The 126222-nt window shown below is 28.9% G+C and overlaps 7 protein-coding genes across 12 annotated transcripts; 2 read left to right on the plus strand and 5 right to left on the minus strand.

Moving 5' to 3' along the window:
- Window positions 1–6574: 6574 nt before the first annotated feature.
- On the minus strand, window positions 6575–17135 carry LOC126839646 (EH domain-binding protein 1). Of its 3 annotated transcripts, XM_050575053.1 has the most exons (23): window positions 16821–17135; window positions 14496–14632; window positions 14219–14426; window positions 13942–14123; window positions 13738–13829; window positions 13538–13660; window positions 13339–13459; window positions 13200–13269; window positions 12065–12240; window positions 11809–11984; window positions 11558–11711; window positions 10996–11146; window positions 10868–10929; window positions 10737–10797; window positions 10580–10669; window positions 9889–9996; window positions 9574–9756; window positions 8150–8257; window positions 7906–8026; window positions 7735–7834; window positions 7591–7664; window positions 7180–7294; window positions 6578–7109 (listed from the first exon to the last, which is right to left on the minus strand). In XM_050575053.1, exons 2-23 carry the CDS (start codon window positions 14597–14599, stop codon window positions 7028–7030), a joined length of 2661 nt encoding a protein of 886 aa, XP_050431010.1. In that variant the 5' UTR covers window positions 14600–14632; window positions 16821–17135; the 3' UTR covers window positions 6578–7027. The 3 variants fall into 3 exon arrangements, with proteins under 3 accessions (XP_050431011.1, XP_050431009.1, XP_050431010.1); XM_050575052.1 differs by lacking the exon at window positions 16821–17135 and having other exon boundaries at window positions 6577–7109; window positions 14496–14774; XM_050575054.1 differs by lacking the exons at window positions 9889–9996; window positions 16821–17135 and having other exon boundaries at window positions 6575–7109; window positions 14496–14774.
- A 13260-nt stretch (window positions 17136–30395) lies between these two features.
- On the plus strand, window positions 30396–36637 carry LOC126839644 (GDP-fucose transporter 1-like). Of its 4 annotated transcripts, none has more exons than XM_050575047.1 (8): window positions 30428–30499; window positions 31357–31826; window positions 31905–32164; window positions 32271–32475; window positions 32745–32883; window positions 32978–33064; window positions 33564–33850; window positions 33926–36637. In XM_050575047.1, exons 3-8 carry the CDS (start codon window positions 32100–32102, stop codon window positions 34106–34108), a joined length of 966 nt encoding a protein of 321 aa, XP_050431004.1. In that variant the 5' UTR covers window positions 30428–30499; window positions 31357–31826; window positions 31905–32099; the 3' UTR covers window positions 34109–36637. The 4 variants fall into 4 exon arrangements, with proteins under 4 accessions (XP_050431005.1, XP_050431004.1, XP_050431006.1 ...); XM_050575049.1 differs by having other exon boundaries at window positions 31357–31621; XM_050575048.1 differs by lacking the exon at window positions 31357–31826 and having other exon boundaries at window positions 30396–30499.
- Window positions 36638–38032: 1395 nt separating this feature from the next.
- Window positions 38033–41398, minus strand: LOC126839759 (uncharacterized). The gene is made up of 7 exons (XM_050575165.1): window positions 41244–41398; window positions 40670–40823; window positions 40127–40267; window positions 39790–39897; window positions 39399–39529; window positions 38288–38452; window positions 38033–38191 (listed from the first exon to the last, which is right to left on the minus strand). The coding sequence occupies exons 1-7, from the start codon at window positions 41396–41398 to the stop codon at window positions 38053–38055; spliced, it is 993 nt and encodes a 330-aa protein (XP_050431122.1). The 3' UTR covers window positions 38033–38052.
- A 1275-nt stretch (window positions 41399–42673) lies between these two features.
- LOC126839612 (ATP-dependent RNA helicase DDX19A-like) lies at window positions 42674–49453 on the minus strand. The gene is made up of 8 exons (XM_050575006.1): window positions 49105–49453; window positions 47425–47517; window positions 46701–46803; window positions 46105–46219; window positions 45864–46041; window positions 45552–45789; window positions 43276–43438; window positions 42674–43205 (listed from the first exon to the last, which is right to left on the minus strand). The coding sequence occupies exons 1-8, from the start codon at window positions 49317–49319 to the stop codon at window positions 42949–42951; spliced, it is 1362 nt and encodes a 453-aa protein (XP_050430963.1). The 5' UTR covers window positions 49320–49453; the 3' UTR covers window positions 42674–42948.
- Window positions 49454–49712: 259 nt separating this feature from the next.
- LOC126839613 (zinc finger protein 583-like) lies at window positions 49713–59984 on the plus strand. Its single transcript, XM_050575007.1, has 4 exons — window positions 49713–49829; window positions 57797–57925; window positions 58246–58350; window positions 59117–59984. Exon 4 carries the CDS (start codon window positions 59190–59192, stop codon window positions 59847–59849), a length of 660 nt encoding a protein of 219 aa, XP_050430964.1. The 5' UTR covers window positions 49713–49829; window positions 57797–57925; window positions 58246–58350; window positions 59117–59189; the 3' UTR covers window positions 59850–59984.
- Window positions 59985–62203: 2219 nt separating this feature from the next.
- Window positions 62204–66915, minus strand: LOC126839682 (uncharacterized). Its single transcript, XM_050575090.1, has 7 exons — window positions 66634–66915; window positions 64743–64875; window positions 64332–64405; window positions 63720–63879; window positions 63326–63399; window positions 62677–62824; window positions 62204–62357 (listed from the first exon to the last, which is right to left on the minus strand). The coding sequence occupies exons 1-7, from the start codon at window positions 66715–66717 to the stop codon at window positions 62299–62301; spliced, it is 732 nt and encodes a 243-aa protein (XP_050431047.1). The 5' UTR covers window positions 66718–66915; the 3' UTR covers window positions 62204–62298.
- Window positions 66916–80516: 13601 nt separating this feature from the next.
- Window positions 80517–84254, minus strand: LOC126839648 (uncharacterized). Its single transcript, XM_050575056.1, has 7 exons — window positions 83951–84254; window positions 83152–83284; window positions 82715–82788; window positions 81958–82108; window positions 81588–81661; window positions 80934–81081; window positions 80517–80590 (listed from the first exon to the last, which is right to left on the minus strand). The coding sequence occupies exons 1-7, from the start codon at window positions 84032–84034 to the stop codon at window positions 80529–80531; spliced, it is 726 nt and encodes a 241-aa protein (XP_050431013.1). The 5' UTR covers window positions 84035–84254; the 3' UTR covers window positions 80517–80528.
- Window positions 84255–126222: the final 41968 nt, after the last annotated feature.

A 126222-nucleotide genomic window follows, 5' to 3' on the forward strand; every position in this document is an offset into this window, starting at 1 on the left:
CAAAAACATATTATGTTTCTATTTGAAACATACTGTTAATAATTTAACAAAAAATAATTTAAAAACTATGCCACGATCGAATTCTTAAAAATGTTATGAAGAATTCAAAGATTTGTTCAAAATTTAAATCGGAGTAATCTTGGAACGTTTGAAGTGGTATGAATTGTTTTTAACCAAAAATACACAGGTTCTACAGGCCTCTACAGTCCCTTATACTGTAATGTGTAATTTAACTTTAGTGATCAGAACTCTTATTTTAGTAGTTCATTTATTTTTTGGACCATCACAGACATCTTTGTTGGCGATTTTCATCTAAATGCAGCGACGCAAAATGCGTCTTGGAATTAAGTCCAAGGATGGTTTTTAAGCAAAAACACCAATTATTATGAAATCGAATGATAACAATATTTTAGAGGCAATGTCATATTTGCATATTTGATTAAAAAAAAGTGAAAAAAGTTATAGCTGTTTTAAAAAAAAATGTGACTTTGAATGTTAAGTATTAATTCTATCAAAAAAAGGATACATGACATTGTCTACAAAAATCTTTATATTTTGGGATAGATATTTTTGAAAAATAGCAAAATAGCAAAATAGCTAGAACTAGTGTAAAAGAAACTGTAAGTTGTAAATTATACTTTGTAGGTAAAAATAAACTGACATAATTAAAAATGCAAAATGTTTACCAGCATTTGTTCAGAAACTATAAGATCATTATATAGTTTGTTTAAAAATTAAAAGGTATTGGATTACATTTTAATTTGTTATTAAAAAAATAATATTAACTAATATATTTGGAATTTGGTTTCAAATTATTATTTACATCTTAATTACGATTATGCATTATCAAAATACAAGTTCTATTATTTATCTGTTAAACCTTTTTTTGGCGATATAAACAATGCTACAAACTATTAATATTCTAGTTGTTTAATTTTTATTTACAAGTTTTTATTTATTGGTAAAATTAATGTCAATAAAAATTAAAAATTATTTTAGAAAAGAAAAGTTCATTTGAAAATACAAATAACTATAACTAACTCAGTTATAAGAATTTTATGAATACAATATATTTCATTATTATACAAAAAAATAATTTAAAAGTTGAAGCGACGAGAAAGACTTTATCAAACATATTTACAACAAAATTAATGAAATTATATGACATAAATATCTTTTATTACAAAAAAATAAATATTCTGGGCAAAAACACCAAAGATATAAATAAATTATAGCTATTAGGAAATAACTATAGTTTAGCCTGAATTTACCCTTTATAAAAATGTATCCTCAATTTTCGTTCTCTTTGAGTACAATGGATTAAAATAATAAGTCTATATAATATACAAAAAGAACCCCATAATTGCGTTCAAAGCACAATCTAATTATTTTGTACCCAAACTTTAAATGTATGTAACAAAAAAAGTAATTCTTAAAAAAGGTCAATTATTTTTTGGTTTTCTATGTTAGGTACTTCTGTTGAAAGTGTTTTATGCATATTATCCCTTTCAAATTAATTATTTTATGAACAATATAAGCATATTTTTAATATTTACACTCTGCTTTAACGAATGGACGGTTATCAACATTAAAACTTTACATACTTGCCTAAAGTCCATCTAACCTTTACGGATTAACCTTGATTTGAACCGTGAAACCAGCCACATTTTAGTTTTACAACTATGTTTACACTATTTCTCTAATTATTACCGCATAAGTCCTTAGATATAATTATTCAGTCGGTCTTTAACATTATAATGACAATAATGTGCTTAAAAATGTTTTTTAGTATTAGGATAGATACAATAAGGGTTGATAAAAGTTAAGTTAAAGAAAAAGTTTCACCTCTTCTAGATAAAAAGGCTTCTGATATTTGTTTTGGTTTGTCAACGTTTATCGGTGGTACTATCTATAAAAAATGTTCCATACAATTTAGAAACTAATTTGACTATTTTTAAAAAAGTTATAGTGCGCTGTTATTTTAAATAGAAAAACATGTAAAATGTTTTTGGTGTTTTTCTTAAATTTGAAAGGATGAATCTCTGAAATGTTTGGGTCAATTTAAGTACTAGAGTTCAGGTACGTTTTCTGATCTTGTAACATGAATGAATTGGTTCAGCGGTTTAAAAGATATATCGATGGTCAAGACTCCAAAAAAAAAAAATAGAAAATAAAAACAAACTAATGTAAAAACATACCTATTCAAGTCTGCATCAAAGCCCAACATAAAGCAACCAAAATTGTCAAGTCTTTGATACTTTTTGTATTAAATATTAATTTCAAAACAATTCTAAATATTATTTATACTAGATATCATGTTAGCAGAAATTGGTTTGGAGACTGTACGAACATTGCATCAGTTGTTTTCAATGAAACGTAACCAAATGTAATCGGAACATTTCACAGTTACCTACTTAATAAATTTGGTTAAATTGCCATAATATACACATGCAAATCGTTTATTTCTGAAAGATGTTAAGTAAAATTTTTGGCCAAATTTGTTTAATAATAAAAACCTGTTTAGTGAAAATAATAAGCAACACCAGATGTTTAAAATAAAGCTTAACAATTGGAAAAACCTTCCACTCTAACAGTTGATCATTCTACATTTTTTTCAGAAAGGAATTTTGTCATCTTAATTTTTGTTTTGTAACGTATGACTAAGAAAGTAGATAATAAACCTATAGGTTGTATGTTTTGTAATTAACAAGTGAAAATTTGTAATTGTTTAGTTTGTCAATTTTAATTTATTTCAATTTTCGATAAGGAACAATTCAGGCAAACATGCGGTACAAAGTTTTAGCATGTTTAAAAGTCGACGATAACAGTATTATAACTTGTAAACTTGTGTCCGTTGGAAAACTCTACGATATCGAACATACAAACTATAGTATTACATACAAATCAAGATGTCTGTACCTCTTTATTTTGTATAGATTCGGTCGGAAGTTTCCTAAGAATGTTACAAGCGTCAAGCGATCCTCGGCCGTATGGCGTACGAGTACCACGCTAATATCGCTGTAAGCGTGCCCGTACCGTTCGTGAAGATCGTAGCATAAGAGTAGTACGTGAATGAACATTTACCTCGTTCAGAACCGTCCATTGGTACGATGATCAAAGTGTCCACCGTGTCCAATGGCCGTATGCTTGCGTGCTTGTGCTGGGCCGATGAGGGTCCGTCAGAACTCCACAGAGAAAAACAACCCACTTGCTGTTGTCAAAAAACCGTCGAAAACCGAACTGGAACGGCGATTAGAACGTCAAGGTTGACGAACTAGGTCATTGAATCGTTTCGGTGTTGTTGTTTTTTTTTTGTTATCATAAACGTCGCCCGGGCCGTTCCGTGTACCACCTATTATTCCTTTGCGACGGCCGACGCGATACACCTGTTGTAAACGAATTTCGATGAGAATACTCAGTAGGTAGTAATTTCACTAGACGTGGCGGGAAAATAAAAAGGTAAATCGCAAAAAAACGACGTTACCGGACAACAACACTGAAAGAAATTAATAACATTAGAGACACTGGACGAGCCAAATTGATACCGAGACGCGAGCGGGAGGAGGAGGAGGAGGAGGAGGCGGCGGCGAAGGGAGTGGAGGGCGGTGCGGGACGGCGCTCGGTTATCAGTTCGGCGTCTACGGCGGCGGCCGTTGGTGGCACGGCGCGGAGGGGTGGAGGGGTGCGTGTTGTCGCAGCCGCCGCCGCCGTCCCGCTGTTACCAACACGGTCGGTAGACGGCGCTGACCTCGTTTTTCACAATAATAATACCTAATATTTTATAATACTAATATTATCATATTTTATTATTTAGGTATATATATGCCAATAATATAGGTTAATTATTATAATTATAATATTATGCTTAGACCTTACCGGGTCTTATGTATTTTTTTTAAGGTGCGGTTCGACCTGGTCCGAATAAAATGTACGGTAAAAGTGTAAAACAATAAGAATTATTGTGCAACATAAACAATAAATGGTACTGTAAACGAGCAAAATATTATTATGATTTATGAGAACAAATCCCGTCGGGTTCAATTACTTACATTATTGTATATTTGATTAGGAATTAAAAAATTTTAAATCCAGAAACGAATTTAATTCAAGTATGTAATTAATAATTACCTACCGATCGCATCTGAATAACGTGTACAACAAAATTTGAGTTTGATCACAAAACGTTAGAAAAACAATAAATTATTAATTTTGCAACGATTTCTATAATATTATTATACACCAAATGTTTTTTAAGGTTAAAAATTGTATACATTTTATTTTCATAAAATATGTCAATGCTTTTTATTAAATATATATTTTAAAATACTTAGTAAAAAAATAATTAAAACGAGTTTCCAACAACGATCGTCGTCTATGATCATTTTTTTTTATTATCAATTAGTAACTCTACTGATTAGGTAACAGACATGTTACATAATCAATGGTAACACTAGGTACAAACAAGAAATAATTAAATTACAGAATTAAAATAGTAAATATTGCTAAAAAAAAAAGATATCCTTTAAGTATAGGTCATTAAAAAAGTTGTTTCATAGCTCATTTTTTTTTTTTATAAATCTATTTAAATGGAAATTTTTAAAAATTACAATTGAGTATCAAAATTATACCAGAATATTGAAATAAAATTACCGATCACAGCTAATAACAGTCTAGGAATAAAATTTGAGTTTTTTATTGTATCTATCAAGATTTGTTTGGGATTTTTTTTTGCTTCTAAACTTGGCACATTCAATTTGTAATTTAAAATCACTTCCAAAATTGTAAAACTAAGATTAGATTTTCCTATGGAAATCTAAAAGCGAAAAACTGCTACATTAGCTATTTGAGATCCGAATTTAGCACATAAAATAGAAGAAAAAATGAAAAAATGTTTTGAAATACATTAAATTAAAAAAAATACAATTCAAACAAGGTTTTTTACATCTGGCGGTGTTTTATATATAATCCAGAACAAACCCCTTCGGGTTTATTTCAATAATTTTTAAATAAAAACTCAAATTATAAAAACTAAATAAAATTTTAAAAAAAACTTTTTAAAAACATGCTTTTCTAAAAAAAATAGTAAACAAGTGAACTAAAAAGTAAAAAATAATTTTACCACAAGAACAATTTACCAATCAATTGTAGCACATTTTTTTAAAATGTCAATTACTTTAAAAACAACCGAAAATTAACTACAATTTTAAATAATATTTAACATCTTTAATTTTTACTAATAAAAAAAGCGTGGGCCCTATTCATCAATGTTCTTCATAAATTTATCATATACAATTTCAGATAATGTTTTATATTATAAGTTTTTTTGTAATTTAAATTTGGTTCAATATTAGTGTGTGACACATACATTCAATAATACTTAACTCAGTGTAATTTATTCCTTAATAAAAAAAATGTTTGATTACAGATTTTTGAGGAAATTGTAGAATAATTTGTTATAGCCCCATTCTAGATCTACCTTTGGTCTAATTTTCACACATAAACCCCTAAAATTTTGCAGTAGTTCAGTTTTATTTATGCGATATAATATTTTTTCTTACCAAAACAAATAAAATATAGTACCGTTATTACATAGTTTATTTTCATTGTAGTAAAAACCAACGGGATATGACTTTTTTTTTTTACCGATTTTTAAGTCTAAATTATCTTTAATAGCGGTTACATTGAACCGGATATGCTCTACTTGAATAGGAAGTGGTTGTGATATACCTAATGAACAGTATCTCTTCGTCGTTAGTAATAATAAGTATACATTATGCATTATAGTAAATGTAATAACATTTTACTGTGTTATTTCTTTACTATATACAAGTTTTTTCTAGTTTATGCGCTATACCTATCTAGTTATAAAAACTAGTAACTGGGTACTTTAAATTGAAATTAAAAAAAATGTCTTTATCTTCTTGACGAAAAGGTGGTTTGAAGTTCTCTTAACTTTTTAAATGTTTCTTTTTTTGTTTATCAGTTGACGGCTTACGCAAAAATATCTATAAAAACATATTAAAATGCATACAAACAAAAGTTCTAAAGCGAACTATAAACAAGTGAAGCTAATATAAGCGTGTTAAAAATCATTTTATTGTGTAAATACAAAAATTTGGTACAGCTGGTTTTTTTTTTACTCATCATTTCAAGACTTCTTCAGGGTCAGTTTAAGTAAATTATGTTCTTAGAACACAATTAAGGATACAACGGAAATCATTTTTTTTTTTAATCGTGATGGGTTCAAAGGTGGTATGTAAAAAATAAAACGCTAATTAGTCGAGTTAAAAAAAAAAAGCTTTATTACACAAACAATATGTTAGAAAATTATGTATCTAACGTGTATAAAACATTGTTGAGCAAACCCTTGTACTTGACTACAAATATTTGTGTTGAAAATACAATCTAAATATTACATAAAATGACTTGAGGTTTTTTTTTTAAACCAGACATAAAAACTTGACTAGATATTCGTTTTTAATTATCTTAAAACTAAAATCTAAGTTAGTTCATAGTATTAATTAATAGTTTCCATAAAAATGTGTACTCAAGTTTCAAAATACACGAGTTTGTTGAAAGTAGTAATGATACAATAATTATAATAATGTTAAAAATGTCATATAAGTTTTTTCAACCAATGGTGGAAGAAAAAAAACAGTAACTATTAAAAATGATTAGGAAAACCGTTTTAACTTTTAAGTATACACGCATTTTCATGTTCAATCGTTAAAAATATTTAAAATAACATTAAACGATTAATTTAAAAAAAATCAGCTAAAAACAAAATAAAACAGAATGCGTTACGTTGTTATTTTCAAACTACTACAATGACGGTCATGAAAGACCTTAATTTTAACATAAAAACAGTTGTCTAATAATTAATAAAAACCTAACGAAAGAAACAGAAATTTTAAAAGAAGTTTAAGAAGATAACTACAACAAAGTAATTGATAAAAATCTCAAAATGGTGTGGATAAAAAAATAATAATAAAATAGTAAAATAATTAAAAACAATTATTCGACTACGTCACTGAACGACACAGTTTTTGTTTTGTTGAGAAAACCCAGATCTGTTGAGTTCAAGTACTATCTTGTCATCTTCTTCAATTCTAAAAAAAAACCAGTAATTAGTAACAAACGTAACACTATTTCTGCTGGTCACGTGTATTTGATGCTTACGCTCTTTCTTGAGAATCTAAATGATGGACAAGTTCGTCGCGTTTGTTTACGATACTGACTAATTCGGCCAGTAACAACGTCTCGCGGCGTTTTTGTTCTTCGGTCTTTTGCCAATCTAGAAATTAAATTACAAAACGTATTATAAAAATAATGCTATCACAGAGGTCACAAGTATTTGGAAAATCTTTGATTACTGAAAGTGATAACGCTATTTTCGAACAAACGCTTCGATGCCAAACTTTAGACGGTAAAAACTATTAAATATAAATCATTGTGTATCACACGTTATTTATTTTTTTACTAATAAAATTATTTTTCTACCTTATTAGCCTAATATATATAGTTTTACAATATGGTACTCGCTTTTGGTAAATTACAATAAAAACAATTTAAAAAAAATAATATACCAACCTTCAATTGCAATAATGCTTCTTAGTTCTCTGATGAGCAATTGATATCTCCTCTCTAAATCGTCTTCTTTTTCTCTGTAAATAAAAAAAGTTAATATTATTATCAATAAGAAAAGTCGTTTCACTAAACATTGATAGTACTTACAAGATATTCAATTGCATTTGTCGACGTATCAAGGCATTTTTTTTGTTGACTAGCGTAAACCATTCGGTCATGAGGAATTCTTCCCGTTCACGATCGTGCCCTGAACAATAAAAATTTAACTTTAAAAAATGACCATCGTTGCAAGTGTTAAAAATTAAATTTCTTATTTACCCGAGTCCATGACTTTTCTGAGTTCAACTTCCAATTCGTCGGCTTGACGGTCAATTTGTTTTTGTTCGCGTTCCAGTGATTCGACTTCATTTTGTATGTAATTAATTTCACTTCTCGTGGACTGTAGGTAAATAAAATAAATTCATATTATAATACAACAAACATATTTAAAAATTTTAAAGAAATACAATTTTTTTTTAAATTAAATCTTATTTGCAATGACAACAAAATAACAAATTCTTACGTCTTTTAACACGGAATCGGCTTCCAATAAAGACGTAAATGATTGTAATTTCTGCGGACTACCCGTATCCAACGCCACAGTACTGCTATTTCTACTAGAATCGTAAGACTGTAAAAACAAATATATATATTAAATGTTAATTATTCATAGTGTTAAAATATCATAATATACTTAAATTTTTATGAATACAAAATCAAATAACCTATTTTTTTCAAAATTATTATTAAACATGTTTTGAACAAATTTCGTTAGTTCACCGAGATCAGTAATCTTATTCAAGTGGTTCAATAATAATAAGTCGTTCTGATTAACTATAATTAGAGAAAAATTATGTCATGAAATATAAGTTTTTTAATTATAATATATTTTAAGGGAATTTTTTTAGCCTGGAATACTCGAATTCCCCAAATTATATGAAGACTTTATTTATTATAGTGTTACTAAACAAATAGGTATTTCAAAATCGACAAGTCACCATTTTTGCATAGATTACTACTTGTCAAATTTAATACTAAGTATTTTTTTTTTCACTCAAATTTTTAAAGTTAAATTGCTTGCAAAACCCACAAAAATCATATTAATATTTTTTGTTTTATTGATCTATTGAAATATATATGTTAAAACTATAAGCTATGAATAACAGATGCTAAAAATAAATTTATAAACTGGTGAAAGTGCAAAATAAATCAAACATCTAAAGTAATAAAGTTATTTGTGGTCAGAGTAAAATTAAAATTTTATGTCATGTTGATTTTGAAATAACCTATTCAGTTAATAAAAACCATCATATTAATATTTATTTTCAACAATTCATAAGAATGATAAAAAATATTTAACGACATTTTTTGTATGAAATTTCGAAATCATTATATTATCAGTTACGATATCAAAAAAAAAAAACAAATGTTCTAACGTTATAACTTGTCTAAATATAATTTGTTGGTTTGTTTATTAAAAAAAAACATTATCTACATTAATTTTAATGTTATATTATACTATTGTAGCATAACATGCAAAGTACTTTTTCAAACTATTTTGAAAGATACAACTCAAAACCAGAGTTGAATCAAACAATGATTAATTTTTAATCAAAATACTTATTTTTTATTATTCGATCAAACAATAATATATTTATTAAGAAAAATTTGTTATGTGTGTATATTAATCTGCGTCAAAATGACGCAGTTTGATTGCTCGACCTTTTTTAATTTAACATTTTAATTAAAAAGTCCTCCAGTCGGTTAATTTAAACCCATTGAAATTTGTTTTAGACATGTCTAATAATATTGTAAATTTTCTTTTTAATAATTAGTACTTTAATCTTTTATTAAAAGTTCCTTCTTTGAGTATACATTTAAATGTGTTCAATTAACCGTAGTCATAATTTACATTCTTCAGTTTATTTTTTTTTTCTATTATTATACCTTTTCGTTGTTAGTAATGCTCGTTTGAGATTTAACAGATACAGGGGATACAGAACTTCTGGCACTTCCGTTGTTGAAGCTCATCACCGGAGTAGTTGGAGCTGAAACGTTAATATTTTTACGGGCTTCCGCTATCAACTTCCTAGCGCGGTCTCTGAGTTGTTGTTGTCTCTCTTCTTCGTTCTAACAACGACAAAAATAATTAATCCCAACAAATAATAATATTGAGGCGACAAAATTATTAGTAAGTTGTAAGTTGTACAAACATGATAAAAAAAAAAAAAAAAAACAGTATTAAGGGTTAATTGCGCTCACTTGATTAGGTGTCTGTGGTAACGATCGTCTGGCAGCTTCTCGTCGAGCCTGCTCCACCAATTGACGAGCCCTTTCTCTGAGCTCGATATGGCGATTAGCTGTTACTTTCTACACGCATAAAAAACAAGCCATGCCAATTAAAAAATTAATGTTAATAATACACACAAAAATTTAAATGAACGCTAACCGTCAAATAAAATTAAAACATGGGCCTGCGGTTGATGCGTATCACAAAGGGGTAGGCAATAATAGTTTTGTTTATTAACATTTATTAAGTTGTCAAATGTTTGTTTCAAATGTGTACCTAAATATTGGTTGGTTTGAAAATTATCAACAATCATTCTTCTTTATAATAAGACGATGATAAACAATTTTCTTTTTTTTACATTATTCAAACCAATATTTTCTCCTTGACTACTAATAGTTTAAGCCTAATCGGTTAGCAGTTAGTGCCGCCGAGTTAACCTGTTAACTTGAATTTTTTTTTTTGCTACTTTAAAGTCAGTAATTTAATACGAGATTACTTTTTTGCTATTACTGCGTAGATACACTGCAAAGAACAAAGTTAGTCACTATAAAAGGCTAGAGTAACACTGACTTACTCAATTAAACACACAGTCTAGTCAAAGTTTTAAATAAATATTATATAAACCCAAAAATTGTTAGCCGTTTTATAGAACATAGTATATACCTTTTTATCGGGTATGTGAGTTTTATTATACGACTCTTGTAATGATTTTGTTTCGTTCAGTTTATCTCCAGAAGTCGAACACTTTAAATTCTAAAGGAAAAAAATGTATATATAGATATTTTGCATTTAAATACAAGCATAACTTAAAAATATATACCTCACTAGTAGATTGAGACCTTGTTAATTTATTGCTCTTTTCACTTGCCACTTGGGACATGCTGAAATCAAACCAATCAATCGTTACAAAACAAACATTTTTTTTATATAAGAATTTTTTATTTTGCATACATGTCTTCGTCAGAAGTAATCGGATCCGTAAAATGTCTTTTCGATAACATTGCCGATCTTCCCTGTAAATAACAAAATTATCAATAGAATAATCAAAAAAGTGTGTATTTTTTATTTGAAAGACTTACTTTCTCTTTGAAAAAAGACAACTTTTCTTTCGATGGTGACAATACTTTATCGAAAATACTTTTGGACCCGTTCACCAATTTGTCGGCAAATCCATCCTTCGGCACTGGAGAATATTCCTTCGTTGCGTTACCACTATTGATATCGTTTTGACTGGAAATAATATTATTCAATAAAAAAACGAATGGGTTTATATTGTTAAAATAGAACTGTAAAGCCACAAAAACATGTTATTCGGCTTTGATAGTTATAAGCAGCGTTAAGCAAGAATTAATTTGAATAATAATTTATTTTTCATACCGTTTATACTGCAAAAATAATTTGTTATTTGATTAAATTATTTATAAAATTGTTTTTAGATAAGTAATAAAACAAATAATCTGTTAGTTTATTATTTATAAAAACAGTGTTATCTTAGTTAATTATATTTTTTGAATTTCTTTTTTTTCTTGTTTTTCTTGTATTTAAAAATGTTTTAAGAGGCGTAGAGATTAAAAATTAAAAATCGGCTTTTAAAAGGACCACTCTAATATATTTATAAATGGAATGACCGATTATTATTACCTATTAGAGTTATTCAGTTTTTCATTCGAAAGGTTGTTGATTTCTTTCTCGAACAGACGAAGCGATACCTCTCTGTCAGGATTATTGAACCGACCAATCATGTAAGAAGATTCGTCCGAGGTCTTGCCGATCTGCTGGACTTCCAGTTCGTGCCCTATGAAGGGTGAAAGATTAAAAAAAAATACTTATTGTGCACTAAGGAAAAAACAAAAGAGAAGTGATAAATAATCAGACGAGCAGTTTTTTCTTACCAGTAAAATGCGCCCTCAACTGGTACAAATATGTCATAACGGCCAATTTATCAGGAACTGTAAGTACGCCCATGTCAGACGGCTCGATAACTCTTGAAATTCCAAGTATTTCACCAGCATCAAACGCAGTCTTGCAGTTACCTCGAATATCGTGTGGTTTTAACGAATCGAAATTGCTAAGCAAGAATATTAACAGAACTCACATTTCAGACACGTTCTCATTGAAATTGTTGCATTGTTTTAAAAAAAAACTTACATAAGATCAGGACGGAAATTATGAATAACCGCACAAAATGCAAGGCCGTTCCTCCAAGAAGTGGTCAGATTAGTAACTTTGACACCAGCATAGCCTTTGGTGATGTCTTTACACCACTCGAGTAAATCTTGTCCGGGTGTTGTAGTTTCAAAGCCTTTTGATGTGTCTGAATTTGGCTAAAAAAAAAAATATTTTCGTTAGTTTAATTAGGTAATTTAAAAAAAAATTTTTCATTTAATATTGATATTATTTTGTTGCTTAAACTTTTTTTTTTTTAATACGAGTTATTTTTATTTAAATTAAAAATGTATTTAATTATAAATAATGTTATTTGCCATTTTAATTAGTTTAATTTATGTACAATTATTTTATTATTTGAGTTTTCATTTAAATACATTTTTATTTGAGTTTTAACAGGGTGGACCATAAGGAACTGATGTTTTTGAAATGCGTAGTACTCTGAAAGGGAGGCATTTGACTTTATGTTGTATTCACTACATCGCATCTTGTACAATAGTTTTAAGTTCAACATTATAATTGTTCGACAGTTGCTTCCTGGTGATTTAGACAAACACAGATCTTTTTTTAAAAGAATACTTGAAATTTGTGCTTCCGGCAACGTGTTGCCGATAATGAGTAATGAAGGTACATTTTGTTTTAGACGGATACGTCTAAATAAACAAAACTGTCGCTTTTGGACATAAGAGAACCCACAAGAGTTTGTTTTTTAATAATTTATTAAACAAACTAATTGAAAGAATATCTTATCAAGTTGCTCTAATTTTGGTAAAATATTAATCTGCTGGTTAAAATTGTTAATTGGCAGATGAAGTACAAGATGAGCTTATTCGTAGGCTAATCTATATATTTTGTGTATTGATAAACGGTACAACAGGGAGTTTATTTTAATTGTCAGGTAAATCAGTTTAACCTTAATTGCATTTAACTGATAAATTGGGCCTAAAGAGCAAACAGTGGCTTTTCTTTTACAAATTATTGTGTATCGTTTATAGTTTGAACAAGTGCCTAATTTGAGGAACTTTTAGATCCCGTTGTTATACTTTTAATGTAATAAGATTGTGCCAAATTACATGTTTTTTATTTTATGTTAAATTAACATAAAAAAAATTCATACTTCTTTCAAATTCAATGGTTTTAACGACGCCCGAGAGGTTCGTACATTGTCTTCGTTCGGTCTAGAAGTCCTGAAACAAGTAAGTATAGTTATAATTCGTTTATTATATTCATACGCACAAACAGTTGTGTCTGCGTACATGTATGAAGGATCTGAAGAACCGTTTTCAAAATGCGTAGCTATCAAGTCCGCTATTAAAGATCCCGATTTATTGGGAGAACTATTAAAATCTTCTTCTTTGTGAAATGGTTTAGCGATTTCTAAAACATTTAGGAACGTATTAACGATGACAAATTTACGTTAATTTTTGTCTCTTTAAACAAATAATTTACGCTTACTGTCGTTAGGAGTTTTGTCAAAATCAGGATCGCTTAAACTGTTGGTTAAAAGTTCGATTTTATTTGTCATTTGCGTTAAATTGGCATTCAAGTTGCTCACATTTTGGTCAAATGTCGAATCATCTAAAATAGAAATTTTTGTCAATGAGTACACCAATATTGGGTTTCATAGAAAAAATATTGTCTATATTATATACTACCTTCAACGTCCTCTTCGTCAAAATCTTCAAGAGGTGCGATATCGCTATTGTTTGTACTTAAAAGACTGGCCATACTCATCATGTCTTCGTCGCTAAAATAAAATAAAATTTAAGCGATGCGTTGGCTTCATAAAATTTAGTACAATGAAACAACAATTTTTTTTTAATTTTATGGACACAAAATATTGACAAGCAGACACTTACGTAGCTTTTCCTTCCCTCAAAAATACACAAGACAGTGTCATTTCAAGCGAAGCGTTGGTAATTTTTTTAGATGTAGGTTTGAAGTCCAAAGTGATTTGATGTTGTGTTGAATCGACGCTAGCATATTTTTTCATGTTTAAAATTGCACACGCTATTTGTCTGTGCTTTCCCAAATGATTGACCTGTAACAAAAATTAAACATAAAACATTTAAAATTCAAATGTACATCACTTAGTAATTTAACTTTGCCGTGCAAGTATTAATTATTACTACTTACGTCTTCAATGGTCAGATTCCACTCTTTGTCTTCGTGCTCGTTGGTCCGCGGATCTTTGAACAAAGTAATTGATAGTTGTTTATTTTCTGGAATAGGCCAAATCACCACTCCTCTGAGTGGATCTTTCATTGTAGGCTCCCAAGGTAGTATTTCGCTAACGAAACGGCGACTTCTGCGACTCAATACTACCACTAATTTGTTGGGTGTCCTAAAAATAATTATAAAAAGAATTTTGTTTAGTTTTTCAGTTGAACGCTAAATTAAACACAATACTCACCATTTGGACGTAGTTTCACATATGATCTGATGGTACGATAAGGTGAACTGGAATTTTGTTGCTCTTTTGTTCACTCTTTGCAGTCGTTTCCACACTGAGGCCATGTTTACTGACACATTAGCTAGTCTTTTCTTAAGCTTGAATTTTGGCATTTTAATAAAAAAATACAATTAGTTAATTCATAAATAAATAATTACAAGACGTAAAATAATAAATGATTAATTCAATCAATATTTTGATAATACAAGCAATCTGTTTGGTCGCCTTGGTTTTAACGTTTAACATTGATGTGAAATTCATAAATAAATAAATTAAAAAAAGTCTAGCTAATGTTATTATCTTGTTTGAACTTTGCTCTTTTTTTTTTTTTTTATCACCACCATTGTTTATTGTAAAAAACCCACTATACTTTTTCTTTGTAGACCACATATTGTAGAGATAAATATACTATGTACATTGATACTCATTATACACAATGTAAAACCAATAACTATAAACCTACGTACTTAGTATATCAAAGGAAGTACCTTTGGATAACTAGTGCACTCATTCTATCTGTCCATCTCTCTACTACCACACACTCTTAATGAATTTATGTATTATCATATAGAAATATTCGTCAGAAAACCCACCACGTGAACATTATTATTTTTTTTAGTTATTTTTATAGAGGACAACATCTATCTCACGTATGTTATTTTTCAGCAAACAATTTTTCCCTATAAAATAACTTCAAGGTGGGTTTTCTGACAACGCGTCACATGTTAAAAATAAAAATTAAGTACTTAAAACATGTTTTAATCGTAAAAAATATAACGAGGACTCGGCTTTTTGGCACAAAAATAAGTTGTAAAAAATAACATTTACAGTGCAGCGATATTATTACTAATTGCGTGTTATTCGTAATGTTTTTAATGCTCATTAATTCAGTTAAACTTAGAAATCTGCATATTGGTCATTCAAATGGTAAGCTAGCATGAATAATTCAATAAATTATAGCGTTCATAAATAAAAATGTACAAAACATCTTTGATATATTAATTAAGACAGTCATTGAATAATAACATTATTATTTAGAAGCTTAAAACATCCTATCCCTCATTATTCTAAAAAAATTCTACCTATTACATACTCAATAATTGTTGAATAAGAATTTTCAGGTGAGTACCTAAATTTTTAGGTAATAAAAACTCGGAATGTAAACTCATTAAAGCCAAAGCTAAGTTTGTTGAGAATTTATTTTGCCTCACTATAATATCAAGAATAAATTTTAGTTTTTAAGGAAAAAGGGAAATGTTATATTTTTTAATAACTGATACCAAAAATGGAACAAATGCATTTTACCGGAAACCCTTTTTTTCCCCGCCATATTATAGTGTTTTTTACGCTGATTACGAATCTGAAGTCAAAATTAGGCGGACTCGGTTAGTTTAAAAGTTATAGCTAGTTGAACTTTGCATATTTCCCCTATGTAACAGTGCTATAACTTTAGAACTAATGGAGTTCGCCTAATTCTGACTTCAGATTCGTAATTACCGTAAAAAAACACTTTAACATGGCAAAAAAAAAGGGTTTCCGATAAAGTGCATTTATACTCCAAAAATTAACAGCACACAATTCGGATGCATTGAGTTTACTAGACATAAAAATAAGAATACTATAATAAGCTTATTCCTTTTAATGTAATAAATAGCAGTTACCAAATAAATACTTTCACAGACAGTCATTTAAATTTTACTATTTTAGCGTTAGTAAAAAATTAAAAACAAAATTCATCAACAAATTATTACTTTGATCTCTGTATATTTTTTACAATCAAACATGAATGTAAATCATTTCATAAACATGACGTTATCCTAACAAAAATTACATCATAATATAATTATTATTATGTATTAGCATTAGCTTGACCAAGACGACATCATCATTAGGTATTTAATTACGACAAAATGAAGACTCGTGATAATATTATGCTTAACCCCCACTTAGAATAAATCAAGGTTGAAATAGATTAGTTTTACAATTTTACACAATCCCGTCATGATAATTATTTGGACGATACTAATTCTTTGGGACAATTTGTTTTTAGTAAGTTTTGAAAACTTGATAGGATTTGTGACCAAGAACATTATTATTTGTTAATACTTAACCTTGGAGGGTTTAGAGAAAAAATGAGTTTTTATGTTTAACACTGTAAAAGATAATAATTAAAAGGATGAAGCGATTTTGGGATTAAATTTTTGGAAAACAACCCGTGAAATTATAATATGTTAAACCGAAAACGACACTAGTTTTTATAATATGATTGCTTTTTTTTGTACTTACCCGACAGACAGTCTATTGTTGCTCCCTGTTGTAAGTTATATAACAATCCGTGATCGCTTCAGACAATCACAATTACAGTACGGAACGGCATATTATTATTATATGCTGTATCTAAATATTGTATAACTTAATATCATTGAACATATAGGTATTACACGATTGACCAGTATCGGTAATTTTGTTTAACGAACGACGGTTTAGTTTTATTGCGAGGTGAGTGTATCTTATTAAATTTTTTCTTTCTCTTTGTTTTTGGTTTCTAAAAGTGTTATTGATAATATTGTTGCAATAATTTATATTTTATGATATTAAATTTTTAAAGACACATTTCTACCACTGATAAGGCGACGAAATTTATTGACGGTAAAAATCACACACACACACACACCGTCGAACAAATGAATATTACCTTTTCAGTCGAGCGGTCGCCGACGTTTCACCTAACGTCGACTACTACCACGAGCGGTCTGCCAAACGTTTAAGCCCGTTTTGGCGCGAAACGTTATAATGTTTCAAAAATGTTAGAATATTACATCATAATATGGTAATTGAATATAATATTGTATATTATTATTAATATATAACATTTAAATCATAATATATCGTTTAGCAACACAGACATCAATTAACATTGTCAACACATTTCAGCAATATGTTTTTTGTAGTTCACTGTACATCAAAATCGCTCTATAGTACCTATATAGTTTACTTAGTGGTTTACCTAGTACCATTAGTCATTGCACATAAACACATCTAACCTCTATTTTCCCTTTTCGGGCATTTGTTCAATATGCACTGCTACCAGGGATGGGCAGTATCTAAAATACGTATTTCAAATTAAATATATTATTATTATATTTTATTTCATTCAGCTATAATACTTGAACTTGTATTTTGTACTCAATTTAAATACATTGGCCTTTGTCTCGCGCCAAAAAACCAACACAGGACAGAGCTGCTGCTGAAAGACGTATAGCTTCGATGCAAAGCAGATGTGCTATTGGTTTAACAATGATGTGGGCTTTTTTTTTTGTCTATATACACTGTAAATTTTTAAATACTGGACCCATTTCTTCGAGTAGCAACTCTATAAATCGCAAATTTCATCTAGTTGGTACTTTGGGGGGTAAAAGTTGAAAAAGTTTACTTCTTTATAGTAAAAATTTAAAAAAAAAACCATACAAGTTTTTAAATTAGAACTTTTGCTGGCTATAATTTCGAGAAAAAGAGTCGGACCGAGTTGAAATTTATAAGAAATATTTATTTGGTATGCCCGCACACGTCAGTTGTATCAAATTTTAATTATACCCATATAATATAATATTCTCATAGCACAATGTAATAACATAGAATGGTTTCAAAAGTTTTTTTGTATTCTCCCTTTCAAAACAATTACTGATGTGTACAATAAAAATGATTCAAATTCAGTGGCCTAGAAAAAATCCAAATCCTCTAAACTTCGAGGTAACCTACTTAATTCGGTAGGAAAATATAAGGTCTTATATCAATCAGTCGAGAAGACATTTTTTTTTAATGTCAGCATTTTCAAATCTAACCGTTTTTTTCTTTATACAAAAAGTTAGTAAACGCTTCACAACCCATAGACAAACATTGTGCATACAAACATATTTTTTGGAATTGTATCTACAATGACAAAATATACATGTGTATACAAAAATAATAGTCATTATCAGTGTCGTGACAACGACGCCACACCGTAATCGTTTCCTGGAAAGATATTGCCATATCGGTTATTTCTTCCTCGAATGGTATAACTGCTATTCTTACTGTTTTTTTTTTTAGGCTCAGAATAACAAAAAAGGGCAGAGTTCGTTGCTGGTGCAGTATGATGTGTAAATACATGTTCTTTAGATTTGTTTTAAGACTTTATTTATTATCATCACATAGACGATAATAATTAATATGTGACATGTGATTAAGTGAAGTAAATTTAATTAGACCTACACAATTACATTTCAAGTGAACCGTGTCATTTTTTTTTAATATAAAATTATGAATACAATTTTTCATTATTTGATTATGTGATCCATTCACAAAACCATACAAACTGTAAAGTCATGTAGAAATTCTTATTATGCCATCTATTCTTAAAGGTTTTTTTCAGGCTTAGAATAACAAAAAAGGGCAGAGTTCGATGCTGTTCTACTTTAGCTCAGGCCCAGCAAGCAAAAAGAAACGGTTAGAAGATGAACCGCCAGAAAGAGTTGCTTTGGAACATGAACCAAAACCAGATGTAGAAGTGTGTTAGGCTCGTCATCCGTTCAGTCAACCACAACTACAAAAGACAATACTCCTACAGATGAAGTGCAGCAGCCCAGCTGTTCCTCTAGTTCAACTGACCAATTGAAAGTTGGTCAAAAAACAATATAGAAGATGTATTTACACTCAGTGGGTTTTCCAAATGGAAGAATAATGTTAGAGTGTTTGAGAAACATAAGAAGAGTAACTCGCATCGAAGTATTAATACTAAACTCAATTCTCTAAAAGAAGAAGACAAAAGTGGCACTTTTATTGAAAAATCAAATCAAAAGTATTCAGAGGAAGTACAAGAAAACAGATTTTACTTAGTAGCTTTGTGTGAATCGTTCATATTTAGTGGCAGGCAATGTATTGCTCTAAAAGGCCACGAGGAATCTACAGATTCAAAGAACAGAGAAAACTTTTTGGAGCTGACAAAGGTTCGTTCCAAAGACAATAGTTTAATAAGTTGTGAAATCTGTAAAAAACAGCACACTTGAAGTATTGAAATCCTTCAAAACAGATGAGTTTTTCACAAAGTTGTTCAACCACTGCACGGAAATCGCTGACAAGTGCGGGTTTAGGGTCGCCCAGCTGCCAAGAAAGGGCACAATTCCCTCAAAAATTGGGGGAGGGAGTAAAGCTTCTGAGCAGATTTGAATCTGTAGAGCAGTAATACAAAGTTTCAATCCTCTGACCATTTATATTAATTGTTTTATTGTTTATTGTTATTACTTTGTTGGAGATTTATTTTTGTATTCATGTATTTACATTAATTATTAAGAACTTAACATTTTTTGAAACTAATGCTTGAAAACTTCTACATTTGTTCATTAAATAGATTGCCGATAGGTGTCGAGTATTGCTATAACATATAATATAAGTTTGCCATAGGTATATACAAATGTACCTATATAAAATACATAATACTGTTGTTGCTAATTTTATCGACTTTAGTACATCAACAAGATTTCTGCACATATCCCAATCATCTTCTAATAGTTTCAATTCTCTTGCTAGTTTTCTAGAAAAATATATAATATATCGGCTACAATTGAAACAATACATGGACGTCAATCTAATTGGTTGAGCTGTTCATTTTGCTTTCGTTGGATTGCACAAACATGTATTTTTAGATATATTAACGAGAAAACAATAGTCGATTACAACGATATTGTACTTAATTGCTTGCTGCTTCATATATAATATAATTAATGAAATAATTTAATATTCTAATAATAGAACATAATATTATAATTGAAATAAAAAGTTTGATGAATAAAAGTCGCCTTATAAAATGTTTAATTGGTTCCTATTGACTTTTGGGTTTTTAATATAATTAATGCTAATTTCCAATTTGCCCGTAACAATAATTAATGTCAAAATATGTACGGTACCACACCATTTATATTCATAATTATATTATGATTGCCATTTGTCGCTAATAAGTGTCAACTGTGTTATCATTTCACAGATAACACTATTATTATTAAAAAAATATGTTCTATTTTTATGCCTAAATGACAGTCCGAAGTCTGCACAAGTGGGACGGCTTAAAAGTGTGTTTTTACTTTTCATTTAATTGTTACTCAATCTAAATTGACATTTACCTTGTTAGATGTTTTCAGGTAATGTCATTAGTTCTTAAAAACTTTAAAAAACAATTTTCTTGTCATATTGATTGTTTGATATTAGAATTTCAAGTTTATTTAGCCATTCGTAATGGGTCAAAATCAAAACAATATGAGAATAACGGTAACTGATGATCATGATTAATTGACTATTTACAGTCTATTAGCATTTTGCGAACTAACTTGAACAGGTAATTATAATAAAATATACTCAATTTTCTGTTATTCTGTATCAGTTTTTACAAACAAATCATTATATGGTTTCATTTAAAACATGTTAACGGCTTGGAATGCTATTATTATTTTCTAATCGCTAATATTTTTTTGAAGTTTGTTTTTACAAATATGTATTCTAAAAATGTATTGTTAATTTTATTTCGGATTTTTTATAATTGTTGAAGTCAAAGCCGTCACGAACTGATGAAGATGTTTATTATCAACTGTTGTAATGGTTACCGTGTGTTGTTTTAGAGATACTAAAATAATGATACTAATTACTATTCTATTTTGTTATGTAAGCATCAAATAGTATTGATGGAATAGTTATAGTGGTACAGAGAGATTCACAAGAAGTATACATATTTTGGTTTTAAATTAAAATCAATTAATTCAATTTGAAAATCGTTTTTATAAACTTATACGATTTTTTTTTAGAATAGTTTTCAATTTAATAACAATAAAGACAATTGCGTTACTATCTCTTTTTGTTTATTACAAAACAGAAAAATGTAGAGGTCATAAATTTAAAAAAAGAAATACTTCCTTAAAACCTCTTAAACATAAATGAGTATTTATTTACTGTTTTGAGGTTAAATAAGTTTTTAAAAATATTGCAAGTTCTGATTGTACATTTATTGTTTACAACATTTTTAAATAAATTACTTTAAATACAGTCTACCCAAAATGATGATACTGGATAATATGTTTTATGTTTATAGAAAGAGTTGTTAGCTAATACAATATATTATGTATGTTTTTAGTACGTTGTTGTCATAGGTGCAAATAGTCCACATTTTTTGGGAGGACTTAAGTTATTTAAGTCTCCCCAAAAAATACTTATGATCCTTGATGTGATTTCGGGGAACTTTATTAAGTTTTAGGGGCCTAAGTACCCCCAATTTGAGCCAATGGTTGTTGTGTATACAGATATCAAGAGTAAATTATGAATATTAGTATTGAAATTCTATTTTCTATGTAATTTTTTTCAGCTGTTTGTTTTTGTTCAAATTGTGGTTTCAAGTCATCGCCAAAGGAAACATATTTATACAAGTCTTTTATATTATTTACGCTTTATCAAATCAACAAAGATGTGTTTGCTTGAATTTAAATAACTGACTTTTTGTAAATTTTTCGTCACATACAAAAAAAATATTCATTATTATTACTAGTGTTATTATACTATTTTTTATTACTACACAAGACTTGTAACAGAAAATTTGAATAAGTAGAATTAGCATACTAATTACCTCTATCTGTCAATTTACTTCTATGAATTGGATTATTAGTAGATAACAATAGATGTATTTATAAGAAATAATTTACTAAATTATTATCAAGTTGTATGCAAGTAAATAGCTAAACTTTTGGGAAAATCTAATAAAATATATACAAATTTATTCATGTTTAAATCAAATATATTGGGTTAAATGAAAATTGTATATATGCTTTTAAAACAATTTATATGATTAATTAATAGTCGTTATTCGTTCTCAATACTTTTTTTTATTAATAATATGTTGTTATAATTATAATACTCCGTATTAGTTGAATGGGTAGGCAGCACAACATACACCAATGCCATGACAGTAAAATAAATAAATATTCTAATAAATATTATATTGTATTATATATTATTAGAATATAATTTTCTAATTTATTTTCTTTCTAAAAAATAAAGAAGTCATAAGCAAGTGATTTATATCTGAAAATAGAATGTATTATGTATACAAAGAAAAATTGTTAAAAATCGACCATAATACAATGAAACTGTGCTAGATATGTAAAAAATCATATTAATAATTAATAATTAGTGATAAATAATAAAAATAAATAATAAAAAGTATGAAGTAAAATAAACTCAAATTTCTTAAATAATAAGTTATTGCATAGATTTGTTGTCTAACATATAGATATTGAATCTTAATAAACTACTACAGTATTAATGTATCTTATAATAAGATTATGAATTAGTCAAATGTTTAATTTTTCTAAAAAACTAGTTTACAGTTTATGATTTTATCACTTTAAAGTAAATAATAAATTTCGATACATGAAATACGAGAGATGTAAACAGCACTGTTTTTCATTTGTACTTAACAATTAACAATATTAATCATTAACTCATTTTAACTCATCTTTTAAAAACATTCGACAAACTCATTTCCAGTATATAATATATTTTAAATATTGATTGTGTACTATTTTAAGTTTTTAAATTTCACATGATTAACTCTTAATTTTTATGCATTAAAGGTTAAGTTCTGAAATAATCAGCAGTATAAAAAAAAAAAATTTTAATACTTAGGTTTCTTATCAGAAATTTATATGGTTTTCTATCATTTATAAATTAAGGCTCAGTTTGAATTAAAAAAAAAATAAGCATTGATGTAGGTACAAGGGAAGTCGATATTATGTATTTAATGCTAATAAAATATTGTATATTTTTGGAGTGTCCTGAGGATAATATTTTAATGTTTTTCCAATTATTCAAAAAACCTTTGATGTAGATTCAGAAGTAATTCAGAAAGCTATATTTTATTTGCAATAGGTACTAGCCTCACTATAGTGGTACTTCTTAAATAGGGTTTTCAACTCTTTGATGTAGAAAAGGAACGCTATCCGGATGCTGTTGTATCTGACAGAGTTATTAATTTGATAGCTTAAAATAATAGTGAATACATCAAAAACTTTTTATTAAATTATGATGATTTAAAAATCTATCACGCAAAAATAGGTAATCTGTAGTAAATGTCTGCTGTAGTTTCACCAGTAATATTTAATTTATCTAAATATTTAATTTTTGAAATATTGATAATTTTTTAAAATCTTTATCTTCTAGTTCTTAATTGTTATACTATAATATCATAATAGTTAAAAATGTACAATAACATGTCACTGTACTGTAAATCTACCAAAGCCAGCTACCAGCTCGATTTCTATAAAATATTTTTTATATTACAGTTTACAACGCACCTAAAGATAGGACAAAATCGGAATGCAACAATTAAATTAAAAATACAATTTGGCGATGAGTGATGAAATAATATCTTGACTGTTAGTTAAATATCTCTGATGATTATAGGCTTTGATTTGTAGGTACTTATTATTGTAGCATTCTCTTACTATCGGGTGTTATATCTATCAGATTGATCTATAGTGGAGTAATAACATTTTTTTAATATTAATAATATATAATAATTTTTTTTTCAAATACCATTAAGTAGAATTTTTTTTATTAAGGAAAGCCCAGAAGAGGAGGAAATAACACTTTGTCTAAATATAATATTTCAACTTAATACATTTTTTTGAATTGGAGCTATAAGCGGGTAAGTAGATTTGTACTGTTATATTGTGTATACGGTCTTTAAATTGTGGGTCAAATGAAAATAACAAAAAAAAAAATCCTAAACTACCGCTATGTTGTTTTTTTCATGTTATTTAACGTTGACAATCAGTGTTAATCAAAATTACGAACAAGTATAAAAAAAATTATATAAATACTATAAACATAAAAAATTATTTTAGAAAAATTTTCTATTCTTAGCAGTTGTGCATCAACATGTTGTCTTTGAGACTCATGCGGTTAAACAAGTAAGACTTCCATTCGGTTTTTGTATGGAAATTAATTTCAATACATTTTAAACTTAGACAAAGTAAATTTTGTTTGTATCTACTTACAATAAGTAGATATTAACAACGTTGACTATTATCTTAGCGGATAAAAAACATTTTAATACAAAAAAAAAATATTTTATAATCGATTTTTGGCCAAAGTTTCAATGTCTATTAAAATATTATTGAATTTTTAACTGGCGTAGTCTGGCAAATAATTTCGCACTTGCCAGTCTTGGTAATGCTCGACACATGTCGAGAAGAAGCACAAAGGGCACAAAATCTGTGGCAAAACAGCAGCCACAGACGGTTGCATCGCCACCTCCTCAAGCACATCCCAAACCACCCGGATTTTGGCGAACGGTCATGCAAGACGCGACATCTTATGCGATAGTAAATATTATGAAATTAACGGTCTACAAACTGTGCAATGTACGTATAAGTAAAATCGAATTCACCATTTACTGTTGTACAGGGCACCGCGATGGGTAGAGTTATGTACAACGGTATATCTGCGTTGTTTGGACTCCCTAGATATGGCTCAAGGAACGTGGAAAACCACGAAGACTCACTCAAAAAAGATTCAACTGATAATAAAGAAAACGAGGAAGACACGGAAAACAAAGACGAGACACAAACTGAAGACCAACCCCAGGAAGAAACTGGAGACGAAGACGATGACGGTTCCAGTCCCGATCAATAACACTACTATGAATAATAATAATTTGTACATATATATATATACAGAGTGGCCCACAAAATTAAATAACTTTTGTTCTGGTGAATTTTTTTCTAGATTTTTTTTTTTAATAAGTTATACTTAATTGCGCTATAAGCACCACGGTTTTTATTTAACTTACCTGTTTCACTTTTTTAAATATTTCTTTAATTTTTTTTTTTTTTTTTCAAGATTATTTTATTCAAAATAATTTTTAAAAAATAATTGGTGAAAAAAATGTGTATTTTTATTCATCCGTTCAAAAGTTAATATATTCATTTGAAAGCGAGGATGACTGATGACAGGCGGTGGGGTGTGGTAGAGTATCCGCGTAGAGTTGTTTTGATCTGCGCGCGTTACCTACCGCACTCCACCTCCCGTCATAAGTCATCCTCACTTTCAAATGAATATATAATTTTTGAACGGATGAATAAAAATTAAAATTTTTTCACCAATTATTTTGAATAAAATGGCTAGGTATGTTGCAAAAAAAATAAAAAAAATGTAATAAAAAAAATTAATTAAAAAAAGTAAAACAGGTAAGCGCAATAAGAACCGTGGTGCTTATAGCGCAAATGAGTATAACTTATTAAAAAAAAAAATCTCAAAAATATTCGCTAGAACAAAAGTTATTTAATTTGTCAAATCTTTGTTGGCCATCCTGTGTATAGATAGGTCACCGATCTATATAAATTTTTAAATTATTAAACTGTTATAATGTTATAATATTATTAAATCACTTTTGAATAAACGCTACGATGCGGTTCTGTAACGGTAGACATACGAATATCGAAAAAACCATCGTATTACCTAATGACAATAATGATGTGCATAAAGATAAATTTGTAGTATTGCTACTATATATCTACTCACACACAGCAACAGCAAATTAATTATAATATTAGGTAGGTAGGTTGGTAGACCATAAATAATTTTTTTATTACAGTGACCTTGAGACCTCGTTAAACACTCAAATAATTTTATTCAACAACAACACCAAATTGCATGTAGAACTTTTTGTTTTTAATGAAATAATTGTTGACACGGGTAAAACTTTTTTGATCTAAAAGTAAATAGATAATTAAGAGTTCTGCTGTGTTCAAATATAGATTTAAAAAACAAACAGAACAAAAACTCCGTGTTGAAAAATCAAAACTGTAAAAAAACATTTTTCCGCACTGAATCGATAAAAAACCACAACAAATAATGAACAAAATGCGAACATTATTTTTGTGTTTTCAACCATCTATACTGAAAAAATCGTTTAAAAAATATGTGTGTTTTGTATACTTGATTGTATCTACTTCTACTTGTCTGCTTGAAATAAATGATAATACATTCGTTTAACTCCCTATCCATTTAATTTGTACCAATGTTAAATATCATACCGGATTCTTTAAGCGCATTATATAATGTTTTATATTTATTTTTGTAGTTTAGGTCGTTTGCATTTCATAATATTGGAGTTCCGTGGTACACTTAATCAATCTAATTATATATACGTATCATCAATAGACCATTTTTTCTTTGGCTCATTTTAGGAAAAAGAGAAAAAAATTCCTAACAAAAAAAACTAAAGTGAATTTTCCAGGGAACTTTACAAAAAATAATTAGCTTTTGGAATTTGGATAAGCGAATACTATAATTTATAAATATGAATGATAATTTTTAGCGTTTAACAGGTACACATCATATTTTACATAGGTACAACAATAGATTACAAAGTAAATAGGATACAAGTAGGTACACAATTGTGTCAACGCGTGATCAGGACATAATTCTGTTGATGCTAATTTTATCGGCTTTAGTACGTCCACACGATTTGTGCACATATACCAATCATCTTCTAATAGTTTCATTGCTCTTGCTAGTTTTCTAGGATAATATGATATAACGGCTAGTACTGAAATAATACCTGGACGTCAATCTAATTGGCTGAGCTGTTCATCTTGTTTTTGTTGAATTGCACAAACATGTATTTTTAGATATAATAACGAGAAAACAATAGTCGATTACAACGATATTTTATTTAATTGCTTACTACTTCATTTATAATATAATTGCAATAATTTAATATTTTAATAATTGAACATCATTTTATAATATCTTAATTGAAATAAAAAGATTGGTGATAAAAGATCGCCTTAGAAAATGTTAAATTGGTACCTATTGACTTTTGGATTTTTAATATAATTAATGCTAATTTCCAATTTGTCAGTAACAATAATTCATTAGAAGGACACATAATTATACAAGTCTTTTATATATTTTACGCTTTATCAAATCTGACAGCTGATCATATTTATTTATACGTTCTGGCCAACAAAGACATAGTTTCACATTTCATAGTTTACATAGTTGCCCGTTTTAGACTATTTTTTTTATAATATTAAAATTTATTTTTGGATAATTTTCTATTCTTAGCAGTTGTCCATTAAAATGTTAACGTTGAGATTCATGCGGTTCAACAAGTAAGACTTACATTTGGTTTTTGTATGCAAATCATTTTCAATGTATTTTAAACTTGAACAAAGCGAGTAGAGATAAATTTAGTTTGTATTTACTTACAATAAGACATTAACAAAGTTGACTATTATCTTAGCGGATAAAAAACATTTTAATACAAAAAAAAAAATACTTTATAATCGATTTTTGGCCAAAGTTTCAATGTGTATTAAGATATTATTTAATATTTATTTGGCATAGTCTGGCAAATAATTTCGCACTTGCCAGTCTTGGTAATGCTCGACACATGTCGAGAAGAAGCACAAAGGGCACAAAATCTGTGGCAAAACAGCAGCCACAGACGGTTGCATCGCCACCTCCTCAAGCACATCCCAAACCATCCGGATTTTGGCGAACGGTCATGCAAGACGCGACATCTTATGCGATAGTAAATATTATAAAATTAACGGTCTACAAACTGTGCAATGTATATAAGTAAAATCGAATTCACCATTTACTGTTGTACAGGGCACCGCGGTGGGTAGAGTTATATACAACGGTGTATCTGAGTTGTTTGGAGGCCGCCCTAGTAATGACTCAACAGACATTACAAACAAGAAAACTGAAGACGGAGTTGGAGGTGGTTCCAGTTTGGAATGAATTAATTACTATAGATAATTAAAAAATATACCTATATATTGTACACGGTTTAGAAGGTATAGAATCCAGACTCACATACAAAAAAAAAATAATAATAATAATAATAAATCAGTACGGTGGGCATCGAGGCATATGGAGACGGATCATATGTATTTGGACAGGGGAGGACACTGATCTAATAAATTATTAAATCATTTTCGAATAAACGCTTCGATGCGATTCTGTGATGGTAGACACAGGAATATCGAAAAAAGCGTCGTATTACCTATTGACAATAATGTGCATAAAGATAAATTTGTAGTATTACGGTGGGTACTATGGGGTAGATCGTCTGTAGAAATTTATTGCTATATCTACCAATGCACATTGTAATTCAAATTAAAATATTTCCAAATAACTATTGTTGATTCACTCGCACATAGCAACCAATAAATTGACTACAATCAAAGTGTAATTGTTCCTTTTGTTTTGGTTTTTTTAATTAACTACAGATTTTTAAGGAAAACAGTCCATGTTGGGCGCATACTAGTTGCATCTGGGAAACTACGAGTTGCATGTGATCCTTATTACTAAACTAAAAAGGTTAACCTACAGTCAGTGCTTGATTTGGGGGGGGGGGGTTTGAGTACCTCAACTAATTTTTTTTAATATTCTAGCGTACCCCTCTACTTCTTTTTCAAAGGAGAACGAACGCATGGAACGGGTTGTTTTTTAAGCTTACCTATTTTTATAAAATTGCTCAACTTGACCTAAAATTGAACAATTTTTAAATATTTTTTTAACACTTAAAAACATTTTTTTTTTAAATTATCTAACGATGTTTATGGTAATTATAATGGCGTAGTATTGATATTTACATATTACATTAATATGTATTTAAACTATATTTAATCGAGTGTTATCTCCTTAAAACTAGCGACCTATAATTTAGCTAAAAATGAAAAACCCTGAAGTTTTGACCCTTGAATGAAAAACAATGAATCATGAATATGTTTTCTACTACCAGTAGGAATTTTAATAGTACAGATAATCCGCGCCCTGTCACATCAACTATCACATTATAATATTTTTCACTATTATTATTTTGCTTTTTCCCCCATTCTTCTTTTAATATCGAAATTCAGGTTTGGTTAGGTTAGATGTTGATTAGATGATAGGTACTCATGAAGCCAATTTATGACAGCTATAAGACATATTTAATATTTATGTCAAATTCTTAATATCATGAGTGGAGGCTTTATACCTTTTTAGTTTATTTAAACAATTTTCTTATTAAATTAATAGGTAATATACTTCTATGTAGGTACAAGGTTATTCTATTTGTTGGTTGTACATTGTTTAAATTACCAATCTTTGTAGTTAATTTTGATATTTTTGATAATTTATTACTCAAACAATTAATATTTCAGGTCCCTTGGTCTAGTATATGGCGACAATATTCTTATGCAGAAATTGAATTTTGTAATAATTATTCTATACTGTAAATAAATTTAGTATATTGTTCAAAGTATTACTGAAATGTTTTTTAAATATAATTTATCCAATTAACAAAATGTTTCATAAATATGCCAAATTAAAATTTAAGCAATAATATTTTCAACAACTTGAAAACTTAAAAATTGTCTACGGTATTGCTTGATTTTAATTTATACTTGTGTATTTTAATAACTAGTTAACTACCAAAGTAAGTACATAGATTTGCTGTTTTGGAAAAATCTATATTTTACACTAACTAAAAAACATTTAGTTTTTGTTAAAAGTTTTTTTCAGTGGATTTCGGATGTCATTTTATTTGCAATTTAAAAATGTAATAAACATATTTATTTATTCATTTGGTACAGGTATGAGGTATTGATTTAACTCTAGACCAATGAGAAACTATTAATTTTTTTTTATATGTTATTTGTTAAAATAACATAAATAAGAGAAGCCAACAGAAAAATGTGGCTTCATAAGACTAAAACAAATAATTTTAAAGTATGTTCTCGATTCTTGTTTGAATTTAGTGTTTCTTGTAGTTTTGTTTTTTAAGTATAATCATTTGAATAAAATTTTATCTAATACTATTACAATATGCTCTAAAAAAAATGTATGAACTAGTACAGTTTTTGTCATCTAGCTAGTTTAGCTAAACAGTAAGTCTATTTATTTAGTTTTATTTCTACTATAAATTTATTGTGTCCCTGTTTTAACCAACGATATTATATAACTGTTACAACTACACATTTTTTTCTTCGTGCAGTCGCACATTTTATGTGGTATTTTGCGTACAATTAAAAAATTAAGGACCTTTCCAATTTAAATTTAGGTACCTATATCAGAAGTTATACTTCAATAAACAGTTAATTGATAACTTGGTAATTAAATAATATTGATAAAACTAAACTTGTTAGAGATAGAACCTTTTAGTACAAAAACTAAAATTCAAATATTAGATACTTAAGCTTTTGAAAAAAATAAATTTTAATATTAGGTAGGTAGATTGTTAGACCACAAATAATTTTGTTTATAGTGCTAATAACAATCTAACATACAAAATAATGTATATTGACCCCGTTAAACACTCAAATAACTTTATTCAAAAACAACACCAAATTGCTTGGAGAACTTTTTGATCAAAAAGTAAATAGATTATTAAAAGTTGTATCGGGTTCAAAGAAAAATTAAAAAAAAAACAAAACAAAAACTTTTTCCGTGTAGAAAAAACAAAACTGTCAAACATTTTTCCGCACTGAATTGACAAAAAAACCACAACAAATCATTAAGAAAATGAAAACAATATTTATTTGTTTTCAACTATCCATACTGAAAAAATCGTTTTAAAAATGTGTGCGTTTTGTATACCTGTATCTACAGACTACATCTACTTGTCTGCTTGAAATAAATAATAATACATTGGTTGGCTATCCATTTCATTTGTATCAGTGTTAAATATCATGTTGAATTCTTTGAGCGCGTTATATTATGTTTTAAATGTATTTTTATGGTTTAGGTCGTTCGCATTTCTTAATATTGGAGCTTTGTGATACACTCAATCAATATATATCATCAGTAGGCTATATAGTAGGCTCACCGCTCATTTGAAGTATACAAGTTACAACAGTCAACACTATCGGCATAACATTGATAATAAGAAACATCACTGGGTCGTTTGTGGCCAACTTCATGGCTGTCGGAAACGATCCGAACTTCTGTTCGGTACATATTTTAACGCTATTGAATAGTCGAAAAATTGTTAACAGTTGACACATTACACGGTAATAATAATTATTACATCTACAAACTTTCGTACTATTTTATAGCCGCTACAGGACATAGTAAATTTGACAAGTTCGATTAAAATTTAAAAGCCAATAACGTCTCTTAACTCGTTCGCATTGCAAGTTTTCATAACCGTGACGAAATGCAATTAAAAGGTTTATCGAAATCCAACGACAACGCGCTGTTTTTTTACCTTATTATGTTTGTATATTTGCATAAATTAAACATGCAAACGGCGTGTTATTATTATTACTATTACTCAGTATTGTGTCGTTATAGTGGTATTGTAGTTTTTCCACGGGTACCTCCGACGTTCACAGCACTTATTCACAATAAATACTCAAAATGCACTTACCTGCATAAAATGATAAGACGAAGTTTTGGAACTCTTTCATCAGCAAGCGGACTCCGACCGTGTCTTGCCTCGTTGCCACTAGGAAACGACCGAACGCAACACCGGCAATCGTGGCCACAATGACTATCAACCCTCTGTGCTCCAACAACTATGCACACATATTTGCCGTTGTCGTAGTATACTGGTAAGTCGTGCAGATTCGTGCACAAAACCTTGACATTCCGATCTAGCGTTGCATACCCCGCTGTTCTGCTACGGATTAGTTATACAAGCAAATTTTGCCGTTACAGGATCGTTTCCATTGTCGTGGTGTTCATCAATAAGGCTTTGTTGAGTTCCCAAGAGTTTGACATCAACGTGCCACTATTCATCGCTTGGTTCCAATGTTTGGTTTCGGCGTTAATATGTTTTACGTTCAGCATACTGTCAATTGTGTTTCCAAAAATAATTCGGTTTCCCAGAGGAAATCCATTGCAATGGCAGACCATTAAAAAAGTAAGATTGTTATTCTTGTAGATAAAGCATAATACCTTACATTGTAAGGCTTACAATGACTCATATTCAAATGTCTTGATTTATTATTTTGTACTAGTCAAAGATGTACCTAGTGTAATCTACTAACTTTTACAAAACGGTTCTCCAATAAAAATTAATTAAAATTTTTTTCCATAATTAAAGTTAATGCCATTTTTATTATTAACATTAAAAAAAAAAAATTGCCCTGTATGCTTGTTTATTTATACAAACAAATTTATTGATTTCAGGTGACGCCATTAACAATATTATTTATATTAATGCTTTCGACAAACAACTATTGCCTGAAATTTTTAGGCGTCACGTTTTATTACGTTGGAAGATCCCTTACAACAGTATTTAACGTCATACTATCTTATTTAATTTTAGGTAAAGAGTAATACATTATCATTGTAATTTTAATCGTTTTATAATTATATTCGTCACCACGTGCGATTAATATTTTTAATTTTCATTGTTTCAGGTGAAAAAACGTCCATGAGCTGCCTTGTTTGTTGTTTCGTAATAACGAGTGGGTTTATTTTGGGTATTGATCAAGAAAATCTCGCAGGTAATAATTAGCAATCACAAATAACTAGCGCCTGGCATTTTACTATTCTTCTTAACCTCATTCCAAATATTGTCGCTGGCCTATGCTGCAGTTTACCCCAATGTCCAAAATTAAATTATTATTTAATTTAACCAATGAATTAAGACGTTGTTTAAAATTTTAACTTCCATCGAACTATTACTATGCTTTTCTTTTTAGCTTTCCACGTTAGATTTAAGCTATGACAGTCATAATTTTTCATGAACTTATTTGGTAAAAAAGAACTCGTTCCATAAACACGTTCATTTTTTACGCATTCTTTCCAAGCACTGATTTCTAATCATCTTTTTTTATTAACATGAGACAGAAACAAATAATATTCATATATTTTTTTTTTTAAACTTTTTTTTATTAATTTTGCTTTTTGCCACAAACTTATGTATTAATAATTGTACCGATTTGCAGATCAATTCCGGTTTTATTTCTAATGCTTAAGTTAATAATTTTTTAATTGTTTTAGGTTCGTTTTCGGCAGTCGGAACAGTATTTGGCGTTCTAAGTTCCTTTTCGATGGCTTGTTATTCCATACAAATAAACAGATTATTGCCCGACTTGAACAACCAAATTTGGTTACTTACCTACTACAACAATGTGTATGCCACCGTGTTGTTTTTACCGTTATTAACGCTCGAAGCCAAGGAAATCAGCGACTACAGTAAACTGATGAGCCGTAACTTTGTGCTGTTGATGATTGTCGGTGGAGTGTGTGCTCTATTGGTCAGCTATGTAACAGCTCTTCAAGTGCAAGTGAGTGTGTGATTTACTCATTAATTATTCGTGAAAGTAATGTGCTATTATTTTTTTTTGTGAATTTCCTACAAGGTGACATCGCCATTGACGCACAATATTTCGGGTACAGCCAAAGCGTGTTTCCAGACTGTGTTGGCTTCGTATGTGTACCACGAATGGAAGTCCACTCTGTGGTGGTTGTCGAACATTATCGTGCTCGGAGGAAGTGCCGCATACACTGTGGTGCGCAATCTAGAAATGGGACAGAATCAATAATTTTTGTCTTAATGGTTTTACTGGTTGTGTATAAAAAAACTTCCAAGCTATCGACATTTTTTATTTTAACATGGCAATATATTATATGTATATATTGTTTCTTCACTACGTGTGTTTTAAAAATTACTTGGAAAAAATAATAATCAAATTCTGATGAAATGTTTTAATGTATTTGGAAGTTATGTAATTGACCATATACTAAAACTATATTAGATTAGCCTTAAATATCTACAATTTAGTAGTTAGAGGCAATTTTTTTTTAAAGAGGCTTGCCTAATAAATAAATTATGAAACTATGTAAAAATATCCAGAGCAAAAATTGTTCTAGGAAAAATATGTCCCAAATATTTTAAACGTAAACGTATGTGGATCCTTTGAGCGTTATACTCGAAGAGGACGACTTTTAGTTCGTTAACGCTGAAGATCCAGAAAACTGGGTTTTAAAATTAAAGATTCTTTTAAGTACTTTTATGTACTATTCTTTTTATGTACTTCTTGTTATTATACAACTTAATAAAATAAATATATTGTAATACGATATGTACAACATATCAAATTTCTGGATATTATTTTAGTGTTTTCATAATATCTGGCCTAAAACAATTCATAGGAATATGACCTCTTAAATTATTGAATATATTATTCAGTTCTAGTTTGAACGTTGTGAACATATATGCCCCCAACCCCTCCCTCACACCCATCCTTTAAAAAAATGTATTTATGTGGTTTGTGCAATCAGCGATTTATTTATGCTATATACCTACTTTTGTTTGAAATAAAGATATGGAGATAATTGTATTAAAACTTAAGTAAATAGGTGTACAAGATAGAGAGCATTGAAAGCATTTATTCAGGATAATTTGGTTGGCAAGTCTAATAATGAATCATATTTTCTTTAACAGCTGGGCCTGTGCACAATACCATCTTTCTTAACATATCTTAACTGAACCACAAAGCATATAATTTCCCCTTGAGCCACAAATATAACATAGTTTAATTGCCTGTGGTCCACTAAAAGACAAATTAATAGTAAAGAATAAGCGTGTAAAATTATGTTACTTATCTAGTTGGAATTTTCTTTTATGATAATTTGGACAAAAATAAATTTTAGCATTACAATCAGAATGTCGTTCTAATAATTCAGCAGCATAAACGTTTGGGTCATTTTCCCATTAAGCATCTTCGTGACTATATTTTTTCAGAATAAGGTTCTCTCCATTGTATTTTTTTCCTCGCGATTTAAGAGTATTTTTTTATTCTCAAAAGATAAATATAATTTTATTACTTAAATATATTTTTGATTTTATGCTTATAAAAATAAAAACTATGAAGTATATTTTGTTTTAAACCCCTTCACTTTAAATCTTCTCAAATAACTAGGTCGTATAAGCGGTAAATTAATAATAGAAATGATTTTGAAAGAAAAATTAAAAAAGTAAGCGGAACAGGTCTAAAAAACAAATTGATTGGCCTAATATGAAACCTAACAAATAAAACATGCAGTTTCACTTTGAATTATCACCCATCACACATTTTATTTAAACTTTTTTTTTATAACTGTTATATACCCAAAACCAACACTTTACACTGAAGAATACGTAATAAAGGTCGAAGATTTCATAATGTCAGGAATTTGCAATAGGCCATCTTTTCTGACTTTACCTAATGTCACAAATTGCCCGTGCATTTATTATATTATCCTAAATACCCCATGAAAGTACTTGGCATTAATCTTTAACGATAATTCTAATTTTTATCTATTAACTAACCATACATTTATAAGTCTTAAATTTAATCTTTGTACAGTTAACGTTTCAATTAAGGAAATTCATCCAGTACAATTATGGAACATCAATTACTTTCAAAGTACAAAGTGGTAGGCCCAGCTACAAAAATTCGTTGATAGGATGCACAGGGTCAACTAAGTCGTTTATTTTTTCATTTTTGTAAAGTCTTATCATCAGGACCGAAATAATTATAACTGTATGGACCCGAGAAAACGTAGACGGGAATTTAAATCTATCCAATGGTTGCATTATGCATAGCAAACGAACAAATTGTTTGTCGCTTTAGCTTGACGGACTTAGGAAATTTCGAAACTCACCTATTGTCAGCAGCGCACTTTTTGGTAAATCCAGATAGCGCCTCTTTAGCGATACTATCTTTGGCAACTGGTATGAGTAATCCACACGCATTATTAAAATTTCCTAGTATACCAATCAAATTTAAACCCCTAGACATTACCTACACCGCAAACAACTAGGTACCATCCGACATCCAGTGAATAAAGCCTAGACCAATAGGTGTGGTGCGACCAACACTTAGAAGTTCAATCACTTTAGGAGTAAAAGCAGTTAATAACCATTAACTGAAATAAAACTAAAAAATAAAAAAAACAAATTAGCCTTAGGTACATGCTCAATTCTTTGCTAATCAACCAAACTTCTAATGGAACATTTTTTTTTCTATACTTTAGTTTTTAGTTTTTTTTTATTAACCCTGTATGTAATCGCTAACTTATTATAATATTATGTTATACTATATCAGTCTTATATATCTGTAAAATGTTTATTATAATTTCATGTATATTCATATTATATGTATAATTTTACCATGTTTTAGAATATACCATATTTGTTGGAGTGGATTTAGACAAAATAAGAATTAATACAAGTTGTTGTATAGTAATAATGATAAAGTAATATTTCACTACGACTAATACAATAAAATAATAAATAAAGACTTGTTATACACAGTTAGCTTACACGAATATTATGTGAAAAAGTCAGTGAATGAGATATCCCACGACCGAAGCAGCTAAGTACTCCGATTCTGCGGTTGAAAAGGCTACCGTTTATTGTCTATATAATGTCTATTACATAATCAACGCTTAGACATAATTTACATAAGATTTTCTCACATTTACGAAAAAAACTATTAATTGCAAGAATGATGAATTTTTATATTCAAAATTAGATTTTTACCATTTTTGACAGGTGTATCTTATTTAATTTGTGGTTCCACTGTATTACAAGGTTTGCACTTTCGCCCGGGACTTGGCACGAAATTGGCTTTAGTTTGAATATGATAATTAAACATACTATAAGGTACACAATATTTTCTAAATAACCGTTTTCATAATTACTATTATTATTTTTTGGCTGTTAATGTGGACAGGCTATACAGATTTAGCTCTCTTAACTAAATTTCAAGTAATAGTCCCAGTCTTAACCTTATATCCTTTAAAATCGATGAATTTACTTATGTTTCATCTTAACTTACGGAGTGCTGTCACTTTTTTTTAAACAGTCAAATTAGTTCCAATTTGTATGAAATAGTGTTTAGCTAGAGTATTATCAATAATGCAGTGAAAATAAAGAAACAAAAATAAAATCAACCCCATTTTCTAAGTGAGGTAGAAAGTTTTCCTTTTTATAAGATTAGTTTTTGGACATAAGGTCTGCAAATTAGACTGGAGATTAATCTGTAGCGTGGCTATGATAAACTTATTTAGTTTTCTTGGATATCTATAGTCAAAACTTTTTTATTTATTAAAGAAGATCCCAAAAAAGAAAGAAATCGCACTCGGGCCGTATTAAGATTTATTGTTTATTATATCCACGTATTAGTGAGATGTTGTATAGTCTGTCAACCCTTCCCAATAAACAGCTCAACTAGCATCTAACCATCTAGGTAACATATTTTTCTTAACTATATAATGTGGTTAATGTGTAAAAAATGGTATGTATTTTAATTCTATGTAAAATAATAACTAATGTTATAAATGTATTTTTTTATTAATAATACAAAACAAATAACATATTTCAGTACAATAATAATACATGCAATTCATGTATATATTGTGACACAACATTAATGGCATAGTTATTAAACATTAATAAAGAACAAAGGAGTGATAATTAATACAACAACGGTTGGAATTTTCACAAAACAATAACACGGGCGCAATTAAAAAATAAATACAAAAAGAAATTTGGTAACACACATTTTGATCTTTTATCAATACATTTTGTGATCGTAAGCATAAGTCCCGTTCGGGCTAAAGCTGTCGTAAGTTTTGATCTAAAAAACAAATTAATTATTAGTTGCCCGTGTTTTAACAGTAGAATTTTTTTTTTAATTAGTTCACATTAGTTTACACTATAGCTGCCTACTTACTTTAGTTGATAATGTTTATTAAATTCATCTTGGATATCTATTTTAACAATGCTCTGCTCGTTCAATAGGTAATCCTTATACATTTTACCAGTGGAATCGCGAGTTCTCATGCACATTGAAAGTGTGTCTATTGTTATTTTTTCTTCTTGCATTTTACATTTAAACCTACGGTTATTACAAGAATAGAATTAAGTATAATATGTAATTTTATTAGTCTTGAAAATCATACATTACTATAATATGTGACGCGCGCTAAAAAAAAAGACACAATAATCTTTTTCTAACACTCAAAAGTAGTTTTTAATTATATTTATTTAATCATTCAAAATAAAGAAGACGAGATACCTCCTTCCTGTTTATTGAGGAATTAGGAGTAGGCAATTAAACAAAAAAAATGAATTTAAAGCTTAAACTGTAATAATCAGTTATCAGTACATAACAGTGGTGTCTCTACATTTTCTTCTTTTACCTGACTCCATTATATAAATATTACCCTTATGGCCGGACTAAAAAAGCTGTTTCCAAAATGTGGGAAAGATAGAAGAAAAACTATTCGATCAATCGATTTGCTTTGGTATTTTTTAAAAACAGTATAAATAAATGCACCATACGAACTACTGTTTTATAAAAAAAAAAAAACATACATTTTCCCTTGTCAAATGTACTTAATTTTTTACAATTTCTGTTTCAGTTATCTAATACCGATTGCTTAGCTTTTTATATTATGTTTAATAAAAAAATTAATGCTTAACAACTTTTACGGTTGGCTTAATCGTTGACGGAGCAATAATGTTAATATAGATAGGTACCAACAACTCTGACAAAAGCGATTGTTTTTTCAAACAATTTTTCTATTATCTATTTTGTGCGCACAATTTCTCAAAATTATATAAGTATTTTTCTTAAAGATTCCTACTCCAGGATTCTCTGTTAAACTGGTTTAATTTGTTAGGTATAAAGATACAATAATTATAGCTTCGTCATTTGTTTGAGTGTAGTGTTTTTTTGTGAAAAGAAAGCTTCACTCTAGGCCTTTTCTTTGCACGCGTCACGTCACTTCATACATACTTATTATGAAGGTAATGTGATAACATAGTAAGATATTACATACTTTTCATATTGTTTTTGGCCCATAGTAAATTTATACTGATGTGTTGATATATTTTCACGTAAACTTGAATTATATTTCTCGAAAAAGTCAATTTTTTTATTAAGTTCGTTAATGGCGTCAACTCTTAGTATCTAAAACATGAACCATTTAACATTAAAAAACAGGCTTTTGAGAATGACATGAATAATTAATGTACTGAGAATTGCTAATAGAATTATAACGTGTTCGTGTGCAATTCAATTATTATTATGAACTAGTGTTATAAAATCTAATTTATGAATTGCAGATTATACCTCATATGTTTTATAGTAAAGTACTGTTGTTAAGGTGAGTTAATTAAAAGGACAACACTTTTAAACTTTTAACAAAATAATTGTACTTAATTTATTACTTTTATCGTGTTCTGTGTGTCAAGGTCTTGAACAGCTGATGTTTCATTGGTAACAAATTGAATGCGATATTCTAAATGCTTGTTTGATGTGCATAACTCGTCTAACTCCTGAAAGATTGTTAATAAATAAAATGCATTTGAATTCAGGAAAAAGGTTTTGTATAAATGACAATAGTTGAGATTTGAAGTAGAAGACCCAAAAAAATACCGTTAAATGTTAATCGTTATTTAAAAGAGGCAAATGTATAGGGTAACATTTGCTACTATTTGTCCTGTACCTACGAGGTATGGATACATTTAAATTAGTGTCAGATCAAGATTAGGCAAATGAACTTACCTTTTTTACATTTCTCAAATCGCTGCAGACTGTCTCGAATGTATTTTGTAGATTTTTATTTTCTAAGACTAATGCGTTCAAACGTTGTTCGTCGTTTTCTCTTAAAACTTTCAATGCGTTCAACTTTAGTTTAAGATTTTTCTAAAACAAAATTTATCATAATTATGAACCCATATTCTCATATGGGCAGGTCGAATCTTTATTAAACATTTTTTTTTTAAATACTGTTTTTCAATATAATAAAATAGGTACTTACTTACTTATACGATGTAATATTAAGACAATTTTGTTATCACTTTATTTTACTTTTTTATTATTTTTTGAACATTGATAATACAGGGTGTTTCAAAAAGAACGGTGGGGTTTCAAACGGCTGTAGGTTGTGAAGTATTGGATTGACTGCCAGTAGAGCAGCGCTGTAGGTCAAATACTTCACAACCTACAGCCGTTTGAAAAGCCACCAATCTTATTGATGAAACAGCCTGTATAGTAAAAAAAAAAAATAATGTATACCTATACGATAATTATATTTGATGAAATTACCTCTTCGTCCTGATTACAACATTGTTGGAAAGTCTGCATTAACGGGCGCATTAGATTTTGATCACGTTCTTCGGCGTTCATCGATTTCCTTCGTGCGCAATGCGATTTTCCAGAAGTGTTAGGGCGAGATGATTTAAATGGCGACGAATTAGTTCTAAACAAAGGTCAAAATTAAACCAAAAGGGTTTTCTTTGAAAAATAATATTGCCTAATTTAAATGGCAGTGTAAACAAACTATCAGGTAACCGGTAATTTTTTTATTTAATTAATATTATAGTTGCTATATGTTATACTACATAGGTACCATGACTTGAAGTAGGTATTGTTTGTGTCGGGTATGCTTTTTTATTAAAGGTTTAACAAAACGATGAAGCCAGAATTTCTACTTTTAATTTTTGTCTACCATTTCATAATTTACTTAAATACGTGTAACCTAAGATGGCTTATGAGCTATACAGTGAATATGTACCTAGGTATTATGATCATATTATTTATTAGGTAAACGAGTATTGAATTTATGGTTAGTATACATAACTTTTTAGTCGAAATATTAAGTTTTTCTAGTTTTACTTACGCTTGTACGATACTTGACGAGATATTTTCCAAACCGGCTTTTGAATATTCTTGTTGCCAAAATATCTGATCAATTTTCACTGGACAACCAACACTGTATGATCGTCTGTGTTTCGGTTTTCTTGTAACCATACTTGCATCCGAATCTAAATCCATTCCGGCGTGACTGAATTTTTACTAAGCGTAGGCAAAAAAATATTTTCAAATCGTTTGGACAAATAACAAAATCAATTAACACGAAAGACTTAGAAATTGTCTGCATGTAACTAATGGATTGAAAAAAACCATAGAAACAGCTGCCAGCATCATAGATACGTAGGAACTGTTAATATATGTATCATTCACCATGGTTACACTGTAGGCGAGTATAAAATAATATCATAGATTAAATATACAATCTATGGTTGTATGGTATATTTAACCTAGTATGGTTCTACTAAAAAATCAAAGGAAAATCCAAAATTGTGTTCTTTAATTTTATACAGATAGGAAGTATAAATAATTTGTATGTTTTGCATAATATAATAGCCAAACAAAACATATTCTAACGACTTAAACATATATTACAATATAGTTGTAGCTTATAATATTATGTGTTGTAAAACATTGTACATATACAAAATCCCTTAAACATAAACCACAACAAGCCATTGATTGATCTATAACTATTTGTTTAGTATCATTTAAGTTACATATAACAATCGGCAAAGCTAACTGATAATTTTTGGTTTTTGATTAAAAAAAATTGATGTTTTCAGAGAATCTTACTTGATAACTTATTTTTGTCCATCTTCAGAACGACAGCACCGTTCCACTGTCGTCACTTTGCTTATGACGATTATTTTAATATTGCATTGGTCTCACTTAAAATTTAAACTATATGGTATTATTATTGTTTGTTGATGTACATCAAAGTTCGTTTAAAGGTATTTATGCAATTTACACAAATTGCAAATACCCATCTTCTAGTAATACTTCCTTAAATGTTCATTCATCTTATGAATATTATAAATATACTGGATTAAATGCAGGTCTATTATTAAAATCTTGATTTTCTAATACTCATTATTCTGTTTGAAACAAAGTGTGGGTTCATATTCATCTATAATGGTAGTAGGTATACAATAGGTTGTAAAAAGTAATTTTGTCATATAGTCAGATAGGTAGCTGTTAATATAATGAATAAATCCAAATTAGTTTAATAGGCACCTACCTATCAGCAGTTTCTGGTTTTAATGTCTTGGTGATTTCAATAATAAAACGTCTATGATGGTTTTACAAAAATCTTTTATATTTTGTATAATATATTATAGATGATTAAAAGAAAATGGTTGGGATTATATTCAAGCTGTTAACTCGGACCAAGTGTATTCCACTTAAGACTTTTATTCGTTAATACATTTAAACATATTATTTACAAGAATTCCAATAAAATACACTTTTCTTTTAAAACAATAACAATACATTTAGAAACCTTTATGCCAAAATAGGTTATACATAAAAATCAGAAATTGATAATGTAACCTAATAGAAAATAAACATATAATTAAAAATTAAATCAACCACTCGTTTGTTATTCCTATCTGGAATATAATAAAAATAAAGTATCTTAATAATTGAGACGTCCAGATTACAAAAAAAAAAAACCACTTATTGTTGAGTTTTGTAATCGCTTACAATCGGACACACAACAATAAATAACAAATTTAGTCCGCTCCAAGCTTCTCCATGTCGTCGACGTTTTCAGTATTCAAGCACACAATTGGTTTTGAGAAGTGGGCTTCTATTCGTTTCATTATGATCAAGTCGTTACCTCCGTTCAATAGATTAATCGCAATGCCTCTCTTGCCGAAACGACCAGTACGACCGATTCTGTGCAAGTATGTGTCGTAATCCGGTTCACGGTCAACATTCATGGGCAAGTCGAAATTAATAACAATTGTCACTTGTTCAATATCAATTCCTGAACACAAATGTGATTATGAAAAGCGGCAATATATTTTTTAAAAATAATTTACATGAAAAATGTTTACCTCTAGACATTACGTTGGTAGTGATTAGAACTTTCTGTTTGCCTTCGCGGAAGTCATCCAGCACGACAATTCTTTCTTGCACAGTGAGTTCCCCGGTCAATAACGTTACAGCGTGTCCTTGGTCGGTCATTTGTTTCGCTAGCCACAAAGCCATTTTTTTTGTCTGCAAAAAAAAATAAAAATTTTTTATTACTCTATGTTCATTTTGATATGCATAGCTGACAATAAATTAGTATGATAATTTATTTATTTATTTATTATTACAATCCTAGCTGGATTAAGAGGTGGCTAAGAGGGATATAAGGCTTCTAAAGGAAATGGGGCCCCAGAAAAATGTTGGAACTGTAATTTTTTTAAATTACAAAGATATAATTTAAGGGTCAAACTGGGCGGTTTTGTCATTTGGAATTTGTAAGAGCATTATTTATCAATAATGGCAATAATATTCTTAGTTGGTTGGAAAACATTAACAATGGTATATCGAAGGAATTTTTTAATTAAAAATAATTTGCTGAATGTTTTGACAGGTCGATAATGGTTTTGAATAAACTGTTTTAAGTTCAAAATTAAAGAAGGGTCGGAGTGTAGAGTATTTTTATCTTTGCACATACTCAACAGCACTCCTACCTTCCGTCTTAAACTTTGAACTTTTATAACTTTTTATACATTTTTTTAAAACTATTGATTTAAAATCGGTTATCGAGAAGTCAAAATAAGTTTAAAAATTAGTATGAATTTAGATCTAGATAGGAATAATTATAACACATATTATTTCATATTTCCTAAAACTCTGCAGACAACCTGTTCTAACGAACAGAAAATAAAGCGAATTACAATTCTAAGCCCATTTTCGACTTTACATCGATATTTAACACATAACATCCATAGATTCAAACAAATTACAAAATAGTTTCATTATCATAGACTAAGACAGGCCAACCACCCTAGACGTATACACTCCCATTATATAATTTTATGCGCTTAAAATATAGATTATATACAGCTAGATAAGTACTTTTATATTTTTGTACTTTTTTAATACTTTTATAGATTTTTGTAATTTTACCATTTACAGATTTACACCAAACAGTTAATTTAAAAGTTATTTTATAATTTTCAGTTAACTAGACACTACTGTTTTGCTTTTTTTTTTTTATTAAAAGAGAAATAATTTAATATTTTTAATATTCAGTAAGTGAGTCAAGTGAAACAATAAATATTTGAATGTTGCAGTAATCAATTAAAGACTCTAGGCTACAACAGCATAACACAGGAAATGTTAGTAATAATACAGAGCAATCGGAGGCGTTTAAAGTTTAGAATCACAAGAAAATTCTAATAAAGTTGATCAAAAAGGTAATGAAAAACCAGGTAAATGTTTCCATGGTGATTTACAAGGTCACTGCAAAAAGTATTCCCTGTTTAATAAGTATTTGTAATTTTTTATTTTATTTTGTTTTGCATTCATAATCTTATCTGTGTTTTATAAAGGGGTGCAATTAATTAAGTATGTAAATATTTCTTAAATGTGAAAAAAAAACAAACATAAACTAAGAGATACTCTTTGAAAACACTATTTAATAAAAATTATATTCATTGAATTTTAAATGAAGCTGATATAGTAGATTGTATAGTAATGTATTTTTAGAGTCACCTATCATATGTTGCTTATGATGGATACAGATTAGAAAGAATGTTTTTTTAATCAAGATTAGTGTATTAAAAAAAAAAACCATTTTTTTCAAAATAATTTTTATAACAAGTAGGTATTATTTTCTCGTTCGTTGAGAATAATAATATTATGACTGTCAAATTTGCATTAACAAATAATAAATGTTATTATGAAAATAGATAAGAAATTAATAACAGAGAAAAACTGTTGAAAATACTTAACACAAATTTTCATCGACAGACACCTTAATAATTTTAAAAGTGAGTCAACCTATTAGTCTATTGTTCCTAAATGAAATACAGGATAACGGAAAAAAAAAATTAGATGAATTTAAAGTAAATTCAATAATACAACTATAGTTACTAGGTAACCAGTCATCAATGTTTCATTTCTTTTATATTTGAGTGTTTTTGATTAAACTCTAATGCTCCAATAGAATCTCTTTAGGTACAAACTAGTAGAATTCAAAAACTGTGGTCATTTTAGACTGTGCAGGTAATGTTATGTTATTATGTTATTATATTATTATTATTATGTTATTATGTTGTTATATCTAGGAGTTAATTTACCAAATATTGCTAATAATTAATCGACTACGACTTACTTGGCAAAATATCATGGCTTGTCCTATGGTTACCCCACCATAAATGTTTACTAATGCATTATATTTATCTTCCTTACTGTTACAGATGACATAATATTGTCTGATATTTTCTAACGTTTCTTCTTCCCTTCTCAATCTTATAATGACCGACATCGGAGCAATAGCATTAGCAAATCTCATGACATCATCAGTATATGTAGCCGAGAAGAACATCATTTGACAAGTTTTTGGCAAAATTCTGAAGCAACATATTAAAAAAACCAATATTAAATATTAATCTCCAAATTTCAAGATTGTTGTTGTCACCATTACTTTCTAATGCGGAAACTTTGATCCTGATGTCCTTGAGTGTCTACCATAATATCAGCTTCGTCCAAAACAAATACTTTTATTTGCGCCGGATCGAAAAACTTGTATTTCGTAACCCAATCTAATACTTTTCCAGGTGTACCAACAACAATTTGCTCAGTTAATTTTGAACCCCTTTTAACTGAAAATTGTTTTATTCAAAATTACAGGTATACCATAGAATAATCATAAAAAAAAAATTTACTTTCTTCGCCCCGAACAGCATATCTCAGTCTTATATTTGGACAATAAGTGGACATCTTCGCTGCAACTTCACCAGTTTGGATTGCCAACTCATAAGTGGGAGATAGACAAATCACCTAGTGCAAGTTAATTGAGCATCATAAATAATATTAAGGGTATTGAAAACGGTTATTTACTGTATACGTCTGCACTTATACACAACATAGAAATTTAAAGTTCTCTTTAGTTGAATGTGCCGATAAAGCATTTTAAAAATGGATTTGAATTTCTCTCATCATCCTTATTGGAAAATGACTTTACCACTATGTTTTCATTCGTTAAATTTATATTCAAAAAGAGATGACGAGGAATCGAAACAGTTTTTATCGTAGCAGTAAATTTTAAATGATCATAAAATTACTAGATCGATCACTTTGTTAAAAAAAAAGACAGAAATTGACTTTCTCAAACTAAAGAACTAAAAATACGACAACTATAAAAATCTACTACTCAAATGAGTCCTAAATATTCGCAACTGCAATTTAATGTGTGAAAATAAAGTACATCAACTATTACAATAACTAGTCATGTGGTATTATATTATAAAGTATGAATTACTTGAGGATGTTGATTATCTGGATCCACTCTACTCAACATGGCTAGTACAAACGCTGCTGTTTTACCGGTACCAGATTGTGACTGGGCAATTAAATTTTGAGGCCTAATAAAATATTATAATTATTAAAACTTAGGTTTAATAAAATTAAAATACTTTACCACTTGTTTAGCATTAACATATTTTAAATTAATAATATTTAAATAAGTATTGTAAAAAAAATACAAACAACCAATCAATTAATTTATGTGTAAGAAAATACAAATGGTTTTTATTTTCTTAAAAAAAAAAAAAATGTACATAACTAATATATTTTAGGTTTTTCAAATTTAAGGACCACCCTAATAAGTATATATATATATATATATATATATTTTAAATCTATTGATTAAAAAACCTAAAATATCGCATTTAATCATTTAAATCCGGGCTTAAATTTAACAGTTAAATTATATTTTTAAAAATAAGTTATTCTTAATGTTTTTTATTTTAAAACAGTTTCATTTACTTATATATAAAAATATTTTGTTAATAACTTTTGAAATTTAAATTTTTATATAAACATTATTAAATATATTTGTTATAATATAATGTAACTTAAAAGAAAAATTTCAACTGTTCCATGACCCTCCAATTCTAATAAATATAGGTATTTTTTTAATTTAACACAAAAATGAATATACTATTTATCTGATTACAATATTATTTATAAACTAATTTATTTACGGATTTGCCAAAAGCAGAGGTAGTGCTGTTTCTTGTATCTTGGATGGAGCATTGTATCCCATTTCATAAACTCCTTTTAACAGACTTGGATGACTGAAAAACACAAAAATATGTGTGTTAATAATATATTGATCAGGATTGTACCATAAAACAAATTATAAAAAAGCAAAATGTTTTTTTTTTTAATAAGTAATTAATGATTTTTAATATAAACTTACTAATGTATTTTTTTTTAAAAACAAAACTGTGTTTGTCACAGAGTACTTGGATTCCGGATGTCGATCCGTGTGCTTTGTTACAATATTATGTATAAATTACTAATTGCATACAAGAATTATGACAATAAAACTAAATTTTTTAGGAGATTAGTAATAGAAACAGTCTAGACAATACTGGAAAAGAGCTAGTTACAAAAATAAATGACAAGTCCTGTTTTTTTACTCAGGTCATACTGCATTTAAGGTAGAGAAACAGAATTTGGTATTAATTTAATTTAATCAATAATTGGACATGTACCAACATAATATATTGTATCTTTCTATTCCATACAATCTTGGCTTATTCAACCTAAATATTAATAGACATTTAGGAATTGAGAATTTCATTAACTAAATAACAGCCTTTGAGATAGCTATAATGCTCATGCGTGGGGACTTAGCTGGGTTTGAAAAATAAAAGAATACGATTGTTAGAGATATTGTTGATGGTTAGATACATAGACATTTCGAACAAATTAAGTTGTCCCAAACTAGTACAGTACGGTGTCACATACCACTGCATATTTTGTATCATATCTTATACAATATTGATAATATAATTTGGAAGTAAAGTATAGTTCTCTATGGAGGTATTATTCATAAAATAAAATAGGTTTTTGAGTTTATATTCCTTATCATAACGTGTTTTTGTTGATTTAAAATTTTTTGCTGTATATCACACTCACTGTTCCATGTGCGTAACTTTTTTTCTTATAGATAAATTTAAATTGTATTATCTAAAAAATGCAAATTTAAATTTTTTAAATTTAGTTCTACGTTATGTCTTTAACTATTATGTATAGGTTTGAATATAAACAAGTTAGTCCGCTAAATGAAAACATTAAAACATTCTTTATATACTGTAATAAAATTGATACTCTTGAGACCAAAAATTAAATAACAAATTTAGTTTTGTTAAAAATTAACATGACTTAAATAAAATAAAAACTCATCTTATGAAAGTTACAAAAAGTGAGATTAGCCCTTTTAGACTCCAGCCACAGAATTTTATTGATATAATAATTATTGTGTAAAAAAGAAGGTTTAGAATGATTTGTCTATAATTGTAATATGTATGCATGGCATTATTTAAATACCGGATCTAAAACGGTCGAAATATCGTCATCAAATGAAGCGATGTGTCAAACCGCGTTGTACCGGTAATGTTTTTTTTTTTTTCACTGTACCAGTTACGGGTTATATTAAGTGTTCTAATAATCTAATTTGTTATAAAAAAAAAGTTACTTTTTTTTATAAATAAGTCGAGTAACCTACTTTGAGTACTCGGGGGGGCAACGATAACCGACAAAGTTCAACAAGCGAGAGAGAGCAAACGTACGGGGGAAGTAACGACAAAAACAGTTAGATTTTTACCGTAAAACTAAACGGCGCGATAATATTTATTTCAATGATAATATCTTACAGTTTGAGAAGTTCGAAAGACTTGACGGAGTACAATGGTGAATTGGGATCGCGCCTTTGTATTTCGATATCATGTTTGGACGTGACAAGGCCGGTGCGCACAATCTTTTGTAACAGCGACTTTTCGGCGGCCGGTAGATCCCATTCTTCGTTGTTGTTGAGCGATTTCCTGCTGCTGCTGTAGACAGTATTATACTCCATCGCAATGGGACACATAGCGAACACAGCACAGAAGAGGAGTAAACGCGAGAATATATATTTTTTTTAATTATATAATAAGTAGATAATAAAACAGCACTTTTATCGTTTGACAAACGACCGGCGACACTTCGGAGTTCGGACACTTTGTCGGGGAAATTGACCACGGAGCCATCCGGCCGTTCTCATTGGTCGCTGGTAATTTTGATTTTCGAATAATAACGGGGGACCGCCGATAAGTATAATTATCCATAACTGACACCGTGTGGCTAACCGCGCTCCAAGCGGACAACGCGCTCACTACAACAGGGCTACTAAAATATTCTACATTTTTTGATACCAATTATTGATTGAAAATTGAACGCGCTTTATTTGTATTTTTTACAATAGTTCTTTAAATCTCAAGTTAATTTATTTTCTTGTGATACCGACGTTTACAGTGAATACTTTGACGTACAATGTTATTAAAAGTAAAACATATTTATTTTGCTCTCCTGAACAATTTCAATTTTGTGATTTAAAAAACAAGTGAGCATACAAAGAAATCGATTTATCGTGTATTAATAATTTAATACAAGTAAATAATATTGTAGAATTTATTGTGATTATTCGACGCAGGTCCCGATTTAGACATTTTGAACTTCAACATTTTTCTATATTTACTATTTTATTACCACTACTAGGAACCACTCAAAAGTGTAATAATATCGAATTGTTATGAAAGGATAGCTAAAGACATATTATTAAGAGGAACGGAAAGCGTCAAATTTGTTTACAAACAAAGACTGAAACGCAAAGTCACTTTCTGAAGTGTCTACCGAACCGATTTTAACAATTTGTTATTATTAAATAGTTTAACATCTCCTCTATGGAATGTTAGAAGGTTGATTTTTTATTTTTGTTTTGAAACCAATTTTTGTAAGCATATATATTTTAACTTCCTTATAGTTTTTCCTAATAAATCTAACTAGTTTTCTAATTGCTAATACAAAAATCGGCCTTTTAGTCCTCATAGAAAAAATAGTAAACTTCACATAAACCAAAAAATTGAAATCCGTCCATTAGACACCTAAGCCAGTAAAAGAGGCTAGACTTCACAAAAATCATTTTTTATAAAACTTTCGGCATAACTTGGAGAAAAATAACTTTTAATTATTATAACTAGGAAAACTTACCTATATTTTTTCACATTAATATTAGCCGGCATATTAAAAATGGCTACTAGATTAATTTTTTGTCAAATATTGCCTATCCTTTGTCGCTTATAAATAGCGCTTTTTGTTCCTTTAAATTATTACCTTAACGGTACTTACTATACTTAAATTTTAATCCCAATTTTTAAAAAAAATTATAAAGCCACCCAGAAAGCGTATTAAAAAAACACCTGTGTGTTTTTTATATGTGAAATATCTTCTTAGCCTAATTTATAAACGCTGTTACTTTCTATAGCTATAAATCGTCCGACTTTTCACCCCTTTATACTTAGGACATTAGCCTCGTGTAATAATATCGATATTTTTCGCACAACTTTTACAATAATATAATTATAGATATCCCTCTAACATTCTACGTTTATAGTTTTTAACTGTATTTACACTGTTGTTATTTATTAAAACGAGTGTAATGCGGACTTTTATGCCTAATAGGAAATATACCCCCATTTATTAAGCAGTTATATACTAAATAACTAAGTGTAACTAGTATAGGCAATGAGTATTATGTTTTGGCCGTATGTCCTCCTGTTATCACTTCTCCTCCTATTGTTATCACTGATAAGAGAAGACCGTTTGTTTTCATAAAATATTATCACTAAAATCAAGGTGGATTTATAAATCCACCTTGACTAAAACACAGATTATATGAAAACAGATTGTTCACTCGGGCCTTTAACAATAGGATTGCAAATAAGGCTCTATGATTGGCCCGCCAAAATCAGTATGACCGACTGAAGGGAATTTGTTTTTAAACGTGTTCGCGGGCTTTCGCATTTGTTAAATAATTGAGTTAAACAGAATGTTTCTCTTGTATTTACCAAACATTTTATAAATATTAATAACCATAATGATAATAATAATAATTTAATAATATTATTCTTACAATTACAGTTGTTTTATATTATCTTACGCACTATATAGTATGACTTATCCAAGGGCAATAATTTTAATTTCAATAATAAATTACAGTTAATAAATAATAATACATTTAATAATAAGACATTTTAAAATTCCCAATAAGTAAAAATATAATGCGTTATAAACAATAAACATAACATATCCATACTTATTAATATACAATTTTAATTATTTCTAACATAGAGAAATAGTAAGCTGTCCACCATAGGGCATGACAACTGACAGAGCATTAATCAACTATGAATAGTATTGACACGCAGTATTTAATTACATTGTTATTGTAAAAATAATATCAATTCAAAAATAATAAACAAAAAATAATTATAAATAAAATAATACAAATTATTATAAAAAAGTATTAAACAAATAAAAGTATTGCATATTTATATACCTAGTTATACGTGTTTTAATATAACCAATTTTTTATTTACTCTAATTCTATAGGCTACTCAGATAAAAGTCGTGCCTTTAAAAGTATATTTGGCGTACAAAATGCGCATACGCGCCTGCTAATAGGTTAAAATAAATAAAAAATAATGAACATGAAATATATAGTAAAAATTAATAAATCACAAAGTTCACATAAATAAAATAGTATAATTGTTAGTAAAATAGTATAAAAAACTAAAGTGCCGAATTGTTTTCCGTTTAACATGTTACGGATACATATGAGTTCTAACAACTGACAAATTTTCAACTTAAAGGTCCCAAAATGATGGCTTAAAAACAAAAAAAACTTGTAACCATCCTAGGAGGTGGGAAATGGGAGTAATATAAATCCGACACCAGTCCATTTTTGGTCGTTTAAAAAAAATGTTTTGCCAGAACCATTTCCATTATTCTGAAAATGCAAACTGTATAAAAGACTTAGATGCTATTTTAAGTATTATGAATGAAAACAAATTTAAATATAAAAATATGTTTTAATAATTTTAATTTTTTTTGGTCAGAATAATAATGTCAACCAAAAGATCACCTTGTATAAACTACAGGTGATTCATCTGATGTAAGACATTCGTTTTTTCAGAAAATTAATTCCCTTAAAACTGTTTAAAAAATGTTAGTAATTGATTATTTATTGTTCATCAATCTGTTCATTTGCTATGAAAAAATGTATAAAATATATCATAAATTAAATATAAATTAGTAAATTACAGTCAATTAAAAATTACTAAATTGCCATGAAGTGTTTCTTTTTTTAGAATTCATTCACATTCCGACATAAGGTTAATTAATTCCCATTCCTCATTCCTTAAAACTAAATGTAATACATTCATGATTGCATTCCTCTAAAAAGGAATGAAATCCAATAAATGCAATCTTTCCAACACTGATATATATATATCAGTGTTAGTAATGAAATGTCTTTGAGATAATGATAGAGTGTTATCGACGGGATCAATATTATTACCGATATAACATTTATTATTTTTTTAACATTTAATATGATAAATACACAGATTATATGAAATAATCATATAATTTGTGATTATATGAAATTATATGAGATTATATGAAATAATCATATAATTTGTGGTAAATACAAGTTCGATAATTTAGTTCCGGCTGACATGGTCACACTGGTTTCGGCGGAGTGCTTATCAGCTCATTTTTTGTTTACATCGAGAGTGAACAATCTGTTTTCATATAATCTGTGACTAAAATGACTTCTTATCACTAAGATAACGCGTTATCTACACCGATAAGCTTCTCTAATCACTGATAAAGTACTCTTATCACGGTTGGGTGACCCACGAGGTTCAAGATGAGCGATGAGAAACTCAAAAAACCGGTGGATCCTAGCCTGACGATGATGTAGGTATAAAAGCAAAAAAATGGATCGAACGTGCATGATGTAGTATTTTCATAATATTCGATGTGAGTAAGATAGTCATTTGACAGAAAAAAACTTTTTTTTGTTTACAATAGTTGATAATTAATTACATTTTATTTTTATTGCTTACGTTCACATTGCAACTATTAAGACGATTCCAGCTTTTTGCTTTCCTACTCAATCATTTTTTTTCTATTAATAATTATCATTGACCGGGTGTAGACTTAAGTTCGGTCCTCTAGGGGCACAGAGGAAGATTATTTTGTTTTTAACCTAGTATCGAATTTATTTATTGATTTGTCCATAAAAATAACACAATTAATTTAAATTAAAAAAAAAATATTTGTAACAAGGAAGATCACCTAAAAAGGATCAAATAGTTAAACAATATTACCTCATTTTAATGATATGATTATATTAGATTAATTTAATAACACTAGTACGGCTAGAGCCTCAGCTATTTTCATAGTTTTAAAGGAATAAGTAAATAGTTTTGTTTGTCATTACTTTACACATTTACACGAAAGTCAAGACTGCTATAAAAAAAGTTGCTTTTGTGACTATATATTTTTTAGTTATTATTTTATTAAAATTGGCTAAATCTGGATTACATAAATAGGTACAATATGGGTATTTGTATAAAATTTACAATTAAGCTTCATCTCAGTAAAAAAAAAATCCATTTTCTTGCAAGCATGTGTTAATTCATTAAATTGTATATTTCTTTAAAATAACTCAGTACATAAAAAAATCGATGTTTTACCTAACCGGATATGACGTTAATAGTACAGCTACAGTGTCTCAAAAACAACAAATTGAAGGTAATTACATTTTTTAATTTATATAATGTAAATAAGTCAATAATAAAAATACTAAAATGATATGAGGGGCTGGGTGCAAGAAGGGCATTTTCTAGAAAAACGTATTTTGAGATAAACTAAGTTAAAGTTTCAAATGTATGACACTCTTTTGGATCTGCTCACATGGTTATACAATTTGTGTCATATGAAAGATCGAATCTTAAAGAAAATAATTATGTTTTTTTTTCTGTGTCCACTAAGTTTTAAATAAAAGAGATATTTAATCACGAAAATGCCCTTCTTGCATCAAACAGTAATTACCTATTCTATTTCAATTAAAATGATTAAAGAACTTGAATTTTATTAATTTATTCATAACTTTTGAATAATATGAACATAATATTAAATAAACAAATAAATAATAATAATTAAAAGTATACAAATAAAATTACAAATACAAATTTTACGTTTTATTACTTTTAATTTTAAATATTATGTTATTTCCTTAATGCTTAGTTTTCGAAATAAAATTTTCCGTGAAAATGACTTTCTTGCACCCAGCCCCTCGTATGTTACTTGGATAACATAACCCAAAAAATATTGTTATGTTATACATATTATAACGTTGAAAATTATATTATTTTAGATATTTTAACTTTACAAAATAAAACGAACAAAAGAAATTACTAAATTTGTTAGGATAATGTATCGTTTAAAACAATTGAAAACGAAGGATTTTTGCATATTCTAAAAACTATATGTCCACTATACAGGGTGTTCCAGCATGAAAGGTAAGTAATAGGTGATTGGACATCTGGGGGACCTCCAAATAAACCCTCCGTTTTCCATTTTTTCGATAAGTCAAAAATTGAAGATTACGACAGTTAAGTAAAAAAATAATGACTTAAAAAAAAAAAAAGATGCCCTGTTATTTAGTGCAAAAAGCTGACCTTAAAAGAGGAGTCACATTATTTTCAGTCCCTTTCGGCCCCTAACTCAAAAAATGATAAGACAAAAATGATTAGAGACCGGAGATAAAGGATAAGTGATAAAAGATAAATGCTAAGACATAATTGATTAGAGATAAAAGAAAAGGGATAATTGGTAAGAGATAAATAAGGAGAGATTAGAGAGAAATAATAAGAGATATGGGCTAAATGATAAGAGATTAGAGATACATAATTAGAAACAAGAGATAAGAAATAAATGATAAGATATTAGTGATAAGAGAAGAGTTAGGGCCTGAAAAAGACTGAAAATGATTCCTCTTTTAAGGTGAGCATTTTGCACTGAATAACATGGAATATATTTTTGTTTTTAGGTCATTATTTTTTTACATTTTAGTTTTTTTAGAATTCAACTATATAGGATGTTCACAAAGATTATATTTAATGTTGAAAAAATTGTTATCTCCGCAAATTGTTTCCAAGTATCTTTCTAGTTCTGCAATAACAATAGCATTATACTGTACTATTTCCTTGTTGAAGGAATTCTCCAAGTTCTGTCGTTTGGTCAAATAAAATATTCTAGTTTTCTTAGAACGTCAACTGAAAGTGTTTTTTTTTGCGATCAAACATTGATATTTGCACAAGTGCATTAGTTTTTGCTCTGATGTGGAACTAACAGGGTATTGTTTTTCACAGTGTTTGTGTGTTAAAAATTGCAAACATTCTTCATAATCGATAAAAATGACCCAATAATAATAGTGGCGTTAATCGCTTTCCGAAAAATAATTTTTAGAGGTATTCTTTAGTATAATAAATTTTTAGATAAGAATACTTAAATGTATTTGGAATTATTATTTTCATACCGAGGTTTGGAAAATTATCAAGGAAACCGTAGCTTTCTATTTGAAAAAGCATAGCCTTTTTTGGATGGTGATTATTACATTGAAATACATATATAGACTTGTGTAAGGTGTCTTTATTGAAAAGTGTAACTTTTTGTGGTGAAAAGTATTTTATTTACTTTCATGTTCCACAAATGTTTTTCTGGTTTTTAAAAACAATAATCCATTTAATATAGGGCACTAATTTTCTCGGAAAATAATTAAAATTTTTTATTTAGAATTTTGCGCAATATCACACAGTTTGTTTTGAACAAATTTTACATAATCTGTTTTTTTCCCATTCGTGATATAATAGTTAAACATTAAAAACAACTATTATTGTTAAAGTAAAATAACACCTAAAAGATACAATATCAAGTACAGAAACTCTATTTAAACAGCCGCAATCGTACGAAACCATTTTTATATTTTGTTTTGATCAACTATAACATATAGATCGGTCTGTTGTTTTCTTTCTGTGCATACCTAAATCGTTCATACTTGCATTTTATGCTTACTTCGTATCGAACACTATACCAGGTTTTTTAAAATTATATTATTATTTGTATCTATTAAGCATTTACCAAAACATATTTTATTAATCATGGACGGAAAAAGAACAGACGTTGTCGGTAAGAATATTTAAAAAATCAATAAATGTAAAAATATTTATAAAATGATAAAGAAATATAATGATTTTTTTAAAATATGTTTTTTTGGCTTAGAATTTTTTGAAATAAAAAAAGAAATCTACCAAGATGAATCATGCCCACAACTATTCAGGTAACAGTTTTATAATATTTTATAACGCAGCAATACAGTTTTATAAAATCTATATATATATATTTTTAATAATATACAAAACATTGCTGAAAATATGATACAATTGACTAATATATTGCTTGATTGTATGAGCTACGATATGAAATCGAAAATATGTTATAGTATTAGAGAATAAATTAATTATTGTATCAATTGTTATATTAATTATATTGGGCTTTAATAGAAAATACAATAACTAGTTATTATACACAGTAGTATAGGTACATAACATTACCCAATAGAGGACTTGCAAATAATATAACTTAATTGACGGATAATAGAATTATTATTACATTTGTTACTTTTACTGACAGTAACCAGTCTAAATTTACTGCTGATTTAAATATCACCACTGGTACGATTATAAAGATTTTAGTTTAGTGAAAAATAAGTGAAAACCAAGTGGTTATGCTATAATAAATGTAGTTTAAATCTACTACTATGAGACTAGATTTTATCAACATGAACTATGTGTATGTTAAGTAAAAAAAAGAGCCGATAATAGATTTTTGGGTATATTTTGATATTTTAAGACCTAATCATAAAATAATAGTTTTAATTTTAAAAGTTTTAAAAATGCTAAATAAGAAATATAAAATTATTAAAATTTAAAAGATAAACAAAATTGAATTTATGAATGTCTTAAAGCATTCATAGATTGAAATATTATGTAAATAATTTTGTTTTGTATTGAAACTTACTATGGTGTCACATTGTGTATGCGTTAGTTTTATATAAAAAATTATGGTGACATTACAATTTAAATTAATTTTCGCTTTCAATGTACTACTTTATCTATGATTAAATGAATAATTATAATTATTATTATTATAATACGATTGCAATAATTGTATTATTCTGTGCATACAGTTTTATAAACTACTATGATAAATAAGTTTAAGATTTAAGTACTACATATTTTTTACATACATACTTACTTCTCATTTAATAAGTAAATCGTAATTACAACTTACTTGTCTATATTTATCTTAGAAGTTAAGAAATAATAACTGACTCCATTAACACATATTCTGGGAGACATGTATTATTTACACAACGTATTATTTTGTTGTTGTTAGAAAATCCGCAATTAAATTGGAAGTCGGCGAAGTCGATAAAGATCATTTTTTCAAATCTGAGATAAAAACAGAAGAAAATGAAGATTTATCAGTTGTAAAAGAAGAATTTTTGGACCTTCATTATACTGAGTGAGTCCATAATTTTGATAGTGAAATTATTACCTTAATTTGTTTAACCATTTAAAAGGTAAACTTTCCGTATACTTAATTGTGTCCATTAGTTTTAAGAGAAACTGTGTGTTCTTTAGACAGAATCCGATATTTTCCCATATACTTATTGTTTATTATATATTGTTGTATATTATTGTTTATTTATTATTATTATTTTTATTTAATTATTGTTTATTTATTCTATTCACAATATGCTTGTCTACCTTAAGGTCTTAAGAAATTGAGGATACGGTTATGTAACATGTATGATCACTAACTAAATTTTTGTTTTGTTTAAGTTTTGTCGAATCAAACTTCGATGCAAAAAATATTAAGATTGAAAACACTGAAGCCGTGAATAGTTCTGACTTGGTATTTTTAGTTCCAGAACCGCTATTTACTGGGTAAGTAATTTTTTTTTAAATTTAATATTACACCTCTTATCTTCTATCTATTCACTGAGGTCGGCCATATACATATTGTATATTCCACGCACACCTTGGTTATCTTTACATCTTCTTCTTCTTTTATCTCATTCGAAAGGGTCAACCAGCCAAATCTAATAGAAACCCAGCAGAAACAAATTGTTGCTCATCATTGCTCTTGTAGGTATCATATGATACCAAAACGTAATTATAGTGTATTAATAAGCTACACAATATTTTTTTTTGGCCCTTAACTGCATAAAAGTACCGTTTGTGTACATTTTATAAAAATCATATTACTTTATTCATTAGTAGGTTCACATATAAGAAATAAAACCGATCCAAATGTAATTAGCTATTAATAAAAATGTACATGAATAGGTTAAAAATAATTACTACTATTTGAATTTTCATAGTTAAAAATATCCTTGTGGTGTCGTACATTCAATCATCAAAATACCCCCAAAAAAATATCATCACAAGACTTTTAATATGAAATGCATTAAGTATTGGTTATTTTGTATACCTATAAAAATAAAAATTATTAAACAATGATCACTATGAGTACAGTTGTGATGTATATTTTCAACTCCAAAGATTCTGACTCGTGTGTGATTTTTAAAAAAAATATTTTGTTTTATTTTCTTAAAAAAATTATGTTTTTTATTTTGTTTTAAACTTCAAACTTTAAGTTTAAACATACACAATTCACTACCATAATAAATTGTAAATTATGTTGTTTTAGCGATACATTCAATACAATAAAACATGACCGATTTTTTACTGAAGAAGAGCCATCCACGCAGGAAGAACTGATAATGTCTAACGAGAAACTAATTCAACGTACCTTATGCTCAAGAACATTCGCACAACCCAAAAAACATGAAAACCTATTTCAATGCGAAGTGTTCTCACAACAAGCAGCACTCTCACAATCTGGTAATCTCAAAACGCACACGGGCTATACACCTTTGCAATGTTCAGTATGCTTGAAGAAATTTTCACAGTATGGAAGTCTAAAAATGCACAATAGAACACACACGGGCGAGAAGCCTTTTCAGTGTGAAGTATGCTTAAAGACATTCTCACAGTCTGGAAATCTTAAAACACACAAAAGGACCCACACGGGCGAGAGGCCTTTTCAGTGTGAAATATGTTTGGAGACATTTTCATATTCTGGATATCTTAAAACGCACAAAAGGTCACACACGGGCGAGAGGCCTTTTCAGTGTGAAATATGCTTGGAGACATTTTCACAACATGAAAATCTTAAACTGCACAAACGGACACATGCGGGCGAGAAGCCTTTCAATTGTGAATTATGTTTCAAGGCGTTTTCAGTATCTAGTTATCTTAACAAACATAGAATGACTCACACTGGTGAGAGATCTTTTCAGTGTAAAGTATGCCTAAAGGCTTTCTCACAACCGGGTCATCTCATAATGCATAAAAGGACACACTGGGTCGAAAAAGTGTAAAAATTGAGAAAAAAAATGATTCTAAACTAAGTTTATAAACATTTTTTTTTTTAGTTTATTGTATATATTATGTACTGCACAACACGTTTTGTAGAATACTTTGGAATAGAAACATATGTTATTGTACAAAAATAGAGCCTGTAACCGTTATTGATGTAGAAATAAAAATCTTAAAAAAATGTATCAAATCATTAAAACAATTTTATGTATACTTATGCAGAATGATACTTTTAAGTTTTGTGCTCAAGTACCACTTTTGACTTTAAGTTTACACAAATTCAATTTTTTTTAGCTAAGTAAATTTAAAAACTGATATTGAATTCGTAATCACCGACCCCAAAAACATATAATTTGAAGCCTTTTACTTAAAAATTCAGAAAAATGTGTTAGCTTTGATGCAGAGCGGCGAAGGTATTGGTTTTATTCTGATGTGAGCTTTTTTTTATCTGTATACACTGTAACTTTTTTAATACTGGACCAATTACAAACACGGTGTACCAGATGTGAGAAACGAAGAGACGCTAAAAACTGTCGGTTGGTAACGTTGACCCGTGTTAGGTTAGGTTAGGACCAGTGGTCGGTATCATAATATTATGTTTATTACATGATATCACAGACGATTAAATCGTGTTACTGATTATAGTAGATACACGATTTGTTGGGAAAAAACCGATCCGTGTACTTATTAAGACACTTAATGGTTCTGACACGACAAAACCACTGTTGTTATCTCGTTATTCTCCATCACAGTACCAGTATACGATTTAATTTTATTTAAATGTTAGAAACTCAATTTTTCTTTAGAAATAACATAAATTAATATACAGGGTGGGGCAGTAAAACCGGCGATTTCCCAATATATTTAAATGGGAAAACTCGTTTCACTACCCCAACCTTTACATTTTATGGATCTATGAAAAGGTTTTTAGTTGCATTTTGTTTTGTAACATGAATCGTCACCATCCCAACTAAATATAACAAGACATTATATATGTGTTAGTTGGTCCACTACGTTTTTGCAAAAAAAAAACCAGTACAGTAAGGTTGAGGCATAGTGGGGACGGGGAGGTCACAGGTTTACAAGAATTTTTAAATCTGAAAGTGATAAAATCACTTTCGAAAAAACGCTTCGATGCAAATCGGTAGTTTGTATTTTCAAGTCAGTACAGTCCATACCAAGCACAGTATAAACCAGTAAAGTTAGAAAGTATTAAATTGAGGTTCTGTATTTACAAATAAATGCTTATACTATATCCTTTGTCTCAGTAATAGCTCTCAGCAAAAATGATGAATATTTTTTATATAGTTAACGGAAACCCAACCCAAAATTACAAAAAAATGTACAAAGCCGAGTCTGCAACCACGAAAGAGCACTTTTATGTCTCGTTGAAGTACCGAATAAATTTAGAGTAGTGGTGGAATTATAGAAAATGATATAGTATATTAACAAGCGGTAACAAGCTAGTATATTAAAACGTCAAGTTTGTGGCTAAAATTGTAGGGTTTATTATCTGGTCAAAAGTAACTTAACATCGAGAATTAAACTACTTTGAATTTATTATTTAGTTCTAATTTGAACGTTGAACGTACAACATATCTTTTATCTCATATCAGATAACAGCGTAACGCTTATTTTTGGAACAATTTTTTCGTTTTGCTTTTCGGTTATTTGCCACAGTTAATTCCCACCCCTAACCTCTTCTTCATCCCCATTTCTTTTTGGGTAACGCTTTTTTCGTTATAATTTTTTCAGTTATGTGCCAGAGCAAAGATATGAAAATGTCAAATTGTAAAGTCTTAGTCTTTTCATTGTATACAATAATATAATTTTAAATTTACATGTTTACTGCTATTGATAATGATAATTTTTACCAAAAAAGTCTATTGGTTTATTTTGAAATAGTGTCACTTAAATTGCATACCAACAAAATAATATGGACAAAATTTCATGAAAATGGCAAAAACTTGGGAAAATTTGTTTGAATTTTACTTAGAGTGTTTTCGTTTTAAGAAAAGCTAGATTGTAATAAGCAATGTGTACTTAAGATTCTATGTAGAGCTTAAGAGGTTCTTAATTTCATTGATGCGATATTTCCTTTTATGGTTTTTGGTTTTCTTCAAATACACAGACTATTGGACTTAATTAGAAATTAGCATAACAAAAGTGTGTTTAAAAATTTCACGAAGCTTACAAATTCGAAATGTTACTTGAATTGGTATTAATGTTTAAATATTATTTTTACAGTATAAAAAGTGACTGGTTACAAAACAAAGTCACTGGTTTTGTTTACGGGTTTGAACCGTGGACTGATCTGCTGGGATTCGGTAATAATACAATAAATAGTAACGAAATATAAGAGCAAAATAGTATATTAATCAATCAAATTTACATTTGTATGTGAATATGTGAAATATTACATACATGCAGTAATTCGAGAACAGTTAACAACTAAAAAAAAAAATTTCGAATGATGAGTTTTTCAGCTGTTTTAGCTGTGAATTCTCCATCTGAAAGTATAAAATATGAATTATTATACATTATGTAAACAAACATATCAGGCCAATTGAGTTGAAAATAACAATGTTACACTAAAAAAAACGTCTTTGTTTCAAATAATCGTACGAGTTGAATAATGTAATATCACGTATCTCACGCTAATTCTTTTTTTGTACATCAAAAAAGTTTTTTAATTTGTTAGTTATTTTCGAGTTTTAATATTAAGTTAAAAAAAAAAAATGACAAATTTTATTATCATAATGTTTTTGCAATAGTTTTTGAACGTTTTACTCGACACATTTATTGAATACTACTCTATTGTTATATTACTTTTCCATGTCTCTATGAATTGCTCATATGTGGGTATTTCCATGGGTACATGCGCTTTAGCTTTTACTTCCATGCATATTGCTATAATGTCTTCATAATATTTGAATAGACAACCATCACGACGCTGGATCTCTTTTTTTATTATTGCCTATTATTATAAGAGTATTAATTAGAAATTAAATAGTGTATTACAAGTTACAAATAAAACTGATTTCTCTTTAGCGAAATAAAAACTGCTATCTACAACACACAAAATAAGTTTTTATATGCAAAAAAAAAACATCAATTTTATAGTAGTTAACGTATTGATTTCATATTTTGTAAAAAATGGGAGAAGATATTATATTTAAATTCTCTCTTACTGTATCAATAATTGGAAAAATTCGTTCGAAAATGGTTCTTCTATTAAATACCTTTTTATATGTAAATAATGAGTGGAAAAATCATTTACTATGAAAATCCTACTGTTTTAGTATTGGGAAGTACGTACATATTTTTTAGGTTTAAGAGAAAGACAATATCTATCGAATCCAGAAAAGAAAAAATGGCAGATGTTTAACTTTTTTGAAAGTTTGAATATTTTGAATATCTCACAAAACCAACCTAACAAGCCTTTTATCTGTAATATAGTATTATGGTTTATATTTACACGTATTCCAGGTTCTTTTGTAGCAGCAAACGCTAGGGCATAGGTCATAACTTCATCCTTCCCAAACATACGGTCTGAAAGTACAAAATATTATATATTTTTTAAATAAACGAATTCAAATGAGTTGAGAATAACTATGTGGTATACTAGAAAAACATCAATATTTAGTATCAATATTTAAAATAATAGTAGTTTTTAGAATAGTAATGTAATAAAAATAAGGTCCCAATTTTTTCAATTATTTATTAGGTTTTATTTATTACTAACTCTTAGTTTAAAAAAAAATACTTTTTTATAGTTATTACACTTAATTGTTAATGATGATATCTTTTCAATGGTTTTTGATCATTTTACTCAACATATTTATTGAATATTTTTATACATTTTTAATTACTTGATTGTAATTCTAGCCTTTCAAACACATCCATACTGGCGAAGTCTGTGGTTGTTATGTCAGCTTCCTTAGCTACTTTGGCACATATGGCTTTTATTTTATCAAACTTTACGTAGTCATCTTGCTTCATAATTTGCTCGACTATGTCACTAACCAATCTCTATAATTTATAGAATAAGAATTTAATTTTAAAATGTATTTTATAATTAACTCAAAAACTAATCCTGCTTTAGCGAACCAAAACGTTAAACTATGAACAAACCTTTGGTGAAAACCCCCTCCCCGCGGAACTTTTTGAAGCGTACCCAGCATTTTAATTTTTCATTTCTGTTTAAAACAATGGAAGAAATCTTTTTGTAAGCTTCTTATATTTATTTAGTTTTTTATGTAAGAAATCAGTAACAAAATCATTTTATGGTTTGAGAAAAAAAACGTTATAATTCGAGAAGCTAAGAATTTTTATACTAATAATAAAAACCTATACTTTTTAGAGTTATAAGTGTTAACCCTATTTTAAATGGGAGAATTAAAAGTTTGAATATTTCGAATATCTCAACACAAATAAACGAACGAGCTTTTTATCTGTAATATAGTTTTATAGTTTTTATTTACATTTAATCTTGGTGTTCCTTTAGTTGTGTACGATAGGATGGCGATTTCAACTTGGTCATTTGTATAAAGGAAACCTGAAAGTACATAGTATAAATTTAAATAACCAAATTTAACAGCAAGGGAATCGAGAATAGTATCGTGCTAAAATTACAAAACATTTGTTTTTTATGTTAATGTAATTTTAGAATAATAAAGTCAATTCACATTATATATTTATAGTGATATTGGTTAATGACTTATCACATTTTATAATTTGTTTTGTACATCATCAAAATGTACCCGTTTTTTAAACTTTTTATTTGGTTTAAGAGTTATGATTTTTTGGTTAAAATTTTTTTATAATTTTTAGCTATATAAAGAACAAAATTGATTATTAAATGGTTTTGTCAACATTTTTCTAATATCTATTACCGAAATCCATATCCTCTGCATCATAATTTTTGTCGATTGTTTGTCCTATTTCGAGTAATACTTTACTTAATTGAGTAAAGTCCATTTTGCCATCATCCCCCACTTTTGACGCGATTTTTTCTTTAATCATAGTCTGTAATTTTCAGAATAAGTGTTAAAGTATGTTCAGTATAAGTGAAAAATATTTTTTTAAGAGTAACTGGCGATTGTAAGAACATTAAATACATTTTTTAAACAATATATCGCTTCTCCAGTGGAACAATGGTGTAAGTGCAAATTTTTTAATTTTTTGATTTAAGTACGAAAACAGTATGATAACATTTAATTTTATCGAGTAAAACCAAGGCATGAGTGTAATACCTATTATTGACCCCTAGAGAGCAGTTTTGTCGATTACCATCGTGTACGGTTACCATTACACTAAAATTATAATTCACGTTTTCTGATGAACAGTAAAATTTGCACTTACACAGGCGCGTAACTAGGAATTTTTTTTTGGTTGGCCCATTTTAAACTATTGATAAACAAAGTTATTAATAATTATTCTTATTAATAATTAATTTTTTTCCCTATATATGGGGCATTCTGAGTCAAATCACGCGGTCATTGGCCTGACCTCAATTTTTTTTTTTAAAACTTCTTTTAATTTAATAGAATTTTTTATCACTATTTTTTGCCCCAAAAATAGAGGTTTTGTACGTAACTTTTTAAAAAAAATCGATTTCGACCAGTTTAAAATTTTTGACATTTTTATCATAAAATCAGAGACTTAAATCAAATCTTTTCGACTAATAACGAGTGTAGGCCGAGATTTATTTCTATTTTTTTTTTAATAATGACAATTTTTCCGGGTGGTCACCCATCCTGGATCAAGCAGCAACGGACATAGCTTAACCTCAGATGCCGCGTGGCAGCTCAGGTCTCCACTGCGCCCACACTATGCCCCTCCCTATTATTTTTAATGTTATTCGTAAGGAAAATTTTTCACTTTATACTCCTAAAATATGCAAAAAATCAAAATTTACCAAGAAAATTTTAATTTTAAAATTTTTTTTGACATTTTCATGTCTTAGGTTCTGGCACATAACCCTGGCGAATAACCGAAAAAAAGTGTTACCAAAAAAAGCGTTACGCTGTTACGCTGTTACGCGCCCAAAGTTACCAAAGGGATTCATTTCGAATGTTAATCTGTTACGTTGTTATCTGATATGAGATAAGAGATATGTCGTACGTTCAACGTTCAAATTAGAACTAATTGATAAATTCAAAATAGTTTAATTCTCTATGTTAAGTTATTTTTGGCCAGATAATAAACACTACATTTTTAGCCAGAAACATGATTGTTCATAATTTTTTAATCTCCTTGGCTTATGCTGTAACTGGAAGCTCCATGTAATTTTCTTTTTTAAATTATAATTCCACCACTACTCTAAATTTATTCGGTACTTCAACAAGACATGAAAATGCTCTTTCGTGGTTGCTGACTCGACTGAAAAACTTTTTTTAATAAAAAAACTGAAATTAAAAAATTTTTCCTTTTTTAATAACTTGAAAAAACTCTATTTTTGGGGCAAAAATTAGTGATAAAAAATACCAAAAAATTATGTTAAACTAAAAGAAGTTTTTAAAAAAAAAATTGAGGAGGTCAGGCCGATGACCGCGTGATTTGACTCAGAATGCCCCATATATAAAAAATGTTGGGTAGGCTCGGGCCTGTATTTGGCATATATTCAGAGTCAATCTTTCGAAAAAATTATTCATCGGTCATTCTAATAAAAAAATGATTTAAATAAATATTTTGGTAAACAATTTTCTCAATAATGTCCATCTCTGTATAACGCTGAACGAGCACTTATTATTAATTTTTAATAATAAGTGCTTGTTTACTTACAAGCTGTTCTTCAGTTGGGGGGACACCTTGACATTGGAAAAAGAATGACGCCACGCAGAAAAACAGTATACTTTTCAAATACATGTTAATTTATCAAAAAAATAAACTCGGATTCAGAATGTTAAATTATAAGTTTAGGAAATAAAAACTGTTTTGAAACTATTCGATACTTATGAAGATTTTATAATGTAATTTGAGTATTGTATTATTGATTGGTGACTGTGATTCAAATAGTATGAATTAGCGCAGTACCTACTATAAGGACATATACTCCAGGACTGAAAACAATTTTTAAATTTGTAACTATCAAGTTTTGCCGATTAAAGTAAACAAAGAAACTCAAGAACGTTTTTATTTGCATTGTATGCCATTTTTCATACACGCACTCTCTCGGTGTTATTTTTAGAAGAACTTAGTAAATTTACTTGTAAAACTGTTTACTCACGTGCAAAACATATGCATATATTGCCAACGATTTTCGATAGGTTTTGTCTAAAGAATATTTTATTTAATTTAATTTTTTTATACTAAAATTTTTAAATATGTAATATTTTTGTTAGTACTTCTCGGTTTGAAAGGGGAAAGGATAAAATATTTTTGGCCAATTAAGTTACTTTAAGTTATTACTTATTGGTTAAAAACAATTATGAGTTACAACGTACACGAAAACAAATTAAATGATAAAACCCACCGTGTATAAACAATACTTTCTCAGCTCCGCATCGTAGCTGAGCATAATATACAATATTTACAATTTTCTCAATTGAATCAAAGAAATCGTTTCAAATTGAAGTTAATAATTAAAAATTGTTTTCGCTTAGTTATCTAATCAATGCTAAAAACACAAGTAGAAAATTCAAACTTAGGTATGGTCTATGTGAGAAATAATGAGTTTTCCTCGACGCCAATTTGTTTTACCTTAGTACGAAAGTAAAACATAATTATATTAATGTAAATAACAATATTCGCTGATGTTTATTATGAAACCCAAATTACACGATAAACAAGTTGTGCCGGAGTAGCAATCGCGTATGGTGGACAATCTCCACCATATATATTTAAATAAACTGCTGATACGTAACACTAAATATTAAAAATGTAGAAAAATATGTACCTACAAGGTTGGGGGAAAAAACCATTTCAATAATAAAAGTAAATGTTTAAAACTGTTATACCAATATGTCAAGGTAAGTATATCCGAAACATTTATCCTGCGCTGTTTCGCCTATGTTGTGGGTCATGTTTTTAGAATTTTATATATATTTTTTTTATGTTATGTTACTGGTTTTTCTCGTATTACCGAATATATTTCAAACGTTTCTGAAAAACCCATAACACATTGATGATCTTTTAGAACCGCGGTTGTGTTAAAAAGGTCATGAAGAAATCATTGGCAAAGTTGACAATTTATATTAAAGAATAACATAAATTATTTAGACGCCATAAAAATGAAAAACAGTAAAATAATTATTTTAAGGCTTCATTAGACACTGCCGTTGAACGGAATAAATAAAACTAATAGTGGTTGTACAGTTTTAAGATTTTAATATATTAATTCAACAGTGGATATTTGTATAAAAATTATAATAACCCTGTTTATCTAACTAAATGATTTAAAGACTTTCAAATGCTTTACGGTTATTGTAGAAATCTCATTTTTTTAAAAATATTTCATAAGGCTACGGATCTTTCGATTGACGTTATAAGCTTAAAAGTTCAGTCAAATTCTCTTTTACCAAAAAAATCGCTTAACAAGCATAACTAAATTAATATACAGATTGCTATAAGAGATTTCAAAATCACCGCTCCCTAAATCCTGTTACCCAAGGGCGGAAAAATCACAATAACCTTGAAATATCATTGTATGGTAAAAAATAAAAAATGATTCACGTAGGTGGTTTTATAATAACTATAAGCAAGTCGTCAACAAGTCATGTTGGCCTTGAATTTCTAAGGACCATGAGTATTTGTCGTACACCGTTATTAAAATGCAAGTTTAACATGGGTATCTAAAAAATAGACACAGTTTTTTGGCTTTGTATAATACTTTTAACACAAACGCGCACTGTATTTCATGTGTGCAAACAGTGTAAAATTTAAACGCACATCGAATCACACAAGTGTTTTTTTAATGAAGTAGAATTATGTTTTCGAGTAAACGCTTAGGCAAGAATTCAGTAAAAAATAATTTAATAAAAAAATCTAATACACATGGATAAAGAGAAACTTCTTTCAGAGTCATTTAACTGATACATTAATCTAGCGATATCATATTATTGGTCAGACTGTAATTTTTAATCACATATAATGAATTCCAATAAGAGTTTCCAAAAATTGTTCAATTTTTTATTGATTGGGTAATCTAGTAAAAATGTCTAATGTATTTTTTGTTATTCAATTCTTTATACCAAGGAGTTCATTAAAAATGTATCGATAACACCCCTTGTTTGAACAATTTAATCTAATTAAATTTAAAAATGCAATTGATCATCAATAGTTTGAATAAAAATCTACCGTCAGTTGTTCCCATAAGTTAGCCGAACTCAATAAACACAAAATTACAATTGAAAACGCGATATCTATATATAGTCGGTAATGTTCAGCGTTCGCACAGGTTTTCCAATTGACCCCCAGCCCAATGACATATCCATGTTAAAAAAATTAGGGGCCTCATTTTAGGTCAAGATGAACCAACAAGTCCACTAATCAACGAAATCTCGCAAAAGCCTGTTGTATGTTTATATCTGTAACAGGGTGATACATTAATGATAATACGCTTATTTGTATTTTGAAAATATTTTTTTTACACAAACTGAAGTGTCCAATTACCAAAACTACAAGAATCACAGGTTTTAGTAGCAAATTTGAAGGTACTTGTATATTATTGTAAGGTGTATGTTTTACAACGATATATTATTTTGTTTTCATTATCGATGAACAAAAAGTAGTCAAAGTAAACGAATGTAGCCATATAACGGCTGAAAACGTTTAGTAGTTTTTCTGGGGGTCAAAAAAAAAGTGGACTTTTTAAACTTAAATTCAAACTTATACGCTTGACTTTTTTTTTAAAATAAAAAATATTTTGCCGAAAATACAGAGCAACTTTTAGCAGTTTATATTTTAATAATTTTTTTATGCTAGCTACTAAAAGTAACGATAATTATGAAAAATATTGAAATTTATCATAAACAGTCGAACGGTGGCCTTAGTTGACAGTTGTTAAAGTATACTTATGACGTGAGTCATCTTTTTTTTTTGCGATTCAGCTGCTACGGCTGACGATACACAAATACAAATTTATACGTCTTGGGACAAAATATATGTTATAGGCAAATTGTGAAATGTAGTACCTACATTTTTTTTATGTATCTTACTAAAAGTTGGAACAGTAAATTATTAAAAAGCTCTTTGTATTGTAATTTAATACATAAAAAAAAGGTAAAGGAAATAAGTAAAAAAATTCAAAATTATGGAAAAATGCAAAAAAACTAAAAATTGTCATTAGTAGTTACAATTTATAAAATTGTTTAAATATAATTTGATCATCTCCAGGAAACATTTATATCAACTGATTGTACAACGATATGAACGCAGAACATTGTTGTGTCGCTTTTGACTTATTGACTTCGAATAATAATTTCTGAAAACCCCTAAGAGATTAAACTATCCTTATTATCATCATACTGGTTAAATTTGATTTGCCAATTTTCTATAACATCCTCGCTCGCTATATTAATATAATATTAAGTTATAATTTAAATTTTATAATAACTAGTACCGTCATTTGGGTAAAGGTGGTGTAGGCATAAATAGCTATCACCTAAAATTCTGGTGTCTGGCTGAGATTTAACTAAGTAGCTTAAAATTAAAACAACAGACATCAGGTAGCAATAATAATTGCAAAGTATTAAAATTAAACATTTAGGAGCAGGTTTAATCTTTAAATTGAATTTCCTCAAAAACATGATTCGTACTAGTTGTATGCAATAATTATAGGCTAATTTTAAGTACATTATTTCCTTCACAGTGCTTTTATCAATACCTATTTCATATATCTACTAAATAAAATATACTATCGCCGGCAATGTGACATTTACAATTTTATGCCTTTTTTATGAAAATTAATTTACAACAATTAGCAATTGTTTTCGTCTTAACTTCTTCTGTTTATCTTTCCTTTAATCCTAATTATTTTTATTACAATTTTCGCTGTTTAAATACTTTTTTATAACACTATCGACATTTAAAAATTAACAGTATTTGCTTCGTTCGATTGTCAAACCGCACAATAATACAATATTTATGTGCGCATATTGTATGTTAGAATGTACTCAGACATCCTCATGTGTGCACAAATGCCGAAATGTTATATTTTTTTGAAAATATTTTCAATTTATTATAACCTTAGCATTTTCAATATAAAATGTGCTATCAACAAAATCGCCCATGGAAAAACCGAAATGTTGACTACCCCCCACCCCACTGCGAGAAAGGTTGACATATTTTTGGCGCATTTTTAAGATTTAAGAACTGATAATTAGTATGAAGATAGGTCTAACAAACAACATGAAACATCAGTGTAATGTATTTATGAATAGGACGTTTACTTTTTTTTAAATTCTGTAATTCGATTTAAAGTTTTTTTTTTGTAGATCAAAGTAGGACAACGAATAATACAAATTTTGGTTATATATTTTATTAAATCACATATCCATCTTAAGTAAGAGGAGTCCAATCATAGTCATCGTGTTGATGATAAAGAATATTGTCAGTCGTATGGTGTCAAAATAATATTTATCGAAAAATATAAGAAAAACAGTAAACTCAGACTCACACTTTGGTCATACAATTGTAATTACAGCTATACGTTTTTGGGTAAAATTTTGAAAACGTTTACTCGTTTTTGTTATTATACCATCTAGTACGTAGTAGTAATGTTTATAACGTTTTTTTCTCATTTAATATTATTTGTGTAGCAAACAGGTATGAAAATTGTGCTAAAAAAATTGTGTTCTCCTGTAAACGCTTAGGCGAGAATTCGACAAACAACACTTCAAATCGTATTTTTCAATATTCGTTTACTTTTGAACTCGGTGTCACTATTAAATCACGTGCACTGATTTGTGAAAATATACAACAACTTTTCTAACATTAAATTGAAATAATTTATAAATCGCATTGGCCTAAAATAAAACCACTGATTTGTTGAAAATTTACCACAAACTTTTGGTGTCACCGCAATAATAAATATTTAACATTGAGTAGAATACAAAGCAATGAGTGTTTTTAAAATTGATAGATCTATTTTATAACTTCGATGTGGAGCAGCGATGCTAATGGTTTTTGCAATGATGTGAGCTTTTTTATGTGTCTGTATACATTGTAACTTTTTTAATACTGGACCAATTCTTTTGAGTGGCAACTATATAAATCACAGCATTTATCTACTTGGTATTAAGTGGAATCGATTTGAACTTAAAGTTTCAACATTTACTGGCTCTAATTTTTATTTTTATTTAATAAATAAAAGATCTAGATATGGTATATTATTCTTGAAAATTAATTTGTCCAAAACATTTTTGCATTTTTTTATATATTCTACAGCTGTATTTTTTTTTTTGGTTACATCGAGATGCAAATGACAAACTACGGTAGCATATCACATGTGTTTTGCGTGTATTTGATTAAGCCAAGTTTAGACGACAAAAGGTGTTAACACCAACGGTAAAAAAAAATATAATAGATAGAAAACCTATGTAAAAAAATGTTTTACATTAAAATACTTCAAATATTATAATATTTGCAAAACATCCATGATGTTCAACCTATTTGATCTTACTTCCATTTAATGTATTAACCACGATTTCTCGAAAAATAAAATGCATATTGACCGTTATAACAATTTATTAAAACTCATTTTCTTCATAGCAATAGTATAGGTGATTTATTAATTAAATAAGGTATTGGTTTTACTCTGGTGTGGGCTTTTTGTTTATCAAAAAGGAGTCGGATCGAATTGCAATTTATAAGGAATATTTATTTGGTATGCCCAAACTTATTTCCCATCCCCCTAGAAGGGATTCAAGTTTTTCTGTTTTTTTAGTTTTTTAGCCTTATTTTTAGGATCTTTAAGCTGAAAATTGATCAATAGTTAGAACTCATATGTATTCAAAACATATTAAACGGAAAACAAATTCGGCACTACAGTTTTTCTTTAATTTCCGGAAAACTGTTATTTCGCAGATTGCGTACATTTTAACAAAAATCAGCCATTTTTCAGCCGAGTCTGCAACTACGATAGAACATTTTCATGTCTCGTTGAAGTACCGAATAAATTTAGATTAGTTGTGGAATTATAATTAAAAAAAAAAAAATGACATGGAACTTCCAGTTACAGCATAAGCCAAGGAGATTAAAAAATGATGTACAATTTTGGCTAAAATTGTAGTGTTTATTATCTGGCCAAAAGTAACTTAACATAGAGAATTGAACTATTTTGAATTTATTATTTAGTTCTAATTTGAACGTTGAACGTACAACATATCTCTTATCTCTTATCTTCTATATCTTACTCCTATCCCCTACCCACTATCTTCCATCCCTATCACGCACCCCTATCTCCCACCCCTATCACGCACCCCTTTCTCCCACCCTATCTTTCACCCTATCCCCCGCCCTTATCACTCATACCTATCGCTTACCCCTATCCACCACCCCTATCACTCACCCCCATCTCTTATCTCATATCAGATAACAGCGTAACGCTTTTTTCGGTTATGTGCCAGAGCTAATTCCCACCCTCAACCCCATTCTTACCCCCATCTCATCGTCATCCCCATTTATTTTTTGGTAACCCATTTTTCGTTACAATATTTTCGTTATAATATTTTCGGTTATGTGCCAGAGCTAAGACATGAAAATGTCAAAAACCCCTAAAATCTTAAAAAAAAATGTATCAAATCTTAAAAACAATTTGATGTATATCTATGCGGAATAACACTATTAAGGTTTATGCTCAAGTACTACTTTTGACTTTTAGTTAACACTCATAGTCAAAACCAAGCACAGTATAAACCAGCAAAGTTAGAAAGTTTTAAATTAAGGTTCTGTATTTACAAATGAGCATCAAAGCGTTTATTTGAAAGTGATTTTATTCAATTTTATCACTTTTATTTATAATAATTCCTGTAGACCTGTGACCTCTTCGTCCCCTCGTTGCATTGATTCTATTATGCCTATACTTTACTGTACTAGTCGTCTCGGATAAAATCACTTACAAATAAACGCTTTGGTGCTCATTTGTAAATATAAAACCTTCATTGAAAACTTTCTAACTTTGCTGGTTAATACTGTGCTTGGTTTGGATTATTTTACTGGCTTGAAAATACTAACTACCGATCTGCGTCGAAGCGATTTTTCGAAAGTAATTTATCACTTTCAGATTTAATAATTCCTGTAAACCTGTGACCTCCCCGTCTCCTCTACGCTCTGTCCCCGCTATGCCTCGACCCCTTCTGTACTGGTTTTTTTTCATCTCTATATGTTTAAGCAGACTGGAAATAACTGCCTTAATTTTGGTTTTAGAGTAAAAGCACCCTTTATAAAATTAAAAGAATGTAAATTTAAAATCATATTATTGTACACAATGAAAAGACTAAGACTTTACAATTTGACATTTTCATATCTTTGCTCTGGCACATAACCGAAAAAATTATAACGAAAAAAGCGTTACCCAAAAAGAAATAGGGATGAAGAAGAGGTTGGGGGTGGGAATGGGGTTGGGATGGGAATTAGCTGTGGCAAATATTCGAAAAAAGCAAAACGAAAAAATTGTTCCAAAAAAAAGCGTTACGCTGTTATCTGATATGAGATAAGAGATATGTTGTACGTTCAACGTTCAAATTAGAACTAAATAATAAATTCAAAGTAGTTTAATTCTCGATGTTAAGTTACTTTTGGCCAGATAATAAACCCTACAATTTTAGCCACAAACTTGACGTTTTAATATACTAGCTTGTTACCGCTTGTTAATATACTACATCATTTTCCATAATTTCACCACTACTCTAAATTTATTCGGTACTTCAACGAGACATGAAAATGCTCTTTCGTAGTTGCTGACTCGGCTATGTACATTTTTTTGTAATTTTGGGTTGGGTTTCCGTTAACTATATAAAATATTCATGATTTTTGCTGAGAGCTATTACTGAGACAAAGGATATTTAAACGTTGAAAAACATTATAGTCAATTAAAGGGATACAATGGATGAAAATAAACGTGTCATCTACCATGACCACGTATAAGGTAGATATATGAATTAATTTTCATACAGAGAACTCTTCTAGTTAACTTTTGGCTGGTTGACAATTTAAAAAAAAACGGTATCGTATTAAGTTGTAATAACTATGATGTAGATTGTAGATGATGTCTTTAATAATGTTAGAAAGTATTAAATTGAGGTTCTGTATTAATTATTCTTATTTTCTTATTTCCAAATAAGCATTTATTTGTAAATACAGAACCTCAATTTAATACTTTCTACTAACTTTGCTGGTTTATACTGCGCTTGGTTTGGTAAGTACTGACTTGAAAATACTAACTACCGATTTGCATCAAAGCGTTTTTTCAAAAGTGATTTTATAACTTTCAGATTTAAAAATTTTTGTAAACCTGTGACCTCCCCGTCCCCAATATGCCCCGACTCAACTATGCTCCGTCCCCACTATGCCCCGTCACCACTGTACTGGTTTTTTTTAATTAAATCTGTTATGTATTTGGTTTTATAATTATAACGTGTACCTATTGAAATTAAAAACAAATTGACTATTCATTGATGTAATTTTTTATCTGTTTGATAACAAAAATCATGTCGAAAAAAGTTTTAATAAAATCCCTTACAGATTGTACATTTGTAAAAAACTTGAAACCATTGATGGTAAAAATGGTAATTTAATTGTAATAACTAAAATTAAATATAAACAGTCCAATACAGGATATAGTGGGGAAGGAACATATTGAGACGGGGAAGGTTTCAGTACTATATGAATTTTCACAAAATAAGTGTTAAAATAAACATTCGGTTCGGTATACCTAATACCAACAATTGTATCTTCATAGATTTTTCAATAAATAAAATCAATGCCCTCATAATTATTTTAACATGAAAATTCCAAGTCAATAATTTTCTTTCATCACGAACAAAATCACATTTGTCTCTGCCATTGCGAAGCTCCACGCAAAATTTCTTACAAACTTTTTAACTTCCTATAAATATTCCATGGCAATTTTCTCTTTCATCACAAACAAAAATACTTTTGGCTCTGCCACAGCGAAGCTGCACGAAAAATATTTCAATGAATATTAAGAAAATATTGATAAATAATTATTTTAAGGTAATTGTTTATCTTTTAGTACCTCCAAAATCCCTGTTTCTTTTCAAATAAACACTTATAACTTACTATTTGTGCAATATTATTTTAATTTATAAGAAAAAAGAACAAAAACTAAATTTAGTAGGATAAATTCCTACTAAATTGTAGGGGACAAATTTGTACTAAATTTCAATAGGTTTAGACATTATTAAGTACATCATCTACATCATAGTTATTACAACTTATTACGATTGTTGCGGCCTAGTTGACAAAAACGTTATCAGAGGGTCGGCCAAGCACGGCCACTGATAACGCTACTACATGATGTTGTCAACTGGTTCATGTTGCGGTTAACATAGTTTTAAGGTTATCGGCCCGTCGGTCGTATCCCGTTCGCGTGCGGTGCACATGTAAAAACAAGAGAAAAATTTCGAGCTTTTTTACTAATATTGTGGCCGTCAAGACAAATTTCCATATTCATTAGCTTAGTGTTTTAGTGTTGTCAACCAGACAAAATCCAGTCGTCAAGACGCGTTGTTCTAGTTAATAGTTTTAGTGTGCCATCGAGGCAAGGTCATTCTCGAGACATTCGTATTTAACCGAGTTTCTGTGTATTTTTCTTGGAGAAAAATTGCCGTCTTCAAAGATCACATTGTTTTGTTTTTGGTGATCGAACTTGTGTCAATCAGCTCATCACAACACAACGGATCATAACCAGCTACAACAACTCAGCAAAGTGCGGTATCGTTCAATTTTATATGTATTTAAGTAATTACTTGTTCTTAGTTATTAAGCATACAACATGTTAGATTCTGGCCAGATATAAGTTATTATGTGAATTTTTATATTTTATCTCAATAGTGAAGTAGTTTTTAAAGTATAAAATCAAACCGGCGGTTTTTCCTTCACAAATAGGTACCTTATTACTTTATACAGTCCACTAAATTTAAGAGAAAAAGGTGTCAGGTAAAATAGATTTTTACCATACCGCGTCTAGAACTATGCGCGGCGGTTCTACTGAGTGAGATGTTAAGTGAGATACTCGAAGAGCTCAGACACCTTCAGCTATGTATTGGAGAGGAAGACATAGTACTTTGGACCGACTCAACTGAAGTTTTATCGTGGATAAAAACTGACTTACCACTCAAATCATATGTGTCTAATCGAGTAATGCAAGTTCGAGAAGTATCGCAGTCAAGTCAATGGAACCATGTACCAACACAAGATAACCCAGCAGATTTGATTTCAAGAGGTGTCGCAGCAGATGAGATGGAAGACAGTTCTTTGTGGTGGCATGGGCCAAGTTGGATCCAGTCGTCACAGGATTCATGGCCGTCCCAAGAGATTAACAACTCTGAAATACCAGAAGTCCGTGCGGTGAAGTTAGTGTTGATCGCACAACCTCAGTTACCTTGTTTGTTGGACAAGTGTTCACAATGGACAAATCTCATTCGAGTAACGGCGTGGCTCCTGCGATTCAAAAACAACTGCATTAGTAAACTACAACGCACAACAGGACATTTAACGGTAGACGAATTGCATTCGGCAGAACGAATGTGGCTGCATCAAGCTCAGTCTAGTGCATTCGGTCGTGAGCAGCTAGATTTACAAAGAAAAAATGCTATTCATAGCAAGAGTAGACTCCGGTGCCTCAATCCATTCATTGATGACCACGGGTTGATTCGAGTTGGCGGGAGGTTGAGTAACATAGCAGCATGAGATTCCAGAAAATTTCCTATTGTTCTTCCTTCCACACACAAGGTAACCGGACTTATTTTTGAGCACGAACATAGACGATTGCTCCATGTTGGACCACAAGCGTTATTAGCAAATGTACAACTTAAATACTGGCCATTACGAGGACGTAATAGTGCGCGCTCTACGGTGCACAAATGTGTAACATGTTTTCGGGCATCACCAAAGATATCAGTACCATTTATGGCAGCTTTACCTAGAGCGCGTGTCACCATTGCGCGTCCATTTTCCCGCTGTGGAATTGATTTCTGCGGCCCCATCGAAATCAGAAGTGGCATCTGAAGAGTATCATCTGTCAAAGCGTACATTGCAGTCTTTGTGTGTTTGACCACACGAGCAATTCATCTGGAATTAGTGACCAACCTCAGCACAGAAGCTTTCATGGCGTCACTGGATCGGTTCATATCAAGAAGAGGAAAATGCAGTGATATTTATAGTGACAATGGTACAAACCTTGTAGGAGCTCAGAAGGTTCTGAAAACTTTCCTAGGTGATAAAGCTGTGCCAGATCAACTGGCAAATAAAGAAATTAATTGGCATTTTATACCTCCAGCAGCTCCACACTTTGGCGGCCTGTGGGAAGCCGCTGTAAAGTCCGCCAAAACCCATTTGACGAAGCTCGCGGCCAATGCGTTATTAACCTTTGAGGAGGCTTCAACGTTGCTGTGCCGAATTGAGGCAGTGTTGAATTAAGGCCGTTAACAGCATTATCGACAGAGCCGTCAGATTTTTCCACGTTAACGCCAGTACACTTTCTTGTAGGAAGGCCACTCACTGGATCCCCTGAGCCTGAGGAACCGCAACCTCATAGAAATTTATCCAAACGATGGAATATCGTCAAAGGAATGGCGCAACTATTTTGGAAAAGGTGGAGCCTAGAATATTTGCCGCAGTTACATCGCCGAAGCAAGTGGGTGACACCTAGTCGTCCAGTCACTGTTGGGGAGCTAGGTCTCCTGAAAGAAGAAAACTTGGCAACAATGAAGTGGAAGTTGACCCGGGTAGAGGCAGTCCATCCAGGAGCGGACAATGTGGTGCGCGTCATAACTCTCCGCACAAGCGATGGCACATTGTTAAAGCGCCCAGTGGCAAAATTTGCTGTTCTGCCAAGGGAAACGGAAGAAGAGGCCAATGGTCTTTAATTAGCCATGTCCATTGTTTGTTGTTTTATTGTAAAATATTGGTGTACATATTACATTCATAAATGGTTGAAGGCCAGAGCCTTCAACTCGGGGGAGGAAATGTTGCGGCCTAGTTGACAAAAACGTTATCAGAGGGTCGGCCAAGCACGGCCACTGATAACGCTACTACATGATGTTGTCAACTGGTTCATGTTGCGGTTAACATAGTTTTAAGGTTATCGGCCCGTCGGTCGTATCCCGTTCGCGTGCGGTGCACATGTAAAAACAAGAGAAAAATTTCGAGCTTTTTTACTAATATTGTGGCCGTCAAGACAAATTTCCATATTCATTAGCTTAGTGTTTTAGTGTTGTCAACCAGACAAAATCCAGTCGTCAAGACGCGTTGTTCTAGTTAATAGTTTTAGTGTGCCATCAAGGTAACGCAGCTTAGTGTTTTAGTATTGTCAACCAGACAAAATCCAGTCGTCAAGACGCGTTGTTCTAATTAATAGTTTTAGTGTGCCATCGAGGCAAGGTCATTCTCGAGACATTCGTATTTAACCGAGTTTCTGTGTATTTTTCTTGGAGAAAAATTGCCGTCTTCAAAGATCACATTGTTTTGTTTTTGGTGATCGAACTTGTGTCAAGCAGCTCATCACAACACAACGGATCATAACCAGCTACAACAACCCAGCAAAGTGCGGTATCGTTAAATTTTATATGTATTTAAGTAATTACTTGTTCTTAGTTATTAAGCATACAACATGTTAGATTCTGGCCAGATATAAGTTATTATGTGAATTTTTATATTTTATCTCAATAGTGAAGTAGTTTTTAAAGTATAAAATCAAACCGGCGGTTTTTCCTTCACAAATAGGTACCTTATTACTTTATACAGTCCACTAAATTTAAGAGAAAAAGGTGTCAGGTAAAATAGATTTTTAATAATTTGTTTATACAGTTAACGGAAACCCAACCCAAAAATTATAAAGTCTTAGTATTTTCATTATGTACAATAATTTGATTTTAAATTTACATGTTTACTGCTATTGATAATGATAATTTTTACCAAAAAGTCTATTGGTTTATTTTGAAATAGTGTCACATAAATTGTTAACCGCCAAAATAATATGGACAAAATTTCATGAAAATGGCAAAAACTTGAGAAAATTTGTTTGAATTTTAATTAGAGTGTTTTCGTTTTAAGAAAAGCTAGATTGTAATGAGCAATGTGTACTTTAGATTCCATGTAGAGCTTCTTAATTTCATTGATGCGATATTTCCTTTCATGGTTTTTGGTTTTCTTCAAATACACAGACTATTGGACTTCATTAGAAATTAGCATACCAACAGAGTGTTTAAAAATTTCACGAAGCTTACAAACTCGAAATGGTACTTGAATTGGTATTAATGTTTAAATATTATTTTTACATTATAAAAAGTGACTAGTTACAAAACAAAGTCACTGGTTTTGTTTACGGGTTTGAACCGTGGACTGATCTGCTGGGATTCGGTAATAATACAATAAATAGAAACGAAATATAAGAGCAAAATAGTATATTAATCAATCAAATTTACATTTGTATGTGAATATGTGAAATATTACATACAAGCAGTAATTCGAGAACAGTTAATGTTATAATCAAACTATGAACGAAAAAAACTTCGATAGATGATATTTTCAACTGTTTCCGCTTTGAATTTCCCATCTGAAATTATAAAATATTAATTATTATACATTTTATAAGCAAACAAATCAGGCCAATTGAGTTGAGAATAACAATGTTACATTAAAAAAACGTCTTTGTTTCAAATAATCGTACGAGTAGAATAATGTAATATCACGTATCTCACGTTTTGCTAATTCTTTTTTTGTACATCAAAGAAGGTTTTTTAATTTGTTAGTTATTTTTCAAGTTTTAATATTTAGTTTAAAAAAAAAAAAATTTACATCTATACAAATGACAAATTTTTTTATCATAATGTTTTTGCAATAGTTTTTGAACATTTTACTCGACACATTTATTGAATATTATTCTATTGTTTTATTACATTTCCATGGCATTAAAAAATCGTCAATTGTAGGTGCTCCTATGGTTACTTGCGGCGCTTTATGTGCTAATATTATGCATATTGCTATGATATCTGGATAACTTTTCAAATCACCGGTGGTGCGTCGTACCTCTCTTTTTACTATTTTCTATTATTATAAAAGTAATAATTAGAAATTAAATAGTGTATTACAAGTTACAAATAAAACTGATTCCTCTTTAGCGTAATAAAAACTGCTATCTACAAGACACAAAATAGGCCATGAGGTTTTTATATGCAAAAGAACATCAATTTTACAGTAGTTAACGTATTGATTTCATATTATGTAGAACATGGGAGAAGATATTATATTTAAATTCTCTCTAACTGTATCAATAATTGGAAAAATTCGTTCGAAAATAGTTTTTCTATTAAATATTTTTTTAATGTAAAGAATAAGTGGAAAAATCATTTACTATAAAAATCCTACCGTTTTACTATTGGGAAGTACGTACATATATTTTTGGTTAAAGAGAAAGACAATATCTATCGAATCCAGAAAAGAAAAAAATGGCAGATGTCTAACTTTTTTGAAAGTTTGAATATTTTGAATATCTCACAAAACCAACCTAATAATCCTTTTATCTGAAATATAGTATTATGGTTGTTATTTACCTTTACTTCCGGTTCTTTTGTAGCAGCAAACGCTAGGGCATAGCATATAGCATGATCTTTATGATACCTACGGTCTGAAAGTTCAAAATATTATACATTTTTTAAAAAAATGAATCAGGTCAAATGAGTTGAGAATAACTATGCGGTATACTAGTAAAATAATAGTAGTTTTTAGAATAGTAATGTAATAATAATATGGTCTCAATTTTCTCAATTTTTTTATTAGGTTTTATTTGTTACTAACTCTTAGTTTAAAAAAATACTTTTTTTTAGTTATTACATTTGATTGTTAATGATGATGTCTCTTCAATGGTTTTTGACCATTTTACTCAACATATTTATTGAATATTTTTATAAATCGTTTAATTACCTGATTGTGATTCTAGGCTTTCAAATATATCCATATTGGCTTCTGGTATGTCAGCATCCTTAGCTATTTTGGCACATATAGCTTTTATTCTTTCAAATTTTACGACGCGATCTTGCCCCATAATTTGCTGGACTCTGTCTCTAACAAAGCTCTATAATTTTCAGAATAAGAATTTAATTTTAAAATGTATTTTATAATTAACAAAAAAACTAATCCTTATTTAGCGAACCAAAACGCCAAACTATGAACAAACGTTTGGAGAAACCCCCCTCCCCGCGGAACTTTTTGAAGCGTACCCAGCTTGTATGTTACGATAAAAATAATGTTCTTAAATTGTTTTGGTATTTTTTCAAATATTCAGCCAAAAAAAAACATGAGAAAAAAAATCATAAAACATTTTTAATCATCTTTTTATATTAACAGACATGCAGCATAAGTTTTATTTTTAGAATTTTTTTTAAATTTTAATTCTTCATTTCTGTTTAAAAAATGGAAGAAATCTTTTTGTAAGCTTATATTTATTTATTTTTTATGTAAGAAACCAGTAACAAAATCATTTTATGGTTTGAGAGAAAAACATTATCATTCGAGAAACTGAACATTTTTATACTAATAATAAAAACCAATACTTTTTAGAGTTATAAGTGTTAAACCTATATTAAATGGAAGAATTAAAAGTTTGAATATTTTGAATATCTTAACACAAACAAACTAACGAGCTTTTAATCTGTAATATAGTTTTATAGTTTTTATTTACAATTAAACTTGGATTTGTGTTAGCTGTATACGACAGAATGGCGATTACAGCTTGGTCATTTGTGTATCGAAAAGCTGAAAATACATAATAATATTTATTAATAAAATAACCAAATTTAACAGCAAGGGAATCGAGAATATTATCGTGTTACAATAAATTGCAAAACATTTGTTTTTTATGTTATTGTAATTTAAGAATAATAAAGTCATCACATTATAATATATTCATAGTGATATTGGTTAATGAACTTATCACATAATAATTATCACATTTTATCATTTGTTTTGTACATCATCAAAATGTACCCGTTTTTTAAACTTTTTATTTGGTTTAAGAGTGATGATTTTTTGGATAAAATTTTTTTTTAATTTTCAACTATATAAATAACAAAATTGATTATTAAATGGTTTTGTTAACATTTTTCTAATATCTATTACCGGAATCCATATTTTTTTCTTCATAATTTTTGTCGATTGTATGTCCTATTTCGTTTATTACATTTTTTAATTGAGTAAAGTCCATTTTGCCATCATCCCCCACTTTTGACGCGATTTTTTCTTTAATCATAGTCTGTAATTTTCAGAATAAGTGTAAAAGTATGTTTAGTATAAGTGAAAAATATTTTTTTAAGCGTAACTGGCGATTGTAAGAACATTAAATACATTTTTTAAACAATATATTTCTTCTCCAGTGGAACAATGGTGTAAGTGCAAATTTTTTATTTTTTGACTTGAGTACGAAAACAGTATGAAAACATTTCATTTTATCGAGTAAAAAAACCATGGCATAAGTGTAATATCTATTATTGACCGCTAGAGAGCAGTTTTGTCGTTTACCAATCGTGTACGGTTACCATTGCACTAAAATTTTAAATCACGTTTTCTGATGAACAGTTATATTTGTACTTACACCATTGTTTCACCGGATAAGCGATATTACGTTTGGCATATGGTCAGAGTTTTGTCTTTTTTATTCGAATTATCTTTTTATTCAAAATTATTTAAGACTATTTATTCCAATACTTTTTTTATTCTACAAAATCTAAGATGCTTTCCAATATTTTTTATATGAAAAATTGCAATAACATTTTTTTTTAAATATGTCAACAATTATTAAACTAAATAAATCATGTAGTCTAAGGTTTTTATTCTATTTGAATAATAGTTCAATAATAGTGAATAATAATTTCAGTGTTACATCTCGATCATAATTAATAATAAGTGCTCGTTTACTTACAATCTCTTCTTGAGTTGGGGGGACACCTTGACATTGGAAAAAGAATGACGTCACGCAAAAAAACAGTATACTTTTCAAATACATGTTAATTTATCAAAAAAATAAACTCGGATTCAGAATGTTAAATTATTAGTTTATGAAATTAAAACTGTTTTGAAACTATTCGATACTTATGAAGATTTTATAATGTAATTTGAGTATTGTATTGATTGGTGACTGTGATTCAAATAGTATAAATTAGCGCAGTACCTACTATAAGAACATATACTTCAGGACTGTACACTGTTTCAAATTTGTTACTATTGTGTTGTGCCTTTGAAGTAAACAGTAGATATTCAAGAACATTGTTTGTTCCACTGTTTACTCATGTGCAAACCATATGCATATATTGCCAACGTTTTTCGATAGTGCTCAGTCTGAAGAATATTTCATACAATTTAACTTTTTTATACTAACATTTTTAAATATGTAATATTTTTGTTAGTACTTCTCGGTTTGAAAGGGGAATGGATAAACTATTTTTGGCCAATTAAGTTACTTTAAGTTTTTACTTATTGGTTAAAAACAATTAGGAGTTTCAACATACACGAAAACAAATTAAATGATAAATAATTTTGACTTTGTTATAAAAAATGTATCTTGGTTAATGTCATGCTAACTTACAATAGATGGTCGATGCCATGTTATTTCAACATCATAACCACTGCATCAATAATAAAAAAAATTTCGATTACAAAAATAATATTGTTTTAACATAGTTCATTCTAATAATAATAATAATATACACAACACATATTGTATAAAGGCCAATCAGGCGAATTAGGTATATCGTAAACATATGTGGAAAATAATAAAAAATCGTAGAAATATAAGAAACATATTTTCCTTTTCCACGTGTAAAAGGCTGTATTGTAAAAATATGTTATAACAAAATATAAAGCAAATACTTAATTTTAAACAATATCATATCGTGCAGAAAACAAAATAATTCGACTCTCATGATTAAATTTGACTTAATATCATATGAGAAGAGTTATTCAATTTGGCGAGAATGGCTAATAATTTTGTAGTTTTGAAATATGTTTAAACATTGTACTGCTGATAAAGATTGAAGAACCAACAAAATTATAAACCCTTTCCCCTAGAAGGGATAGAATTTTTTTTCTATATTTTATTTTTTCAATCAAAGTTTTAGGGTTTGAAAGGTAATCTAATATGAAAACCCCTAAAAAAGGGAAAAATTACAGTTTGACTAAAGTAAATGTCTAGGTTGCTACGTTTTAGTGAATGAATAATAAAAATAAAGATAAAGAATAATAATAAAATTGTTTAAATGTTTAAATCCTATATTAATATCTTAAATTTCTCAAATTTGTAGTATTCACTTCCTTGTCTTTTTAAGTAAATGAATTGGTTCTTCAAAAATTTACATCCACAATAATCTGAAAAAAAGCGGATAAGCTTCAATATTTTTTTGAAAAAAATTAAAATCCGATCATCCGAAGTAGGCGTAATTATGTCAAGTCTTTAAGTCTAAATTGGTTTCATGTACTACCAAAATGACTTTAAGCCGTAGAAAAAATTGTATACGTTAAAACTAGTACTAGAGGCGTATACAAATTACAAATAAACCTAAAGACAAATTGATATGGTCCAAATTTATTAAAACCCTAAATATTACCTATATAATACTGATGATTAAATCCCGCCCGTTTTCAATCTCCATAATATTAGCTGGTTATTATTTTATTAGATGTATTTTTTATGTGGAAAAAGAAAACCTTTTCGGTTGCACATCTAGCATGAACGTAGAAAATACATGTATTTTCAAGAAAGGGCGGCTAAAAAAAATTCTGTGGGGGGCTATTGTCCCTTTGACAAAGCTAGACAAAATTGTTGTCTAAATAAAAAGCGGCTCTTGTATCGTTACAATGATTTATTAAGTTGTGTTTTTCGATTTATCAGGCTATCTGATAATAAACAAGGCCAATTTCGAGGGACAGAGGCCTATCGGCCTAAGTACAATCTAGGTTGTAATACACGAGCAGATAAGTATTGTACATGTGTATCGTTCAAATAATAACATGTTTTCGTGTTAAACTAAAAATATATGTAGGTTTAGTGTGTACGAATTTATCGGTTTGAAAAAAACAACAGATATCATGTAACCAGGACACATTTTATAAAAGCGATACCGAATTATCCGATTTAATATACTATACTATAATATGCTTCTTGATGGGGTACTATCAAATAAACTTGTTTGTCTTGTTTACTGCTTTTGTCCTTGTAAAATAAAACTCAATTAAAAACATGACAAATTTAAGTTACGCCTATATAAACAGGAACGGACCGTTTAAAACGTCCCGAAAGGCCTAACTCATAGCTTTTGATACTTTTTTTTTTACCTTTGACGTTCGGAGTTAACTCACAAACAAGATAACACCACCCCCCCCCCCACAAAAATCTATACGATATAAAAATTTAAAAGGGTAGAATACACGAGTAACAGAAAAAGAATGGAACTCATCCCGATTTTGAAGAATTTATATCTTTACAATACGATTTAAAACTAAAATTAAAAACGTACTACAAACTATGCATCGAACAAGTATTGAAAAAAGTCTACCAGTTTTCAAAATAATTGTAGTTTTACGCATTAGTTCATTTTAATCATATTTCATATTGCATATAACAGAAAACAGTTAGACTTAAATGTTTTAATACTTTATATTAGGTAATTATTAGCGTCTTGAATGGTTTATTCATACATTATCAGAGCATTTTTCAAAACCCCATCTACTTTTATACGTTGTCCATTAAAAATGTACTTGTAATGTTTAAAAATACAAAAAATTAATCAATTGATCAACGATTACATTAAAGGGATTGAATGCAGGAATGCATGTTATTATGGAAGTCGATTGTTGAATAACTGATTCATTTACTTCAAAAAGATGAATTTCAGCAAATAAAATAGGACTTAAACACAATTTTAAATGAAATATCTTTAGTCGATTTTTACATTAACCTAGAAAAGTGGCCGATTTAGTCAAATATTTTTACATAATTGATATCTAACCATCCTGAGTTGGCCTAAAATGTCCAACAAACAGGCTACTTCAACCCCCTTAAAATATTCACTGGAATCAAACTTACAAATTTTACAACAGTTTTTGGCTACAATAAATTCTGACTTAAAGCATTTTCTTCAATGTCTAATAAGTAAGCATGCTGTTCCCAATACACGTTCAATCAAGATTGTCAATGTTTTATTTTCACTTTAAAATATCTATTTGTATCATAACCCTTTTTTGTGACTTACGAAAACCCTTAAAAAGTAAAACTTTTTTTTTTATATTAACTTTGAAATTTATAGAATATACGTGACATTTTGTATGTAGCCTTTGAGCTACTAGAGAGGGTATTCTAGAGATGGGCTCTCCCTCCTTTAATTACACCTATGGATTTATATGGGAAAAATCGCCTTCGATGATGTATCAAACCTATGTTTTCAAACAGGGATTTGAACCCAATTTGTATTTGAATTCCGCAGTAATAATTTTCAAAACCTATTATGAGTCGATTGAACAATTCACCAACACGACCGTAACCGCTTTAAAATGTGCATGTATATAATGTGTCAATATTTTTGAAATCTTCAGTATAAAAACTCTCATATATACATATACATATGAATATCGTAAAAAGGCCTTTGCATAGTATGTTCTTTTTCGATTCCAGCAAGTATAATAATAATTTCAACCATTGCATCAGCCCCTAACCTAACCTAGCCGGTTGTTTTTTAAATTGTTCTCAATTAGCAATGTAAAGTATAAACAGATATTTTATCGAGCGTTTCAATTGAAAATCTATTCATTTGCTCCTAAAACGAAATTGTTATTGTGTTTTCTGCTGTTGTTGTCGTTGTAACCGTTCTTATTTGTGCACATGTTTCATATGCGAAAATATTTCACTAAAAAACAACTTTATTTGTTTGTTCCATATAGGTCGGTACTATTAGTTTTTATAACTTTATGCGAATTGTTGTTTTCAATATTCCACAGTATTTTTTGTCCCTTCATATTATTTTTCTGTTTGAATATTTATAAAAGCCATTTTCATTGATCAAATAGATTTACACATTACAGTATACCTTGGAAACCTCTACTTTAAGTATAATTTTAATTCCTAAAACTACAAATAAAGAAAAAAAGATTAATGAATCCCCCTATGTTTCAAAACAAATATGCTTTGCTTAAAAGTTAATTTAATATAATACAAGACAAAACTTGTCATTATATTGTTAATTACGATAGTTACTATTACTACTAATAGAGTTACTATGGCAATACATGTATATAGATAGACGATCAACCTTAATCGTATCCTTAGTATTAAAAATGGATTTTTAAGCACATAATTATTGTCATTAGGTACAATACTTTTATCGATATTTGTATTTTTACCTGTGAATACTGAACTTCCCTTGCTTACTCACTTACTACTACTACTCTAAAAATAGTACACATAGGCCCAACATATAAAAATAATAATATTAATACTAATAAATAAACCATGAATAACACAGGCTACATAATATTGATACCGATAAAATTACAGTCAATATATAATTATATAAATATAGCAATGAACTTAAAAAGAATAGATTTTCAATCAATATTAAAATTGCATAAAACATTAGATATATAAATAAATATGACAATGATTAAAAGCAACAAAATGATAATATTCGTCAAGCAAAATATATATTATGAATATATTTATGATAAATATTATAAAAACAATGATATAACAGAATAACATTTGGTATAAAAGCATCACCCTTTTATAATTTTAATAATGCAGTAAAAAAATCCAATACAAATATACAACAAATAATGCGTATAAAAATAACTAGTATAATTTCCTAACAATTACCAGATCTCCACATAACACATAAAAAAATATAGAATTTTTGCAGACAATCCTTATACACAATATTACAGTATTACACGATATCTACTGCAATCCACACCTAGTTACTTTGAAAATATTACTTTAGCCCACTCAAGCGAAGCTTCAGGCCGTAATTAAAAAAAAATATCCAGCCAGTGTCACATATTTTAAAATCATACTATTTTATATTATATGATATAGTACAAGTCCGTCAATCATTAGCTATACAGTCTGTACATTGTACGCGTATAATATTTCTTTGTCAATCCAAAAATGTATTCCATGTGGTTGTGTACAATTTTGAATAACCTTTCCGCTCAAGGCAATTAATTGTCACATTCGGGCACCCAACAATATGACATTAGTTTTACTACAAATACAATTTTAAGCTCATTTTTGTCATGATAGTGCTTCTGTCGATATATTTCGTGTTCCTACGGATTATTGTTATATATATATATATATATAAATAAATAAATATTCATTATAACCATATAAGATTATAATTGTGGTGTAAAAAATAAAATACTATAACATTTCAGTTACAAAAGTTGAACGTTTACAAAAATGTTTTCTATAAAATACGATCTAATACAAATACTAATATTATAATATTGGTACCGTTGTACCGTAGTCCCTCTGTTTCTTTGAAAATTCATATAAAATATTTTTTTATCATAGTTTCATTTTGCCAAATAATAAACGCATATTTGTTTTCTTACACGAAAACATAATATTCACGGCACTTTGTTAGTGGCGCCATTATTTGTACAAATGCGATTCACGTAATGAACACTTGATTACACAAAGTATTTTGTGAACAGTTACATGTTAACCATACATGTAAGCAAGCTATACAAAATACATACTAAAACCACAGTTTTGGAGAACTATTTCTAAAGTTATTGAAGTTTTAAGTTTGGGACGGGAGGAAAAGTGAAGTGTAATGTATTATTTCTGTCTTCGCGCACTTGCCAACCACACTTCCCCACCTGACATACTTTTTAAACTCTTATAACTTAAAAAATAGTTGGTCAAAACTGGTTCATCAACCAGTCGACGTTTTTAGTAATATATTCTTAATTTAATAAGCTAATACAATACCATATAAATTTTAAAATTTTATATAAAAATATTTAGTTTAGGAGGGGAGTAAAAACAAAAAAAAAATGAGATCACATTGTATAAAAATGATATTATGAAAAAAATTAAATTTCAATCAAAAGATTGTTAAAATGGTTATTACCATACTTTTATTTTAAAAAACTACAATTTAATAAAATTAATATAATAATGAAATGTAAATTAAGAGAGCGTCGCAACGGTGATTTTCAGTGGTAAAAACATGTTTACGCCAACTGAAAATGCCTCGCTTAATTTTGGTTTTAGAGTAAAAGCACATAGTATAAAATTAAAAAAAACAATATTCCAAAGGCCAAGATGGTGCGATTTTTTTAAAAGATTAACTTTTTAAAAAGTTAGAGTCATTTAAAAATGTAAAATAGTCATTACTTCTAAACTATGTATTGAGCGTTATACTTGGAATAATGAAAAATGCGCACCGTTTTGCTCTTCGGAATATTATTCTCTTTTATAAAGGGTGCTTTCACTCTAAAACCAAAATTAAGCGAGTTATTTTCAGTCTGCTTAAACATGTAGAAATGTAAAAAAAACAGTACAGGGGAGTCGAGGCATAGCGGGGACGGAGCATAGAAGAGACGGGGAGGTCACAGGTTTACAGGAATTTTTAAATCTGAAAGTGATATAATCACTTTCGAAAAATCGCTTCGGTGCAAATCGGTAGTTAGTATTTTCAAGCCAGTCAAACAGTCCAAACCAAGCACATTATAAACCAGCAAAGTTAAAAAGTATTAAATTGAGGTTCTGTATTTACTATTAAGCATCAAAGCGTTAATTTGAAAGTTATTTAATCCGAGACGACTAGTACAGTAAAGTATAGGCATAATGGAATCAAAGCAACGAGGGGACGAAGAGGTCACAGGTCTACAGAAATTATTATAAATAAAAGTGATAAAATTTAATAAAATCCCTTTTAAATAACGCTTTGATACTTAATTGTAAATACAGAACCTCAATTTATTATTTTTAACTTTGCTGGTTTATACTGTGCTTGGTTTGGTGTCACCGCATAAATAAATATTTTAACATTGAGTAGAATACAAAGCAATGAGCGTTTTTAAAATTGATAGATCTATTTTATAACTTCGATGTGGAGCAGCGATGCTACTGGTTTTTGCAATGATGTGAGCTTTTTATTGTGTCTGTATACATTGTAACTTTTTTAATACTGGACCAATTCTTTTGAGTGGCAACTATATAAATCACAACATTTATCTATTTGGTATTAAGTGGGATCGATTTGAACTTAAAGTTTTAATGTTTACTGGCTCTAATTTTTATTTTTATTAAATAAATAAAAGATCTGGGTATGGTATATTATTCTTGAAAACTAATTTGTCCAAAACATTATTGCATTTTATTATATATTCTACGGCTGTATTTTTTTTTTTGGTTACATCGAGATGCAAATGTCAAACTACGGTAGCATACCACATGTGTTTTGCGTATATTTGATTAAGCTAAGGTTAGACGACAAAAGGTGTTAACACCAACGGTAAAAAAAAATATAGTAGATAGAAAACCTATGTAAAAAAATGTTTTACATTAAAATACTGAAATGCATATTGACCGTTTTAACAATTTATTAAAACTCATTTTCTTCATAGCATGAGTATAGGTGATTTATTATTTAACTAAGGTATTGGTTTTACTCTGATGTGGGCTTCTTTTTTTTATCGAAAAGGAGACGGGTCGAATTGCAATTTATAAGGAATATTTATTTGTTATGCCCGCACACATTTCCCATCCCCCTAGAAGGGGTTCAAGTTCTTCTGTTTTTTTAGTTTTTTATCCTTATTTTTAGAACCTTTAAGTTGAAAATTTATCATTAGTTAGAACTCATATGTATTCAAAACATATTAAACGGAAAACAAATTCGGCACTACAGTTTTTCTTTAAATTCCGGAAAACAGTGTTTTCGCAGATAGCGTACATTTTAACAAAAACCCCTAAAATCAAAAAAAAAAAAAAAATGTATCAAATCTTAAAAACAATTTGATGTATATTTATGCGGAATAATACTATTAAGGTTCGTGCTCAAGTACTACTTTTGACTTTTAGTTAACACTCACAGTCAAAACCAAGCACAATATAAACCAGCAAAGTTAGAAAGTATTAAATTAAGGTTCTGTACTTACAAATGAGCATCAAAGCGTTTTTTTGAAAGTGATTTTATTAAATTTTATCACTTTTATTTATAATAATTCCTGTAGACCTGTGACCTCTTCGTCCCCTCGTTGCTTTGATTCCATTATGTCTAGTACAGTAAAGTACTGTACTAGTCCTCTGATAAAATCACTTTCAAATTAGCGCTTGGATGCTCATTTGTAAATACATAACCTTCATTTAAAACTTTCTAACTTTGCTGGTTTCTACTGTGCTTGGTTTGGACTGTACTGGCTTGAAAATACTAACTACCGATTTGCATCGAAGCGTTTTTTCGAAAGTGATTTTATAACTTTCAGATTTAAAAATTCCTGTAAACCCAACTATGCTCCGTCCTCACTATGCCCCGACCCTACTGTACTGTTTTTTTTGCAAAAACGTAGTGGACCAAATAACACATATACAATGTTTTGTTATATTTTGTTGGAATGGTCGACGATTCATGTTTCAATCGTTTGTACTCCATAGTTTAAATTATAATCGCTTATTCTCAACAAAATTAAAATGTATGTATTTTATATTTCCATTAGAGGAATCTCACACTAACTATTTATACTTTATATATTATATAACTTCAAAGCTCTATTTTACTTCTATTTTACTAGATTGACAATGTACAAAATCGACGGGGTGCGAAATAAACCGGTTTTCCGTCAAGATTAAAACTAGAGCAATATTTAGTTGAATAATAAGTAATAACAAATGATACAATTTTTTTTAAACAGTGCTCTACACTTTAACGTATTGCTTTTAATAAAATCTTTCAACTTTCCTCATATATTTTAATAGCTTTAAAAACAAAATATATAGTAAAAAATCACTATTTATAATATAATATTAAATATTAAAATATATTTATAACTTCTGAATAATTATGACAAAATAAATTTGTTATTGTTATTATAATAAAAATATTTTAATGGTAATATGAATAATAAAAAATATATTTAAAAATGCTGTAATATTCTTAACTTTTGATTTGGATTCTGCGATATCATTTTTAGCTTCGATGCAAAGCGAGAAGGTATTGGTTTTACTCTGATGTGGGCTTTTTTTTTCGCTGTATACACTGTAACTTTTTTAATACTAGACCAATTCCTTCGAATAGCAACTCTATAAATCACAAATTTTGTCTAGTTTGTACTTTGGGGGGGTAAAAGTTGAAAAAGTTTAAGTCTTCATAGACGAAAGTTTAAAAAACAAAAAAAAAAACCGTACGAGTTTTTAAGTTAGAACTTTTACTGGCTATAGCATCGAGAAAAAGAGTCGGATCGAGTTGAAATATATAAGAAATATTTATTTGGTATGCCCGCGCACGTCAGTTTTGTCAAATTCAAAATATACCCATTTCCCGCCCCCCTAGGGGGGATACAAGTTTTTTTGTTTTTCGGGGTTTTAAGCCGTAATTTTAAAACTTTTGGGTTGAAAATTTGCCCTAAAAACCCAGTGTACCAGATGTGAGAAACGAACAGACACTAAAAACTGGTAACGTCTATCCGTGTTAGATTAGGTTAGGGCCCAATGATCGGTATCATAATATTGTGTTTATTACATGATATCACAGGCGACTAAATCGTGTGACTGATTATAGTAGACACTCGATTTATTGGGAAAAAAACCTGTCCGTGTACTTATTAAGACACTTAATGATTCTGATACGACAAAACCACTGTCGTTATCTCGTTATTTTATAACCTGCGTTATATAACCTTACCGAAGGTTAACTATGAGTACATGAGGTCCAACTACCTGCAAATAATGAAGAGGACTGTTGTTTTTTGGATTCAGATTAAGTGTTGGTTTTTATGCAGTATACCGCCTCAAAATGTTTTTTTTATTACACAATTTTTTTAAAGGAAAACTAATGTTTTGTGTATTGTTATACTGGTATTCATTTAAAGAGATTCACGCTTGATTGTTTAAATTGTCTAATATTAGATAATCTGCTTCGTGCTAATTTTATTTTTTTAGTTTATCAACTTGTAGCTCTAATTTTGTAAAAAATATTTCATTATTTTATTACTATGTACTATTACTATTAAGATAATTTTTAATAATAATTAAGTCATAAATGATAATACTTTATTTTATGACTAGATTAAATCTCGTGAACATTTAACATCATGATACTGCTCCTATGCTATTATTAAAAAAACACAATTTTTAAAATCTCCATAAAAGGTTATTGTTAAATAACAGGCAACAGCCGACTGCAAGTGGCTATACACGTTAGTAATATTTAACTAATAAGTAATAAATGTAGGTAAAATTTATTGTTTTCTCCATCACAGTACCAGTATACGATTTATTTTAATTTAAATGTAAGAAAATCGATTTTTCTTTAGAAAATAACAAGAAATTAATATACAGGATGAGGCAGTAAAACGGCGATTTTCTAATGTATTTAAATGGTAAAACCCGTTTCACTATCCCACCCTTTACATTTTAAGGATCTATGAAAAGGTTTTTTTAGTTGCATTTTATTTTGTACATTGTCAATCTAGTAAAATAGAAGTATAATATAGCTTTGAAATAATATAATCTGTGAAGTATAAATAGTTTGTGTGAGATTGCTTTAATGGAAGTATATAATACATAAATATTAATTTTATTGAGAATAAGCGATTATAATTTAAACTATGGAATACAAACGATTGAAACATGAATCGTCGACCATTCCAACAAAATATAACAAGACATTGTATATGTGTTATTTGGTCCACTAAGTTTTTGCAAAAAAAAAAAAACCAGTACAGTGGGTCGGGGCATAGTGGGGACGGAGCATAGTTGGGTCGGGGCATATTGGGGACGGGGAGGTCACAGGTTTACAGGAATTTTTAAATCTGAAAGTGATGAAATCACTTTCGAAAAAACGCTTTGATGCAAATCGGTAGTTAGTATTTTCAAGCCAGTACAGTACAAACCAAGCACAGTTTAAACCAGCAAAGTTAGAAAGTTTTAAATGAAGGTTCTGTATTTACAAATGAGCATCAAAGCGTTTATTTGAAAGCGATTTTATTCAATTTTATCACTTTTATTTATAATAATTCTTGTAGACCTGTGACCTCTCCGTTTCCTCATTGCTTTGATTACATTATGCCAATACTCTACTGTACTAGTCCTCTCGGATAAAATCGCTTTCAAATAAACGCTTTGATGCTCATTTGTAAATACAGAACCTTCATTTAAAACTTTCTAACTTTGCTGGTTTATACTGTGCTTGGTTTGTACTGTACTGGCTTGAAAATACTAACTACCGATTTGCATCGAAGCATTTTTTCGAAAGTGATTTTATCACTTTCAGATTTAAAAATTCCTGTAAACCTGTGACCTCCCCATCCCCAATATGCCCCGACCCAACTATGCTCCGTCCCCACTATGCCCCGACCCCACTGTACTGGTTTTTTTTGAGTTCAGATTTTTTAGAAGACCATTTACATTCCTTAAAAATGTTGACTGTAAAAAACAATTTCATTATATACTCATAATGTTTAGCCCATCCTTGTGGCACAATATTTTTGGGTATATTATGATTTTCTCGACTCATTAATTGATGAACTATTTGTTTTTCACTTTTTATGTTGTTGAAATTTTGTACAAAAACATTTAAGCATATTTTTGTGAAAAGCTTTAGATTTTCAGACGGGACCTTTAAACTAAAATTAGAATTTAGTTCAGTTTGTTTAAATGTTTTATGTACAATTAATAGTTCGTTTTTATCGTCTAATTCCTTATTTGACTTTAATAAAAAATTTTTACACTCTTCACATTTAAATTTATCTAAACATCGTTCAAGAACTCATCTTCATCCGATTCGCAGTTGCATTCTTCTGAAGCTCTCATCAAAGAAAATGAACAAATACTAGTAAAACTACTACGAAACATCCTTGCTGTGGGATTTCTCGTGTAACCATTTTTTTGTCTTATTATTGAGAACATATTTTCCAGCGGGTCTTGGTTCAATCTATTGCAAAATAAAAAAAATTCTTGATTTTGAGGTAAAAAATGTGTCATATCTAGCGGTTCGGATTCATACAAATGCAATATCGCTGTTAATGACCATTCCATACCAGTAAAACATGGCGGGACTGAAATTTTTTTATCTTTATGGCTAATTTTTTTTGCATTTTTAAATGTATTTACTGTTTTATTTAAAATATTAAAAATATGTTGATTACTTTCACTTAACGGTCTTCGATTCGGATTTTTATCATAAAGATGTTTACTGTTACACGTGTCAAATGTATCATTTATTTCTAATAAAAAGTCTGCAGTATCATTTGCCGTTTTTGTTATTAATTGTCCCGTTTGTATGCATGTTTTGATGGCTGCAGCTACACTATTGCTAAATATTTGTACAGCTAGTCTGCATGACATTTTTTGAAAGGGGTTTGGACTAAGGTGCTCAGGTGTTATTTTGCACATTGCTCGAGCTTTAACACTTTTAGAATCAATTTCATAAGCTTTTATTATATCTTGAAAGCTAATGATTTTATTTTGAACTTGTATATCTCCCGTCAATAAATTGTTTCTTAAACTTTTAATAAGATGTGGGATATCATAAATTAAATATATTTTTTCGCTATGTATGGTTGTTATTGGATTTGAAGCAGTTCCTCCAAGAAGGGAAAATAACTTTTGATTTTGTGTCCCCTGATCACAAACAATGGCCTTTGGTAATAACCCAATGTTTAAAATATGTTCAACGCTTTTTTTCATCAGAATATTTAAATCATTTCCACTAACACCGTTATTTGGCAAAAAATAGCACAACGGAAACTTCCAGTTTTTATAAAGCCCTCTCACCATAACTACTAAAGCGTGTTTAGCATATTTACATGAACGACCAAGTGGTCCTAAATCTTCAAATCCCTCGATCATATCAAGGGCTTTATTATACTCAGTTAACTTCATGATAGACACTTCGTCATGTAGTATGATACATTTTCTATCGCTATAAGACATCGAAGACACTTTAAGTTTAATTTGTTGTAAGTATCCTCTAACAAACCCAGGGAGGTATTCAATTGATTTCAACCAACGTCGGATTGTACTTTCCGCGGGTAATATGATACCATTTTTTCTCAAATATTTATAAGCCGAAGGTGACTTATAATACAATGATAACGCGAGTTTTTTTTCTGTTATTGACCAAGGTTTGCGCTTTTTGTGCAAAATTTTCATAGACGCAAGAGCCTTAGAATTGGTTGTTAAAAATTGGACTTGGTTGAAAAATTGTTGGACATTTTTTTTTTTAACTCTTGTTTTTTCATTACATTTTTTTTTTAATAATGTAATTATAGCACGTTTTTGCTTCGATAATTTTTTTTAAGTGCACAATTTCTTTTGGTCACATGATTAGGGCTATGTACTTGGCATTTGTATTAGTTCCGATACCCAAGATTTAGTTTTAGGTGAAATCGATAAAGTAGGACTATTACTGAAAAACAAATTTCTCGGTGATGTTGTTGTAATATTATTGTATTTTTTCTTTGGTGTCAACACTTTTAAGTCTCCAGATGAATGTATATTAGACGGAGTGGGAAATTCTAAAAAAAATCAAAAATAAAAAACATTTTAGGATTTATGCCAGTTGTTATGGGGACGTGATATATTAACAACAGTGGTAATTTTTAACTAGTGAACAATATAATAAAAACAGTCTATAATAAGTCAATATACAAATCATACCTATTAGCTTAAAAACCCAAATACTTAGTAGATGAACTACTGTAATTTTAAAATTAGAAATTTTGTTATTTATTAAGGTAGTGATCAGGCGTGGTTTTTATATAACTCTTAAGTATGAATCTTTAACGACGGTAGGCGATAAGGCATTCCATTAGAGTATGAATATATTATTGTATTTATTAATCGATCGCGATCCGGCGATGGTGAGGTTTCAACTAACTGGACATCAGGGCCCCTGGCTTGGTGACCCGTGTACCGCTGTTTTCTACCCTATTGCCTCATTGACTAGTGATTAATAAGTATGTTTTGGGCAAGTGGTAACGACGGTTGGCCGAATGTACTCGTTACACATGTTATAGAGATAATAATTTTTTTTACATGTACGAAACGAGCGGCTAGAGGCTTTCCGAGTATACAGTATTAAACTGATAAAAAAATTATTATAATTGATTATAATCAGTATTATCTTAAATAGTTATTTAAGAAGCTGATATATTTTAGAAGTATTTATTTTTTTATTGAGCCCTTGGCTCAATTAAAAAAGCCTGGGTTTGTGTGTTTTGCACACTTAATACACTTGGTTAATGCGGCTCTGCCCGCCATGGGGATTGTCTAATCTGTCCCCCCGCAAATAACGCCACTCAACTAAATTTGACCCTACTCTGCAACTTCAATTAGTACTACAAGTAGTGCATTTGTAATCCTTTAATAATTAAGAGCTTTTATTTAATTTCAATACCTCACATACCTTCAGTCACTCTTATTTTTTTTTGACATTTTGTCGGAGTAGTGTTCAATATTTTACTCACGTTGGCATTTTCTCCTAAATTCATACAAGAGATAATGTTATAGTGAGACAAATTTAAATAGGCTAAAATGTAATTAGTGTTCTATTATCACTAAAAAGTCCAGGGACGGAATTAGGACGTGAATATGGAAGACTATTCTAGTGGTGTCCACCAATAATTGTTTTTTATTATATGTCATTTAAGGTATCGCAGAAACATTTAAGGAAACAACTATTTTTTTGTTAAGAAAATTAACATAATTAATAATGGTGTTTAGATTTATTTCATTATTTAAAAATTCTATAGGCTATAGGCGCAGTAAAATGTGTTTTATTTAGGTTGTTAATGAATCTTATAATTCAATATCTAATTTCTCGATGTTTTTAGTTTTTACAATAATGTGTTTTTTGTGTGTATGTCCATATTGACTTTTCTTTAGACCGATATTTTTCTTATTTATTTGTTAATGACGTTTATTCGTCTTCATTAAGAAAATACTATTAAGCTGCATCCACACTATGCCGCTGAATGCCATTTGGCAAAGCCAATAGCAATACCATTGTCCACATAAGTGTTTGCCGACACTCGAACAATAGTTTTTGGATGCTTCAATCTACTTCTAACCAGCTTAGTAGTTTTAAATACCGATATATTTATTTAAAAAAAAATATTAAATTACTCTTAAAAAGTGAAATAGGATAGTAGATTTATTAACATTGGACTTTTAATAATATTTACCTTCAATAAAATCTGTACATATGACTTTCCATGTCCAAGACCTAGGAGATGACTGTAATGAGCATTCTGAAGATTTCAAATTAGGAGTACCATTATTTTTTTCATCTAAAACAAAATAATATTGTGATAAAACATATTAATTTTATGAAAATATAGTTATCAGTTAAAATATACCAGTACAATATTTTTTCGGAATAGCGTTAGCGTTAAGACGTGACTTCAAATCAGAAGGATTATTGTACTGGTCGTACTGAAAATGATCAGAACAAATCAACTTCTTTTTCAATTGTTTTGAGCTTAAGTCATCCAATCCAATATTTCTTGACAAACAAAATAATACATTTTAAGTAACATACCTCAATATATTGTTAATATCTGCAAGTTACAACCGTAATTTTAATATTATTAATAACAATCCTCTGAATAATAATATTATTATTATCTCAGATCATAATTAAAAAAAACGTATTAAATTATTAAATTTTGCCTTAAAGATATAAATTAAGAAAAAATTGCCTTACCAGAATGAATGATCCACTTTTTAGATAATTCAGTATTTGAAGGAAATACATGGAATCGTTTTATGCTATTCCTTCGAACATTTAAACAACCAAAATACGAACATATATCGCCTGACATTGTAACTTAAAAGTATTTTACGAACTATTTAATAACAATATTGTATGCTTAAAAATATGAATATCACTTGGTCACGTCACCACATTCAACTGGTAGTCAGTAAATAATAGCAGCAATATTGGATTAAGTTAATATAGATTAAGGTATTCTAAGAAATACATAAAATTGAAAATAGGAAATTGTACACAAATAACCAGGGATCGGACTAGGCCCGGACACATTATTTTTTACATACTTGATAAAGTATTATGCTGGATCATACTATGCGATTTGTCGGTTCCCGATTAATCGCAGCACCCAAAATAAACATTATTGAATGTTGACATTCTTTTTTTGGGATATAATGTGCAAGCACTTCTAAATTCTAGTTATTCATTAATTAATTTTAGAATCTGGTACCTGATCAACTCAGTGGCGTAACTCGAAATTCTAATTCCCGTGGCAATATAATCTTGCGGGCATTTAGCTTTACAAATTTGGGGAAAGGGGGCATTAAAGACGTACACCCGCCCAAAACAATAATTTCTATATCTGTCCCTGTTAATAGCTTCTAAATAATTAAAATCATGTTTGGTATACAATTATGTATATGGTCAATTTTTATTTAACATTGTTTTTGGTTTAAATAACATAAACAAAACCACAATAAAAATAAAATAAAAAATATTAAATAAAGTTATGTCCGGTCTGTTTTACCAAAATTTCTTCTTTCTTGCTTTTGCTTCAGCAAACTTATGGATTAAATCCTTGAAGTTAACCTCTCGAGCAGTTTCTTGTTCGATTTTAAAGTTTACTTGTTACATTTTTAAGCGTTGAACTTACAGCTAAAATTTCAATTGTAAATGTTTTTAGTATGACTTTATTGTCTTTGTTTACCAACTTCGTAGCTTCGTTTAAAAGTTCAACAGGTAAAATTTAGCATTAATACATGAAAACTTGGAAAACGTTTATTAACTTGATTTATTAATCAAGAACCAACGTTCGATAAAAAATAGTCGCATGAAATAAACTTTTTCACATGTTTACGACGTTTGTTTTTAAATTCTGTGAATTTATTTTATTTTAAAGCAATTTAATTTTACTAGAATATTAATATGTCTTAAATATCATCGTATTTTTTAATTTTGTATTAATGGTGATCTGTTTTTTGTATTCTCGACATTTCTCGATGAGCCCTCTAGAGTCATAGGTCCGTCGCTCATTGCCCATCATGCCACCCTATTGGTACCTATGCCACTGGACCAACTTTTTTTTTGATAAGTCACAGACTAAAATTATTGTCATTACATTTTAAAAACATTTTTTTAAGCTTAAGTATGCTATATGTAGGTATTTACAATTAAAAAATTTAACTCAGCGTTTATAACGAGGAGAAATAGTAGTTAACTTTTAATTTTTTATTTCCAACAAATTAAGACAAAGTAAGACTACTCATTAGACAATTTTAACTTTGCCATTTACAATACTTTTCTTAAAAAAATCGAAATTGTTATCTTCACACAGCTATTGTTCTTCTTTATGTATTAAATATGTAGGTACATAAATATATTATGTTTATTATTAGTAGCTCAAATATGGAAAACAAGAAAAGTGTATGCTCTTTTGCCGAAGTTACTTCATATAATCTGCCTTTTTTTACACAAAATACGTATTTTATTATTTAACTTTTCTTAAATAACTATACTTCGAGATAGTGTAAAATGTAAGTTTAAAATTTAAGTAGGTGTTCTGCAAAAAAAAAAGGAACAGGTAACTAGAACAATACTACACACATTTTCAAAAAAAAAAAAAAATTTTTATACGAAATTATTAATTTAAAATGTAAATTAATAATTATCATATTAATTGTAATCTGTGTAAAATTCCAAGCAAAAATGATACGTCACTAGGATGTTAAATTTTTTTATTCTGTAATGAGAGACAGTTGGCAGTAAGTCGGACACTGTCCGCTGACCGCTCAACGGTGCGTAGCCATATTTCTAAGAAATTGTAACAGCAGTTACGAGTTATGACGAAAAATGCCCTGCCGCTAGACAGTTGTGTAAAAAATGGTATTGCGCATGCGTCAAGTAGAGCGGTTGTCAGCGCTCACAACGTTACCCGCCAATACTAAAATACAACCGTAGCGCTACCTAACGATTCCCGACATTTACTGTGCCATCAAAATCAATGCTAATACCAACAATTGTGTCTTCATAGATTTTTCAATACATAAAATCAATGCCCTCATAATTATTTTAACATGAAAATTCCAAGTCAATAATTTTCTTTCATCACGAACAAAATCATATTTGGCTCTGCCATTGCGAAGCTCCACGCAAAATTTCTTAGAAACTTTTTAACTTCCTATAAATATTCCGTGGCAATTTTTTCTTTCATCACAAACACAAATACTTTTGGCTCTGCCACAGCGTAGCTCCACGAAAAAAAATTTCAATAAATATTAAGAAAATATTGATAAATAATTATTTTAAGGTAATTGTTTATCTTTAGTACCTCCAAAATCCCTGTTTCTTTTCAAATAAACATTTATAACTTACTATTTGTGCAATATTATTTTAATTTATAAAAAAAAAGAACAAAAACTAAAATTTAGTAGGATGAATTCCTACTAAATTGTAGGGGACAAATTTGTACTAAATTTCAATAGGTTTAGACATTATTAAGTACATCATCTACATCATAGTTATTACAACTCATTACGATATCGTTTTTTTTTTTAATTGGTCAACCAGCCAAAAAATGGATGCATCTCTGTAGCTCTGCTTCAACATTTACGGAATAAAATGTACTCATTTCCAAATGATATGCGCAAATCCTATTACCTATTGGTTCAAATTTTCCGTTCCGACTAGAGGAGTTCTCTATATGAAAAGTAATTTATATTTTTACCATATAAGTGGATTATGGTAGATGAGACGTTTATTTTCATCCATTGTATCCCTTTATTCGACTACAATTTTTTTTTAACCTTTAAATATTATTCCCTTTGTCTCAGTAATAGCTTTCAGCAAAAATCATGAATATTTTATTCAGTTAACGGAAACCCAACCCAAAAATTGTAAAGTCTTAGTATTTTCACTATGTACGATAATTTGATTTTAAATTTACATGTTTACTGCTATTGATAATGATAATTTTTACCAAAAAAGTCTATTGTTTTATTTTGAAATAGTGTCACTTAAATTATAAACCGCCAAAATAATATGGACAAAATTTCATGAAAATGGCAAAAACTTGAGAAAATTTGTTTGAATTTTATTTAGAGTATTTTCGATTTAAGAAAAGCTAGATTGTAATGAGCAATGTGTACTTTAGATTCCATGTAGAGCTTCTTAATTTCATTGATGCGATATTTCCTTTCATGGTTTTTGATTTTCTTCAAATACACAGACTATTGGACTTCATTAGAAATTAGCATACCAACAGTGTGTTTGAAAATTTCACGAAGCTTACAAATTCGAAATGGTACTTGAATTGGTATAACTGTTTACATATTATTTTTATATTATAAAAAGTGACTAGTTACAAAACAAAAGTCACCTGTTTTGTATACGGGTTTGAACCGTGGATTGATCAGCTGGGATTCAGTAATAATACAATAAATAGTAACGAAATGTAAGAGCAAAATAGTATATTAATCAATAAAATCTACATTTTTATGTGAACATGTGAAAAATTACATACATGCAGTAATTCAAGAACAGTTAATGTTATAATCAAACTATGAAGGAAAAAAATTTCGAATGATGATATTTTCAACTGTTTCTGCTTTGAATTTGCCATCTGAAAGTATAACATATTAATTATTATACATTTTATAAACAAACAAATCAGGCCAATTATGTTGAGAATAACAATGTTACATTTAAAAAAACGTCTTTGTTTCAAATAATCGTACGAGTAGAATAATGTAATATCACGTATCTCACGTTTTGCTAATTCTTTTTTTGTACATTAAAAAATGTTTTTTAATTTGTTAGTTATTTTTCGAGTTTTGATATTTAGTTTGAAAAAAAAAAAATTTACATCTAAAAAAATGACAAATTTTTTTATCATTATGTTTTTGCATTAGTTTTTGAACATTTTACTCGACACATTTATTGAATATTATTCTATTGTTTAATTACATTTTCAATGGGCCAAGAATTGCTCTTTTTCTGGTGCTCCTATGGATACTTGCGGCGCTTTATCTGCTACAGTTTGGCATATTTCTTTGATATCTGAATAATTTTTCAAATCACCGGTCTTGCATCGTACCTCTCTTTTTACTATTTCCTATTATTATAAAAGTAATAATTAGAAATTAAATAGTGTATTACAAGTTACAAATAAAACTGATTCCTCTTTAGCGAAATAAAAACTGCTATCTACAAGACACAAAATAGGCCATGAGGTTTTTATATGCAAAAAAACATCAATTTTATAGTAGTTAACGTATTGATTTCATATTATGTAAAAAATGGGAGAAGATATGATATTTAAATTCTCTCTTAACGTATCAATCATTGGAAAAAATCGTTCGAAAATGGTTCTTCTATTATATATCTTTTTATATGTAAAGAATGAGTGGAAAAATCATTTACTATAAAAATCCTTCCGTTTTACTATTGGGAAGTACGTACATATATTTTAGGTTTAAGAGAAAGACAATATCTATCGAGACCAGAAAAGAAAAAATGGCAGATGTCTAACTTTTTTGAAAGTTTGAATATTTTGAATATTTCACAAAACCAACCTAATAATCCTTTTATCTGAAATATAGTATTATGGTTGTTATTTACCTTTAATTCTGGTTTTTTTGTAGCAGCAAACGCTAGGGCATAGGTCATAACATCATCTTTATGAAACCTACGGTCTGAAAGTTCAAAATATTATACATTTTAAAAAAAAACGAATCAGGTCAAATGAGTTGAGAATAAATATGCGGTATACTAGTAAAATAATAGTAGTTTTTAGAATAGTAATGTAGTAATAATATGGTCCCAATTTTCTCAATTTTTTATAAGGTTTTATTTGTTACTAACTCTTAGTTTAAAAAAAATACTTTTTTTTAGTTATTACATTTGATTGTTAATGATGATGTCTTTTAATGGTTTTTGACTATTTTACTCAACATATTTATTGAATATTTTTATAAATCGTTTAATTACCTGATTGTGATTCTAGGCTTTCAAATATATCCATATTGGCTTCTGGGATGTTAGCAACCTTAGCTACTTTGGCACATAAAGCTTTTATTTTATCAAATTTTACGTCGCGATCTTGCTTCATAATTTGCTCGAATATGCCTCTAACAAAGCTCTATAATTTTCAGAATAAGAATTTAATTTTAAAATGTATTTTATAATTAACTCAAAAACTAATCCTTCTTTAGCGAACCAAAACGCCAAACTATGAACAAACGTTTGGAGAAACGCCCCTCCCCGCGGAACTTTTTGATGCGTACCCAGCATGCATGTTACGATAAAAATAATGTTCTTAAAATGTTTGTATTTTTTCGAGTATTTTGGCCAAAAAAAACATGAGAAAAAAAATCATAAAACATTTTTAAATAATCTTTTTAACGTAACAGACATGCAGCATAAGTTTTATTTTTAGAATTTTTTTTAAATTTTAATTCTTCATTTCTGTTTAAAAAATGGAAGAAATCTTTTTGTAAGCTTATATTTATTAATTTTTTATGTAAGAAACCAGTAACAAAATCATTTTATGGTTTGAGAGAAAAAAATATCATTCGAAAAGCTGAGAATTTTTATATTAATAATAAAAACCTATACTTTTTAAAGTTATAAGTTGTTAAGTGTTAATTAAGTGTATGAGTTTTAAATGGGAAAATTAAAAGTTTGAATATTTTGAATATCCTAACACAAACAAACTAACGAGCTTTTAATCTGTAATATAGTTTTATAGTTTTTATTTACAAGTAAACTTGGATTTGTTTTAGCTGTATACGACAGGATGGCGATTACAGCTTGGTCATTTGTATATCGAAAACCTGAAAGTTCATAATAATATTTATTATTAAAATAATCAAATTTAACAGCAAGGGAATCGAGAATAGTATCGTGTTACAGTTGCAAAACATTTGTTTTTTATGTTAATGTAATTTTAGAATAATAAAGTCAATTCACATTATATATTTATAGTGATATTGGTTAATGAACTTATCACATTTTATAATTTGTTTTGTACATCATCAAAATGTACCCGTTTTTTAAACTTTTTATTTGGTTTAAGAGTTATGATTTTTTGGTTAACATTTTTTTTTAATTTTCAACTATATAAATAACAAAATCGATTATTAAATTGTTTTGTCAACATTTTTCTAATATCTATTACCGAAATCCATATTGTTTGCAACATAGTTTTTGCCGATTGTATGTCCTACTTCGTTTATTACATTTTTTAATTGAGTAAAGTCCATTTTGCCATCATTCCCCACTTTTGACGCGATTTTTTCTTTAATCATAGTCTGTAATTTTCAAAATAAGTGTAAAAGTATGTTCAGTATAAGTGAAAAATATTTTTTTAAGCGTAACTGGCGATTGTAAGAACATTAAATACATTTTTTAATCGATAGTCTTTTTTATTCGAATTATCTTTTTATTCAAAATTATTTAAGACTATTTATTCCAATACTTTTTTTATTCTACAAAATCTAAGATGCTTTCCAATATTTTTTATATGAAAAATTGCAATAACATTTTTTTTTAAATATGTCAACAATTAAAAAACTAAATAAATCATGTAGTCTAAGCTTTTTATTCTATTTGAATAATAGTTATCCAAATTAATAATTTTACGTCAATCTTTCGAAAAATTATTCGTCGGTCATTCAAATAAAAAAAATGATTTTAATAAATATTTAGGTAAACAATTTTTTAAATAATGTCCATCTCTGTATAAAGTTAAACAAAACTTTTAGTGTTATATCTCGATCATAATTAATAATAAGTGCTCGTTTACTTACTTTCTGTACTTGAGTTGGGGGGACACCTTGACATTGGAAAAAGAATGACGTCACGGAAAAAAACAGTATACTTTTCAAATACATGTTAATTTATCAAAAAAATAAACTCGGATTTAGAATGTTAAATATTAGTTTATGAAATTAAAACTGTTTTGAAATTATTCGATACTTATGAAGATTTTATAATGTAATTTGAGTATTGTATTGATTGGTGACTGTGATTCAAATAGTATAAATTAGCGCAGTACCTACTATAAGAACATATACTTCAGGACTGTACACTGTTTCAAATTTGTTACTATTGTGTTGTGCCTTTGAAGTAAATAGTAGATATTCAAGAACATTGTTTGTTGCACGGTATACTCAAGTGCAAAACATATGCATATACTGCCAACGTTTTTCGTTAGTACTCAGTCTGAAGAATATTTCATACAATTTAACTTTTTTATACTAACATTTTTAAATATGTAATATTTTTGTTAGTACTTCTCGGTTTGAAAGGGGAATGGATAAACTATTTTTGGCCAATTAAGTTACTTTAAGTTTTTACTTATTGGTTAAAAACAATTAGGAGTTTCAACATACACGAAAACAAATTAAATGATAAATAATTTTCACTTTGTTATAAAAAATGTATCTTGGTTAATGTCATGCTAACTTACAATAGATGGCCGATGCCATATTATTTCAACATCATAACCACTGCATCAATAATAAAAAAAATTTCGATTACAAAAATAATATTGTTTTAATATAGTTCATTCTAATAATAATAATAGTATACCCAACACATATTGTATAAAGGCCAATCAGGCGAATTAGGTATATCGTAAATATATGTGTAAAATAATAAAAAATCGTAGAAATATAAGAAACATATTTTCCTTTTCCACGTGTAAAAGGCTGTAATGTAAAAATATGTTATAACAAAATATAAAGCAAATACTTAATTTTAAACAATATGATATCGTGCAGAAAACAAAATAATTCGACTCTCATGATTAAATTTGACTTAATATCATATGAAAAGAGTTATTCAATTTGGCGAGAATGGCTAATAATTTTGTAGTATAAAATATGTTTAAACATTGTACTGCTGATAAAGATTGAAGAACCAACAAAATTATAAACCCTTTCCCCTAGAAGGGATAGAATTTTTTTTCTATATTTTATTTTTGCAATCAAAGTTTTAGGGTTTGAAAGGTAATCTAATATGGGGCTCTAGCACATACCAATTTCTCAAAAACCTGTAGTCAAACTTTCTTTTAAAAATGAAAACCCCTAAAAAAGGGAAAAATTACAGTTTGACTAAAGTAAATGTCTAGGTTGCTACGTTTTAGTGAATGAATAATAAAAATAAAGATAAAGAATAATAATAAAATTTTTTAAATGTTTAAATCCTATATTAATATCTCAAATTTCTCAAATTTGTAGTATTCACTTCCTTGTCTTTTTAAGTAAATGAATTGGTTCTTCAAAAATTTACATCCACAATAACCTGAAAAAAAAGCTGATAAGATTCAATATTTTTTTGAAGAAAATTAAAATCCGATCATCCGAAGTAGGCGTAATTATGTCAAGTCTTTAAGTCTAAATTGGTTTCATGTACTACCAAAATGACTTTAAGCCGTAGAAAAAATTGTATACGTTAAAACTAGTACTAGAGGTGTATACAAATTACAAATGAACCTGAAGACAAATTGATATGGTCGAAATGTATTAAAACCCTTTTTTTTATTAAATATTACCTGTATAATACTGATGATTAAAACCCGCCCGTTTTCAATCTCCATAATATTAGCTGGTTATTATTTTATTAGATGTATTTTTTATGTGGAAAAAGAAAACCTTTTCGGTTGCACATCTAGCATGAACGTAGAAAATACATGTATTTTCAAGAGAAGGCGGCTAAAAAAAATTCTGTGGGAGGCTATTGTCCCTTTGACAAAGCTAGACAAAATTGTTGTCTAAATAAATAGCGGCTCTTGTATCGTTACAATGATTTATTAAGTTGTGTTTTTCGATTTATCAGGCTATCTGATAATAAATAAGGCCAATTTCGAGGGACAGAGGCCTATCGGCCTAAGTACAATCTAGGTTGTAATACACGAGCAGAAAAATATTGTACTTGTGTACCGTTCAAAAAATAACATGTTTTCGTGTTAAACTAAAAATATATGTAGGTTTACTGTGTACGAATTTATCGGTTTGAAAAAAACAACAGATATCATGTAACCAGAACACATTTTATAAAAGCGATACCGAATTATCCGATTTAATATACTATACTATAATATGCTTCTTGATGGGGTACTATCAAATAAACTTGTTTGTCTTGTTTACTGCTTTTGTCCTTGTAAAATAAAACTCAATTAAAAACATGACAAATTTAAGTTACGCTTATATAAACAGGAACGGACCGTTTAAAACGTCCCGAAATGCCTAACTCAAAGCTTTTGATACATTTTTTTTTACCTTTGACGTTCGGAGTTAACTCACAAACAAGAATACACCCCCCCCCCCCCACAAAAATCTATGCGATATAAAAATTTAAAAGGGTAGAATACACGAGTAACAGAAAAAGATTGGAACTCATCCCGATTTTGAAGAATTTATATCTTTACAATACGATTTAAAACTAAAATTAAAAACGTACTACAAACTATGCTTCGAACAAGTATTGAAAAAAGTCTACCAGTTTTCAAAATAATTGTAGTTTTACGCATTAGTTCATTTTAATCATATTTTATATTGCATATAACAGAAAACAGTTAGACTTAAATGTTTTAATACTTTATATTAGGTAATTATTAGCGTCTTGAATGGTTTATTCATACATTATCAGAGCATTTTTCAAAACCCCATCTACTTTTATACGTTGTTCATTAAAAATGTACTTGTAATGTTTAAAAATACATTAAATAAATCAATTGCTCAACGATTACATTAGAAGGATTGCAGGAATGCATGTTATTATGGAAGTCGATTGTTAAATAAATGATTCATTTACTTCAAAAAGATAAATTTGAGCAAATAAAAAAGGACTTAAACACAATTTTAAATGAAATATCATTAGTCGACTTTTACATTAACCTAGAAAAGTGGCCGATTTAGTCAAATATTTATACATAATTGATATCTAACCATCTTGAGTTGGCCTAAAATGTCCAACAAACAGGCCACTTCAACCCCCTTAAAATATTCACTGGAATCAAACTTATAATTTTTACAACAGTTTTTGGCTACAATAAATTCTGACTTAATGCATTTTCTTCAATGTCTAATAAGTAAGCATGCTGTTCCCAATACACGTTCAATCAAGATTGTCAATGTATTATTTTCACTTTAAAATATCTATTTGTATCATAAACCTTTTTTGTGACTTACGAAAACCCTTAAAAAGTAAAATTTTTTTTTTTTATAGTAACTTTGAAATGTATAGAATATACGTGACATTTTTTATGTAGCCTTTGAGCTACTAGAGAGGGTATTCTAGAGATAGGCTCTCCCTCCTTTAATTACACCTATGGATTTGTATGGGAAAAATCGCCTTCGATGATGTATCTAACCTATGTTTTCAAACAGGGATTTGAACCCAATTTGTATTTGAATTTCACAGTAATAATTTTCAAAACCGATTATGAGTCGATTGAACTATTTACCAACACGACGTTAACCGCTTTAAAATGTGCATGTATATAATGTGTCAATATTTTTGAAATCTTCAGTATAAAAACTCTCATATATACATATGCATATGAATATCGTAAAAAGGCCTTTGCATAGTATGTTCTTTTTCGATTCCAGCAAGTATAATAATAATTTCAACCATTGCATCAGCCCCTAACCTAACCTAGCCGGTTGTTTTTTAAATTGTTCTCAATTAGCAATGTAAAGTATAAACAGATATTTTATCGAGCGTTTCAATGGAAAATCTATTCATTTTCTGCTAAAACGAAATTGTTATTGTGTTTTCTGCTGTTGTTGTCGTTGTAACCGTTCTTATTTGTGCACATGTTTCATATGCGAAAATATTTCACTGAAAACTACTTATTTTTTTTATTCCATATAGGTCGGTACTATTAGTTTTTATAACATTATGCGAATTGTTGTTTTCATTATTCCACAGTATTTTTTGTCCCTGCATATTATTTTTCTGTTCGAATATTTACAAAAGCAATATTCATAGATCAAATAGATTTACACAACACAATACAGTATACCTTGGTAACCTCTTTTTTAAGTATAATTTTAATTCCTAAAACTATAAATTAAGAAAAAAGATTAATTAATCCCACTATGTTTAAAAACAAATATGCTTTGCTTAAAAGTTAATTTAATACAATACAAGACAAAACTTGTCATTATATTGTTAACTACGATAGTTACTATTACTACTAATAGAGTTACTATGGCAATACATTTATATAGATAGACGATCAACCTTAATCGTATCCTTAGTATTAAAAATGGATTTTTAAGCACATAATTATTGTCATTAGGTACAATGCTTTTATCGATATTTGTATTTTTATCTGTGAATACTGAACTTCCCTTGCTTACTCACTTACTACTACTACTCTAAAAATAATACACATAGACCCAACATATAAAAATAATAATATTAATACTAATAAATAAACCATGAATAACACAGGTTAAAAATTCATTACAAATATACAACAAATAATGCGTATAATAATAACTAGTGTAATTTCCTAACAATTACCAGATTTCCACATAACACATAAAAAAATATAGAATTTTTGCAGACAATCCTTATACACAATACTACAGTATTACACGATATCTACTGCAATCCACACCTAGTTACTTTAAAAATATTACTTTAGCCCGCTCAAGCGAAGCTTCAGGCCGTAATTAAAAAAAAATATCCAGCCAGTGTCACATATTTTAAAATCATATAATTTTCTATTTTATGATATAGTACAACGTACAAGTCCGTCAATCATTAGCTATACAGTCTGTACATTGTACGCGTATAATATTTCTTTGTCAATTCAAAAATGTATTCCATGTGGTTGTGTACAATTTTGAATAACCTTTCCGCTCAAGGCAATTAATTGTCACACTCGGGCACCCAACAATATGACATTAGTTTTACTACAAATACAATTTTAAGCTCATTTTTGTCACGATAGTGCTTCTGTCGATAAATTTCGTGTTCCTACGGATTATTGTTATATATATATATATATATATATATATAAATAAATATTCATTAAATGATTGTGTATTGATTTTCTTATACGGGAACGTATTATGATCACGCAGTAGTAATAGCTGTGTAATTTATTTTTCTTGTGTTTTTATAACTTTTTAATTAGAAATAAGGGAAATCCAATTGGGGATTTGATGTTTTATATATCTATTCAAACAGCTATACATGCAAAAAAAAAAAATATATATATATATATACCCGATAACCACATATTTCAGACCATATAAGATTATAATTGTGGTGTAAAAAATAAAATACAATAACATTTCAGTTACAAAAGTTGAACGTTTACAAAAATGTTTTCTACAAAATACGATCTAATACAAATACCAATATTATAATATTGGTACCGTTGTACCGTAGTCCCTTTGTTTCTTTGAAAATTCATATAAAACATTTTTTTATCATAGTTTCATTTTGCCAAACAATAAACGCATATTTGTTTTCTTACACGAAAACATAATATTCACGGCACTTTGTTAGTGGCGCCATTATTTGTACAAACGCGTTTCACGTAATGAACACTTGATTACACAAAGTATTTTGTGAACAGTTACATGATAGCCATACATGTAAGCAAGCTATACAAAATACATACTAAAACCACAGTTTTGGAGAACTATTTCTAAAGTTATTGAAGTTTTAAGTTTGGGACGGGAGGAAAAGTGAAGTGTAATGTATTATTTCTGTCTTCGCGCACTTCCCAACCGCACTTCCCAACCGCACTTCCCCACCTGACATACTTTTAAAACTCTTATAACTTAAAAAATAGTTGGTCAAAACTGGTTCATCAACCATTCGACGTTTTTAGTAATATATTCTTAATTTAATAAGCTAATACAAACCATATAAATTTTAAAATTTTATATAAAAATATTTAGTTTAGGAGGGGAGTAAAAACAAAAAAAAAATGAGATCACATTGTATAAAAATGATATTATGAAAAAAATTAAATTCCAATCAAAAGATTGTTAAAATGTTTATTACCATACTTTTATTTTTAAAAACTACAATTTAATAAAATTAATATAATAATGAAATGTAAATTAAGAGGGCGTCGCACCGGTGATTTTCAGTGGTAAAAACATGTTTACGCCAACTGAAAATACCTCGCTTAATTTTGGTTTTAGAGTAAAAGCACACATTATAAAATTAAAAGAAAACAATATTTCGAAGGGCAAGATGGTACGATTTTTTTAAAAGATTAACTTTTTAAAAAGTTAGATTCATTAAAAAATGTTAAAATAGTCATTACTTCTAAACTATGTATTGAGCGTTATACTTGGAATAATGAAAAAAGCGCACCGTTTTGCTCTTCGGAATATTATTCTCTTTTATAAAGAGTGCTTTCACTCTAAAACCAAAATTAAGCGAGTTATTTTCAGTCTGCTTAAACATGTAGACATGAAAAAAAACAGTACAGGGGAGTCGAGGCATAGCGGGGACGGAGCATAGAGGAGACGGAGAGGTCACAGGTTTACAGGAATTTTTAAATCTGAAAGTGATAAAATCACTTTCGAAAAATCGCTTCGTGCCAATCGGTAGTTAGTATTTTCAAGCCAGTCAAACAGTCCAAACCAAGCATATTATAAACCAGCAAAAAGTATTAAATTGAGGTTCTGTATTTACAATTAAGCATCAAAGCGTTAATTTGAAAGTGATTTTATCCGAGACGACTAGTACAGTAAAGTATAGGCATAATGGAATCAAAGCAACGAGGGGACGAAGAGGTCACGGGTCTACAGGAATTATTATAAATAAAAGTGATAAAATTGAATAAAATCCCTTTCAAATAACGCTTTGATGCTTAATTGTAAATACAGAACCTCAATTTATTATTTTTAACTTTGCTGGTTTATACTGTGCTTGGTTTGGTGTCACCGCATAAATAAATATTTTAACATTGAGTAGAATACAAAGCAATGAGCGTTTTTAAAATTGATAGATATATTTTATAACTTCGATGTGGAGCAGCGATGCTACTGGTTTTTGCAATGATGTGAGCTTTTTTTTGTGTCTGTATACATTGTAACTTTTTTAATACTGGACTAATTCTTTTGAGTGGCAACTATATAAATGACAACATTTATCTACTTGGTATTAAGTGGGATCGATTTGAACTTAAAGTTTTAATATTTACTGGCTCTAATTTTTATTTTTATTAAATAAATAAATGATCTGGGTATGGTATAATATTCTTGAAAACTAATTTGTCCAAAACATTATTGCATTTTATTATATATTCTACGGCTGTATTTTTTTTTTTTTTGGTTACATCGAGATGCAAATGTCAAACTACGGTAGCATACCACATGTGTTTTGCGTATATTTGATTAAGCCAAGGTTAGACGACAAAAGGTGTTAACACCAACGGTAAAAAAAAATATAGTAGATAGAAAACCTATGTAAAAAAATGTTTTACATTAAAATACTTCAAATATTATAATATTTGCAAAACATCTATGATGTTCAACCTATTTCATCTTACTTCCATTTAATGTATTAACCACGATTTCTCGAAAAATAAAATGCATATTGACCGTTATAACAATTTATTAAAACTCATTTTCTTCATAGCAATAGTATAGGTGATTTATTTTTTAAATAAGGTATTGGTTTTACTCTGATGTGGGCTTTTTTTTTTTATCGAAAAGGAGACGGATCGAATTGCAATTTATAAGGAATATTTATTTGGTATGCTCGCACACATTTCTCATCCCCCTAGAAGGGGTTCAAGTTTTTCTGTTTTTTTAGTTTTTCATCCTTATTTTTAGAACCTTTAAGTTGAAAATTTATCATTAGTTAGAACTCATATGTATTCAAAACATATTAAACGGAAAACAAACTCGGCAATACAGTTTTTCTTTAAATTTCGGAAAACAGTGTTTTCGCAGATAGCGTACATTTTAACAAAAACCCCTAAAATAAAAAAAAAATAAAAAATGTATCAAATCTTAAAAACAATTTGATGTATATCTATGCGGAATAATACTATTAAGGTTTGTGCTCAAGTACTACTTTTGACTTTTAGTTAACACTCACAGTCAAAACCAAGCACAATATAAACCAGCAAAGTTAGAAAGTATTAAATTAAGGTTCTGTATTTACAAATGAGCATCAAAGCGTTTATTTGAAAGTGATTTTATTCAATTTTATCTCTTTATTTATAATAATTCCTGTAGACCTGTGACCTCTTCGTCCCCTCGTTGCTTTGAATCCATTATGCCTAGTACAGTAAAGTACTGTACTAGTCCTCTGATAAAATCACTTTCAAATTAGCGCTTGGATGCTCATTTGTAAATACATAACCTTCATTTAAAACTTTCCAACTTTGCTGGTTTCTACTGTGCTTGGTTTGGATTGTGCTGGCTTGAAAATACTAACTATACCGATTTGCATCGAAGCGTTTTTTCGAAAGTGATTTTATAACTTTCAGATTTAAAAATTCCTGTAAACCCAACTATGCTCTGTCCTCATTATGCCCCGACCCTACTGTACTGTTTTTTTTTGCAAAAACGTAGTGGACCAAATAACACATATACAATGTTTTGTTATATTTTGTTGGAATGGTCGACGATTCATGTTTCAATCGTTTGTACTCCATAGTTTAAATTATAATCGCTTATTCTCAATAAAATTAAAATTTATGTATTATATATTTCCATTAGAGGAATCTCACTCTAACTATTTATACTTTATATATTATATAACTTCTAAGCTCTATTTTACTTCTATTTTACTAGATTGACAATGTACAAAATCGACGGGGTGCGAAATAAACCGGTTTTCCGTCAAGATTAAAACTAGAGCAATATTTAGTTGAATAATAAGTAATAACAAATGATACAATTTTTTTTAAACAGTGCTCTACACTTTAACGTATTTCTTTTAATAAAATCTTTCAACTTTCCTCATATATTTTAATAGCTTTAAAAACAAATTATATAGTAAAAAATCACTATTTATAATATAATATTAAATATTAAAATATATTTATAACTTCTGAATAATTATGACAAAATAAATTTGTTATTGTTATTATAATAAAAATATTTTAATGGTAATATGAATAATAAAAAATATATTTAAAAATGCTGTAATATTCTTAACTTTTGATTTGGATTCTGCGATATCATTTTTTTGAGTTCAGATTTTTTAGAAGACCATTTACATTCCTTAAAAATGTTGACTGTAAAAAACAATTTCATTATATACTCATAATGTTTAGCCCATCCTTGTGGCACAATATTTTTGGGTATATTATGATTTTCTCGACTCATTAATTGATGAACTATTTGTTTTTCACTTTTTATGTTGTTGAAATTTTGTACAAAAACATTTAAGCATATTTTTGTGAAAAGCTTTAGATTTTCAGACGGGACCTTTAAACTAAAATTAGAATTTAGTTCAATTTGTTTAAATATTTTATGTACAATTAATAGTTCGTTTTTATCGTCTAATTCCTTATTTGACTTTAATAAAACATTTTTACACTCTTCACATTTAAATTTATCTAAACATCGTTTAGCTAAGTATCCTGCAAAGTAAGGATGGAACACTCTTCCAAAGACGACGTCTGATTTTCGTCAACGGGTGATTCTATCAATGAAGAACTTGTATACGTTGTAGAATGGTTCGAAAAGTTATCTGACAAGTCTATATTGTTATTATCATAAGAGTTATTATCATCTGGTGTTACCGCGGCTGTATTTTTTATATTTTGCTCTAATACATCTAAGTTCAAGAACTCATCTTCATCCGATTCGCAGTTGCATTCTGAAGCTCTCATCAAAGAAAATGAACAAATACTAGTAAAACTACTACGAAACATCCTTGCTGTGGGATTTCTCGTGTAACCATTTTTTTGTCTCATTATTGAGAACATATTTTCCAGCGGGTCTTGGTTCAATCTATTGCAAAATAAAAAAAATTCTTGATTTTGAGGTAAAAAATTTGTCATATCTAGCGGTTCGGATTCATATAAATGCAATATCGCTGTTAATGACCATTCCATACCAGTAAAACATGGCGGGACTGAAATTTTTTTACCTAGATGTTTACTGTTACACGTGTCAAATGTATCATTTATTTCTAATAAAAAGTCTGCAGTATCATTTGCCGTTTTTGTTATTAATTGTCCCGTTTGTATGCATGTTTTGATGGCTGCAGCTACACTATTGCTAAATATTTGTACAGCTAGTCTGCATGACATTTTTTGAAAGGGGTTTGGACTAAGGTGCTCAGGTGTTATTTTGCACATTGCTCGAGCTTTAACACTTTTAGAATCAATTTCATAAGCTTTTATTATATCTTGAAAGCTAATGATTTTATTTTGAACTTGTATATCTCCCGTCAATAAATTGTTTCTTAAACTTTTAATAAGATGTGGGATATCATAAATTAAATATATTTTTTCGCTATGTATGGTTGTTATTGGATTTGAAGCAGTTCCTCCAAGAAGGGAAAATAACTTTTGATTTTGTGTCCCCTGATCACAAACAATGGCCTTTGGTAATAACCCAATGTTTAAAATATGTTCAACGCTTTTTTTCATCAGAATATTTAAATCATTTCCACTAACACCGTTATTTGGCAAAAAATAGCACAACGGAAACTTCCAGTTTTTATAAAGCCCTCTCACCATAACTACTAAAGCGTGTTTAGCATATTTACATGAACGACCAAGTGGTCCTAAATCTTCAAATCCCTCGATCATATCAAGGGCTTTATTATACTCAGTTAACTTCATGATAGACACTTCGTCATGTAGTATGATACATTTTCTATCGCTATAAGACATCGAAGACACTTTAAGTTTAATTTGTTGTAAGTATCCTCTAACAAACCCAGGGAGGTATTCAATTGATTTCAACCAACGTCGGATTGTACTTTCCGCGGGTAATATGATACCATTTTTTCTCATATATTTATAAGCCGAAGGTGACTTATAATACAATGATAACGCGAGTTTTTTTTCTGTTATTGACCAAGGTTTGCGCTTTTTGTGCAAAATTTGCATAGACGCAAGAGCCTTAGAATTGGTTGTTAAAAATTGGTCTTGGTTGAAAAATTGTTGGACATTTTTTTTTTAATAATGTAATTATAGCACGTTTTTGCTTCAATAATTTTTTTTAAGTGCACAATTTCTTTTGGTCACATGATTAGGGCTATTGTTTATAACATAAAGTTTTTTCTGAGGACTTGGCATTTGTATTAGTTCCGATACCCAAGATTTAGTTTTAGGTGAAATCGATAAAGTAGGACTATTACTGAAAAACAAATTTCTCGGTGATGTTGTTATAATATTATTGTATTTTTTCTTTGGTGTCAACACTTTTAAGTCTCCAGATGAATGTATATTAGATGGAGTGGGAAATTCTAAAAAAAGTCAATAATAATAAACATTTTAGGATTTATGCCAGTTGTTATGGGGACGTGCTTTATTAACAACAGTGGTAAATTTTAACTAGTGAACAATATAATAAAAACAGTCTATAATAAGTCAATATACAAATCATACCTATTAGCTTAAAAACCCAAATACTTAGTAGATGAACTACTGTAATTTTAAAATTAGAAATTTTGTTATTTATTAAGGTAGTGATCAGGCGTGATTTGTATATAACTCTTAAGTATGAATCTTTAACGACGGTAGGCGATAAGGCATTCCATTAGAGTATGAATATATTATTGTATTTATTAATCGATCGCGATCCGGCGATGGTGAGGTTTCAACTAACTGGACATCAGGGCCCCTGGCTTGGTGACCCGTGTACCGCTGTTTTCTACCCTATTGCCTCATTGACTAGTGATTAATAAGTATGTTTTGGGCAAGTGGTAACGACGGTTGGCCGAATGTACTCGTTACACATGTTATAGAGATAATAATTTTTTTTACATGTACGAAACGAGCGGCTAGAGGCTTTCCGAGTATACAGTATTAAACTGATAAAAAAATTATTATAATTGATTATAATCAGTATTATCTTAAATAGTTATTTAAGAAGCTGATATATTTTAGAAGTATTTATTTATTTATTGAGCCCTTGGCTCAGTTAAAAAAGCCTGGGTTTGTGTGTTTTGCACACTTAATACACTTGCTTAATGCGGCTCTGCCCGCCATGGGGATTGTCTAATCTGTCCCCCCGCAAATGACGCCACTAAACTAAATTTGACCCTACTCTGCAACTTCAATTAGTACTACAAGTAGTGCATTTGTAATCCTTTAATAATTAAGAGCTATTATTTAATTTCAATACCTCACATACCTTCAGTCACTCTTATTTTTTTTTGACATTTTGTCGGAGTAGTGTTCAATATTTTACTCACGTTGGCATTTTCTCCTAAATTCATACAAGAGATAATGTTATAGTGAGACAAATTTAAATAGGCTAAAATGTAATTAGTGTTCTATTATCACTAAAAAGTCCAGGGACGGAATTAGGACGTGAATATGGAAGACTATTCTAGTGGTGTCCACCAATAATTGTTTTTTATTATATGTCATTTAAGGTATCGCAGAAACATTTAAGGAAACAACTATTTTTTTGTTAAGAAAATTAACATAATTAATAATGGTGTTTAGATTTATTTCATTATTTAAAAATTCTATAGGCTATAGGCGCAGTAAAATGTGTTTTATTTAGGTTGTTAATGAATCTTATAATTCAATATCTAATTTCTCGATGTTTTTAGTTTTTACAATAATGTGTTTTTTGTGTGTATGTCCATATTGACTTTTCTTTAGACCGATATTTTTCTTATTTATTTGTTAATGACGTTTATTCGTCTTCATTAAGAAAATACTATTAAGCTGCATCCACACTATGCCGCTGAATGCCATTTGGCAAAGCCAATAGCAATACCATTGTCCACATAAGTGTTTGCCGACACTCGAACAATAGTTTTTGGATGCTTCAATCTACTTCTAACCAGCTTAGTAGTTTTAAATACCGATATATTTATTTTAAAAAAAATATTAAATTACTCTTAAAAAGTGAAATAGGATAATAGATTTATTAACATTGGACTTTTAATAATATTTACCTTCAATAAAATCTGTACATATGACTTTCCATGTCCAAGACCTAGGAGATGACTGTAATGAGCATTCTGAAGATTTCAAATTTGGAGTACCATTATTTTTTTCATCTAAAACAAAATAATATTGTGATAAAACGTATTAATTTTATGAAAATATAGTCATCAGTTAAAATATACCAGTACAATATTTTTTCGGAATAGCGTTAGCGTTAAGACGTGACTTCAAATCAGAAGGATTATTGTACTGGTCGTACTGAAAATGATCAGAACAAATCAACTTCTTTTTCAATTGTTTTGGGCTTAAGTCATCCAATCGAATATTTCTTGACAAACAAAATAATACATTTTAAGTAACATACCTCAATATATTGTTAATATCTGCAAGTTACAACCGTAATTTTAATATTATTAATAACAATCCTCTGAATAATAATATTATTATTATCTCAGATCATAATTTAAAAAAACGTATTAAATTATTACATTTTGCCTTAAAGATATAAATTAAGAAAAAATTGCCTTACCAGAATGAATGATCCACTTTTTAGATAATTCAGTATTTGAAGGAAATACATGGAATCGTTTTATGCTTTTCCTTCGAACATTTAAACAACCAAAATACGAACATATATCGCCTGACATTGTAACTTAAAAGTATTTTACGAACTATTTAATAACAATATTGTATGCTTAAAAATATGAATATCACTTGGTCACGTCACCACATTCAACTGGTAGTCAGTAAATAATAGCAGCAATATTGGATTAAGTTAATATAGATTAAGGTATTCTAAGAAATACATAAAATTGAAAATAGGAAATTGTACACAAATAACCAGGGATCGGACTAGGCCCGGACACATTATTTTTTACATACTTGATAAAGTATTATGCTGGATCATACTATGCGATTTGTCGGTTCCCGATTAATCGCAGCAACCAAAATAAACATTATTGAATGTTGACATTCTTTTTTTGGGATATAATGTGCAAGCACTTCTAAATTCTAGTTATTCATTAATTAATTTTAGAATCTGGTACCTGATCAACTCAGTGGCGTAACTCGAAATTCTAATTCCCGTGGCAATATAATCTTGCGGGCATTTAGCTTTACAAATTTGGGGAAAGGGGGCATTAAAGACGTACACCCGCCCAAAACAATAATTTCTATATCTGTCCCTGTTAATAGCTTCTAAATAATTAAAATCATGTTTGGTATACAATTATGTATATGGTCAATTTTTATTTAACATTGTTTTTGGTTTAAATAACATAAACAAAACCACAATAAAAATAAAATAAAAAATATTAAATAAAGTTATGTCCGGTCTGTTTTACCAAAATTTCTTCTTTCTTGCTTTTGCTTCAGCAAACTTATGGATTAAATCCTTGAAGTTAACCTCTCGAGCAGTTTCTTGTTCGATTTAAAAGTTTACTTGTTACATTTTTAAGCGTTGAACTTACAGCTAAAATTTCAATTGTAAATGTTTTTAGTATGACTTTATTGTCTTTGTTTAGCAACTTCGTAGCTTCGTTTAAAAGTTCTAAAAATGTTAATAAGGTAAGAAAAGATGGTTGTAAACATGTAAAATTTAGCATTAATACATGAAAACTTGAAAAACGTTTATTAACTTGATTTATTAATCAAGAACCAACGTTCGATAAAAAATAGTTGCATGAAATAAACTTTTTCACATCTTTACGACGTTTGTTTTTAAATTCTGCGAATTTATTTTATTTTAAAGCAATTTAATTTTACTAGAATATTAATATGTCTTAAATATCATCGTTTTTTTTAATTTTGTATTAATGGTGATCTGTTTTTTGTATTCTCGACATTTCTCGATGAGCCCTCTAGAGTCATAGGTCCGTCGCTCATTGCCCATCATGCCACCCTATTGGTACCTATGCCACTGGACCAACTTTTTTTTGATAAGTCACAGACTAAAATTATTGTCATTACATTTTAAAAACATTTTTTTAAGCTTAAGTATGCTATATGTAGGTATTTACAATTAAAAAAATTAACTCAGCGTTTATAACGAGGAGAAATACTAGTTAACTTTTAATTTTTTATTTCCGACAAATTAAGACAAAGTAAGACTACTCATTAGACAATTTTAACTTTGCCATTTACAATACTTTTCTTAAAAAAATCGAAATTGTTATCTTCACACAGCTATTGTTCTTCTTTATGTATTAAATATGTAGGTACATAAATATATTATGTTTATTATTAGTAGCTCAAATATGGAAAACAAGAAAAGTGTATGCTCTTTTGCCGAAGTTACTTCATATAATCTGCCTTTTTTACACAAAATACGTATTTTACTATTTAACTTTTCTTAAATAACTATACTTGGAGATAGTGTTAAATGTAAGTTTAAAATTTAAGTAGGTGTTCTGCAAAAAAAAAAGGAATAGGTAACTAGAACAATACTACACACATTTAATAAAAAAAAAAATATTTTTATACAAAATTATTAATTTAAAATGTAAATTAATAATTATCATATTAATTGTAATCTGTGTAAAATTCCAAGCAAAAATGATACGTCACTAGGATGTTAAATTTTTTTATTCTGTAATGAGAGACAGTTGGCAGTAAGTCGGACACTGTCCGCTGACCGCTCAACGGTGCGTAGCCATATTTCTAAGAAATTGTAACAGCAGTTACGAGTTATGACGAAAAATGCCCTGCCGCTAGACAGTTGTGTAAAAAATGGTATTGCGCATGCGTCAAGTAGAGCGGTTGTCAGCGCTCACAACGTTACCCGCCAATACTAAAATACAACCGTAGCGCTACTAGTGATGGGAAAAATCCGGATTTACCGAAGTTCGGAAATCCGGATTTTCGGAATCCGAAATCCGAATTTCGGAATTTGAAATTCGAAATCCGAAAATCCAAAATCCGGATTTCCAAATCCGAAAATCCAAAATTCGGATTTTAAAATCCGAAAATCCGAATTTTTAGTTTTACAATGCTTATTTCTGTTTTTTAAACCTGAAAGTCAAATTTTAGGTTCTTATCTAAATTGAAATATATATATATTAATCAAATAATTTTTACTTCTAAATTCTAAGATACTGTGTTTTTATTTTAAAATGTATTTGTATAATTGATTTATTTAGTGTAGCTATTTCCGATAACGACCGATTATAATTTTTATACATATAATTACTTAGATTTAATATAGGATAACATAAAAACCGGCTTATTAGTAAACTAAGCATTAGGACTTTTCTGGGTTTTGGAATCCGAAACCAGAAATTTGTTTTAATTCCGGATTTCAGATTTTCTCAATGAAAACGTTGTAATTTTATAAAATGTATAATAATATAAAGCAAAATGTTTTTTAAATAATAAACGATACAATTTCACGAATTTTACAAGAACATGAGTGTCATATAATTGATTAACCACCCTGTATATAAATTTCTTACACTACTATCGGATAAGAAAACCAGCTTATTGGTAAATAAAGCATGGGTAATTTACTAAGTTGTTCTTAAAATCGACTTTGGCGATAACATACTAAACAATACACATTGTACCTACATGCTATACATGCACAATGCACAGTGCACAAATTACACATCTATCCTACGTGACAAATATTTTACAATAAAAGTTTACTAGTGTATTATTTTTTTAATTATCAAGTATTATTTATAAATAACACTCTTTAAAAATAATTTATTATAAAAATGTATTTATCTTTTTAATTAATTAGTTAAAAATAATGTTTGAGTAAAAAAAAATAGAAATATTAGGCAAAATACGAAAAAAATAGGGTTGACTGCCTATCTTTAATAATTTATTGCCGAATTATTTTCAATACCTACCTGTTGACTGTTGATGCACTCACACATAGCAACCTAGAGATTGACTATAGTGAAAGAGTATTTTTCTCTTTATAAAAAAAAAATTGAGTTCAGATTTTCAAATAAAATTGAGTAGGTATTTCATGGACCCATTTTATCGGTACCTTCTGACTAATTTTTAGACCTCAATCCCTAAAAGCGATATAAAGAAAAAAGTTTCATCCCTTCTGGCGGAAAAGGTTTATGATATTTGTTTTGATTTTAACGTTTATCGATAATAATATATTAATAACACTGGCCCAACACACATTTTGGTGCGTAAGATTTTCCTGCTGGTTTTAATAGTATTTTATATGCTGATTTCAAATATGTCATCAGATTTTTCTTGTCAGCTCTACTTTTTTAGATATAGGTACGCTAAATCTCAAAAAATGCCTAAATATGACAAATATTGCCTATCCTTTGCCTCTTAATAAATAGCGCTTACCGTTCCGTCACACCGCCCCATTTTTAAGGGTAAAGTATAGGCATTTTTCTTACAAAATCTTAATTTAAAGGTTAAACTGTGATGTGTAATTATTAGTTTAATAATTAGGACTCTATTTTGGTAGTTAATTTATTTTTCGGACTATGATAGCATCTTTGAAAGCGATTAAAAAATGTTTTTTCATCTCGACAGCATTATGAGAGACAACTTAATGTATTAGCATGAAAGCTTAGGTTTTAATATCTAAGTAGAAAGATGCGCCCCAGGTTTTTCTAGTTCACCTATTCTATTTGGTTATCAAGACGCTCGGAAGGTTATTTTATCCTTTTTAAGGCGCATAAAAACGTTATTTTTGGATTAATTTTTTAATCTACTTTTTTTTATTTTATAATGGATGCTTTTATATTTTAAACACTTACTGTCCTTACACTACATATATAAATACTACATCTCTGTCATATATTATATTATTGTAAATTGGAATATATTTCCCTCAATAAAGATTATTATTATAATTTAAATCCAAAATTAAGTGACTTATTTTCAGTCTGCGTAAATAAGTTTTTACCTATGAAAATCACCGGTGTAACGCCCTCTTAAGACCTAAATACAAAGATATCCAAAAAATATCGATGCTATTATTATTTAAGCAGAACATAATGAGGTATTGGTAAGTATTGAAAATACAGGCGACCCATAAACATTCGACAAATAAAATAACCTTTGCTCTAAGGAACATTTTTAAGTTTATTTTTAAAAATTGATTTATAATCATTTGCGCAATAAACACTACGGTTTAATTGCAATTAACTATTTTACTGTCTGAAATAATTTCTTTTAATATTTAAGTTAAGATAGCCATTGTCGTTATGGCTATTTTTGTTGTTTTTTTATTAATGTCTATTTATGATTAAGTTCAGTAATTGTTAAAATGTATTTAATTTATCACAAATGAATTTTTGTTAAAACAGTTTTATTACAATAAATGCTTGAACAAATAAAAAATCAGAGTTTCAAAATCTGAAATCCGGAATTTCAATAAATGCCTGATTTCGGATTCCAAAACCCAGGAAAGTCTTAATGCTTGGTTTACTAATAGCCGGTTTTTACATTATCCTTTATCAGATCTAAGTAAATATATATATATATATATATATATATATATATATATTATATATATATATAATCGGTAGTTATCGGAAATAGCTACACTAAATAAATCAATTATACAAATACATTTTAAAATAAAAACACAGTATCTTAGACTTTAGAAGTGAAAATGATTTGATTTACATATTTCAATTTAGATAAGAACCTAAAATTTGACTTTCAGGTTTAAAAAAACAGAAATAAGCATTGTAAAACTAAAAGTCCGAAATCCGGAATCCGGATTTGTCGGATTTTCGAAGAATCCGGATTTAGTTCACATCACTAAGCGCTACCTAATGATTCCCGACATTTACTGTGCCATCAAAATCAATGCTAATACCAACAATTGTGTCTTAACAGATTTTTCAATATATAAAATCAATGCCCTCATAATTATTTCAACATGAAAATTCCAAGTCAATAATTTTCTTT

Source organism: Adelges cooleyi, unplaced genomic scaffold, assembly GCF_023614345.1.
Source record: "Adelges cooleyi isolate 19-005CV unplaced genomic scaffold, UGA_ACOO_1.1 ACOO_flye_CR_arks_rails_tigmint_CR_PRNA_307, whole genome shotgun sequence".
Taxonomy (NCBI): Eukaryota; Metazoa; Arthropoda; class Insecta; order Hemiptera; family Adelgidae; genus Adelges; species Adelges cooleyi.

Coding starts and splice junctions, on each gene's coding strand:
- LOC126839646 (XM_050575052.1), bottom strand. CDS start 14,647: ATGCCAAAATTCAAGCTTAAGAAAAGACTAGCTAATGTGTCAGTAAAC. Junction 13,830..13,941: donor TTGAGGGAAGGAAAAGCTAC/GTAAGTGTCTGC, acceptor ATTTTATTTTAG/CGACGAAGACATGATGAGTA. Junction 11,712..11,808: donor GTTGAGGGCGCATTTTACTG/GTAAGAAAAAAC, acceptor CACCCTTCATAG/GGCACGAACTGGAAGTCCAG.
- LOC126839648 (XM_050575056.1), bottom strand. CDS start 84,034: ATGTATTTGAAAAGTATACTGTTTTTTTGCGTGACGTCATTCTTTTTC. Junction 82,109..82,714: donor ACACAAATCCAAGTTTAATT/GTAAATAAAAAC, acceptor TGAAAATTATAG/AGCTTTGTTAGAGACAGAGT. Junction 81,082..81,587: donor CAAAAGAACCGGAAGTAAAG/GTAAATAACAAC, acceptor TTATAATAATAG/AAAATAGTAAAAAGAGAGGT.
- LOC126839613 (XM_050575007.1), top strand. CDS start 59,190: ATGTCTAACGAGAAACTAATTCAACGTACCTTATGCTCAAGAACATTC.
- LOC126839612 (XM_050575006.1), bottom strand. CDS start 49,319: ATGTGTCCCATTGCGATGGAGTATAATACTGTCTACAGCAGCAGCAGG. Junction 46,220..46,700: donor CAGATAATCAACATCCTCAA/GTAATTCATACT, acceptor AACTTGCACTAG/GTGATTTGTCTATCTCCCAC. Junction 43,439..45,551: donor AAGCCATGATATTTTGCCAA/GTAAGTCGTAGT, acceptor TTTTTTTTGCAG/ACAAAAAAAATGGCTTTGTG.
- LOC126839644 (XM_050575048.1), top strand. CDS start 32,100: ATGACTATCAACCCTCTGTGCTCCAACAACTATGCACACATATTTGCC. Junction 32,165..32,270: donor GCCGTTGTCGTAGTATACTG/GTAAGTCGTGCA, acceptor TTGCCGTTACAG/GATCGTTTCCATTGTCGTGG. Junction 32,884..32,977: donor ACTATCTTATTTAATTTTAG/GTAAAGAGTAAT, acceptor TCATTGTTTCAG/GTGAAAAAACGTCCATGAGC.
- LOC126839682 (XM_050575090.1), bottom strand. CDS start 66,717: ATGTATTTGAAAAGTATACTGTTTTTCTGCGTGGCGTCATTCTTTTTC. Junction 64,876..66,633: donor CCCCAACTGAAGAACAGCTT/GTAAGTAAACAA, acceptor TGAAAATTACAG/ACTATGATTAAAGAAAAAAT. Junction 62,358..62,676: donor ATTCATAGAGACATGGAAAA/GTAATATAACAA, acceptor TTATACTTTCAG/ATGGAGAATTCACAGCTAAA.
- LOC126839759 (XM_050575165.1), bottom strand. CDS start 41,398: ATGGATTTAGATTCGGATGCAAGTATGGTTACAAGAAAACCGAAACAC. Junction 40,824..41,243: donor TCGTCAAGTATCGTACAAGC/GTAAGTAAAACT, acceptor ACCTTTGTTTAG/AACTAATTCGTCGCCATTTA. Junction 38,453..39,398: donor GGCCAAAAACAATATGAAAA/GTATGTAATATC, acceptor TAATAACCGTAG/GTTTAAATGTAAAATGCAAG.